At 53.6% G+C, this 141,502-nt stretch overlaps 2 protein-coding genes across 2 annotated transcripts; both read right to left on the bottom strand.

The window, feature by feature from the left end:
* Nucleotides 1-33,504: 33,504 nt before the first annotated feature.
* On the bottom strand, nt 33,505-127,069 carry LOC309684553 (electroneutral sodium bicarbonate exchanger 1-like; the record flags this gene model as incomplete). Its single annotated transcript, XM_082500449.1, has 24 exons — nt 33,505-33,592; nt 34,103-34,200; nt 34,616-34,750; nt 34,851-35,024; nt 36,289-36,357; nt 37,807-38,058; nt 38,654-38,815; nt 39,169-39,282; nt 39,988-40,149; nt 41,027-41,132; nt 41,235-41,480; nt 42,362-42,495; nt 42,630-42,804; nt 43,293-43,384; nt 43,549-43,695; nt 44,133-44,220; nt 44,594-44,751; nt 44,883-44,992; nt 45,139-45,327; nt 46,277-46,437; nt 46,629-46,764; nt 47,168-47,311; nt 116,921-117,002; nt 127,046-127,069. The coding sequence occupies 24 exons, from the start codon at nt 127,067-127,069 to the stop codon at nt 33,505-33,507; spliced, it is 3,246 nt and encodes a 1,081-aa protein (XP_082356575.1).
* LOC309684546 (electroneutral sodium bicarbonate exchanger 1-like) lies at nt 104,756-114,336 on the bottom strand (the record flags this gene model as incomplete). The annotated part of the gene is made up of 13 exons (XM_082500443.1): nt 104,756-104,938; nt 105,039-105,212; nt 106,490-106,558; nt 107,385-107,636; nt 108,239-108,400; nt 108,754-108,867; nt 109,570-109,713; nt 110,875-111,073; nt 111,955-112,088; nt 112,223-112,387; nt 113,152-113,292; nt 113,730-113,817; nt 114,194-114,336. The coding sequence occupies 13 exons, from the start codon at nt 114,334-114,336 to the stop codon at nt 104,756-104,758; spliced, it is 1,968 nt and encodes a 655-aa protein (XP_082356569.1).
* Nucleotides 127,070-141,502: the final 14,433 nt, after the last annotated feature.

The raw sequence follows: 141,502 nt of genomic DNA, 5'->3' as shown, positions 1-141,502 counted from the left end.
GTTGACTCCTTTTCAATCACTGTATTGTTTTGGTCAACTGTCCTTATCTGGTTGCCAAAGCCGCTGCTCTATGGCTCCAGATGGCTCTGCTCCTCTGCCACTTCCAAGGTAGAGCTGCCCCAGGGTCACCATTCAGGAGCCTCTCAGCTACGACTCTCGCTATGCATTTTGCTATGTTGCAATGTCTCTCTGGATGTTGTTTCCCCGTATCGGTGCCATGGTGGGGACAGGCACATCCCCCAGCGCTCGTGGGGAGCTGGAGGGTCCTGGGGCTGCTTGCCCTGCTGCAGGCATGTGGGAAGAGCGCGGGGTGCCACCAGCCCCCTCCGGGCACCGTCCCTGCCCACAGGCTGCCTGCAGAACCTGACACAGGCAGGCACCTTGGTTCGGGCGGCATTGCCCCCCCCGCTGCTACTGCAAGAGGAGGTCGCCCCTGACGGCACCTTGGCGTTGTCCCGAGAGCCCCCGGGGAGCACAGGAGGGGCTCTGCCCGCACCCCCGGGGACCCTTTTCCCCCGGAGGGGGGCAGGAGCAGGAGCCGCCTGTCCGACGCTGGCAGCCCCTTCCCCTAGAGCTGCAGGGGGACAGCCGGGGGGGCTGCAGGGGTCAGACACGGACGGGTCCGTGGTCCTTCCTGCCCAGCAAGGTCACAGCTCCACCCCCTCAGCTGCATGCACCCCCCCACGGCCACAGCTCCTGCTTCCCCCCTCCCCAAATCTACACCTGCCTTCTACAAGCCAGTCAGTTACAGAAATTCAACATTAAAACCACACCTGGGGGCCAGCACAGCCCTGCGGAGCACAGCTCCAGCCCTCGGTGCCCCCAGACCCCCGTGCCCGGCAGCGGGGGGCAGGACAGCCCCACGTTCCAGCTCTTCTCCCGCAGCTCCTCCGCGTTCGGCTCCCCTTCCCCCTCCTCTTCTGCCCCCGCCACCTCCTCCTCCCACACTCCTCTCTTGCCGCTGTCCTTCTGGAGGGAGACAGGGACAGCGCAGCAGTTCCTCCTGCCCGGCCAACACCTCCCTGCTCAGCTCAACCCCCCCCGCTGCTGCCGGGGTACGGAGCGCTGCCCAGCTCTGACCTCCCCGTAGCGGACGCGAGAGTCCAACTTCCCTCGATACCTCCATAACCGGCTGGATCCATCCAGAGCAGGAACTCCCCGCAGCGGGAGCAGGAGATGGTCAGAGAGCGGAAGATCCCCTCGGAGTGGGTGCCGGAGGGCAGAGACTGCAGTCCCCCCCCGCGTTGGCATCGTCCCGAGTTCAGAGCCTTCTCTGGGGGACGCTGTGGGGAGGAGGCGGTGCTGGCAAAGAGGGGGGGTTCCCTTCTCCCCTCCCACCACTGAGGGAGCGATGGGCCGTACCCATCCGAGCCCAGCCGAGCGGAACTGACCGGAGCCGACCCCATCCGAGCCTATCCGAACGCAGCCGAACCGAGCCCAGCTCACCAGAGCCGACCCCATCCGAGCGGAGCCGAGCCCCGCCGGTGCCCGCGGGCGCGGTGCGGCTCCTCCCGCCGCGGGTGACGGCGCGCAGGAACCGGCCCCGCGGCACCGGGCGCTGCAGCTGCTCGTCCCGCTGCGCTCCGGCGGGGCGGCGCGGGCTCGGGGAGCTCCTGCCCAGGGCGGGGGCGGGCGGGCGGAGCGGGGCGCTGCCGGGGCCGGGGGGCGGCCCGCGGGGGAGGGGGCGTGTGGCGGTGGGAATGCGCGGACTGCGATATGCAGGATCGAAACCGGAATCCGCTGTATTAAGCAAGCGTGCTCTTTACATACCTTTCTACCAAGGCAGTAATTTCCTACTGTACTTGTTTACACCATCGCGTACTCCAAAAGATCACGTTCCCACCGAAAAGGGAATCTCTCTTCCCTGTGAGCAGCACCTCCTTATCTCGGGAGGAGCTTCACACAACTTCGTCGTCTGCCAGAACAGTGCTGCAGCTGCTTATTCCTCCCGATTAGTTCTACCCCACTTAACCCTTCTTTTGCCTCAGTCCGCACATCTCCCCCTTTTTTGTTTTTCAATTAGAAACGCCGAATTTATCATCTTCTGCAGGGCCCTTTGCAGACAAGAGTATAAACATGGAACAATTAATGCTATAAAAAAAATTATGATCAATATCATTAATCCTGTCTTAATGATTGCAGCTATCCATCCTGTAATTCCCCAACCAGATAACAAATCGTTCAACCAATTCCATTCATTGTCTACTTGCAACTTTCTGACCCCCTCCTTTAACATGTGAATGCTTTTATGCACAGATTCTGAATGATCTGACAGATTCACGCGACACACTTGTGAAAGACCGAAGTAACCGCTGGGCTGTAGCCAGCCCACACAAAAACCAACTTCCTCGTACTTTCACCACTGCAGCAAAAGTTGTCGCCAACATCTCCATGTTATGAGAGTTAGAACCGATTCTTTGACATGCCTCAATCATTTGGACTATCGTTGGATTTTGTAACGAGCGCAAAATACACTGACATTCATAATTAGCATTTCCCACAATAAGCTGCGTTAACAAAGACTCTTTCGCAGCAGCATTCGCTGCTTGCAAGGGCTGCCACTTGGCAAGCAGATTTCCACGTTGACTCAAATAATACCATTTGCGTAGGAGTAAGTATTAAATGCGTAATTTGCCAAATATCATAGGGTGTTAACTCATTCCCCCCAAATATTCCTTGTAGCAAACTTTGAGTATGTGGTGCACTTAACCCATTTTGCATAACAGTTTGTCTCAAGTCTTTAATTACTCCATAAGGAAAAGGCGAGTGCTCATTAGGCTGATCCGTTCGTCGTAAGACGGGACACGCTATTGCATTTCCACATGCTGTATCTCCACTGTCCAGTGCCTTTTGCTTTATTTGCCTCCATTTTTCAAGTGGATCATATCAAAAAGGGACATCTTCATTAAAGTCTGCTAACATAGTACCTTCCCCTGTGAAACTTGCAGTATTAGACTTCTTCGTAGGTGATTCATAAAATCCTGGCAAATCAGAGGAGGCTGTCGCTTAAGTTTTGAAGCATCTGCGTTAGATTTTGTTGGATCAGGGCAATCTCATAACTCTGAACTTTCCTTAACCACGAACTCAGTCTGAGATGCCCGATCTCCTGGACTCTCCTGCAGTTAATGCTGTTTTAGCAATTTCCGCTATGGAATCACGGAATCACGGAGTTTTCAGAGTTGGAAGGGACCTCTAGAGATCATCTAGTCCAGCTCCCCTGCTAAAGCAGGATTGCCCAGAGCACATCACTCAGGACTGCATCCAGGTGGGTCTTGAAGATCTCCAGAGAAGGGGACTCCACAACCTCCCTGGGCAGCCTGGGCCAGTGCTCTGACACCCTCATTGTAAAGAAGTGTTTCCCTGTATTTGAACGGAACTTCCTGTGTTCTAACTTGTGCCCATTGCCCCTCGTCCTGTCACTGGGAACCATTGAAAAGAGTCTGGCTCCATCCTCCTTCAACCCACCCTTTAGATACTCATATGCCATAATAAGGTCTCCCCTCAGCCTTCTCTTCTCCAGGCTAAAGAGTCCCAGCTCTCTCAGCCTTTCCTCATAAGGGAGATGCTCCACCCCACCCAGTTTGGTATCATCAGCAAACTTGCTGAGGATACACTCTGTCCCCTCATCCAGGTCATTAATGAATATATTAAACAAAATTGGACCGAGTATTGACCCCTGGGGGACACCACTGGTTACAGGCCTCCAACTAGACTCTGTGCCGCTGATCACAACCCTCTGAGTTCTGTCCCGCAGCCAACTCTCAATCCACCTCACTGTCACCTCATCTAGCCCATACTTCCTCAGCTTCCTAATGAGGATGTTGTGGGAGACAGTGCCCAAAGCCTTGCTAAAGTCAAGGTAGGTGACATCTACGACTTTCCCCTCATCCAGCCAACCAGTTATAACATCACAGAAAGCTATCAGATTGGTCAAGCATGATTTACCCTTGGTAAATCCATGTTGACCACTTCCAATAACTTCCTGTTCCTCAACGTGTTTGGATATGACATCCAGAATGAGTCGCTCCATTACCTTCCCAGGGACAGAGGTGAGACTAACTGGTCTGTAATTCCCTGGGCCCTCCTTCTTGCCTTTTTTGAAGATCGGAGTGATGTCAGCCTTCCTCCAGTCCTCAGGCACCTCTCCTGTTCTCCATGACCGTTCAAAGACGATGGAGAGTGGTCCAGCAATAACATCCGCCAGCTCTCTCAGCACTCGCGGGGTGCATGCCATCAGGGCCCGTGGACTTATGAATGTCCAGCTTGGCCAAGTGGTCTCTGACCCGGTCCTCCTCAACTGAGGGAAAATCTTCCTCTCTCCAGACCTTCTCCTTTGCCTTCAGAGTATGGGATTCGTGAGGGACAGCTTTAGCAGTGAAGACCGAAGAAAAGAAGGCATTCAGGAACTCTGCCTTCTCTGTGTCTTCCACCACTAGGGCACCTGTCTCATTCGCCAGTGGGCCTACATTTTCCCTAGTCTTCCTTCTTCTATTGATATACTCAAAGAATCTCTTCTTATTGTCTTTAACTGCAGTGGCCAAGCTGAGTTCTGAAGTTCACTTGTGCTGTTGTCTGAAGTTTACTTGTGCTGTTTTCTTCTCCTGGCAACGCCAGCAGCAGAGCGGTCGGAGGAGAAGGGTGAGTGCCAGGCTGGTGGTGTGGAGGGGCGTGTGAGTGTGATGTGCGCGGTGGCCCCGGAGGGCACTGAGAAGGGTTGGTTGGTCTGGCTGTGCGGGAAGATGCTCTGCCCGCGACGACCGCACGAGCAAGTGCGGCCTTGGGGAAGCGTCTGGTTGAGCGTTTGTTGGTGTATTGGAGAAGAGCTGGGCAGGTGTCCCAAAGGTCAGCGTTTGGTGGGACCCCCTTCAGCCCAAAGCTTTGTGGGACCTTTTTGAAGCCACCCTGGTGAGGCCTCTGCTCCTTCCACCCAAGTACTTTACGTTTCACACCGTGGAGTGGTCATTTCTGACTGCATCCTCAGCAGGACCTGGGGCCGGTGGCAGTAGCTTCAACTGTGGAGCTCTAGAGACCTGGCAAGGATGGAGGAGAAGGAATGAGGCTCCTGGTGAAGGGAGGGAAGTGAGGAGGTGCGGTGTCCACGCTGGCGTTGAGGACTGGCTGGGCAGGAGAGGACATGTTGGTGTAGGAGCCATGGAGCAGCCCATGGCCAGAAGCAGAGGGTGGACATGGGGAGCACGGGCTCAATGTGAGAGGGAGCACAACCTCGGCACAGCGGGTTTAACTAGAGGGCTGGGAGCGAGAGCGTCGTCCAGCCTGGTCAGGGGAGCTGGGTCTGCTCCTTCTCCACGTGAGAAATGGTGGTTTGCAGGTAGCATCTGGTTGCACTTGCTGGAATGCAGAGCAGGAGAGAGTTGTGTCTACTGCCAGGGGAAGTTTCTGATGGATTTGAGACATGGAAGAGTTGACGAGGCTTTGGGCTGGGTTGACTTGAGTTGGGGTGCTGGCACGCACCCCTTGCTGCTTTCCCCCCTGTCCCCAGCCCAGGTCTTGGGGGAACATCTTCCTCAGCCTTGGCTTTCTCTTCTCTTGGACCTGGAAAAGTGAAACGATGATGGAAATCAGAGCCAAACCAGACATGGTGCTCGGTTCTCGCCAATCCCCTACTTTCTGCGCAGGGGATCGATGGTGGTCACAGCACGGTTTCAGCTTTGCGGGGTTTTGGCTGCTCTGAAAGGCCGTTGGGGCCGGTTTTCCCCTACAAAGGCAGGACACAGGCAGAAACATGGCATCGGGGAACTGGGGGTACCTGGGTGCCCCCATCCGCCTCCCAGCCCCATCGCGCTGGGTCGGGGCCGCAGCTCACCCCAATGCACCCTCGGGTGCCCCCGTGCTCTGTGAGGGGGGTTTCAGGGCCTGAAGGGTTGTCCCCGTGTCCCTGCCGGGCTCACTGTGGTGGCACGCTGCTCTGCGTCGGGCTGGGGGTGGCGGGGAAAGGTCTGGCAGGCTGGGGCCGTCACTGACCCTCGTTTTCTCTCCCACCATGGAGCTCCTGGGTGTACCTCTCAGGTCTGTACGGAGCCCCCCCAGCCGGCACCTGCTCCAGGCTGAACAACCCCAACACTCAGCCTGTCCTCCCAGCAGAGGGGCTCCAGACCTCACAGCATCTCCATGGCCTCCTCTGGCCCCGCTCCAGCAGGTCCATGTCTTTTCTATGTTGGGGGCTCCAGAGCTGGACACAGTACTCCAGGTGGTGTCTCACCAGAACGCAGCAGAGGGGCAGAACCACATCCCTCGCCCTGCTGGCCCACTTCTTCTGATGTAGCCTGGGATATGGATGGCTTTCTGGGCTGAGATCATGTGTTGCCGGCTCATGTTGAGCTTCTCATCAATCAGCACCCCCAGGTCCTTCTCCTCAGGGCTGCGCTCCATCCATTCTCTGCCCAGCCTGGATTTGGGCTTGGATTGCCCCGACCCACGTGCAGGACCTTGCACTGGGCCTCATTGAACTTCATGAGGTTGGCATGGGCCCACCTCTCCAGCCTGTCATTAGTAGAAGGCCAGGCCTGCAGCACCCTGGTTATCAGCCCGGCTCGGGTGGGAGGGGATGCTCCTGCATGGGGGTGAACGTCCCACCGAGGGAAGGTCTCGCCAAAGTGGGGGCCGCGCTCATGCTCCCTTCCCCCATCCCTCCCCAGATCGCCCCGGCAGAAGGTCCCGAGGACAGCGAGCAGATGGTCATCATCACAGGGCCGCCCGAGGCTCAGTTCAAGGTGCGCTGGGTGGGGGCTGTGGGTGGGGGGGACAGTAAGGGACAAGTCGCGGGAGTCCCTGTGGTCACCACTGTGCTGCCAGCCTGGCTTGGCCTCCCTCAGCGCCGGGGGGGCTCTTTGCTGGGTACAGTGGTTTTGATGCTGCTGGACGTGGGGACATTATCAGCTTTGGGGATGGAGAGGCACAGCGGGTGCTGCCTGATGGTTTTCCTTCCCGTCCGTCTCCTCCCCAGGCCCAGGGGTGAATATTTGGGAAGCTGAAAGAGGAAAACTTCTTTAACGCAAAAGAAGAAGTGAAGCTTGAAGCCCACATCAAGGTGCCTTCCTTTGCCGCCGGCCGTGTGATAGGCAAAGGTGGCAAAACGCTGGGGGGTGGTGCCCCGGGGATGCAGAGTTGGGCATCACCCATCACCCCTGCCCACCCCAGGGGGACAAATCCCGGGTGCTCAGTGGTTTCAGCGACGCCTTGACCCTCAGCCCCCATGTCCTGGTGGTGGTTCTCGTTGGTCCCAAGGAAGGGGGAGAGACACAGGGTGCCTGGTGCCGTGGTGACACCGACAGTGGAGGATTTTGGCTCTTCCACAACAGAAGCCTCTTGTGGTTCGCTCCAGGTGAATGAACTGCAAAACTTAACCAGTGTGGAAGTCCTTTTGCCATGAGACCAAACCCCAGACGAGAACGAGGAGGTCATCGTTAAAATCATTGGGCATTTCTTTGCCAGTCAGGTACGGTTTGGCTGTGGCTTTACCTGATCTTCCCCGGCTGCTTTCATCCACCGAGGAAAGGTGTGGGGCTTGCTGAGCCCAGCACCACCCGAGCAACCTGCTGCTCTTCTTTTGGGAGGTCCCTGTGCCCCCAAGAGGCACTGAAGGTGTTTTGGTAGCTCCCCCCGGCTGTGCGAGCGCTGAAATTGAAGATTGGCTCGATTGAGCTAAAAATGGGTGTTTTGGATGCTGTGCAGAGCAGCACCCAGGGTGTGAATGGACTCCCCGGTGCGGGCAAATCCATGCGCATCCCGCCTGGGTGCATCTTCCATAACCTTGTCTCTTGTCCACTTAGGCGGCATGGCGACCCCCCAAAAAATTCAGGCTCTCTCGAGGAGTGAAGCACAAGTTAAAAAAAAACAAACAAACAAACAACCTGAAATTAATTACAGCTTGTCCAGAGTGACAAGTTGGGAGCAGCGAGATGCTCGGTGGGGGCTTGGGTGTGGTTGGTGGGGGGAGAAGCAGTGCCCTGACCCCCACCTCTTGCTTTTCCCCTCCCCTCCCCAAGACTGCACAGCGCAAGGTGAGGGAAATGCTCCAGCAGGGGAAGCAGCAGGAGCAGAAACACGCTCCGGGAGCCCCGGCCTCGCAGCACAGCAAGGGAGGCTCCCGCCGTGCCGCCCAGCACCACCCGATGAATGTAACCCCACTGCCGGACATCCCCCCCGCCTCCCCCCACCCCCAGCAGGTCAGGGGAGCAAACCAAAGACCCCCCCAAACACACAGCCCCCATTCCCCGTGGCGCTGCGAGGATGCACAGCCGAGGGGTACGGGGAGGGCTCTCTCCATCCCACAGCCTCCCCCTTCCTCCTCCCTCGCCTCCCGACGCTCTCCCTTTAGTTGGACTAACGTGGGCAGGTTTGGGTACCTCAGCACCTCACGCTTGTGTCTCCCTTTTAGAGATTTTGTGTGCCTTGTGTAAAACTGAGAGTTGGAGCTTTTTATTAGAAAATTAATTAAAAAAAAAAAGAACCGAGTTGGAAAAGCGATGGGGATAGGCAGCACTGTGGTCATTCTCTCCGGGGCGTTGTGGAGGAAGGCTGCCAGTCTTCCTCCCAGTGTACTTTTCCCCGTTGGCTCCAGACTGCTGCTGGGGCTGAGCTCTGAGCCGCCAGAGCGGTTCTCAGCAGACGGTCACTCGGCGCAGACAATGAGGCCCTGAATAGCCCTTCCTGTGCTCTTGATGGCTCCGGATGGCTCTGCTCCTCTGCTGCTTCTAAGGTGGGGCTGCCCCAGTGCCCTCACTCAGGAGCCTTTTGTCTGTGCAGGTCTCACTTGTGACAGGGGGTGGGGGTGTTGCCAAACTAGCTGCTGTGCTGCGATGTGTGAGTGGGTGTTCCTGCCCGTGTCAGTGCCAGAGCTCTTCCGTAGGCTCCTTCTGCCAGCGGAGAGCCAGGGGCCGCTCCTTCAGGAGAGAGCTTGTTTAAAAAGAGGAAAAAAAAAAAGGGGGGGGGGGGATGAAAAAAAAAAGTGGGAAAAGAAAAAAGGGGAAAAAAGAGAAAAAAAACGGGGGGGGGAAAGGGGAAACAAAAAAGGGGGGAAAAGCAAAAAAAAGGGAAAAAAAGGGGGGAAAAAGAGAAAAAAAGGGGAAAAAAGTGAAAAAAGAAGAAATAAGGGGAAAAAAGGAAGGGGAAGTGAAAAACAAAAGGAAGAAAGAAGAAAAAATGAAAAAGAAAAAAAACCCCACATATTAAAAAAGAAAGGTAGAAAGGAAAATAAAAAAACAAACGAACCAAGGAAGGAAAGTGGGAACAGCCGCCGGGCAGGAGGAGGGACAGGAGCCGGGGGAGGGGGGCGCGTGGGGGGAGGTGGCGGTGCCAGCGCCGGCCCCGGGGGCTGCGACACCACGTTTTTGTCCTCTACTGCAAAGTGTTCTGTGAAAAACAACCAACCAAATCCCACCCACCGACAACATCAAAACCCAAAGAGAAATCTCTCCAGCTCACACGAGCCTGAGCTCGCTCTCCGTTGCTCTCTTTCCAGTGTCTCAGGGAGGTGTTGGCATCAGGAAGCCTGTGCTAAAGCGGGGTGGGGGCCTCGCCGCAGTTGGTTAGCAGAGCCAAAGTGGTTATTAATGGTTATTAACGGCACAGTAATTAGGCCCGTGTAATGGGGAAGCTCAGATGCCCCCTAAGCACCCCCCGGTGCTTCTCTAGCCAGGCGAGCGCTGGGCGTCCCCCCCGCAGGAGAGGAGCGCACCTCCGGGGTGGGTGGAAGGGCGTCACCCAACGGGGAGAGGACCAAGATGGGGCTTGGGTGTCCCTTGGGGTGGCCGGGTGGCGGGGTAGGGCTGCTGGGGGCTGCCACGATGAGGGACACCCCCACGCCTTTCTCCATGGCTCCCAGAGCTGTGCTCCCTCCCTCCCTCCCACCCATCCAGTGCCACCGGAGAGGTGGTGTCCCCCCTCCCGGGGCGGGCAGGGGCTGTGCCACCCCATCTAACACCTCAACGCACCAAAGCACCTCACTGGGGGAGGGACCCTGTGCCTGGTAGCCCCATGCTCCCCAGCACTGTAAGGATGGGGCTGAGCCCCCACCACGGCCACCCTGTGCAAACCAAAGACCCCCACACAGAACCCCTCCCCCCATTCCCCACGGCGCTGCGAGGATGCACAGCCGAGGGGTACGGGGAGGGCTCTCTCCATCCCACAGCCTCCCCCTTTCTCCTCCCTCGCCTCCCGACGCTATCCCTTTAGTTGGACTAACAGAGGCAGAGAGAGAGAGAGAGAAAGAGAGGTTTTATTATTCTTTTTTTAATTTTTTATTTCCTAAAAGCCACCCGGTTTTCATCCCAGGCATGGCCAGAGGAGCTCGCCCAGCGTTGAGGGGGGGAGGTTGGGCTGCGGCGCACAGTGCAGCGGCTCATCAGCTTTTAGAATTAATGTAACAATAAGGAAACTAACAGCTATTTTTAAGTTTTGTAAGGATTTTATTTTATTTATTTATTTATTTAATTTCAGAGGGGGTGGGGGCGGGAGGGGGATGTTTTTTTTTTAGCACAAGCCGGCTTTTCTAGAGGTTAAAGGAAAGGCCGTGCTCGGCTGTAAACCCTTTGCGGAAAGATCCCGGTTGCAAGGAGAGAAGGGGGGAAAGAGGGGCAGGGGGGGGGAAAACAGATTTCCAAGAGGTTGTCAGCCCAGGGCTGGGGGGAAAAAAAAAACAACACTAGCAAAAATATTAATTTTTTTTTTAGTTTCAAAAGTAACACACACACAACCCACAACCCCAAATGACACACACACATCCACACACAAAAACTACCTCAGGTTTTCATACCTCAGCACATTGCGCTTCTGTTCCTTTTAGAGATTTTGTGTGCCTTACAAAACTGATAGCTGGAGCATTATTTTTGTTTATTTTCTTAATAAAAAAAGAGTTGGAAAACACGCTCTCTACTGAGTGCGAGGCGGGAGAAGGAAAGCAATCCCACGGGTGCCAGAGCTCTTCCATAGTCTCCTTCTGCTGGCTGAGAGCCAGGGGCCGTTCCTTCGGACAAAGCTTGAGAGATGCTTAAAGAGAGAAAAAGAAAAAAAACAAAAGAAAAAAAGGGGGGGGGGGGGGAAAGAGGGGAAAGAAGAACAAAGAGAAAAAGAGATAAAAGGGGGGGAAGAAAAAAGGGGGAAAAAGAAAAAAAGGGAAAAGGAAAAAAGGGGGGGGGGGGGAGAAAAAAAAAGGAAAAGGAAACAAAACCCCCAAATATAAAAAAAAAAGAAAGGTAGAAAGGAAAAAAAAACACAACCAAACCAAGCAAGGAAAGGGGTGAAAGCCACCAGGCAAGAGGAGGGACGAGAGCCGGGGGTGAGGTGGCGGTGCCAGCGCCGGCCCGGGGGGCTGTGACAGCACACTGCAAAGTGTTCTGTGAAAAAACCAACCAAACCCCACCCAACGACAACATCAAGAAACAAAGAGAAATCTCTCCAGCTCACAAGAGCCTGAGCTCGCTCTCCCTTGCTCTCGTTCCTGTATCTCGGGGGGGGGTCACGGCCGAGCTGAGATTGGGGGTTGGTGGTGGTGGGAGTTTGCCCCATGGCTGTGATGAGGGGAGAAGGGGTGGGTGGGGAGTGGGGGATGTGGTGTGGGGTTTTTTTGGGGTGGTGTGGGTTTTTTTTCCAGGTGTCGCTTTACCCAGTGGCTCGGGGAGTGTGACGAAACGGGAAAAAGGGCTTCACTGAGAGGTTCAAATTAACAATTTCTTTGGACTTCGCTCACAGGCCCAATACGTCACTATTGCAAGTTCTGTGTGTGCGATAGCCATTACACTACTGTGGTTTAAAAGAAATCAGCGGGATCCACTATTGCGAGCTACAAATGCCCCCGACAAGTAGCAACGCAAACCACAAGGGCGCTAGATATTAATGCCTTAGAAGAGTGCACCAGTCACAAACTCAATCGCATGCCCTATACCGTACGGATGTTTCTTAGTCACTTACCCTCTCTCTCTCAGGTGAGGTCGCTCCATCCCGGGGAAGTTACCCTGTACAGCGTCCTGGATGGGGGGGACGGATCTCCTAGGGGCCAGCTGTATCCTTGGAGGATTCCCCATTTGTCTCCCCAGACCCTGCGGTTTATATTTCCTGACTCGGTGAGGGTGCAGGATTATGCCCGAGTGGATTACACTGTCTGGGATATTTCCCTCTGGTGGTGCCATAGCGAAGTCTCTGTTGCCAATTTGTGATGTCCGGTGCTCAATGTCACGGGAAGAGTGGTGGGATGGGATGGGCAGCTCCCTGCCTCTCACCTCTGGTGCTCTGAAACCGGCTTGGCTGGCTGCTCCCACACAGTGTGTTACTGGCTTGCCCAGCAGGTAAAGAACCCAGATTTGAGACGCCACTGGGGTGTCCGTAAGGGGTCCTGGGCGGCCCTTATGGGGTCCTGGGGGGGACTCTTGCAGGCCAGAGGGAGTCTGGGGCAGCCCTTCAAGGATCTGGGGGTCCCCTCTGGTGCCTCTGGGGAGGCTTTTGTGGCTGGAGAGGGCCGAGCTGGTTTCAAGAGGTGCTTCCTCCCTTTCTCCAGCCCACCCAGCTCCCCCGACACCACCCTGCCCCCCAGGTTGGTGGGTGCCAGCAGTGCCAGCCTGTCCCACTGGGTCGGGCACTGAGGGGGGCACAGCCCCAGCCGCGGGATGGGAGGATGAACCACAGCACCAGGGATAGAGACCAACATTTTATTTCTTTAACATTTCCCATGGGGGGCACCCCAGGGTTGCGCGGCTGCACCACAGCTGGTGCCAGGAGGGACTCCAACGTCCCCCCCACAGCTCACCTGGCTCCGCTCGTGATGCTTTTGATGGGGCTCAGCGCGGTCTCTTCTGTGCTACGGACCAAGCGGCTCCAGGTAGGCGACTGCTGCACCGCACTGTGCCGCAGCGTGGGGAGGGGTGGGGGGCTGCGGCGCGGGGCTGGGAGCTGCTCCCGTCTCACCCAGCTCCCGGGGTCCTGCAGAGGGACTGGAAGAAGCCAAAGCAAGGGACGACGGACGCGAGAGCCCACCCAGAGGAGCAGAGCGGGGAGTGGCCCTGGCGCGGAGCACCATGCAAACAGCCCACACCCCACGGCAGCCCTGAGCCGGGGCTGTGCCGGGGGCTGCCAGCCGCTCACTCCGTCCCCTCCCTCAGCAGCTTCTCGGCTAGCGGATGAAGGATGGGAGCTCAAGTCAACACAGGAGAAGCAGAGAGTGTGGGGGAGACCCCCAGATCCTGCCCCAGACCCTCAGCCCGTGCCCTGCCCTGCCTGCGCTGGGCAGCCCTGCCCGCCTGCTGAGGAGGGGGTGCTGCCCACGGGCTCCAGCGGAGGAGACGGTGTGCAGCGGGTCTCTTCTCTCTCCTCCTCTGCAGGGCAACCGAGGAGGCAGCACCGGGCTCCGCAGGACCCACTGGGCTCCCTGCCAACCATATACCATCTGAGCAGTGATGCCTCTCTCTACCCCATGCCCCCCCCCCCCAAGCCCCCACGTCCCCCTGCCCTCCTCTGCCGCCTATAGGTCCTATCAGTGGGGACAGCTCCTTCTGGTCCAGGCACCCCCCGGGCTCCTGGGCCCCCCGAGGGCCACCCCAAGAGCCCCTGCAGCCTGTGCTCGCTGGCCAACTCGGAGGACTGCAGCAGCCTGTTGAGGAGCAGCTCCTCTTCCCAGAGCTCCCTCTACCACTTCCTGGAGCCCTGGCCCAGTGCAGCAACAGAGCCAGTGGTGCTCACACACTCAGGACAACCCCGCTCTCCCATGGCTGCTGGTGGGGCAGTGGGGAAACCGGGGCTGGTCCTCGGCCAGGAGCCTCCACAGGAGCTGCCAGCAGGGACCGAGAAAGAGTGGTTCCCAGGCAGGGGATGGACAGGGCACAGAGGCCCATGGATGAGCACCTGTCCCCCGGAAGGCCCCCAGCCATGGACATGGACAACGACGAGCAGGTGCGGGAGATCACCTGCGCTTTCCAGGCCTTGAACGCAAAGACGGAGGAGTCCTGCAAGACCACGGGCAGGGAGTGCGGCCAGGCAGACCCAGGGCTGTGCAGGGCAGGAAGGTGCCCGCGGCAGGGCTGCGCCTGGCTGTGGGGCTACCTGAAGGGCTGGTGGAGATGCCACTAGCCGTGTCTGCTTCTGCCAGCCCTGCAAGCGGTGACAGCGCCAGGCGCAGAAGACCAACAGTGCCCCTAATACTGAGCGGCTGTGGGGTGAGGGGCCGGGAACCCCTCTGGGGAACTCCCTATGTGAAACGTTAAAGAAATAAAATGTTTGTCTCCAGACCTCGTGCTGTCCTTCCTCCTCTCATCCCACGGCTGCGGGTGCTCCCCCAAGGGAGGAGGTGCAATCAGCAAGCACTGTGTGTTGAGCTCCCCTGCTCACAGTCATGCTCCGCCTGAAGGCGGCGAGGCAGGAGCAGTCCCCAGACAACTTGGGTGCAAAAAGGTTCATCTGACTCAGCGGGTGAGGAATGGCCCGTTTCAACTCCGTACCTTTGGCATTCTCAGAGCTGCTGCGTGGTGCCAGGTCTATCCAACGTCAGGCAGTATCACAGTATGCTAGGGACTGGAAGGGAGCTCAAAAGATCATCTAGTCCAATCCCCCAGACGTCACTGCTAACAACTCTTCCGAGGAAGTGGGGCCGTTTCTGCAGTCGTAGCCTGCCTGGAGAAAGAGCCCTTCCCTTCCCTTCCCTTCCCTTCCCTTCCCTTCCCTTCCCTTCCCTTCCCTTCCCTTCCCTTCCCTTCCCTTCCCTTCCCTTCCCTTCCCTTCCCTTCCCTTCCCTTCCCTTCCCTTCCCTTCCCTTCCCTTCCCTTCCCTTCCCTTCCCTTCCCTTCCCTTCCCTTCCCTTCCCTTCCCTTCCCTTCCCTTCCCTTCCCTTCCCTTCCCTTCCCTTCCCTTCCCTTCCCTTCCCTTCCCTTCCCTCCCCCTCCCCCTCCCCCTCCCCCTCCCCCTCCCCCTCCCCCTCCCCCTCCCCCTCCCCCTCCTCCTCCCGCCTTTTGTTGCTTCAATGACATAACTACTTGCTCTCTTTCCATCTATACATCAGGAGGAATCATCTATAAAAAGTTGTTGGATAGTTTTTGGGGTTTGGTTTTTTGTTTTGGTTTTGTTTTTTTTTTTTTTACATAGGGCATTGATGTGTTTATTAGGTCTTCTCTTACCCTGGTTTGGTAATTTATAAAATCTAATCAATCATGATGCGGCTCCCCACTTGCCCGTTCCTACAGGAATTGTGAAGGATTCAGGTTTCCGTCTACTACGAGGGTCAAATCATTCTTTTCTATTAAAATGTTTTCGTACTTCAAAGTTCTGGAATCTGTTAACCACTGGCCAGACTTTTGAGATAATATAGTTCTTACAGTGTGGGGGGGGTATGTATGATTAGGGTTCTTCTAGAGGTTAATTTTTGGCTTTTTTCTACTAATATTGCTGTGGCCACTACTGCCTGTATGCATGTGGGCCACCCCCAACATACCGGGTCCATTCATTTTGGATAAGTATGCCACCGGTTTCCTTTCTCCGCCCCGTTCCTGCATTACGACTCCATGCGCTATCCCTTCTTCCGTGTTTAGAAGAAGGTGAAATTCTTTGTTTTTTTTTTTTCTAGGGAGGGGAGGGCTAAACCTGGGGCTTCTATTAACTTCTGCTTCAATTCTTTAAATTGCTCTTGTTTGTCTTCTGTCCGCTGTAGTGGACTGTCTTTTACAAGTTTGTCATACAGAAATTTTATTGATTGAGTGTATCCTTTAACCCATAATTTACAGTACTCTAGTAACCTTAAAATCTTCTTTATTTCTCATTTCATTCTTGGGACACTTAATGCTGTAATTCGTTCTGGATTGATTTTTCTTTTTCTTTTGTTAATTAGATGCCTTAAATACTTTACTTCTTTTTGTACAAACTGCAGTTGTGTTGTTGAGACTCGACTCTTGTTCTCCAAAAAAAACCATTCGGCAAACATATCGATGTCTCTTTCTGACTTTTTGCTCCCTCTCTCCTGATACCAACAGATCATTTACATACTGCAAGATTCGTACTGCGGGTTCTGCCTGGAACTCCCCTAAAATTTTCTCTAGCGTCTGTCCAAATAGATTTGGGGATTCTGTGAACCCTTGAGGCAGGGAGGTCCAGCGGAGTTGCTGCTTCCTCCCAGTGTCCGGATCTTCCCATTCAAAGGCAAATAAGTTTCTACTCTCCTCTGCTAACGGACAGGCCCAAAAGGCATCTTTAAGGTCTATTACACTAAACCATTTATGATTATGCGATATTTTACTCAGGAGGGTATATGGGTTCGAAACCACAGGCTGCCGAGTCTGTACTCGTTTATTGACTTCTCGTAGGTCTGCGACTAATCTCTATCTCCCCTCAGCCTTCTTGACTGGTAGAATTGGACTATCGTAAGGTGACATCCAGGGTTCCAACAATCCATCCTTCAACAATGAATCAATTACTGGTTTTAGACCTTTCCTCCCCTCATAAGATACGGGATATTGTTTTATCCTTACTGGTCGGTCCTCTTTAACTTCTATTTTTGCACGGGTTCATTTACTTGTGCTGTTTTCTTCTCCTGGCAACGCCAGCAGCAGAGCGGTCGGAGGAGAAGGGTGAGTGCCAGGCTGGTGGTGCGGAGGGGCGTGAGTGTGATGTGCGCGGTGGCCCCGGAGGGCACTGAGAAGGGTCGGTTGGTCTGGCTGTGCGGGAGGATGCTCTGCCTGCGGCGACGGCCCGAGCAAGCGCGGCCTTGGGGAAGCGTCTGGTTGAGCATTTGTTGGTGTGCTGGAGAAGAGCTGGGCAGGTGTCCCAAAGGGCAACATTTGGTGGGACCCCCTTCAGCCCAAAGCTTTGTGGGACCTTTTTGAAGCCACCCTGGTGAGGCCTCTGCTCCTTCCACCCAAGTACTTTACGTTTCACACCGTGGAGTGGTCATTTCTGACTGCATCCTCAGCAGGACCTGGGGCCGGTGGCAGTAGCTTCAACTGTGGAGCTGTAGAGACCTGGCAAGGATGGAGGAGAAGGAATGAGGCTCCTGGTGAAGGGAGGGAAGTGAGGAGGTGCGATGTCCACACTGGCCTTGAGGACTGGCTGGGCAGGAGAGGACATGTTGGTGTAGGAGCCATGGAGCAGCCCGTGGCCAGAAGCAGAGGGTGGACACGGGGAGCATGGGCTCAATGTGAGAGGGAGCACAACCTCGGCGCAGCGGGTTTAACTAGAGGGCTGGGAGCGAGAGCGGCATCCAGCCTGGGCAGGGGAGCTGGGTCTGCTCCTTCTCCACGTGAGAAATGGTGGTTTGCAGGTAGCATCTGGTTGCACTTGCTGGAACGCAGAGCAGGAGAGAGTTGTGTCCTGGTTTTCCCCTACAAAGGCAAGACATGGGTGGAAACGTGGCAGTGGGGAGGGACTGGGAGTAACTGGGACCCCCCATCCGCCTCCCAGCCCCATCGCGCTGGGATGGGGCTGCACATCACCCCAGGGTTTCAGGGCTTGAAGGGTTGTCCCTGTGTCCCTGCCGGGCTCACAGTGGTGGCACGCTGCTCTGCGTCGGGCTGGGGGTGGCCGGGATGGGTCTGACACACTGGGCCATCACTGACTCTCATTTTCTCTCCCACCATAGAGCTCCTGGGCGTACCTCTCAGGTCTGTACGGAGCCCCCCCGGCCGGCGCCTGCTCCAGGCTGAACAACCCCAACTCTCAGCCTGTCCTCCCAGCAGAGGGGCTCCAGCCCTCACAGCATCTCCATGGCCTCCTCTGGCCCCACTCCAGCAGGTCCATGTCTTTCCTATGTTGGGGGCTCCAGAGCTGGATGCAGTACTCCAGGTGGTGTATCACCAGAGCAAAGCAGAGTGACAGAACCCCATCCTTCGCCCTGCTGGCCACACTTCTGATGCAGGCTGGCATATGTGTGGTTTTCTGGGCTGTGATCATGCATTGCCATCTCATGTTGAGCTTCTCATCAGTCAGCACCCCCAGGTCCTTCTCCTCAGGGCTGCTCTCCATCCATTCTCCGCCCAGCCTGGATTTGTGCTTGGATTGCCCCGACCCAGGTGCAGGACCATGCACTGGGCCTGGTTGAACTTCATGAGGTTGGCATGGGCCCACCTCTCCAGCCTGTCATTAGTAGAAGGCCAGGCCTGCAGCACCCGGTTATCAACCCGGTTTGGGTGGGAGGGGATGCTCCTGCATGGGGGGGTTGCCCTGCGCTGGGGGGGACACATCCCACTGAGGGAAGGTCTTGCCGAAGTGGGGGCCGCGCTCATGCTCCCTCTCCCCCGTCCCTCCCCAGATCGCCCCAGCAGAAGGTCCCAAGGCCAGTGAGCGGATGGTCATCATCATGGGGCTGCCCAAGGCTCAGTTCAAGGTGCGCTGGGTGGGGGCTGTGGGTGGGGGGGACAGTAAGGGCCAAGTCGAGAGCATCCCTGTGGTCACCACTGTGCTGCCAGCCTGGCTTGGCCTCCCTCAGCGCCGGGGGAGCTCTTTGCTGGGTACAGTGGTTTTGATGCTGCTGGACGTGGGGACATTGTCTCCTTTGGGGATAGAGAGGCAGACCGGGCGCTGCCTGATGGTTTTCCTTCCTGTCCGTCTGCTCCCCAGGCCCAGGGGTGAATATTTGGGAAGCTGAAAGAGGAAAACTTCTTTAATGCAAAAGAAGAAGTGAAGCTTGAAGTCCACATCAAGGTGCCTTCCTTCGCCGCCGGCCACGTGACAGGCAAAGGTGGCAAAACGGTGGGGGGTGGTGCCCCGGGGATGCAAAGTTGGGCATCACCCATCACCCCTGCCCACCCCAGGGGGACAAATCCCGGGTGCTCAGTGGTCTCAGCGATGTCTTGACCCTCAGCCCCCATGTTCTGGTGGTGGTTCTCGTTGGTCCCAAGGAAGGGGGAGACACACAGGGTGCCTGGTGCTGTGGTGACACCGGCAGTGGAGGATTTTGGCTCTTCCACAACAGAAGCCTCTTGTGGTTCGCTCCAGGTAAACGAACTGTAAAACTTAACCAGCGCGGAAGTCCTTGTGCCACGAGACCAAACCCTGGACAAGAACGAGGAGGTCATCGTTAAAATCATTGGGCATTTCTTTGCCAGTCAGGTACAGTTTGGCCGCGGCTTTACCCGATCCTCTCTGGCCGCTTTCATCCACCGAGGCAAGGCACAGGGCTTGCTGAGCCCAGCACCACCCAAGCGTCCTGCCGCTCTTCTTTTGGGAGGTCCCTGTGCCCCCAAGATGCACTGAAGGTGTTTCGGTAGCTCCCCCCGGCTGTGCGAGAACTGAAATTGAAGATTGGCTTGATTGAGCTAAAAATGGGTGTTTTGGATGCCGTGCAGAGCAGCACCCGGGGTGTGAATGGACTCCTTGGTGCGGGCAGAGCCACCCGCATCCCACCTGGGTGCATCTTCCATAAGCTTGTCTCCTGTCCACTCGAGCAGGATCGCAGCCCCCCAGAAAAATTCAGGTGCTCTCGAGGAGCGATGGAGGAAGCACAAGTTAAAAAAAAAAAAAAAAAAAAAAAAAACAAAAAAACAAGACCCAAAACCGCCCCCAGAATTAATTATGGCTTGTCCAGAGTGACAAGTTGGGAGCAGCAAGATGCTCGGTGGGGGCTCGGGGGTGGGTGGTGGTGGGAGAAGCGGTGCCCTGACCCCCACCTCTTGCTTTTCCCCTCTCCTCCCCAGGACTGCACAGCGCAAGATGAGGGAAACGCTCCAGCAGGTGAAGCAGCAGGAGCAGAAACACGCTCCGGGAGCCCCGGCCTCGCAGCACAGCAAGGGAGGCTCCCGCCGTGCCGCCCAGCACCGCCCGATGAATGTAACCCCACTGCCGGATACCCCACCCCCCCCCTCCCCAAACCCTCCTCCCCCACCCCCAGCAGGTCAGGGGAGCAAACCAAAGACCCCCCCCAAACACACAGCCCCCCATTCCCCGCGGCGCTGCGAGGATGCACAGCCGAGGGGTACGGGGAGGGCTCTCTCCATCCCACAGCCTCCCCCTTCCTCCTCCCTCGCCTCCCGACGCTATCCCTTTAGTTGGACTAACAGAGGCAGAGAGAGAGAGAGTTTTTAGTATTTTTTTTATTATTATTTTTAATTTACTAAAAGCCACCTGTTTTTCACCTCAGGCACAGCCGGAGGAGCTGGAGGATTTTTCAGTTTTGTAAGGATTTTAATTTTTTTTTTTTTTTTTCAGAGGGGGTGGGGGCGGGAGGAGGATGTTTGGTTTTTAGCCAAAGCCGGCTTTTCTCGAGGTTAAAGGACAGGAACTAGTCCAGTGGTTCTCTAATGCCCGGTAGAGCAGGGATGTAGGATTGCCAGCAGGGGGTGAAACCCCCCATAATAATTAAAGGAGCGTTAAAAAGCGATTTCTTAAGGGCTTTGAGAAGAGCAGTGCCTGTATGAGCCAAGAGAAGGGATCCCGTCTCCTCAAAGAGGCATTTCTCTTTCACGCACCCTTTCCTCTTTGCTTCCCTGAGTCCCAAACTGGGGTTGGCATCTGCTGCGTCCCCCTGTCCCGGCTGTCCCTCTGTCCCTTCGCTCTCCATCACCGCCCCGACGCGGCTGAAAGATGCGGGTTGCAGGAGAGAAGGGGGGAAAGAGGGGCGGGGGGTGTCCTGGTTCCGGCAGGGATGGGGTTAATTTCCCCGAGGAGCCGGCAGGGACACAGGTATCCCATCCCCTGTGAGCCATGCCCGGGGCTGGGGGGAGCTCGCCGGGGGAGGGGGCGGGAAGTCGCGGCTGGGAGCGGGCTGCGGCGGTGCGGGGCCGGTCGGTGCGCGGAGGCGCTGTCATCGCGTCCGTCTATTCCTTTACCGCTGTTATTGGGATTGTTTGCCCTTCCCGTTGCTCTTCTCTTAAACTGCCTTTATCTCAACCCGCGAGTTTTTTGCCTTTTTCTTCCGATTTTGCCCCCGGCTGCGGGAGTGGAGCGAGCGGCCGCGTGGTTCTTTGTTGCCGGCTGAGGCCAAACCACGACGGGGGAAACACCGGATTTCCAAGAGGTTGTCAGCCCAGGGCTGGGGAAAAAAAAAACAAAAAACCAAAAAAAAAAACCTAGCAAAATTATTATTTTTTTAAAATTTCAAAAATAAAGCACACACAACCCCCAACCCCAGATGACACACACACATCCACACAGAAAAAAACACCTCAGGTTTTCATACCTCAGCACCTTGCGTTTGTGTTTCCCTTCTAGAGATTTTGTGTGCCTTGTAAAACTGATACTTGGAGCTTTTTTTGTTGTTTAATTTGTTAAAAAAAAAAAGTTGGAAAAAACTTTTGGAAAAGTTGGAAAAAACGATCTCGACCGAGTGTGAAGCAGGAGAAGGAAACCACTCCCACGGGTGCCAATGCTCTTCCGTAGTCTTCTTTGGCTAGCTGAGAGCCAGGGGCTGTTCCTTTGGAGAAAGCTTGAGAAATGTTAAAAAGGAGGAAAAAAAAAGGTGAAAAAAAAAAGTGGTGGAAAGGAAAAGAAAGGGGGAAAAGAAAAAAAAGCAAAAGAAAAAAGGAGAAAAGAAAAAAGGAGAATGAGAAAAAAGGGGGGGGAAGAAAGGTGGAAAAAAAAAAGGGAAAAAAAAAACCAACCCAAATATAAAAAAAGGTTGTAAGGAAAAAAAAAAAAAACCACAAAACAAAACCAAGCAAGGAAAGTGGTGAAAGCCGCTGGGAAGAGGAGGGACAGGAGCTGGGGGGGGCAGTGTGAGGTGGCGTTGCCAGTGTGGCCCCAGGGGCTGTGACACCATATTTTTGTCCTCTACTGCAAAGTGTTCCGTGAAAAAAAACAACCAAACCCCACCCAACGACAACATCATCACAAGAAAAAGAGAAATCTCTCCAGCTCACACGAGCCTGAGCTTGCTCTCTGTTGCTCTCTTTCCAGTGTCTCGGGGGGTCACGGCCAAGCTGAGATTGGGGGTGGTGGAGGTGGGAGTTTGCCCCATGGCTGTGATGGGGGGAGAAGGGGTGGGTGGGGAGTGGGGGATGTGGTGTGGGTTGTTTTTGAGGTGGTGGTGGTTTTTTGCCAGGTGTTGCTTTACCCAGTGGCTCGGGGAGGCGTTGGCACCAGGAAGCCTGTGCTAAAGTGGGGTGGGGGCCTCGCCGCAGTTGGTTAGCAGAGCCAAACTGGTTATTAATGGTTATTAACAGCACAGTAATTAGGCCCTTGTAATGGGGAAGCTCAGATGCCCCCTAACCAACCCCCCCCGGTGCTTCTCTAGCCAGGCGAGCGCTGGGCGTCCCCCCCGCAGGAGAGGAGCGCACCTCCGGGGTGGGTGGAAGGACGTCACCCAACGGGGAGAGGACCAAGATGGGGCTTGGGTGTCCCTTGGGGTGGCCGGGTGGCGGGGTAGGGCTGCTGGGGGCTGCCACGATGAGGGACACCCCCACGCCTTTCTCCATGGCTCCCACAGCTCTGCTCCCTCCCTCCCTCCCACCCATCCAGTGCCACCGGAGAGGCGGTGTCCCCCCTCCCGGGGTGGGCAGGGGCTGTGCCACCCCATCTAACACCTCAACGCACCAAAGCACCTCACTGGGGGAGGGACCCTGTGCCTGGTAGCCCCGTGCGCCCCAGCACTGTAAGGATGGGGCTGAGCCCCCACCACGGCCACCCTGTGCAAACCAAAGACCCCCACACAGACCCCCCCACCCCCATTCCCCGCGGCGCTGCGAGGATGCACAGCCGAGGGGTACGGGGAGGGCTCTCTCCATCCCACAGCCTCCCCCTTCCTCCTCCCTCGCCTCCCGACGCTATCCCTTTCGTTGGACTAACACAGGCAGAGAGAGAGAGAAAGAGAGGTTTTATTATTCTTTTTTATTATTTTTTTTTCTTCCCTAAAAGCCACCCATTTTTCATCCCAGGCATGGCCAGAGGAGCTCGCCCAGCATTGAGGGGGGGAGGTTGGGCTGCGGCACACAGCGCAGCGGCTCGTCAGTTTTTAGAATTAATGTAACCCTAACGAAACTAACGGCGATTTTTAAGTTTTGTAAGGATTTTAATTATTTATTTATTTATTTAATTTCAGAGGGGCCCGGGGCGGGAGGGGGACATTTGTTTTTTAGCAAAAGCCGGCTTTTCTAGAAGTTAAAGGAAAGGCCATGCTCGGCTGTAAATGCTCCCCTCCAGCGTCCTGGATGGGGGGGGCGGATCTCCGAGGGGCCAGCTGTATCCTTGGAGGATTCCCCATTTGTCTCCCCAGACCCTGCGGTTTATATTTCCTGACTCGGTGAGGGTGCAGGATTATGCCCGAGTGGATTACACTGTCTGGGATATTTCCCTCTGGTGGTGCCATAGCGAAGTCTCTGTTGCCAATTTGTGATGTCCGGCGCTCAACGTCACGGGAAGAGTGGTGGGATGGTACTCGGGGCATTTTGTTTGTTAAGGGCCATTTGGTCTTGGTTGTTCTGTGCCATCTTGAGATAAGCCCGGGCTGAGCTGTTTTGCAGCTCCCCCCAAGTTCTCTCTGCACAGCCAAGGCACGGCGGGGATGGAGCTGAGTGGGATGGCAGCTCCCTGCCTCTCACCTCTGGTGCTCTGAAACCGGCTTGGCTGGCTGCCCCCACACAGTGTGTTACTGGCTTGCCCAGCAGGTAAAGAACCCAGATTTGGGACGCCACTGGGGTGTCCGTAAGGGGTCCTGGGCGGCCCTTATGGGGTCCTGGGGGGGACTCTTGCAGGCCAGAGGCAGTCTGGGGCAGCCCTTCAAGGATCTGGGGGTCCCCTCTGGTGCCTCTGGGGAGGGTTTTGTGGCTGGAGAGGGCCGAGCTGTTTGCAAGAGGTGCTTCCTCCCTTTCTCCAGCCCACCCAGCTCCCCCGACACCACCACCCCCCCAGGTTGGTGGGTGCCAGCAGTGCCAGCCTGTCCCACTGGGTCGGGTACTGAGGGGGGCACAGCCCCAGCCGCGGGATGTTAGGATGAACCACAGCACCAGGGATAGAGACCAACATTTTATTTCTTTAACATTTCCCACGGCGGGCACCCCAGGGTTGCACGGCTGCACCCTGCAGCCTGTGCTCGCTGGCCAACTCGGAGGACTGCAGCAGCCTGTTGAGGAGCAGCTTCTCTTCCCAGAGCTCCCTCTACGACATCCTGGAGGCCTGGCCCAGTGCAGCAACAGAGCCAGTGGTGCTCACACACTCAGGACACCCCCGCTCTCCCATGGCTGCTAGTGGAGCAGTGGGGAAACCGGGGCCGGTCCTGGGCCAGGAGCCTCCACAGGAGCTGCCAGCAGGGACCGAGAAAGAGCGGGTTCCCAGGCAGGGGACGGGACTGAGTGTGGAAGCATACGCTGTGGAGCTCTGAGCTGCTGCGTGGTGCCAGGTCTATCCAACGTCAGGCAGTACATTCACAGGAGACGTCACCGCTGACAACTCTTCCGAGGAAGTGGGGCCGTTTCTGTAGTCGTAGCCTGCCTGGAGAAAGAGCCCCACGGAGCTAAGAGTCTGCTGAGCAGCAAGGGAGCAGAGTCGCTGACTCTCAACCAAGGACTGAAACACAGCAACTCACTCTATTGCCTTCCCCCTTCGCCCGCTGCCTCCCACAGTTTGGAAGAAAAGAACCAGGGAGCTCCAAAGGAGGGGACCCCTCCCCCACTCCCCCAAACCTCCCTCAAGACACGGGACTCCTCCCACACACCTCCACTCCCCACACCGACAACCCTCCCCCTCCCCCAACGCTCCAAAAAGCAGCAGTCCTTAGGGCAGACTCCTTAAGCTGACTCCACAGCTACGGCTCCCCGTCGGCTCTGGGGGAGACAAGGGGGCCCTGGGGGTCTCCGTGGGCTTTAAGGGGGTCCCAGGACTGCCCACGGGCTCCCAGCAGTGCCCGTGCCCACCACCCACCCCCGCTTCAGGGGGCCCAGCGCTGACACCCCCCGACCCATCTGGAGTCGGGCGAAGGGGGCACGGCCGGGCTGACCTGCCGGGGGGGGCTGAGAGCGGAGCCCAGAGCGGAGCCAAGCGCCCGGCCAGGCCGGCCCCGGGCACCCTGCGCTGCGGCCGGGGCTGCCGCCACCTGCGGGGAGCGAGCGGGAGGTGAGGGGGTGGCAGCGGGGGACGGGGTGGGACGGGGGGACGGACGACGGGGGTCTGAATGGGCCCTGTTCTCCCCGGGGACCCCCCACTCGGCTCTGCCCCCCCTAAAAAGGCCCAGGCCGCCCCCCAGGCCCCCAGCCCGGTCCCGCCACCCTACAAACCCCCCGAACTGGCCCCGGAGACCTCCGTACCGCTCCTGCCGCTGCCGCCGCCACCCCACCCCGCTCCCGCCCCCCTCGGCCCCGGTCCCCCCGTCTCTCCCGGTACCGAACGCCGCAGCTCCCGACCACCGCCGCACACCGGAAACGTTCTCCTTCGCGTCCGCCCAATCGCGCATGCGCTGAGGGGCAGATCCGGGCCACACCCCCCAACGTCGCCGCGGCAACGGCGGACGAGAGGGGCGGGGCCGCGCCGAGGAGAACGAGGCCCCCTCAGCCCCGCACCACCGCTTCTTTCCGCCCCGGGCACTGCGAGGCCGAAACCAGCCCAGCCCTCCCCCAAATGCGCCGGGACCCCCCTAAACCAGCCCAATCCTCCGCAAAATGAGCCGGGACTCCCTGAAATCAGCTCAGCCCTCCCCAAAATGAGCCCCACATCCGCCTGCAGAGCTCCGCCAGCCCCCCGACGGACATCACGGGGGTGGGGGGAAAGAAAACAACCAGAAAGGTACTGAAAACAACGTGGAGACGGTGCTTAGAGATCCTTCCGAGAGGCAAAACCCGGCCTTTATCCTCATTTTTGAACACGGGGTTTCGCAGTGCTTCGCGGGCAGTGGTTATCCAGGGGCATCAGCTATCCCGGGAAGCGAACGTTCCCATCCCGTGTGGCAAAAGTCCACTCGCATGAATAACTTAGACAAAACCAGCCCACAAAAGGACAAGAGGCACCTTTGGTCACCCTTTGCTTGAAGCTTCGCTAAAACTGTATACTCAGATTGGCCCTGTCCTGCAGTTTCTTTCCCAGAGTTTTGCCCCAAACCCACGCTTCTAGCCCCGCTCCCCAAGCCCTCCCTCGGGGCCCACCGCCTTTCCCCAGCCCAGCCTGTCCTTAAAGCTTTTCTTTCCACACACAGCCCTTTCCACTCACCTCCCTCCGGGGCCTCCTCTCTCACAGACACCTCAAAGCCCTGCAAACCTCCTCTCCTTCACCTCTCCCACTCACGAAAACCCATTCCCCCCTCACAAACACCCATTCCCCTCACTCCCCCCTCACACGCTCACTCCCACACCCCCAACCCTTCCCCCCACCATTCTCCCCTCCCCCCTCGACCCACCTCTTCTCTTCTCTTCTCCTCTTCTCTTCTCTTCTCTTCTCTTCTCTTCTCTTCTCTTCTCTTCTCTTCTCTTCTCTTCTCTTCTCTTCTCTTCTCTTCTCTTCTCTTCTCTTCTCTTCTCTTCTCTTCTCTTCTCTTCTTCTTTTTTCTTCTCCTACCCCTCTCTCTGCCCGTGGGCAGCCCTGGGACCCCTTTAAAGCCCACGGAGAGCCCCGGGGCCCCCTTGTCTCCCCCAGAGCCCACGGGGAGCCGTAGCTGTGGAGTCAGCTTAAGGACTCTGCCCTAAGGAATGCTGCTTTTTGGAGCTTTGGGGGAGGGGGAGGGTTGGCGGTGTGGGGAGTGGAGGTGTGTGGGTCCCTTCTGCCAAAGTGCAGTGAGAACCACGTTCACTGAACCCCCATTCTACATGGACAGGGTCAGTTGGATGTATAGGACCAAGTTGTTGGAATAACCTCAGCTCTTTTATTAGCAATTCCAAGGCATTGGTATGTTGGTCAGTCCATTCCCAGGATTTTCCCTTCCTGAGCAAATCATCAAGGGGCGAGCAATGATGGAAAAGCCAGGGGTGTGTTTACGCCAACAGCTTAAAGTTCCTAGAACTTGCTGTAACTCCTTCACACTGGGTGGATTCTGCCCCTGTTCTGTTTTTTTTAGGGTATCTTGAGGGACCAAAGCAGCTCCTTTAATCCACCAGAGCCCCGGGAATTGCACTTCCTGCGCCGGTCCTTGACATTTGGTGGGGAACGGCCCCAGTTTCAGATCTGACCTTGGGGGATGAAACCAGGCTTGGGTCTAGTGGGAGATGTCCCTGCCCATGGCGGGAGGTAGAACTCGATGACCTTCAAGGTCCCTTCCAGCCCAAACCATTCCGTGAGTCTATGATGGTGTCTGTCCAGCTGATGAGCTCCCACCCGAGTTTCACTCGGCGAAAAGCAGCAGCCGGTGCTTGGGTACCCAAAGGCTTCTTTTACATTTTTCCTCTTCTTTGTTTCTTAACTTTTTCAACTCAAACCAAAGGTGTTGGAAAGGGCGGCCCCGTGGGCAGAGAAATCATTCCTCCCTGCGAGATGGGCTGTGGCACCACGGGGCCATCTCACCTGAAAGGAGGAAACCCACAGGTCACTCCTTTGGTCCAAAGAGTGGAAGAAAATAAAAAAGAGAAACAGCAACAACACCACACACACAAAAAAACCCCGAACCCAACCACCAAACCAGCCCCTCGCTGAAGGCGTAAGGTGGGAAATACTGCAACAACTGTATTTTTTACAACAGCCCCACTTAAAAAACGCTGTAATGATTCATAACGACCCATCCGACTAAAACCAGGAGTAGCGGTGACCTACCCGTCAGCTTTTAGCATCCTGCTAACCAGCTTAAAGGCACCGGTGAGGAGAAGAGTTCAGCCACAACCAGCTCGAAGGAGGAAAAGAGGATCTTGCTTTTAGGGGAACGGCTGTCTTTGCAGAAGGTAAGTGCCCCCGCGGCTCGACCGCCCCTTCAAACCTCGATTTCTCCGGCTCAGTTTTCTCTGTAACTGCTCCCACAGCACCGCGGATCCTGCAGCTTTCCCTAAATCATAATAAAACCTTCCCTAAATCCGGCAGCAGGTTTCTGACGTCTCCAACGCCTCCGAGCATCGCATGGGGATCCCACACGCCACCGGTCCCCCGGGATTTCCAGGCTCTGACCCCTGGCTTGGCTCAGGTGCCCTCTTTTTTCACTCAGTTCCCCAAGTTTTAGGTAAAAGGGCACTGGGGCTGCGCCTGCCTGACCCCACAGACCTATGCCAGAGGGGGGTTTGAAAGAAATGAATAAAAAAAATACTATATGAAAGATAACTAGAATCTCTTTGGATTTTATGTAATGCTAATTAACTATTGCAAATGGGCAAAAATATACCCCCAAGAATGTAGGGAGGAAGAAATGCTCAATTTCTGTTGTGCGCCGGCCCCTCCCTCCCCCCAGTCCCCTTCCTGAGCTCCCTGAGCACCCCACGGTCTGGCAGAGGGGACACGTGTGACACTGCTGTCCCCTCCCTCCTGCAACACAGAGCTCATCGCAATTACTTGCACAGAGAAACAAACAAAATTATATATTAAAAAAACATTTAAAAACCCAAATTAAACAACAAAATTTAAACCCCCAAATTTAATAACCCAAATTAAAAAAAAAAAAATTAAAAACCAAAACATAGTTAAGTCATTAAATTTTTCAACCCCCCAAACCCGCTAATTTCAGCCCTTTCCCCAGTCAGCTGGTTCCCCACCCCCAGCCCCAGGCAAATGGGCTTTCTCCCAAAAATCATTGCTGCCCACTCCCCCATCCCCTCCAGCCCCCCCCCCCCCTAAAAAAAAGCTCCACAGCCCCCTCCACCTCCTCCCCGCCCTCCCAAAGACACGGCAGCGGCGCAGTGAGACAAACGAGAGGTTTATTCCATTTTTTTTCCCATTACGTTCAATGGGCAACAAGAGAAAAAGGGCCGACAGTCCCGGCTCCGGCGGGGGGAACCCCTCAGTCCACAGTGACGCTCCACCGACGGGACCCATGCGACGGCGACAGGGATTTGTGTCATTTGTGTTCCACAGAATGAAACCAAAATAAATTAAAAAAACCCAATGAAACAAAAAAACTAAAACCAAACACAAAACCACACAAAGATTCAAAGTGATAAATAACACAGATTCGCTTGGGGGATTCCCCCACTCCCCACCCCCAGTTTTATTTACAACATGGAGTGTTTCCAAACTAGATCATCTCTTACAATAAAATAAATATATTTCAGCATCTCAACAACGAAAATAATTGCTGTATTTCGACATGTAGTGCACTGGGGGTGGAGGGAATTAAAATAATTTAAAAAAACCCACCCTTTTTTATTACCTTTTTACATTACACCCCCCTCCCCCCAGCTTAAGGATCTCTATTATGCGCATCATTTTAGGAAACTTCTTTCGAGGGGCCTCCGGGGGACGTGAGGAGCTGTTTGAAGGCACCGAAGCGCACAGCAGCCCCCGTCCCGCCTCGCTGGGAAGGGGCTTTGCTGCCAACTAAAGCATTGCGGGTCACTGCAGGTATATCTCTTTTGATTCCTAAAGCGACTCCAGCAGCAGCTTTGAGGGGGATTTTTCCTCCCGACTCCTCCCCGTAAAATTCTCCTCTGCACAGGGAAATATTAAATCCTCCCAAAATACGGAGCCGGCCGTGGGATCACGGGGCACGAAGGGGGGGACAGGCGCAGCACTGTGTCCCACAGTCAGCCCGGGGGGTTACAGCCGCCTTTTAGGTGGCTCAGTCACGTTGTTAACCAAGACCTCAGCTTTCATTTAATTAAAAATAAATACATAAATAAATAAAAAATCTCACCCTGTAAGCAGCAAAAACCCCCGAGCTTCGAATGCAGAATAGGGCCGTGCCGGGGAAATTTGCTTTATCACAGTATCACAGTATCACAGTATCACAGTATGCTAGGGATTGGAAGGGACCTCAAAAGATCATCTAGTCCAATCCCCCTGTCGGAGCAGGAACACCTAGATGAGGTTGCACAGGAAGGCGTCCAGGCGAGTTTTGAATGTCTCCAGAGAAGGAGACTCCACAACCTCCCTGGGCAGCCTGTTCCAGTGCTCTGTCACCCTCACTGAGAAGAAGTTTCTTCTCAAATTTAAGTGGAACCTCTTGTGTTCCAGCTTGAATCCATTACCCCTTGTCCTATCACTGGTCGCTACTGAGAAGAGCCTGGCTCCATCCTCATGACATTCCCCCTTTATATATTTATAAACGCTAATAAGATCACCCCTCAGTCTCCTCTTCTCCAAACTAAAGAGACCCAGCTCCCTCAGTCTTTCCTCATAAGGGAGATGCTCCACTCCCTTAATCATCTTAGTTGCCCTACGCTGGACTCTCTCCAGCAGCTCTCTGTCCTTCTTGAACTGAGGGGCCCAGAACTGGACACAATATTCCAGATGCGGTCTCACCAGGGCAGAGTAGAGGGCAAGGAGGACCTCTCTCGATCTGCTAACCACCCCCCTTCTAATACAGCCCAGGATGCCATTGGCCTTCTTGGCCACAAGGGCACAGTGCTGGCTCATGGTCATCCTGCTGTCCACCAGGACCCCCAGGTCCCTTTCCTCTACACTGCTCTCTAACAGGTAGCTCCCCATCCTATACTGGAACCTGGGGTTGTTTCTGCCCAAATGTAGGACCCTACACTTTCCCTTGTTGTATTTCATTAAGTTATTCCCTGCCCAAATCTCCAGCCTGTCCAAGTCTCTCTGGATGGCAGCACAGCCCTCTGGCGTGTCAGCCACTCCTCCTAGCTTAGTGTCATCAGCAAACTTGCTGATAGTACACTCAATTCCCTCATCTAAATCATTAATGAATATATTGAATAACATGGGCCCCAGTACCGACCCTTGAGGCACTCCGCTGGTTACCGGCCTCCAACTGGACTCTGCCCCATTGACTACGACTCTCTGGCTTCTCTCCTTCAGCCAGTTTGCAATCCACCTAATTATCCGGTCATCCAGTCCACACTTCCTCAGTTTAGCCATGAGGATGCTGTGGGAGACCGTGTCAAATGCTTTACTGAAGTCAAGGTAGACCACATCCACCGCTCTGCCATCATCCATCCATCTCGTTATTTCCTCATAAAAGGCTATGAGGTTGGTCAAGCATGACTTCCCCTTGGAAAAGCCATGCTGACTGCCCCTAATAATCCTCTTATCCTTGATATGCCTTGAGAGGGCACCAAGGATAAGCTGCTCCATCAGTTTCCCAGGGATGGAGGTGAGGCTGACCGGTCTATAGTTACCCGGGTCCTCCTTCTTGCCCTTTTTGAAGACTGGAGTGACATTTGCTTTCCTCCAGTCCTCAGGCACCTCGCCCATTTCCCAAGACTTGGTAAAGATGGTGGAGAGTGGTCCAGCAATGACTTGACAGCTCCTTCAGCACCCGCGGGTGCATCCCATCTGGACCCATTGATTTATGGATGTCCAGGTTGCTTAACTGGTCTCTGACTTACTTTTTAAGTAAGGAATTTTGGAGGCAGCCACCAAGGTTTTGTGGCCCCTGGGGAGGGGGGAGATGCAGAGCCGGACTCAGCCCGCTCTGCCCCAAAACCGGCCGCGTTTTCCCTCCAGGGTGATTTTCTTCCTTTCTGTCTCTGCTGGAGTGATGCCCGGCACGTGCCGAAAACAATCCCAGTCTCTGGCCCTGGTCCCGGCCAGGAGGGAGTGAAGCTCAGCCCCACTCCCTCCTTTTACAGGGAGCAAAACAAAATGGAAAAAAAAAAAACAAATTGTCCTATATTAGAAGTGTATAATTCCATTTTAAGAGCAGGGCAGCAATAGGGCTGGTACCACACCCCCCCAGCCCCACAGCCACTGTGGGTCACCAGCGTAACGATTAAATTAAAGTTTCTTTTGGGAAGGGGGGAGAGACGGGGACTCTCCTGCTCTGGGACCTTTCCCCTCCGGGGAGGCAGAGCCGGAGCAGCGAGCACGGTCCTGCCCGGAGGGCAGCGTGGAGGGGACACGCACGGGCATCCCGGAGGAACAGCAGCAAGGAAACCCCGGTGCTGCACCTTTCCCTTCCTCCGAGCCTTTTTCTTTTCCTCTTTTTAAGGGCTCAACCAGTTTCTTCCCCCTCCGACCGTCACCGTGGGGCACTGGCACCAGCCGCTTTGCAAAACCCCATCCCGTAAAAGCCGCCTGATTTTGGCCCTGTTTGGGGATGCGCCGCTTCCATCCTTACAGAGCAAACTGATAGATGATTTGTTTTTCTCCCCCTCCCCATTTAGCAAGAAGCACCAATGTGCCGTTGTTGCTTTGGGTCAGTTTGCTGCAGAAAAAGGCTCCCACAGGGGACGGGATAAGCCGATGGCAGGAGGGTCCCTGCACCCATCCCACCGCTGCTGGTGGAGGGCGGCAAGGGGACCTTTTCTTCGGGGTTGTCCTCTCCTCCCGGGCTCCGCGGCCCCACGCCGCAGCCCAACGACCCCCCCGAGATGGGAAGAGAGCACGAGAACCATCTCTGCTCAACAGCTTCTTCCTGCAAAGGGGCAGGAAAAAGGAGGAGGAAAAGGCACCTTCCCACTTGCCTCCGGGCTCATCCCACCCTGCGAGAGAGACGCGGCTTTGTGAGGAGAGGGGAGGAGGAAAAAACACCACAGAGAGAGAGCCAGGGAGGGAAAAGGAAGGAAAGCGGAGGGACAGCGGAGGGGCCGCCCGGGGACACAGAGCCCCAGGTCTCGCCTGGCCGCTCCCGCCACCACCCGGCGGATTGGAGGGGTTTGATCTGAAGCGCTGCCTTATATTAATTTAACAGCCGGGGGAGGAGAAGGCGCCGTTTCTGCCTTTTGCAGCTGCCAGGCTGACGGCAGAGCCGAAACAAGAAAAATAATTATAATAAAAACAAACAAACAAACAAACAAAAATTCCAAAAAAACTCCAATGTAAAACTGGAGCGCAGGGAGCAAATGCTTTTCCTTCGCCTCGGCCCAACCGCTCGGGCACTCCGCGCTGCCCCGCCACGGAGGGCATCCCTCTCCTGCCAGGGAGAGACAGAAGGGCGAACTGAAGGCAGGACCCCAAACCAGACCCGAGAACCTGGTCGTGATGAAGAAGAAAGTGGAGAATGCGTCACATACAACAGAAACATTCAGAGTTTATTTTGGGGGAACAAAAAAAAAAAGAGAAACAGAAGAGGAGGAGTGAGATATTAAAAAAATAGCACCGAACGATGAAGCGGCAGCAGTCCCTCTACCGCTACAAAACGGCAACAACCCACACACGAACACGCGAGGCGGAACACCACCGAACTCCCACTGACTGTCATGTGCACCTCAGTTTGCTGCTCTGGAGAGAGGGAATGCCTGAAGCACACCAAGGACAGCTGAAACCATCGCCGTGGCTTAAAGGGGAATCCTCCAACTGGAAAACAAAATAAAAGCGGTTTCTGCCCATGTCTGCGTGGGCACATCCCCGAGTCACGTTCTCACGCCTCTCCTTCAAAGTCAAGATTCCTACACATGAAAACTGGAGTCGGGGGGGAGGGAGGAGAGAGAAAAGGAGGGAGAGCGTCATCAGTGGGGCTGCTGCCCCGCTCGTGGGACCGCGCCGGCAGAGAGGAGCTGGTTCCTGTGCCGCAGCCCTCGCCGCTTGCTCGGCATTGCCGGCAAAAAAATACAAAAAGCCGTATTCACGTGCCGCCGCTTGCAAAGGAGCACGGCCACGTTCCCACGCGATCCTTTACCTCTTTCCTCCCCCGATTCAGACTGTTTCTGTGCTCATAGTGAGAGCCTTCCACATGGTTGTTTTCGACACCTCATCCGAGATATTAATCTCCGAAGGATCAGTCCTGCAATAAATATTTGAGACAGCAATCTGTGACTGCGGGAACTGACGCCACCCAGCGCATCAGCACCAGCAAGAGGAACGGGGGGGAGGAGAACCAAAGCTGCGCATAAGCACAGCGGGTTGGGCGGGATGAGGAGGTTTGGAAGGCGAGCCGGAGAGCTGCAGAGCTACAGCTCTGTGCAAAGGCTCTGCACAGAATCCCAGACTGGTCAGGGCTGGAAGGGCCCTCTGGAGCTCCCCCAGTCCCACGCCTGTCAGAGCAGGGGCACCTACAGCAGTGGCACAGGACACCTCCAGGCGGGTTTGGAATGGCTCCCGAGTGGGAGACTCCCCCACCTCTCTGGGCAGCCTGTGCCAGCGCTCTGCCGCCCGCCCTGCCCATAAATTTGCTCTTCCCGCCAAGCTGAGTGCATGGCGCTGGGATGCTCAGCAAAGATAAACGTGGAGAAAATTCTGCCAACCCCCTTCAGGCTAATCTTGCCGGGGGTCCTGCTGCTTGGTGGGGCTTTACCTGTCGCTGCTTGGCTTTGGGATATCCGCGCTGCTGGTCTTGCCCAGCTGCAGCCGAACGGAGTTTGCAGCAGCAGCTTCCATCATCTCCTGGGACTCCTGACATAAAAAGGGACAAATCAAAGTTGTCTGTCTATGATCGAAGTGGAGATAAACTAAAGACCCAGCAAAGCCCACGTGCTGCCCTCTCCTTCTGACCTTCTGTTAGCGCAGCCGGGGAAAGACCTTTCACTCCAAACATTTTGGGGGGGGTTAAAACCACCCTTATGAGCAAATCTTTCCATCATAATGATAATGTTTATTATAAATGGCACCTTTAAAAATTATACCGCTATTCAAGTGTTAAGCTCACTGCTAATTTAAAAACAAGGTTATGGTGCGGGATCCAGGCTGTCAGGATCTATTTCTATTGAGTTCGGATCTTCCCCCAACATTTCAAGAGAAGCTCTGACAGAAAGAGGCAATCTCAGAGCCCGAGGGAGACATCCAGCCCCGAGCACCCAGCAAGCATCACCTCTTCTTCTTTGGCTTCATTTTTGGCATCGGACAACTTCTTCCTGCTTTCTGGCATAAGGTCATCCAAAAAGCTGAGCTCCCGCTTTGAGAAGCAGAAGTCCATCACTTTCCGGACAAACACGAGAGCCAAAACCTTCACAAAATAAGAAGGAAGAGGGGGTGAGGTCTGAGATGATGCTACGTCTCACTCCGACGCTGCAAACGTCCCGCTGCTGAGCAGCACCGGCTCTTACCATCATGGGAAAGATGATGGCAGCACGGGACACCTTGATGGCCCAGAGCAGGACGAGGCAGATGAGCTGGATCAAGGTGAAGAAATGCACCTTCCGCAAGGGAACGTGCCGCAGGTAGATGAAATCCGGCTGGTGTTTTGCCGGCATCCAAAAGAGCTTCAAGCGGTCAAAGAACTGCAAAATAAAAGCGGAAAAGTTACCCCTTGGGGCTGCGGAAAGTTTCCGGCCCTGTTGGGACATGGAAGGAGTTTTCAGGATCTCGCGTGCAGTGAGAAATCCTGGATCCCACTTTGTTCCTCCCAGGAGCAGCACCCGTTTTCCCTTTGCTCCATCTATAAACCAGTGTGTCCATGAGCGCTGCCCACCAAAGTGCAATTATTCCACATCCTTCTATTATAGAATCACAGAAGGGTTTAGGTTGGAAGGGACCTCGAAGACCAGCCAGTCCCACCCCCTGCCCTGGGCAGGGACACCTCCCACCAGCCCAGGTTGCTCCAAGCCCCGTCCAACCTGGCCTTGAACACCTCCAGGGATGGGGCAGCCACAGATTCTCAGGGCAACCTGCGCTGGTGCCTCACCACCCTCAGAGTGAAAAATTTCTCCCTGATATCTCATCTCAATCTGCCCTCTGTCAGTGTCAAACCATACACCCTCGTCCCATCGCTCCCCTCCCTCATCCAGAGTCCCTCCCCAACTCTCCTGGAGCCCCTTTAGGCACTGGACTCCCCGGAGCCTTCTCTTCTCCAGGCTGAACACCCCCAACTCTCCCAGCCTGTCCTCCCAGCAGAGGGGCTCCAGCCCTCCCAGCATCTCCGGGGCCTCCTCTGGCCCCGCTCCACCAGGTCCATGTCTCTCCTGTGCTGCAGCCCCCCGAGCTGGAGGCAGCACTGCAGGGGGTCTCCCCAGAGCAGAGCACAGCAGAGGGCACAATCCCCCCTCGCCCTGCCGGCCACACTGCTGATGCAGCCCAGGATGCGGTCGGCCTTCTGGGCTGCGATCGTGCATTGCCGGCTCACGGTGAGCTTCTCATCAGTCCGCACCCCCAGGTCCTCCTCAGATCATCTCACCCCCCCTCCCTGTTCTTCTATAAAAATATATTTTTAATATATTCTATTCTTCTGTTTGTTATTTGGCATTTCTCAGCCCACTGAATCCCCCAGCGAGGATTCCCACCGGCAGTAGAAATCGCCTTCGCTTTGCACTGAATTCCCCCATTTTCACCACACCAAACACTGCCCTGTCCCAAACCGTGACGCAGAGTGCGCTGAACTTGCCTGGTCCTCCCACCCTACGTACCTCCTGTGCCCCCACCAATCTTTTCCTTATACAAAATACTTTCACTGCCTGCTTTTGGGGAGGTTTTCTCCCACCCCACTGCTTTTTTCCTGCTTCTCTGGAGATGACACAGCAGGGAGCTGCACGCTGTAAGAGTCCGTACCTGAATCCCTCTGAGCGATGACACGCCCATGTAGAGAAAGACACCGTAAAGCACAGGCATGGGTATAAACTGGGAAATTAAAAAAAAAAAGAATGCAATAATTTATTTTTTAATTGCTTTTTCAGTATTAGTGCTTTCTTCTAGAGGCACTGCCTAAAATTGCCTAAAACTTTCCAGTTTCCACAGGGTTGGAGATGTGTCACCTCTTAACCTGTAGAGGTTTTGTGCGTGCGAGTGAGTGAGTGAATGCTCTGCTTTAGGCTGAGCTTCTGAGTTACGTTTCATTAGAATAATCCTATTTTCCTGAAAGGTTGGAGGAAAATAGACCATTTCACCCATGCTACTGTACACCACGTTCTGTGACGGCAGAAGAACATTTCTACACATTCTTGCGGCAACACCCAAAAGCGAAGTGCCTCCTTTTAGCCTAGAGCTGAGGTGACTTTGTGGGAGTGTCCTGGTTTGAGAGACACAGGACTAATTTCTCTTCTAATGCTTGGGAAAATCTTCGCTTTTTTAGAAGACTCCAGTGTCTGAATTTGTGAAAATATTTACTTTACAGCCAGCTGTGGTGTGTGGGTCTCAAGGTCTCAGTGTTTTCGAGCTAGCCAGGTGCAGGGATGAGGAGGAGCGAGACCCGGGCACTTGACCCAAGCTGGCCAACAGGATTATTTCATACCATCAACATCACACTCATTATAAATTAGAAAGTTTGCTGCGAAGTTCTCTCTCTCCCTTGATGGCTGCCATCCTGAGAACTTCATGCCCTGGTGCCGGAGCCCTGAGGCCTTCCCTTCCTCCTGAAGCCGTAGCACTCGCAGTGTCCGACATTTGCTGTCCACTGCTGGGAGTGCACAGCTTCCTACTGATAGAATTGGCTGAGTATAATCTTTGCATATTCTGTATTGGTGTCGGGATCAATATCAGTTCTTTAGTGCTGTTAATGTTAATTATCTAATCTTATTCTATTAAATCTGTTTATACTTCAGCTCTCGGGTTTTCTTGTTTTTCCCAATTTCCCTTTCCCAGGTGGGGAGGGGTCATCGGGTGATAGAATGATTGTCTAAATGACAACAAATTGTTATGGGTCTCTCAAACCGTAACAGGGAGGAACACACAAGGAAGCCCACGGGGATGATTTTGGTGTGTTTAGCTACTGGGAAAGGCTGTTGGGAGGCATTTGGGGGAGCAAATTGCATCCCATAAGGTGCTGCCTGCTTGAAAGAGAGCAGTGTACTGGTCTGAATCCACTTCATCGGAACCCATAAACACAGGTGGGCCTGAGAGACACCTGGGAATTAAAGCAGTTGTCCTGCTCGCTTGCCTCGAGGACACCAAACTGGGGTGTGAAGGGCTGGAAAGTATAACTGAGGCTGCTTCCCACCGTGGGCCAAGCCTCAAGGTTTGGGATCGCCTCCTCCTCTGCTCCACACCTACTCAGGCCTGGATGGAGGGGATGTTTTTTGTATAACCTCCAAAAAGTTCACGCTTGTTGGGCGTTTTGCATTTTCCTCTTACCTTTAACACCGAAGTGAAGAAGACAGAGCAGCCCATGAGCACAAAGATCATCAAGCCGGTGACTCTCTGCTCTCGTATCCCCAGAAACTTGGGTTGTTCTCCTGGAGCTGAGCAGCCAGACTCCACTTTGAGGCTATTCACGTGGGTGATGGACAGGACAGTCGCAGCCACAAACCAGGGCAGCCCCATCACGGAGCACACCCCGAGCATCACGGCCACCATGAAAAGGTCCAGGTGGTACCCGCATCCTTTCTGTGGGCAGCAAAACAAGGAACAGAGCATCTCACAGCACAAGAGCGAGGACAACGTCGCGACTCAGACTCAAACCCTACTTGGGCGCAAGTCACCCTCTTGAAAATTTAAGAGAAGAATTGGCAAAAATAAGGATGGATCCGGTCTGCGCAAGCACCTTGCGTGAAAATCTGGCAGGAGTTCAGACCAAGTGGATTTGGGAGGTTTGTGCAATAGCTACTTCTCAAAAAAAAAACCAAACAAAATAGACTATTTTCATTCATAAAGAAAGTTCTACCACTGGCAAGCAAGGCGTGACCCCGAGTTATCCCTGGCAGTACGTCAAAACAGTTCGTTCCCCCAGCTCCTGCTGGCGTTTTGAAACAAAAACACGCTTCTATAGTGCTTGAAAATTAATTTGTTCCTCCAAAAGATTGCTCATCTGAACTGCCCTCGTTTGCTCCCTGTGACATCACTAATCCAGCAGAGCATCCTGCCACACAGCCTGACATTGTCCCAAACCAACGCCTTCACAAAGCACTTGGCATAGGAGCTTCTCCCCACACCTGCAGCCCAGAGTGGGGTGGGAATGGGGTCAGCTCTTGCAGCCCCTTACCTTCAGCTTGTGCTCTTTCCTGTTGACAATGACAGCCGTGATCTGCTGGTCCATGAATATCAAGATGGTGCAGAGCAGAGCTGGGATGGGCGCGGCCAACACCGTCCACCAAGGGTTGGGCCCTATGGGGTTGACCAACCACCCGCGGTCGTCTCTGGTAGGCTGCAACAAAGCCAAAACACACATCAGGATCAACTCCCAGCCCAGCCACTTCACTGGCTTTGATTTTCCTCTCCATCGCTGTGCCGCCTCATCTCCTGGCCCTGCCTTCATGTCACCCTCTCCTACGGGGTTCAGCAGTGCCAGCGTCCTTGTCGCAAGCACCTATACATACTTCTGTAGGTATCAAGTTTTGGGGCTGGCTTCCTCTTTCCAGAAGGAAACAATGCACTCGGAGGTGGAAGAGGAGATGGTAACACCACCAGCATCTCCAGACTCAGCCCTGTCCTGTCCCAGCATCACCTTGTGGCATCCCCAAGGGCTGAAAGCAGCTCCACACCAAAACACCACATTACCTTGAACATGTGGGGGACGTGGAGCTTCGGCGATGGGATCCCAACCAGGAAGTCAACGAGCACCATGACGACAATGGTGAGGAAGACACCAAAGTCACTTACTGCAGACCGTACCTGGGGCAAGAAAGCAGAGCTGAAAGGGACAGCACAAACGGGGCCATACCGTGAGATGGAAAAGTTAAAGACATCAACAGCATTAAGGCTGGTAAACACATTCCCACCACTCTGAGAAGATGCAGCCAAATCCCTCGGTTAGATGCTGTTGCTGTGTTTGTACCTGCGAGATCTGGTGTCAGGCAATAAAATAAGTTTAATTAGGTGGAAAAGGGTGGTTTAAATTCAAACCTTAAAAAAAAAGCCAATAAATATTAAAAAATAAGGAAACAGACGTCTGCCTCTACAGCTGCACTCACAGCTACAATGGGAATAAGGCACTGAGGCATCATTTGCTCCTCAAAAGGAAGAAACAGTGTCTTTTGTGTCTTTTTCTATGGCAGCTCCTCATTTGAATCAACTTTCCCCTTGGGCACACAAGGTGAAAAAAAAACACAAACAAAAAAACAACAAACAACCAGCTTTGGAAGACCCGATTTCCCACTGCCTGGGCAAAAAAACGCTCCGGGGCAGGTCGCGGGGCAGGTGGGAAACGCTACGATCGTTTTGCACTCCTGGAAATGAGTGAGGGACATCCAAGTTTGGCCTTCAAGGTCCAATATTTCCCAGTTTGACCAAGCGGTGGCAAACACTGCTTAGTGCTCCGGGAAAGCCATTTTGGGAAATGAGTGTGGAGGCTGCTGCTGGCCACCGTCTTCTACCTACTCTGGTCGGGAAGTAGCGGCTGGTTTTAAACTTCTTCAATAAGCCCGACAGGACAAAGGTGGAGAAGAAGAGGATGCAGCACCAGAAGAGGACATCGGGCGTGTAGGGGCCATCGTGTCCACAGGCAGGTCCACGAAACTCTCCATGCAAATACCGACATTCCTGGGGAAACAGAGCATCAGGACACAAAGGTAGTGCACATGCGGCAAGGAAACCTCGGATAACTAGGGAGTTTGGAGGATCTTGCTCCAAGATCTGTGACCTCGGGACTGCTGCTGCCAGCGGAGATTTATATTTAACGATCAACAGCAGCTGAATAAGTGACACATGGAACTACACAGACAGCGGAGAGAGGAGATGTGATGGGACACTGTACCACAGACCCATGGCACATCCTCTGCTTGAACAGCAGGTAACCGTGGCTGAAGAAGACACCAGAGGGGAAGGAAACACTGGAAACTCTTGGGGACGGGGAAGGAGGGCTAAGACAACAGTGGCTGGAAAGGAGAAGAGACAAATTGTCCCTTCCCAGGGGCGGGCTCACAGGACACGGACAAGGGGGGTGAAGATGTCCATAAGAGCGTCCCACCCTGTGCCTGAGCTCTGATTCCAGCAACAATGGCCCAAGGGGCTGCTCAGACATGCAAGTTTATGCACGTACCTTCAGACAGCGCTGAGTAAGAAAGCAAGGCCTGGAGTTACTAGGAACCAATTAAGGAAGCTAATTATGGCCTTCAAGCATGAACTGAAGTCCTCCAACTTCTCCAATAACCAAAGCACCCACTGAACCTTGCTCCCAGACAGAACCGCTGTCCTGAGGATAACAGTTATTGCCCACCATGTCGGGGATGAGGTGGACTCTCCTTCCCAGGCCCAAGGGGGTTAAACCCACACCTTAGACTGAAGTAATGACTTTTCAGAGCACCACTGGCACAGTTGGAAGCCCATCATCACCTGAAGGGCTCTGAGCTTTGCACCAGGCCAGTGCCCCTGGACCCCGCGGCCGCGACACGAGGAAGCAGTGACTCGGGGCACTTACAGTCACCGTGAGGTTCTCCCAGGTGATGCCAGACACATTGATCTTGTTGCTCTCCCAGAACTGCAGGGTTCCGTTGCTGGGATGGGTCGGTGCCTCACACTTACAGCTGGGAGGAGAGAAGCCAAGACAGGGGTGAGGGGAAGGCGATGGAGGTGCAGCCCTGAGCTCCTGCCAAGGGGCAGTGGCGTTTTAGGAGGAAGAAACCCACTAGGAGATGGTGAGGAAGTCCAGCTTGCTGTGTGTGTGCACAGGGTAGGTCACTCGCAGGTGACTCAGCTTCTCCAGAGCCTCATAGATGAAGATGATGCAGATGAGGGAGGCAAAGGCTTCTTCGGTGAAGCGGGTGATGTAGCACACCAAAGAGCTAGCGTCAGTGGCCACCAGCACTATGCAGAAGAAGGCGGTCCACAGACCAATGCATGCCCGGAGAGAGAGATAAGAGAGCGCGTAGTCCCTGGGAAAGCAAAAGAGAACGCAGGGTGGAGAGGGCAGCAAGAGGCTCCGAGCCGTGCCTTCCTTCGGGGAAAGTCGGCAGCAATTCAGGAGCGTGTCAAGGCTGCGGATGGTAAATGCAGTTTCCGGTCCTACTACAGACAGCCTCGGGGCTGCGGCACAGGGTGTGGGCCCGCAGCAGGAGAGGCTAATTAATCCTTATTTAACAATGACCTTGTGTTAATGCCTCAGAGGCTAATTGATGTCAGGTCCCTGTTGTGGAAGGTGGTGTTCTCCCACATCACCCCGATGCCCTAACAGCGAAACCGGCTGGGTTTGCACCCAGTTACCTGCTGCCAGCAAGTTGGGGCTTCATAATAAATTTAATTGCAATAAGGGGGTTAATCTCCCATCACAGTTGCCACAACAAAAAGACTGTCATGGAAAATATCCATTTCGCGTGAAAAGCTCCTGCTTTCTCAAAAATCATCAAAACATTGGACCAGACAACTGTTTGGATATGTGGGTAAAATATATTTCCACTTCCAGCAAAAAACATGCAAAAAAGTGCCCGAGTTTGTACTGAGAGGAAAGCAAATCTTCCCTCATTCCCAAACCAGAGTCATTTGTCTCATCTTCCCTGTGCAGCCCAGCTCGGGCATCCACATCCTTGTGGTTTCTCCTCCTGCTCTTTCACTTTAACCCTAAAAACCCCGAACCACCCATCCATCCTTCAGAGACCGAGGGCTCCTGCACCGTCACATACTAAAGCAGCAGCGCGTGATGTCTGTGACACAGAAGACAACTTAAATCCACCAACTACCACTAAGAAAAACATCTTTTCTCCATCCCTGCCTTCTTCCAAAGGCGCTCGCAGCACCTGGCCGCAGCAGCCAGCCTTACTTGCAGAATTTGTAGAGGATCTTCTCGAACACGAGGACGGGGCCGGTGCTGCCGAGGATGGTGAGAGGTTGGCCAGCAAAGAGGGAATACACCACGCCGGTCATGGATGCACCCAGCAGCGACTCCATGGCACTCTGTCCGGGGAAGAGAGGCAGCAGCGAGTAATTAAATCATTAGGGGGAAAAAAACAAGTGCAAATTCACTGCAGCAAGGACTTTTGCATGAGTTTTGTCCTCCCCCGTGCCACCCAACAGAGAGAGGTGCTCACTATGTGGCCGTTGGTCGCCTCCCCCAGCAGTCCCCCGAAGGTGATGATGGGGGACATGCAGGCACAGTAGAGGAAGAGGAAGGACGCCAGACACTGCAGGCTCAGACCATCCCGAAAGTCACTCCAGAACCAGGGGGCTTTTCGCTTCACATCCCGGATCAAACCTCCAAAGAGCCTGGAGGAAGGAAAAAAAAAAACCAAACCATTTTCGTGGAAGACAGCGTTAAGTTTTCTTGGCTGAGGAAGGACAATCGCAAGCACAGAGTAACTTCCGTTGCTAAAAAGAAGTCTCCTTCTCCCATTTTAGCCCCAGTAGAAACTGAGGCATATGAAAAAACCCTCCAACAAAAAGAAAAGGAGACCAAACCTGAGAGCCCGTCCCCTCTTATTGCAACAGTCCCTCACTTTGAGAAGCAGCAGAGCTCTACCTGGAGGTACTTACACATCTGCTTCCACCCCAAAGCAAGAAAACCTGTGTGCAACCATGCTGCGGCTCAGCCCAGCTGCCCAAATCTCCCACCCGCCCAGCCCAGGGGACCAAGCTGGGAACCTGGAGCCCCTTCACTGACCCAGTTAACCCCAAAACTCTGCTAGAAGGGAGGTGTGCGCTCAGATTTTAGGGGCAAACAGAAAAACACCCCACCAAACTATTTCAGTTCACACCTTCCTGTCCGCTCCAGTTCAGGACCGCTGTGCTTCTCCGGCTTGCTGTGAGAAGCGCTGTCATCGAGAGCTTCTGGCACCTTCCTTTTTTCCTGTTAAAATGGAAATAAGATAAAGATATGTCTTTGCAGCCACTGGCTTGTTTTGCTTTTTGGGCTGGGTACGTGACCTATGAATTTGGGCCCCTGAGCAGCACCCCCAGCCGTGCTGCCCTCCTGCCCATCCCCCTCGTGCCTCCTTCTGCCGCAGCACCCACCTGCGAAGGGACGTTTTTCGGGGGCTCAATTCGTATGGAGGGATCCCACTCTCCTGGCGGCAAAACCATGACCTGATCCAGAAACTCATCGATGCCAGCCACCAGGTCAGCCCGGTTCTTGGCTTTATAGGCAACGTCGTGGAAAACCTGCCGTAGGAGACAACCTGGTGAGAGCATGACCCATCTCGGATGTCCTAACCAGTGCAATAAGCTCTTGGCTAAATGCAAGGTCATTTCCCCCAAATCGCCTGTTGGAAGTGGCAGGAAATATTCCCCCCAAAGCAAAAATCTGTGCATCACAGTATTTGTAACCATCTCCACCAGGCTCCCGTCCCCCATGGCACACCACAGCCTTCTGCTTCAAGAGGAGAAGTTTCACTGGCCCTGGCAATGCCACCACTGGGGACAGCGTGCTGGGGACCCTGGGGAGAAGGATGAGGCGCGGGCTGCAGCCCAGGTGGGATTTTAGCCTCCTGCAGGCAGCTAACAGGGACAACAAACCCTCTTCCTCACTACTACAGAGACAGGAAGAGGTGAAGAAAGCCCAAAAAAATGACCCGGAGATATCTCTTATCTCGTCACACCTCATCCGTCATGATAGTAGCCATGGACCTGCCGATCTCGTGGTACTGATGGGCTTTTCCTCCTGGTCCAAGCAAAACAAACAGGAACCTAGGCAAGAAAACCAAAATGAGAGAGAAGAACATGGCCTCACTCAAAGGGCACCCAAGGAAATCCCTGGGAGCTCCCACCCCAGAGCGTGGCTCCAGGGGGGACGTGTAGGCTCACCGACTCCGGTGATGAATTTGAAACGCATCAAAACCAAATGCAAATTTGAGTTTGGGGCCAACTTTCATTAAAATTGGCCAATGGGTTTAAAAGCTCCAGCAGGGAAGGGAGAAATGAAAGCACAGAGATGTGGGTGGGAGAAACGTGCTTGCTCCCACTGGCCGTGTTCCCCTGGGACGCCCAACTGATGCGTGCAATTTGGTGGTTTGTTGTGGTGTTTTTTTTTAAATACAAACTTTGCGCTTCTCATTCAGACCTCGTTGGGATGGGAACTTCCGTCATGCCCGAGAGGAGGACAGCTGGGCTCAGGCGGACAAATGCCACGATGGGCTGGCGAAGGAAATCCAGCTCTCCTACGAGCACGTTGCACGCTTCAGCCCCGGTGGGAATTTTCTTCATGAAGCGCAGCTCCGCCTGGGCACGACAAGGGATTTTCAGCCATTACCCCAAAAGCAAAGCCCACAGCACTCTGCAGAACACTCTGCAGCCAAGTTTGCAAGAGCAAATCTGGCCCTAAAGGTGTAAGAAAGCTATGAGTGTCTCACCTTGCTTAGATCCATCGCATTGGTGTCATGGTTCACCCCATTTTTAGCTTCTGCAGTGGTGGGAGATGGATGAGGAGTGAGTGTTTGGGTTGGGAGGAGAAAGAAAGACACTGAGAAAGACAGGCAAGGAGCAATCGGGACACTTCTCCTTTGCCGGGAGAAGTCTAATGGGGCCAAAGCCCTGCAGAAACCTTCACCTGGTGCCAAAGCCTGGCAGAAACCCTCACCGGGTACCAAACCCTGCAGGAACCCTCACCTGGCTTGTCGAGGGGATGCACGTCTAACTGCTTCTTGCTCATGTCAGCAAATGAGCAGACGATGGGGAGAAGGTTGTTTCTTTTCTTCTCGTTCTGATGGTGATGTTTCTTCAAAAGCACTTCTCGAACTTTCTCCCGCGTGCACTCATCAAACCCCGCGGACTGCTCTTGCTGGCCCAGGATCATATCTGGAGATGGCAACAGGAAACGAAGCCGTCAGAGCAGAAAGTCCCCAAGCCCCGACCCCTCAAGCCCCCGGCGAAGGCTGCGCCACGCAGGATACCCTAACGCGGGCTCAGCCTTGCTTAGCAAGACGTTTTAACGCAGTTCAGCCTTTGCAGCAAAAGGAAGAATTCTCTTTTGCTAAAAGCCATCATCAAAGTGCTTATTCATCACTCCGCTCAGATAATTATTCCCCATCCTAGATAATGACATTTTTTTGCCCGATCTGGCGTTTCTAGACAGACTCTCTAGACTCGACACATTTCAACAAATTATAAGCAATCTCTAGCACAGACTTTCCCAGAGTTTCCTTTGCCCATCGACTGCAATTTGGCAAGCCCGGGGAGAAACGTGCTAAGAACGGCTCCGACTTCTCCAGCTCTTGCAAGGGCTGAATGGAGACCTGCCAGTCAAAGATAATTTCTCCAAAGCTGCTTTTTCAATTAACTTCAATTATCTTCCCCACAGAAATATGCTGCTTGGTCACCTGCCAGATAAACTCTGCCTTTAAAGCTCTTAAATCCTGGATGTTAAGGCAATAGGAAAAAAACAAAACAAAGAACGGGAGGAAACAGCTTGTAGTAAGTAGTTTATTTAAGGAGGTTCAGCTCTTACGCAGACTCCGTGTTCCTGAGAGCAGCCTGCCAAGCCCTGACACTCCTTTCTGGCCGGAGAATATTCTCTAATCGCCTCTCTGACCCCACAAATTGCTTTCAAAAGGCTCCCATACTGGGAGAAAAAGCTGATGTGACTGTTGTACACCCAGTCTACATCCAAAAAGCAACCCACGATTTAAAAACACAGTGGAGGTTCTGGAAAAGGATGTGCCATTGGGGCAGGGTTTGATACGGGAGTGAAGGGCACCGCGGCAAATTGAGCTCGGCCGTTCCCGGCGGGTCGCAGCGTGCTCAGTACCTGCGATCTCTTCGATGCTGTTGGCACAAACATCCAGCAGCACCGTCCCGTTCATGATGCAGCTCCGCAGCTCGAAGAGGCTGTGCAAGGACAGCGTGGCCACGTAGGGCTTGCTCCAGCGCTCGCCGCCATCTTCCACGTCCTCCTCAAACTTCAGCCACCTGCAGACATTGGGCACGATCAGACCCGTTGCAAGAAAACAGCCTCAGCTCTGCAACCCCTTTGGTGCAGCTACGGGGCGGCAAGAGGAGAAGGCTCCGCGCATCAGCACCTGCAGCTGCAAAAGCTTCGCGTCCCGGAGAGCGGAAGGCAGAGCCCACGGCCGCCACCGCAGCTGGCGGCAGGGATTTACCTTGCCGTTTCCTTCCACTCGGCATCTTCACCCGCCTTCAGGAAGATCTCATCCAGCTCAGTGAACAAGTGGTGGGGAACGTGCTGCTCGTTCTCCTCGGTGCTGAGGATGAACTGCACCCGCTGGGATGGGGTGTCTGGGGGCAGAAGATAAATCCCGTTACCACACCTGCATTCAGCCCGTCACGCTCACACGCAAAGTGGCCATCGATTGGCACCAGTTCAGCCCTAAATATTGGGCTAGCCCCTCTCCCCCGGGTCTGGCCGGGCTTGCACAGAGCCATGGAGAAGGAGAAGCATCTATTGCACCTCTGCATAAGGACGGGCCACTTTCCTTCCCCACGTTTCCATTTTTAATGGCAGGATCCCTCCAAGGAAGACCAGCCTCAATCCATTATGCCTTCAACTGCCTCCCAAATAATGCCACTTTCCCTCAGAAGAACAGCAAACCACACAAATCAGCCACACAGACCGGCTTGCAGAGGACCCCGGCACCCACGCAGCCCCGAGGAGGCTCGTGAACGCTGCGGCGGGACTTACAGTGGTAGCCCTGCTCCATCGGGGCACAGTCCTTCTCCTGTTCCTTCTTCCAATGCTTCTGGCGGTGGGGTCGGTGGTGCCGGTGGCACCGGTGGCTTTGCCTCACCAGCGGCATCCGCATGCCCACGGACAGGGTGCGGTGGCCTGCAAAAAAAGCAGCGTTCTCATCACTCTCAATATTGCGGAGACGGTTGACGCCGCTGCCACGATTAAACCAGCGTATCCATCCCAGGAGGAAACACCAACTTCTCTTCATTTTAGTTTCACTGCATCCCTGAATGTCAGAGACCCCTCCCTTTTTCCAAGCCTGTTTTACTCTAACTTTGCAACAACAGAGCAACAACAAGCGATGGCTCCGGGTCACCTAAAAATGCCCTGAAAGTATCAACCCTCGTCTCAAATCCCAGCTTTGGCTGGACAACACTCAGACCTGCTCATTAAGCAGCGACAGAAGGTAATTATTTTTAAAATCTTTGTTGGCACAAGGCGACAAGAGGAGATCCAATCAGTCCCGTGATAATGAAGTCTGGAACAAAAAAAAAGAAAATCACAGCCCTGTGTCTGCAGCCATCAAATTATTCTCCTGACCTCTCCAAGCCAAGAGCAGCCTCTGAGAAAACAAGCTGGGAACTACCCAGCTCCATGGCCAACACTCACACCACAGATGCTGCGGGGGCTTTTTCCCCTCTGTCTAAAAGCCACAACATTAAAAAAAATGTAAAAATAACTGTGCTTGTTTATTTAGAAGCACGCCACGTTTCATGGCAGGTGATGCATACGCTGAGCACAGGACGCGGCAGGGACTTTGCGCGACGGGAAAACGCGTGGGGCTGGTGGCACCTCTCCCGACTCACCTTCCAGCTCCTCCTTCTCATAGTGAATAGTGACAGCGGTGCTCGTTCTTCCCTGGTCAATCACCGCCTCCTCGTCATGTCTCTGTTTAGCGAGGAGAAGAAGGTACAAGTTGGGACCAGGTGAGGAGAGCTCCCTTATGTCCTCCCAGCCATCACCCATCCCTGCGGCCACGCGAGCCCACGAGCATCACACCTCTGTGTGTCTCCTCCTCCAGGCACAGCCCTAAAAACACGGACTTGGAGGAGGTTTTTATTCCCATACCCAAATAAAACCACCTGTAACGTCACCTGTATTGTATACACCGTGAGTCTGGAAGGATTTACTAAAAGGGGAGACAGTTGAGTGTTTCAAACCAAAACCAAACCTCCTGCTTCGTTCTTGTGGTTCCTTTCAAAAAACTAAAATAGGGATTTCCAAACTGGGGGTGGGGTGGGGGAACCCAACCCCACACTTTTGAGCACAGCCAGTTTCATTCTCCAAACGTGACACCTGCAGGACTCACTAGATGGCACTTGGCTACAGGACATGGCCACCATCAACCTCCAAAGGCCCTCAAGAACCTGCAAGGGTGAAGCTTCGACTTCAGCCCAACCAGGCTCGGGCTTCTCTTGCTGCAAGCCTGCTTTCCACACAAAACTGCGTTTTTCTCCTCAAAAGAAAAGCCAAAGGCTAACAGCTAATGCCCTCCTTGGCTGAAATACCACTGCCAGCGCTGCACAAAGAGCATCTGTGCCTTAAAAGCTGAAGGAGAACTACAGGAGTTCTCTTCTCCCCTTGTCCCTGGGCTGGGGAAGGGCATCACCAGGATCACCACGCTCAAAGAAATAAAAACCCAACCACGTCTCACACTCGAGTCGCAACTGCAGCTTTGAAAGGGCCTCCAGGAAACCCTTCTCTTTAGAGAAGAGCAAAACACCAGAGATCTGCTTTTTATCCCCCAAATCCCTGCTTCGACTGAATGGCATCACCTGCCGCCGCGCAGCAGCGACACTCGGGAAGCTCACACCTCCCGCTCACCAGCCAATTTAACGAGCAAAAGGAACAAACGTTCCCATCTGGGAATGAGTTTTTTCTGGCCCCCGAGTACTAATTTCAAAGCCGACTTGCTGCGACCTCCCCACCAGCTCCGGGCACTCGCCCGCGTCACCCGGCAGACAGATTATGACACGCCTGTGGCTTTCCTGTCCTCTCTCCCACGCCGACCTCTGCCACCCTCCGTCCCTTCTTAGCAATGTGTCTGCTCCCCTCCAGATTTACCGGAAAAAAAACTCAAAAACCCAAACCCCATCCTCAGAAAAGGCACGGGACAAAAGGGGCTTAATCAAATCGCTTTAAATGGCAATTTTAGTAAAATCGTTACTTAAGTAAAACACCAATTTGAATTAAATCGCAATTTAAGTAAAATTGCCACCGAAATAACCCCCCAATTTGAATTAAATCACTATTTAAATTAAATCGCAACTTAGATACAATCACACTTGAAATAAAATCGCAATTTAAATACAACAGCGAGCTTGAGTGTGTTACAGGGGTGTCAGAGTGGGAATAAACGGAGCGATTTGGGCATCACAGCTCCCCAAATTCCCCCCGAGCAACATGGGGAATGTCTGCTTCTCTCTCAGAAACCATTTTGGCTCCGTGCTCCCACCCACGATGCTAAACCTGCCCCCGGCAGGGCACAAAGCATCGTCCCCCCCGCATCCTTCCCTGCTCTGGCGACATGCCACTGGGATTTTGGGAAGTCTCCCCCCCCTTTTTGGGGGATGCGCAGCTCCTCGGCACAGCCCTCCCACCTGTAACTCTTCCAGAAGTGTCATTTTGGGACGCTCCTCCTGCTTCATCCTCAAGTCGGTCACCGGTTTTGGGGGATAATGAGCCTCCAGATCAATCAGAGGACCAAACCCTCCGACTGCAGACCAGTGACTCCCAGTCTGCACCATCTCCAGCACATAAACAGCGACCGTTGCTGGGATCGGAATGTTCAGGGTGACCCCGGCAGTTATTTAAAGCTATACACCCCAATACTGATCCCGCTTGGAAAACTTAGCGGATGGGGAGAAACCTGCTCTGTTTTGAGGAAAAACTATCCAGAATAGAGAAAAGGGGTGGAAACGCTGCATCTCGGCAGGGCAAAAGGTGTTACACAGTGTTTGGGTGTATTTGAAAGCCCAAACTGCCAAAAGACCACGTGAGGCACAAACCATTGGGGAAATGCCCGTTATGGGGCAGCCCTGATTTTCATCAACATTTCCTGCATCAAATCAGGGTGTTTCAGGGAGGTCTCCCTTCGGCACAGCCTCCGTCCCTTCGCGGCTTCCATAAACCCTCGTTAGCCAGACCAAGTCCTACGCCGTACGGAAATGTCCAGGGAAGCCCCATGTTTTACTCTCCTCGCTTCCGCCAGCTATCTCCAGCCCTACTTTATGTTCCGAGCGGAGCTAATCCCTCATTTCCAGCCTACAGATTCATTTGCTGTCATGAACTTCCTCCCCGGCGCTGCTCAGCACAAAGGTTAACGGCCCCGGCTCGCCCTGAAAGGTGACATGGGATGTAAAAGAACACAGCGAAGGAGGGTGACAACGAGGTCTAATCCGTTAAAATCCCATCGGGATCCAAGCTCAGATCTCTGCTGCTTTTTTATTATTTAGTATTAAAGCTTCAGGCGCAAATACAGGAGAAAGAAGCCAAGTGGGTCCGTGGCAAGACACTCCGAGAATCCCATCGCCCTTCCCCAGTTGTTGCAGCAGAAATCGCGGCAAACCTCGCACAGAGATGCCACCGAAGGAAACGGTGCCACTCAAAACCCTCTTTTTCCCGATTAAGACACCCAAATGGACTCAGAAAGGTTATTTCATTGAGGAAATCGCTGGAGGATTTAAGGATTTAATAAGTCTATGGGATCTGTGGACGCGTGGGCTTGGGATGGGATGGAGCAGGATGGAGAGATGCCTCCAGAAAGCGAATTATCCCATCCCAGGATGGGTACCAGCACTTGCAGACACTTCGCCTTCCCTCTTTGTCCTTCTCCGCTGCTGCCAGGCGCCTGGAAAACATTAAATCATCGAAACTGGGCTGGGAAAGGGGATGGCAAGCTCACTTTTGACTTTCGGAGCAGAGAGTGTTGTTCCCTCTCAAGAAAACTTCTCCAAATTATTATTTTGCTGCAGGGTTTTTTTTGTCCCAGCAGGAGAGAGAGGGACTTTTGACTGTCCTGCCTCAGTTTACCTGTCTCAGTGCAACTCCTCCAGTTAGAAAGAAAAATCTTTCCCTGGGGAAGCTTTGGTGTAATTGAGGATGAGGAAAAGCACAAAGCAGAGGTTCAGGTCCGGCTTTGAGTCCTCCCGGTGCCAGGGGAGGCCAAAAGCATCGCACGAGCACGCAAACTTCCCACCTCGGCCCCCTCATTCCGTCACTCGCAAGCTGGACTGGCCACCAGCAGCAGGAGGGAGGATTGATGTAATTAATCTCGCGCAAAGTGTAATTAATAACACTGATCCCAGTGTTATAAGGGGATGAGGGGCCAAACTGGGGGAGCTGCTCTAGTGGTGGAGCAGGAGACCCCCCTCCTCGCCCCTCTCCATCTCCATCCTACCCAGATGAAGCCACCGGTCCTGTGGCTCCCTCCTTTGCTATCGTGGGGGTCAGCACCATCCCCTGCAGGGACCCCTCCGGCTCCTGAGCCAGGATTTGGGCTGTGACGGGGACTGGACCCGGGAGAGGACACATCTCCAGAGCCCCAAAGTGGGGCTGTGAGGGGGGGACACACGCAGGTCACAGCTGAGCATCACCAGGACGTGACCGTCTTCCCTTGCTGGCAGAGACGCAAATTCCTCTCAGTCTTTCCCGTGAGCTGTAATTTCAGGGCAGATTAATTAATTCCCCACCTCTCGTTTGCCCCCGAGAGCACCTCCTGCAGCTGGGTCCCATGGGTGCAGCGGGGGGGCGGACAGGCCCTCCCCCGGGCCAAGGAGATGCAGAAAGAGGGGGGGACCACCCAGCCACCTCCTGCCTGCACCCCAACACCGGGCGCATCCGTGCAAGCGCCCGGTGGGACAATAGCTGAGGTGACCGGGTGGCATGGGGCTCTGTGGGGACAGTGGCCTTTGTCCCCCTGCTCTGAAGGGCCACAGCATCACCAGGGGGTCACATCGAGATGCGGAGGAGGGGGGGTCTGGTGGGGAGACCCCCAACAGGCATTGCCCAGGTGCCTCCCTCCCCTCCTCACATCCCTCCCGCACCCAACTTGGGTACCCCTCGCCTCCCCCTTTGAGCCCCCACCCCTCTGCCTTGCAGATGCCTTGCTGATGCCTTACACCCCCTTTCAGCGGCCTGCTGTCCCCCCTCCTTGCACACCCCCAGCACCCTATTTTAGACACCTACCACCCTCCTTACCCCCTCCAACCTTGCAGATGCCCTTCACTCCCCTTTCCATGGCCCTCACAGCCCCTTGCAGATGCTTTGCCTCCCCCATTCACCCCCACCCCCTGCTCCCAACGTGTTTCCCCCCAGCCATGAGAAATGCCGCAGTGAGCAGCCATGGAGCATTCTCCAGCCACACCGTCGGCATGGCCCGCCCGGGGGTACCAGGCATCGCCCTCCCTGCCCTGGTGCCGCTGCCCCCCACCTGACAGCTGAGGATCCCATCGGCCCGTTGCTGCTGGTGGGCATGGCGGGGCTGGGGGGGAGATAATTGCTTGATAATGATACTCTTAAGACATCCAAACAAAACACAAACAAAAATCACTACGATCACAAAAATGAGTAGGTTTCACAATAGGCTTTGCAGCTGTCAGCTCAGGGCAAACTCAAAGCCATGCAAGATTTTGTTCAACCATCCGACTTCTATTGCCTCTTGTAGATTTCTGCCATCCAAGTAGAAAACAAATTAATTTTTCTTATTTTCTCTTTTGACTGATTCCCTGTCCAATCAATACACCAAGGAGGAGATCGCGTGTAATGCCATTCTCCGTGTTCTGCCGTCTTCCAAACTGAAGGGAACTGCATTCGAGAAAGTGCTCGAAAGCCCAGCAGTTATCGCCTCTGTTTTGGACCCGCGCTTCAAGGAGATGCAGTTTCTCAGCCCCAGCCTGAGAAGCGAGTTGCACCAGCCAGCGAGAACCACGCTGTTGTGGGTTTGCAACCACCAGTCCCCATCTGCCACCCAGTTTGGGGTGCCAAACTCAGATTCCAAAGCCACGGGCGCAGATGCCGGCAGCCAGCTGCCTGCTCGCAAGGACCCATGCGCCAGCGCCCCGTCTCAGAGTAGCTACGACATCCTTCTGGGGTAGGACCCGATGGAGAGCATGCCCGAGATCCACCAGCAACTGGAAGACTACATCCTGGAGCCCCTCTGCAAGCACAGCACCAGCTGGTGGAAGAAGAACGAGCATCGCTTCCTGGCCGTGGGGCGGCTGAGCCGGCAGTACCTCGCCATCCCCGCCACCGCCCTCCTGCCAGACCAGGCCTTCGCTGCTGGGGAAAGCGCCCTGGAGCATCGGTGCACTGTCCTGGTGCCGGAGAATCTGGTCCAAATTCTGTTCTTGCATCCACATTCTGATTTTTTAGAATCAATGTGAAACAGCAACAAGACTTGGAACAGGAACTGGCACGTGGAGCCCTTCCTTGGGTCAGTGGGGGGTTAAATCGACCCGCGGGGTTTTGGACACCACAGTTAGATAGGGTGCCGGGTATTTTTCCCAAACTCCCGCCTTTTTGGCATCGCTTGGGCAGCACCGGCAGTGAGGAGCAGGCTTAGGGAAGAGGTGTGAACACGCCGATGCCTCTTCTGACTTTTAGGGTAGTTTTTTTATAAATACAAGTGATGGGAAACAAAAGGAGAATGTTCGTACCCGCTCTGCAAAGCGGGCGCTTCGGGGAAAGAAGTTTACCATGGCCCAGACCTGAAGATCAATACTTTAAAGACAAAACAGAACCAAAATACAGATTTGCTTCAACCGGGCGGGAATATTCAGCCACACAAAAAAAAAACCAAACCAAACCAAAAAAAAAAAAAAAAAACCAAACAAAAAACCAAAGCCATGAAAATCAGGTGGCCTGGCAACAAAAAGTAAACCTTTTCTCCCTCCCGGTACACCGCCAGCAGAGACCAGCCCCCTTCTTTAGATGTCATTCCCTGAACTAACCCAACCACCATTGTCACTGCCAAACGCTGCGTTATTTGTGCAAACAAACACCGATGGGCGCTACAGCGCAGCACGAAAGGCCAACGCCGACTCTGGCAAATAACCAAGAGGCCTCGCAGACATCCAATGCCTTCACCCGCCCCAATCCTGCTGCCGGCTTTGTCATGGCAGTGCCGCTGCGCTCTCCAGTGGGAAAACCAACCCGGGAACAGCACTGTGTGGCGCAGGCCCAGGTTCTCCTTTGCTTCGCACCACCAACCGCACAGAACGGGTTTTGACGGCTTCGATTATTTCTGGCTCAAACCCAGCAAGAGCAGCCCCAGGACTTGAACGTTCAACAGCTCAATTTAATAAATTGAGGAGAACACATAAAAAAAAAACCTTACTCCTCTCAGAAGAACAACAAACCTTACTCCTATCAGAACAACACTAAAGCCTAAAACTAAGAGCTAAAAGATGCCTAACTAAGACCGAAAATCTACACGTCACTATCACCTAAGGGGGAAACACTATTAAATACAATACCTTATTCTCTGCTGTTCTTATCTTCTGGGTCTTTCTGGAGCGGGGGTGACCTCGTGGTGGTGGACCCTCCGCAGAGCTCAGGCGCTGCTGGAGGCGAGAGATGGTGGGTGGGGTTTTCTTAGTGGTGGAAAGGGACCTGGTTGCTGGGCTGCACCGGCAGTTGCCCAGTTGCCAACGGGAGGAGGTCACCCTCTGGGCTTCTGCCGGCTTCGCCGCCCTTTGAAGACGTCCCCAGGGCCTTCCGATCCTCCCGTGGGCGATGGTATTTCACATGCGCGTTCCTCCCGTTGACTGTCCCAAACACCCTGGAAGGGAAAAAACAAACGGGGATTTTTAACTCCTTTTCTAAGAAAAAAAAATTTGTTAGACGACGTTTCATTACTTCTAATTTTGTGAGTTTCTTGTGCGTTTTGCTGCGTGGTGCCACACAGTCTCTGCCGGTACCCCCGGCTGGGTGGGACCTCGTTGGTTAAACACGGCAGATCATTGGGGATTAAAATAGGAGAATTAACATCACGATGGATCAAAATCGGGTCGGACTGAAACTCGAGTGGCTCTGCGTGGCACGAGCAATGTCGCTTGGCACGAGCGACTGCAGCGCGGGAGACCTCGGGCCGCAAACCGCAAGAAGGAACTTCAGTGGAACCTTTTTCTCAGCCAAACAAAGGAGAAACGCTGGGATTCTCGCCCAAGGAGATGAACCGCCCCAGGCCTGTAATGGAAGGAAAGGGCCTTCAAAGAGAGAGAGAGAAACCGTTGTGGCTGCAGTCAGCGGGAGACGGAGGAGCCCCGAGTGCAGGGGAGACGGGAGGAGGATGGAACTGAGCAGGAACAATCCCGACAGGTTCGTTGCTCCAACAGGCGCAGAGGAAAAGCGGCTATTAAACAAATGGTGGTGACAACACATGGCCATGTGCGGCGCGGGACAGGTGCCCCAACACCTCAGGGAAGAGACCGTGAGGCATTCAAAGGCACAGGAAAACACAGCGGTTTCAGCTAAAAGTCCAACAAAAGCAGCAGGTGGTGGCGGGACAGTGGGAATCCTCCAGCTGCCCTTAGTTCTGCTGCCCCCCAGCCATCTCGGAGAGTTTCCATCTGTTTGAGCCCAAAGCAGTGAGTTTCAAGAAGAAAAAGCGAGCAGCTCACCTTCCACACTGCCCGCAGGGAAACCCAGCTGCATCGCCTGCGCCTCCAACCCCGCGCGGAGCGTCCCCGGGATGGCGGGAGGGACTGCCTGTGCCACGGGGCGTCTTTTCGCTGCTCTTCTGCTTCTTGGTGGGCCCAAGCCGGCGCCTCTTCTTTGGGCTGCAACCAGCCTGTAAACCAGACAGCTTGTGCTCATTTCTCCTGCTCCTCAGCAAGGGGGACAGCTAAAGCGAAAAACTGGCTGGAAACATCCCCAAACGGCCCAGGCAGTGAGGGGTTTATTTGTGTGCTGGGTGGAACGCGTTCTATCAGCCCCAGCCTGCCCCGCTGAGCTCCTCCAAACGCTAAAACAGCCAAAACAATGCTGAAATTTGACGGGGAGGATGGGGTGCAAAGACAGATGGTGAAAGAAAAACCATATTATTTCTACTGTCCTCAGCAGAACAGTAGAATTACAGAGAACTGAAGTGACATGCTTACCCAGTGGCTGCCATCAAAAAAAACCCCTAAATAATATGTATTTCTGTGAGCCACATTTCTGCTTCCTGGCAAGGAACATTTTGGCAAGACCCACACAGAGGCGGATCACCGGCAGTTCCTGTGACGGAGCACTGGGACGTCATGAAACATCCCCGAAAATAATCAGAAGCAAGTTTAATGCAAAGGGGATCGTTTCCCAGAGCCCGAGACAATGCGTCCATGGGGCATCTCGCACCCACCCCCGGCAGTTCTCTTACCTTCTCTTCAGCCGCCTCCACCTCATCCGTGCCTCGCTGGAGCCTTTTGGCTGTCTGTCCTGGTCGGGTGGCGCCAAACCTGACGTGTTTTTTCCAGGTGTAGTAATATTCCACACACTGGGCCACGGTCTTCGTCTGAATCTGTCAGGAAAAAACCAGAAGCGATCGATGAGGGAAATACTGCAGGAAAACACTGAAGGCACAGACCCACAACAAATCTATCCAGTGCTCTTTGTCTGTCCCCCCCTCTGTCTGCAGTCCCCACAGCACAATGAACAGGTGAGATCAGGCCGAAAACGAGCCCCCTTCTTCTGAAAGGGCCGTAAAGAAGCCTTGGGAGGGCAGAACTGTACGTTATACGCTGATGGTCAGTGGAATGTGTCATTATTCTTTTAATATTTCCCATATTTTGTACCGGAGAGATTCAATTTCTTTGGTAATTACACATTAGGAAAATTATGTTTCGTACCGGTGTCTTTTTAGCATGAAGCTGCATCCCAAGGACAGGATTCTGACACGCCGTTCAAAAGATGACTTTTCTGGGTTAAAACTCCCCTCCACACTAACAACCCGTGACCCGCCTTGGTCTAACGGCTTTACCTTCTTCTGGATCAGGTGGAAATTCTTCTTATGCACATAAAAAGCCTCTTTAAACAACTGCTCCTCCAGGGGCGTCCAAGTGTCTGAGCCTGGGAAGAAACAGCCACGTGCAAATGATTAGACCACTCGCAGCCTACCTGAAATCCGCACAAGTTATTCATCACACATCCACATCTCTCCTCCTGTGGAAAGTGATTAGCCAATGCCGCAGGGAGTTCGTTAGCACGAGCAGTTATGGCTGCCAGCAGAGCTGCCGTGAAGCTGGCATGCAAAAGGAGGAGCGTACAGCAGCGTGGGGCATCACTGTACAGGACAGCAGTGGGCTGGAACACAGGGACAAGGCACTCCCCATGCCAAAAGACCCCCGGAACAGATTAAAACAACTATTTTCCCTGCCCCGAAGAACATGAACCGTTGCTCGCACGTTTTTAAAAATCACTTCTTTCAATCAGAACAAAGGGAACGGCAGTACCCGCTCGCATTCCTGGAGAAGCAACAAGCTCTGCTTCCACTTTACCTGCGTAATGATAATCAGCCAGGGGATGGGATTCAGGTCGCTGAGGTGCCCCAGACTGCAACATCTCCAGACCCTCCTGCAGGAGTTCAGAGAACAAGACTTAGATTCCCCCTCAGGAGGGACCTCAACTCTTCAGCCCACTGTAGGAAGACGGTGCTCAGTTGATGCTCAGCAACAGCGCGTCGGGGTCACCTCCGCCCACGGCAGTCGATGGGAATATTTCCTCAATCCACACTGATGTGTTTTAAGAAACCAGAACCCGCGCAGATCTCCGGGGACCAAGCTGTGGCACCCCAACGGCCACTGCTTGCTGCTGGAGTCCTTCTGGGCTCGTCCCCGCTGCAGGCAGAGCTGCCTGCAGGAGTAGGAGGACTTCTATTCTCCAAATTGTCAGAATTGACAAGAGACAGAACAAGCTCTTATTGATACACAGGGTCTGTCATCCCACAAGACCTTAATGCAGACGGCGGCCAACAGGCAGCACGCAAGAACTCTGCCCCTTTAGCAAAGGGATTCGAGCCTGCGGAACAGAAAACTCAGGAGCGACTCCCAGCTCACCCCAGTAATTAAGTCTGTCCTACTCCAGCAGGAATTCGAAAATAGCTGCTTCTTACCAGGGCTTCATGCAGGCAGTGCAAGGTGTGCTCCAGGTTGCCTCTTCCCCCCGGCACCACATTGGAGCAGGCGAAATTGAGCAGATTTGTCACTAGAAATGCAACAAAAACCAACAGAAAGTCAGTTCCCATCAAGAAAGAGGAAAAGGTACGATACAAGGCCGAGGGCAAACAGAGCACACAGACTGGAGACCCAGAAAAGCCACTGCAAAAAAGGCAGGTTATCCACTATCGCTCTCTCTCCCTTCAGAGCAGCTTTGGGACCAGAAGCTCCAGAGACAGATCTCCCCTCTACCGAGGTCGCTGCAGTTGAGGTGGGACAGCTACAAACACCCCTGACCGTCTCTCCCAGAGGACACGACTGAGAGTGCCACCAGTTATCTGTTCACTGTCCCATCAGATCTGAGCACCCTCGGGTGCTACCAGCCACGAAGGCAGTCAAGGAAAGGAGGGAGAGGGTCCCAACGGACAAACAGCTGCTGTGAAAACGTGCAGTTTTCGACCCTTAGTATCTCGGGGGGGAACTGACAAGAAAAGCGTTAAGAGAAACCTCTGTCCTTTGTTTCCAGGTTCGTTGCGATGTCTCCCCAGGGCTTCCACACCAGCGACGCTCCCTCCTCCTCCTCTTCCAACCGGGATCTGTCCTGCAGGTCTGGGATCTCGGCCTGAAAGTCGCTGCCAATGTTGACATGACTGAAATTGTTAAGGCAGAGGAGGTGAGGAAGGAGAGCTGGGAACAGCACGATAGCACGCACCCGCTTCGAAGGAGGGGACGTGTCAGGTATGGCAGTTATTTCCCAGCACAGCATCACCAACTGCCCTCTGACAACTCCCACAGCCCCTTCTCGCCACCAACAGCATTACCGTTCCACCACGTGAGCCCTTTTGCGCCCCATCGGGCAAGAAAATTGCCGCTTCCTTCCTCAAAAGCCTGAGCAAACTCGCAAAGTTCACTCCGAGACCGACAGCCAGCAGCAGAAGAGCTGCAACGGTGGGCCAAGACCACCGTCGGAATGTTGTGCAGAAGGCGGGAGGCCGGCAACCGGCATCATGAGGTCAGCCTGAGTGGCAAGCCCAGCCTGGGCTAGCTCTGGCCATTTCTGGCCAGCACAGGGGTATACTCCAGCCAAAAATAACCCTCCATGACCCTCCGCAGTGCTGTGGGGCAGTGGGAGAAGTGGCCGATCCACAGGGAGAAGGTCAACGGCAACAGCGACGGCTGGCAGAGCCCCGGTGCCGAACCAACCACGCACCCGCTCCTCAGCCCCCTTTCCCCAGGGTTTGCAGTTATTCTGACCGCTGGGCCGGAGCTCATGGCCCAATGCGGATTTTAGAGTTGACCTTCATTGGCCTAAACACAAAGTCCCCGGCCATTCTGCCCAAAAGATATATGAAAAAACCCGCTCACGGTAAAAATCATCAAGACCATCCTTTAGCCTTCCTCGCCACCCTCATCATTGCACCACTCCCCATTCTCCCAGAACTTCCCTCTTTTCGGGGAAATCTCTCACTGGACACGGAAGGTGTGGAGATGGACCCTCCGGATCTCCTGGCACAGCTGCCCCTCACCTGGGTCACAGTCGGCCCCACAGGGATTGAGCCGTTTCGGGCTTTTTCCAAGCCAAAGCCAGGAGCGGAGCAAAACCCCAGTGGGCTGTTTCCATCCCCTCTGCCACAAAAGCAATCCCAAAGGAGAAAGGCACATCCTTTTTCACTTTTCCAGACTTTCTTTGCAAGGCAGGAGTCTTTTAACAATATAGTTTAATCACAGTCAACGTTAGATCTGCACTCGCATTCCCTCCGTAGAGCTCACTGCCTGTCTAGCTGGAAAATCTCTGCCGCTCAATTAGCCGCAAAAGATGGGAACTGGAGAAAAATCCCCAGCGGGACATCAATCCCTGGCGTTATCAGGATACAGCCTGAAATAAGAGAGGTGGTTAAGATCCCTTCTCCTTCCAGCGACTACGTGAATTGCACCCATTGACAAATATGTACAAATATTTGTTTCAAAGTTACAGACGTCACTTTTTAATTGCGACACCAAAAAGGAATGACCTGCATTAAAAGTTCCAGGAGCGTTTTCTTCCCATACCGTGCTGGAATTTCTGAAAAATCCTGTTTCCTGCACAGAAAATCGCATCATTTGTGGATAACAAATGGCAAACTCAGCGTTTGGGGAAGGTGAGCTCCAAAGTGCTGAGGATCCATCTCTCCATTCACAGGAGGAAGATAGCAAAGGCAGTCAAAGCTTCCCAGCACAGCATCCTTACTGCCTGCCTGTTCCTATAGCCCAGGAGATCCTCGGAGCCTTCCCACAGGGAAAGGGAGGAGGGGGCTGACCACTAAGGCCGGCTGGACTGGGTAACGATTGTCACCATATTCATTTCTTGCCAAAGAACAATAAAATTCATCCATCTAACAATATAGCAGGTCCCTTCCCTGCCATGGTTCCAGCGCTGGAGGAAAGGTGCCTCTCCCGAGGCTGCATTGGGATGGCAGTGCTGCACAGAAGGACAGAGATTTTTAAATCTCTTTTTTTCCTTCCAGGGAAAAACTTGCTTTCTCACTCAGTAAAGGACAAGCTCCCCAGGCCGGGCAGGAAGGCGGCACAGCCACAATTTACTTACAGAGAAAGGACCAGAGGGGTGTGCGGTCCCTGTGCCCAAGGAAAGCGGCCATTGCCAAAGCAGAGGGAAGGACGTGTCTCATCTTCAGCAGAGAGAACCGAGTCACAGACTCACTCTAAAAGAAAAAAGCATTAACCACAAAATTAGCTAATGGCTTCCCAAACCTAAACTCAGGGCCTGTCTCTGTGGTTATAATGCAGTAACGGTCTTAACAGGCAGGCAGCTCACCAGGAATGAGATGGAGAGTGACCCCCGTATTCCCCTGGAAACCCTTCGATGAGGCAAATCCCTGAACGCCCTCCCAGATTGTCGGTTCTTTACCTCCACGAGGAACTTGTGGCCTTTTATTGTCATATTGGGTGACCAGAACAAGCCCTGCCATTCCTTATTCCAGCCTTAACAGCCTTCAGCGTTTCACTCCGGTCACCTCCCTGTCCCACTTCCGTCCCTGCACAGTTTTTAAGACGGCAACTGAGAAATTAGGTCTTGTGGTTCCCATTGAAACACCCATTAATTCATACAACCAAAAGCTAGGCAAATGAAAAGGCCATGTTAAACCTCAGCCCCCCCCAGGGAAAAGAAATGCGCCCGACGAGGTGCTAAAAGGCGCTCTGGCAAACCACCCCCCTCTCCAAACTGCAGTTTGCTCCAGGAAACTGACAAGTTTTCTTCCTCTGCGGCCTTAGCCAGGCTATAGAATTTTCCCACCCTGCAGGGAAAGAAACAATCCTCAAAAGCAGATGTCATTCTGCCTGCAAGGAAAGCTTTAAAATAGGCATTCTGCCTTTAAAAAAAGAAAAATAAAGGGAACATCTGAGCTGGTTTCTCCATGAAAATAACACTTTGCACTTGCGCAGCAAAGCAACGCTCATTAACCAATCTCGTAAAGCTTCACAGGCATTAAGAAACACTCCAAGTAACACACGTGTGCGCACCCTGTAAGCACACGTGCAAAGAGGAATCCCCGTTTACGCACCCCGGCTATATCAAACCGCACTATTTCCCTCACAAGCCGTGATGGAAATGGGCCACGCTCCCATTCCTCAGCTCCAGAGCTCTGTCGATGCCGGGATCATGCCGACCCTCAGCTGCTGCGGGCATCAGCTCTGCTAACACCCCGCTGACGGGTCAGCGACAGGAATCTGGGAGCAGGAAGGGGATTGTACCACCCAGGCTCCCCAAAATCCCCCGCACTTAAGAGGAATGCAAATCTCAGGCTCCCCTAAGCCAACACATTTCTCACCGTGACCGCCGCACTAACACCCAGAGCAGTTTTTAAGCAGCACACACTGGGTTTAACCTCTGCACTTGAGAAAGTCCCTGTCCTGAAGGCTGCCGGTCCCCTCGGCCCAATGCAGGAGGCAGCAGCAAACCCCTCCAGACAGGGCAAGAGGTGCTTGTAAGAGTGACATCCAGCTAATAACCAAAGAGCACTTAAACCAACCCCAAACTTTGGAGACATTTAGTCTCGGGCCGGCAGCAGCATGTTGCTCAGTAAGGCACACTTCCACAACTACCCTTAATTAACCGTCACCTCCAGAGTGCGACCTCTGAAGGTGAGAAGTTCCTTTAGGTTGACTCTTGACGTCCCTTTCCCTCCCACAGGCAACGAGACACCAAGTATTGCCACTTGAGAGTGCAGTTCCCCTTCCACGGGCACCCAGCTCGCTCTGCAGTTTTGGATTATCACCGACCTCTGTGCCAGCTCCAACAAGAAGCCAGGTGAGAGGCTCCGAATCACGTTACTAAAGATCCCAAGGCTTGACCTTGTTCCATTTATTTCTAAACCTTTGGCCCTGGATTAATGAGTTCATTGTTTTCAGGGCGTTCCAGATGTAAGCGCTGAGTACTGTTATTGGTGAATCCAGAACTGTCAACAGTGATAAAAAACAGAGTGCAGGAAGACAGTAAGGCCTCCAAGTCCCAAACTCAAATAACAGATGGCTAAAAGGGAAGGAGGAGCACACAGACATACTCGAATCCTGCTGAAAATAGTCAGCCATGGCCAACAGGAGCCGAGGAGGCAGTGGCCGTGGCCACCTGGCTCGGGGGAGCCGCGCAGCTCAGCACGTATTTCGAGAGCTTTTCAGAACAAGTAATAAAAGCTTGACAGCAGCAGGGAGTGCGGGAGTCGCGGCAGCAGTTGCATCGATAAGCAATCTGTGCAACACTTCCTAAAACAGGGGCTGCCCACAATCAGAAGTTGACTCTTTGGTACAAACTCCCTCCACACCAGTCATCACACAGGGGAAAAAAAACCAACCAAGCTATTGTAGGGCTCAGTATTACCCATTTCTCTGCAGCTGGACAGAAATACACACTTCTGCGGCTTTTCCCACACTGGAAAATTCAAAGCACCCAAACAGGGCGTGCTTTTAGAGCCATCAGCAATTAAGTTCTCTGTCCCCTCCAGAAAAGCCTTTTCCTAAAGGCGCTCTCCTCCCAAGGGCAGACCCACAAAAAGAAGCCCTCTCTGCTTAATCCATTTCACAGAGAATTTGAAATGCAAACAAGAATTAAACAGGACGTCTTTTCCCCGCTTCAGGGAAAGCCACTAATATAGACCTCGGCAACATATTTAGCAAATCTATCATTGTAATGCCTTTGCATTGCCCATTTCCACCTGGAGAGCAGGCTGAAAGGACTCTTATAAAAAAACCCAAACCAACCACAAAACATATTCCTGTCTAGGGGGTAATTTTATGAAACGATTTGAACACCTTAACGACTTGAACATCTTTTTACAGGTACAAGGCAACAAGAAACATTCTCGAGGTGAAAAAAAAAACAAACCACCTATTCACCTCTTTACCCCAAAGATCTTTTCACCACACGGATTCCACCACCAATACACAGCTGCTAAATATCCCCGGCTGCTGCCGATCCGTAAGAAACCCTTCAAAATACAAGAGAATGCCAAGCCCGGCGCGCTGACGGTGCTGCCAGGGCTGTGAGTCGGAGCCCCTGAGGACGGAGTCGCAGCCCCTGAGGTTGAAATCAGCCCCACACTCAGGCACAACCCGGGGTTTTAAGCCTCGCTACAAACCAGCCCCCCGCTTTTCAAGAAAAACAGGGAGATTCACCTCAAAATAGACCACGTTCTCGACGCCGAAGGGGCGCTGGTCCATGGCCGCCGCCGCCCTTAGGGCCAGTTCCATGGGGCTTCGCTTGACCTGGAGCAGAACTCGCGGGTGTGAGGACAACGAGCCCCCTACACAAAATCTGAAAAAAAGGAAAAGTTCAATAAGATTTGCTGTTACTCACCCACCAAAGCCTAACCACTACAACTGGCCCTTTCACAACCGTGCCTGATCGCAGAAGAAAACTGAAATATCCCAATTCCCGCTTCAAACACAAGGCGTGGAGCTGCCCAGACCCTACGTGTGGGCTGGGAAGACAGGGGGCTCTTCTCAAAACCCGCAGGAAGAGAAAGGGCAGGAGTGTTTTCCCAGCCCTGGAAGAGCTGTGGGGAGAAGGTGGGAGGGAGGAAAAGGCTGCCCAGGAGTGGGGTAGGGGGAAGGAGAGGGCTCCATCCATGGGGGAAACGCCGTTCCTGGCCACACAGGCGGCTGTGGGACCACCCTGGGGATGGATTTGGGGGCTCTCCCTGAGGGAAACACTGCTCCCAGCCATGCAGGAGGCTGTGGGACCACCCTGGGGATAGGTTTGGGGATGAGGGGGGATCTATCCCTGAGGGAATCACTGCTCCCAGCCATGCAGGAGGCTGTAGGTCAATGACAGAGATGGATTTGGGGGCTCTCCCTGAGGGAAACCCCATTCCCGGACACACAGGAGGCTGTGGAGCCGCCCAGGGGACAGATCTGAGGGCTCTCCCTGAGGAGGGAGGCGGGGGCCGCCCCAGGGCCGGGGCCACTCCTGGAAGGGGAGGGGGGGATCTCCAGCCGCCCACGCGGGGCTGCCCGAAGCCAGAGGAGATGAAAAGAAGAGGAAAAAAAATTCCCTCACCGCCATCGCCTCTCACAGCCCCGGCCCTCCCCGCCGCGCCTCATGGCGGCTGTGTGCGGTGTCACCTGAGCGGGGGGCGGGGGCTGAGGCAGGAAAAGGCGAGAGGGGGAGGGAAGGGCCATTTTGAATGGGAGGAGAGGGGAAGGGGGGGCGAAAGATGGGGGGAGGGGAGGAGAGAGGAAGAGAGGATGGTGGGGGGGGTGGGAGCGAGTGTGTGAGGGGAAGAGGTGTTGCGTGAGGGGGGAGCGAGGGGGGAATGGGTTTTCGGGAGAGGGAGGTTTGCAGGGCTGTGAGGTGCCTGTGAGAGAGGAGGCCCCGGAGGGAGGTGAGTGGAAAGGGCTGTGTGTGAAAAGAAAAGCTTTAAGGACAGGCTGGGCTGGGGAAAGGTGGTGGCCCCGAGGGAGGGCTTGGGGAGCGGGGCTAGAAGCGTGGGTTTGGGGCAAAACTCTGGGAAAGAAACTGCAGGACAGGGCCAATCTGAGGATACAGTTTTAGCGAAGCTTCAAGCAAAGGGTGACCAAAGGTGCCTCTTGTCCTTTTGTGGGCTGGTTTTGTCTGAGTTATTCATGCGAGTGGATTTTTGCCACACGGGATGGGAACGTTTGCTTCCCGGGATAGCTGATGCCCCTGGATAACCACTGCCCGCGAAGCACTGCGAAACCCCGTGTTCAAAAATGAGGATAAAGCCCGGGTTTTGCCTCTCAGAAGGATCTCTAAGCACTGTCTCCACGTTATTTTCAGTACCTTTCTGGTTGTTTTCTTTCCCCCCATCCCCGTGATGTCCGTCGGGGGGGCTGGCGGAGCTCTGCAGACGGCTGTCCGGCTCATTTTGGGGAAGGCTGGGCTGGCTTCGGGGGGTCCCGGCGCATTTGGGGAAGCGCTGGGCTGGTTTCGGCCTCGCACTGCCTGAGGCGGAGAGAAGCGGTGGTGCGGTGATGAGGGCGGGGGCGGTGCTGGGGGGCGTGGCCCGGGTTTGCCCTTCGGCGCATGCGCGGGTGGGCGGACGCGAAGGGGAGCACTTCCGGTGTGCGTCGGCGGTGGGGAGCTGCGATGGTCGGTACCGGGCGAGACGGTACCCGGTCGGACCGGGGCCGAGGGGGGCGGGGGCGGGAGCGGGAGCGTGCGCGGGCGGGGGGGCGGCGGCGGCGGCGGCGGCGGCGGCGGCGGCGGCGGCGGCGGCGGCGGCGGCGGCGGCGGCGGCGGCGGCAGCGGCGGCGGCGGCAGCGGCAGCAGCGGCAGGAGCGGAGGTGTCCAGGGCCAGTTCGGGGGATTTGTGGGGTGGCGGGACCGGGCTGGGGGGCTCGGGGGGTGGGCTGGGCCTGTTTGGGGGGGGCAGAGCTGACTGGGGGGTCCCCGGAGGGAACAGGGCCTATTCAGGCCCCCCGTCCCCCGCTGCCGCCCCCTCACCCCCCGCTTGCTCCCCGCAGGTGGCGGCAGCCCCGGCCGCAGCGCAGGGTGCCCGGGGCCGGCCTGGCCGGGCGCTTGGCTCCGCTCTCAGCTCCCCTCGGCCGGTCAGCCCGGCCGTGCCCCCTTCGTCCGCCTCCAGCCCACGGCCGAGCCCCCCCAGGTATCCCCGAGATGGGTCGGGGGGTGTCAGCGCTGGGCCCCCTGAAGCGGGGGTGGGTGGTGGGCACGGGCATTGCTGGGAGCCCGTGGGCAGCCCTGGGACCCCCTTAAAGCCCACGGAGAGCCCCGGGGCCCCCTTGTCTCCCCCAGAGCCGACGGGGAACCGTAGCTGTGGAGTCAGCTTAAGGAGTCTGCCCTAAGGACTGCTGCTTTTTGGAGCTTTGGGGGGGAGGCAGGGTTGTCGGTGTGGGGAGTGGAGATGTGTGGGAGGAGTCCCGTGTCTTTGGGGAGCTTTGGGGGTGTTGGGCAGATTTGGGGGAGTGGGGGAGGGGTCCCCTCACTTGGAGCTCCCTGGTTGGTTTCTTCTAAACTGTGGGAGGCAGCGGGCAAAGGGGGAAGGCAATAGAGTGATTTGCTGTATTTCAGTCCTTGGTTGAGAGTCAGCGACTCTGCTCCCTTGCTGCTCAGCAGACTCTTAGCTCCGTGGGGCTCTTTCTCCAGGCAGGCTACGACTACAGAAACGGCCCCACTTCCTCGGAAGAGTTGTTAGCGGTGACATCTCCTGGGAACATACTGCCTGACGTTGGATAGACCTGGCACCACGCAGCAGCTCAGAGCTCCACAGCGTATGCTGCCGCTCTCAGTTCCGTTCCCTGCCTGGGAACCCACTCTTTCTCGGTCCCTGCTGGCAGCTCCTGTGGAGGCTCCTGGCTGAGGACCAGCCCCAGTTTCCCCACTGCCCCACCAGCAGCCATGGGAGAGCGGGGGTGTCCTGAGTGTGTGAGCACCACTGGCTCTGTTGCTGCACTGGGCCAGGGCTCCAGGAAGTGGTAGAGGGATCTCTGGGGAGAGGAGCTGCTCCTCAACAGGCTGCTGCAGTCCTCCGAGTTGGCCAGCGAGCACAGGCTGCAGGGGCTCTTGGGGTGGCCCTCGGGGGGCCCAGGAGCCCGGGGGGTGCCTGGACCAGAAGGAGCTGTCCCCACTGATAGGACCTATAGGCGGCAGAGGAGGGCAGGGGGACCTGGGGGCTTGGGGGGGGGGCAGGGGGTAGAGAGAGGCATCACTGCTTCGATGGTATATGGTTGGCAGGGAGCCCAGTGGGTGCTGCCTCCTCGGTTGCCCTGCAGAGGAGGAGAGAGAAGAGAGCCCGCTATACCCTGTCTCCTCTATCGGGGCCCGTGGGCAGCACCCCCTCCTCAGCAGGCGGGCAGGGCTGCCCAGCGCAGGCAGGGCAGGGCACAGGCTGAGGGTCTGGGGCAGGATCTGGGGGTCTCCCCCACACTCCCTGCTTCTCCTGTGTTGACTTGAGTTCCGTTCCTTCATCCGCTAGCCGAGAAGCTGCTGAGGGAGGGGACGGAGTCCTCCTCCCATCCTGCGGCTGGGGCTGTGCCCCCCTCAGTGCCCGACCCAGTGGGACAGGCTGGCACTGCTGGCACCCACCAACCTGGGGGGGTGGTGGTGTCGGGGGAGCTGGGTGGGCTGGAGAAAGGGAGGAAGCACCTCTTGAAACCAGCTGGGCCCTCTCCAGCCACAAAACCCTCCCCAGAGGCACCAGAGGGGACCCCCAGATCCTTGAAGGGCTGCCCCAGACTCCCTCTGGCCTGCAAGAGTCCCCCCCAGGACCCCATAAGGGCAGCCCAGGACCCCTTACGGACACCCCAGTGGTGTCCCAAATCTGGGTTCTTTACCTGCTGGGCAAGCCAGTAACACCCTGTGTGGGAGCAGCCAGCCAAGCCGGTTTCAGAGCACAAGAGGTGAGAGGCAGGGAGCTGCCATCCCACTCAGCTCCATCCCCGCCGTGCCTTGGCTGTGCAGAGAGAACGTGGGGGGAGCTGCAAAACAGCTCAGCCCGGGCTTATCTCAAGATGGCACAGAACAACCAAAACCAGATGGCCCTTAACAAACAAAATGCCCCGAGTCCCATCCCACCACTGTTCCCGTGACGTTGAGTGCCGGACATCACAAATTGGCAACAGAGACTTCGCTATGGCACCACCAGAGGGAAATATCCCAGACAGTGTAATCCACTTGGGCATAATCCTGCACCCTCACCGAGTCAGGAAATATAAACCGCAGGGTCTGGGGAGACAAATGGGGAATCCTCCAAGGATACAGCTGGCCCCTAGGAGATCTGTCCCCCCCATCCAGGACGCTGTACAGGGTAACTTCCCCGGGATTGAGCGACCTCACCTGAGAGAGAGAGGGTAAGTGACTAAGAAACATCCGTACGGTATAGGGCATGCGATTGAGTTTGTGACTGGTGCCCTCTTCTAAGGCATTAATATCTAGCGCCCTTGTGGTTTGTGTTGCTACTTGTCGGGGGCATTTGTAGCTCGCAATAGTGGATCCCGCTAATTGCTTCTAAACCGCAATAGTGTAATCGCCATCGCGCACACAGAACTTGCAATAGTGACGTATTGGGCCCGTGACCAAAGTCCAAAGGAATTATTAATTTGAACCTCTCAGTGAAGCCCTTTTTCCCGTTTCGTCACACTCCCCGAGCCACTGGGTAAAGCGACACCTGGCAAAAAAAACACCACCACCTCAAAAAAACCACCACCACCCCAAAAAAACCCCACACGACACCCCCCACTCCCACCCACCCCTTCTCCCCCCATCACAGCCATGGGGCAAACTCCCACCACCACCACCCCCCAATCTCAGCTCGGCTGTGACCCCCCGAAGACACTGGAACGAGAGCAACGGAGAGCAAGCTCAGGCTCGTGTGAGTTTGGTTTTTGATGTTGTCGTTGGGTGGGTTTTGGTTGGTTTTTTCACAGAACACTTTGCAGTGTGGTGTCACAGCCCCCGGGGCCGGCGCTGGCACCGCCACCTCACCCCCGGTTCTCGTCCCTCGTCTTGCCCAAGGGCTTTCACTCCTTTCCTTGCTTGGTTTGGTTGTTTTTTTTTTCCTTTCTACCTTTCTTTTTTTTCATATTTGGGGTTTTTGTTTCCTTTTCCTTTTTTTTTCTCTTCCCCCCCCTTTTTTCCTTTTCCCTTTTTTCTTTTTCCCCCTTTTTTCTTCCCCCCCTTTTATCTCTTTTTCTCTTTGTTCTTCTTTCCCCTCTTTTTTTTTCACCCCCATTTTTTTCTTTTGTTTTTTTTTCTTTTTCTCTCTTTAAGCATCTCTCAAGCTTTCTCCGAAGGAACGGCCCCTGGCTCTCAGCCAGCAGAAGGAGACTATGGAAGAGCTCTGGCACCCGTGGGATTGCTTTCCTTCTCCCGCCTCGCACTCAGTAGAGAGCGTGTTTTCCAAGTCTTTTTTTTTTTTTTTATTAAGAAAATAAACAAAAATAATGCTCCAGCTATCAGTTTTGTAAGGCACAAAAAATCTCTAAAAGGAACAGAAGTGCAATGTGCTGAGGTATGAAAACCTGAGGTAGTTTTTGTGTGTGGATGTGTGTGTGTCATCGGGGGTTGGGGGTTGTGTCTGTGTTACTTTTGAAACTAAAAAAAAAATTAATATTTTTGCTAGTGTTGGGGTTTTTTTTCCCCCAGCCCTGGGCTGACAACCTCTTGGAAATCTGTTTTTCCCCCCCTGCCCCTCTTTCCCCCCTTCTCTCCTTGCAACCGGGATCTTTCCGCAAAGCGTTTACGGCCGAGCACAGCCTTTCCTTTAACCTCTAGAAAAGCCGGCTTGTGCTAAAAAACAAACATCCCCCTCCCGCCCCCACCCCCTCTGAAATGAAATAAATAAATAAATAAAATAAAGTCCTTACAAAACGTAAAAATCACCATTTGTTTCGTTATGGTTACATTAATTCTAAAAACTGATGAGCCACTGTGCTGTGCGCTGCAGCCCAACCTCCCCCCCTCAACGCTGGGCGAGCTCCTCTGGCCGTGCCTGGGATGAAAACCGGGTGGCTTTTAGGAAATAAAAAATTAAAAAAAAAAAAAAAGAATAATAAAACCTCTCTCTCTCTCTCTGCCTCTGTTAGTCCAACGAAAGGGATAGCGTCGGGAGGCGAGGGAGGAGGAAGGGGGAGGCTGTGGGATGGAGAGAGCCCTCCCCGTACCCCTCGGCTGTGCATCCTCGCAGCGCCGCGGGGAATGGGGGTGGGGGGGTCTGTGTGGGGGTCTTTGGTTTGCACAGGGTGGCCGTGGTGGGGGCTCAGCCCCATCCTTACAGTGCTGGGGAGCACGGGGCTACCAGGCGCAGAGTCCCTCCCCCAGTGAGGTGCTTTGGTGCGTTGAGGTGTTAGATGGGGTGGCACAGCCCCTGCCCGCCCCGGGAGGGGGGACACCACCTCTCTGGTGGCACTGGATGGGAGGGAGGGAGGGAGCAGAGCTGTGGGAGCCATGGAGAAAGGCGTGGGGGTGTCCCTCATCGTGGCAGCCCTACCCGGCCACCCCAAGGGACACCCAAGCCCCATCTTGGTCCTCTCCCCGTTGGGTGACGCCCTTCCACCCACCCCGGAGGTGCGCTCCTCTCCTGCGGGGGGGACACCCAGCGCTCGCCTGGCTAGAGAAGCACCGGGGGGGGGGAGGTGGTTAGGGGGCATCTGAGCTTCCCCATTACACGGGCCTAATTACTGTGCTGTTGAAACCCCCACACCACATCCCCCACTCCCCACCCACCCCTTCTCCCCCCATCACAGCCATGGGGCAAACTCCCACCACCACCACCCCCCAATCTCAGCTCGGCCGTGACCCCCCCGAGTGTTCTGTTTTTTTACAGAACACTTTGCAGTAGAGGACAAAAACGTGGTGTCGCAGCCCCCGGGGCCGCCGCTGGCACCGCCACCTCCCCCCACGCCCCCCCCCTCCCCCGGCTCCTGTCCCTCCTCCTGCCCCGCGGCTGTTCCCACTTTCCTTCCTTGGTTTGTTTGTTTTTTTTTTTTTCTTTTCTACCTTTGTTTTTTAATATGTGGGGTTTTCTTCTTTCTCCCTTTTGTTTTTCGCTTCCCCCTCCTTTTTTCTCTTTTTTCCCTTTTTTTTCTTTTTCCCTTTTTTTTGCCTTTTCCCCCTTTTTTCTGTTTCTCCTTTTCCCCGTTTTACTTTTTCTCTTTTTTTACTTTTTTCCTCTTTTTCCCCTTTGTTCTTTTTCCCTTTTTTTTTTCCTTATCTCCCTTTTTTCTCTGTTTCTCCCTTTTCCCCCGTTTTCACTTTTCTCATTTTTTCACTTTTTTCCCCTTTTTTTCTCTTTTTTCCCCTTTTTTCTTTTCCCACTTCCCCCCCCCCGCTTTTTTTTTTCCCTCTCTTTAAACAAGCTCTCTCCCGAAGGAGCGGCCCCGGGCTCTCCGCTGGCAGAAGGAGCCTACGGAAGAGCTCTGGCACTGACACGGGCAGGAACACCCACTCACACATCGCAGCACAGCAGTTAGTTTGGCAACACCCCCACCCCCTGTCACAAGTGAGACCTGCACAGACAAAAGGCTCCTGAGGGAGGGCACTGGGGCAGCCCCACCTTAGAAGCAGCAGAGGAGCAGAGCCATCCGGAGCCATCAAGAGCACAGGAAGGGCTATTCAGGGCCTCATTGTCTGCGCCGAGTGACCGTCTGCTGAGAACCGCTCTGGCGGCTCAGAGCTCAGCCCCAGCAGCAGTCTGGAGCCAACGGGGAAAAGTACACTGGGAGGAAGACTGGCAGCCTTCCTCCACAACGCCCCGGAGAGAATGACCACAGTGATGCCTATCCCCATCGCTTTTCCAACTCGGTTCTTCTTTTATTAAAAAATTAATTAAAAAAAGATCTCCAACTCTCAGGTTTCCAAGGCATACAGAATCTCTAAAAGGGAGACACAAGCGTGAGGTGCTGAGGTACCCAAACCTGCCCACGTTAGTCCAACTAAAGGGACAGCGTCGGGAGGCGAGGGAGGAGGAAGGGGGAGGCTGTGGGATGGAGAGAGCCCTCCCCGTACCCCTCGGCTGTGCATCCTCGCAGCGCCGCGGGGAATGGGGGGCTGTGTGTTTGGGGGGTCTTTGGTTTGCTCCCCTGACCTGCTGGGAAGTTGGGGGGGGGGGTGGGGATGTCCGGCAGCGGGGTTACATTCATTGGGCGGTGCTGGGCAGCACGTCGGGAGCCTCCCTTGCTGTGCTGCGAGGCCGGGGCTCCCGGAGCGTGTTTCTGCTCCTGCTGCTTCACCTGCTGGAGCATTTCCCTCATCTTGCGCTGTGCAGTCCTGAGGAGGAGAAGGGAAAAGCAAGAGGTGGGGGTCAGGGCACCGCTTCTCCCACCACCACCCACCCCCGAACCCCCACCGAGCATCTCGCCACTCCCAACTTTTCACTCCAGAGAAGCTGTAACTAATTTCAAATTTGGTTTGTTTTTTTTTTTTTTAACTTGTGCTTCCTTCATCGGTCCTCAAGAGCACCCGAATTTTTGAGGGGGCCGCCCTCCCTCTCGAGTGGACAGGAGATAAGGTTATGGAAGATGCACCCAGGTGGGATGCGCATGGCTTTGCCAGCACAGAGGAGTCCATTCACATCCTGGGTGCCGCTCTGCACAGCATCCAAGCCACCCATTTTTAGCTCAATCGAGCCAATCTTTAATTTCAGCGCTCGCACAGACGGGGGGACCTGACAAAACACTTTCAGTGCCTCTTGGGGGCACAGGGACCTCCCAAAAGAAGAGCGGCGGGATGCTCGGGCGGTGCTGGGCTCAGCAAGCCCCGCGCCTTTCCTCGGTGGACAAAAGTGGCCGGAGAATATCAGGTAAAGCCACGGCCAAACCGTACCTGACTGGCAAAGAAATGCCCAATGATTTTAACTATGACCTCCTCGTTCTCATCCGGGGTTTGGTCTCGTGGCACAATGACTTCCGCGCTGGTTAAGTTTTGCAGTTCTTTCACCTGGAGCGAACCACAAGAGGGTTTTCTTGTGGAAAAGCCAAAATCCTCTGCTGCCTGTGTCACCACGACACCAGGCACCCTGTGTGTCTCCCCCTTCCTTGGGACCAACGAGAGCCACCACCAGGACATGGGGGCTGAGGGTCAAGACGTCGCTGAAACCACTGAGCACCCAGGATTTGTCCCCCTGGGGTGGGCAGGGGTGATGCCCAACTCTGCGTCCCTGGGGCAAAGAGACGGGGGGCACCCATGCACACGCGCACACACACACACACACACACACACCCCTACTGTCTTGCCACCTTTGCCTATCATGCGGCCAGTGGCAAAGGAAGGCACCTTGATGGGGGCTTCAAGCTTCACTTCTTCTGGGTTAAAAAATGACCCCATGTCCAGCAGCATCAAACCCACGGTACCCAGCAAAGAGCTCCCTGGGCGTAAAGGAGGCCAGGCCAGGCTGGCAGCACAGTGGTGACCACAGGGACGCTCTCATCTTGTCCCTTAGTGCCCTCCCCCACCCCCACAGCCCCCACCCAGCACACCCTGAACTGAGCCTCGGGCGGCCCCGTGATGATGACCATCCGCTCGCTGGCCTCGGGACCTTCTGCTGGGTGATCTGGGGAGGGATGTGGGAGAAGGAGTGAGAGCACGGCCCCTGCTTCAGCAAGACCTTCCCTCGTGGGACGTCCCCCCCCATGCAGGACCATCCCCTTCCCACCTGAGCCGGGGTGATAACCGGGGTGCTGCAGGCCTGGCCTTCTACTAACGACAGGCTGGAGAGGTGGGCACATGCCAACCTCATGAAGTTCAATGAGGCCCAGTGCAAGGTCCTGCACATGGGTCGGGGCAATCCCAAGCACAAATCCAGGCTGGGCGGAGAATGGATGGAGAGCAGCCCTGGGGAGAAGGACCTGGGGGTGCTGATTTGATGAGAAGCTCAACATGAGCCGGCAACACGTGATCGCAGCCCAGAAAGCCACCCGTATCCTGGGCTGCATCAGAAGAAGTGTGGCCAGCAGGGCAAGGGAGGGGATTCTGCCCCTCTGCTGCGCTCTGGGGAGAACCCCCTGCAGTGCTGCCTCCAGCTCGGTGGGTTCCCAACAGCAGAAGGACACGGACTTGGTGGAGCGGAGCCAGAGGAGGTCCTGGAGATGCTGCGAGGGCTGGAGCCCCTCTGCTGGGAGCACAGGCTGAGAGAGTTGGGGGGGTTCAGCCTGGAGAAGAGAAGGCTCCGGGCAGACTTTAGAGCCCCTTCCAGTCCCTAAACGGCTACAGGAGAGCTGTGGAGGGACTTTTTACAAGGGCATGGAGTGATAGGACGACATGGAATGGCTTCAAACTGGAAGAAGTTTTTCACTGTGAGGGTGGTGAGGCACTGGCCCAGGTTGCCCAGAGAAGCTGTGGCTGCCCCATCCCTGGAGGTGTTCAAGGCCAGGTTGGTCGGGGTTTGGAGCAACCTCGGCTGGTGGGAGGTGTCTCTGACCAGGACAGGGTGGTGGAACTGGCTGGGCTTCGAGGTCCCTTTCAACTTAAACCATTCTATGATAATTTGGGGAGCAACACCACAACCCGCAGACTCCCATTCCCTGATCTCAGGAGTGGGGAGGGGAAACTGAGGCACGAAACACAGGACCAGCCCCGCAGCGCCTTCCTCACCTTGATCGAGGCACCGGCAAAGCGCACCAGCTGCTTGATGTGCTGCCCCCTCTTCCCGAAGATGGCCCCTGTAATAAGTAATTTAGCAAAAGAATTTTGCTTCAGCTAAAATGGATGTGTGTTCGCTATGGCTTCAGCTAAAGATGGGTATATGCTTGCTATGCGTTTGATAGATGTGTGCTCGCTATGGCTTCAGCTAAAGGTAGTTATGTGCTTGCTATGCGCTTGGGAAAGGGGATAGTGTTAGACAGGGGATCAGACGAAACCAACAGTTGGAGGCACCGAACCATTGCAAAACAAAGGGTGGTGTCTCTAGCTAAGATACCCACAGAAGTGTAAGGAGTGAAGAAGCCACAAGAAGGACATGGTGATAAAGACTTTGGCCCTCCCTCCATGGACTATCAGGAAGACCCCAGAGGAAGCATGCCGCCTGGGAGGGGGGCATGTTGCATTCCCAGAACTCATTGACTATGTATTTGGGGGCATGTTGCATTCCCAGAACTCATCGATTATGTATTTGGGGGTGGGTCGCGTTCCAAAAACTCATTGACTATGCAAACTATGTTCCAAGAAGAAACATGAATAATTATAAGGAATATGAAATAAAAACAAGCGGTTGTAAAGGGAAAAATGAGACACAGGAGGAGAAATCCCCCGTGTAACTCCCAGCGCTGCAATAAATATTCTTTGCTCCACCGAATTTGCCCCGGACTAAAATTCAATACAGTGAGCGCGTTTCTCACAATTTGGGGGCTCGTCCGGGATACCTGAAGCCCACGTTCGGAGCCTTGGACGGGTGAGTAGACCGGGACGGCGCGCCACTGCTGATTTCAGCAATCCTCGGGTTCTACCAGCGGCAACAGCCCGGCGAAGGGGCTCGTGGACCAAAGAGGGGTCCCAGGGATAACCGCGGCAGCCGATAATACTTGTGCACGAGACCCGGGTAAGAAAATTGACTGTTAAGTATTGCTCGGGTGGCTGGGTGACGGGGGATTGAGAGTGGTGTGAGTGAGACGCGGACTAGATCTGCGAAGCGAGTGCGGAGTCTTTCTAACCGCGGTTCCGTATCTCCGCGAGGAGACCGGCCGGTGAAGAGACGAAGCGAAAGGCTGGAGTTGAGAGATCCCCCGGGGAAAAAAAAAAATGGGACAAGGGAAAAGTAAAGAGGAATCTAAGGGAAAAGCTGATCAGGGAATTCCAGAAATACCTCCGGACAGTCCATTCGGGAGGATGTTGTTACAACGGGGGCAGGAAGGAGAGTCCTGCACCCGGGGTAAGGATAAAGCAAAGATGATCCATTACTGTATGTTTAAATGGACCAAAGAGCCCATAAGGCCAGACAGGTTGTATTGGCCAAAGTATGGTTCTATAGAGGGATGGCTGTGTCAAGCACTAAATGTATACGTTAACTCCAAAGAACCGTTTGATCAAGAAGAGAGTGAATATGCAGCATGTTGGAAAGGAGCTGCAGGGGTTTTTAAATTGGAGACACAAAAGGAGAAGGAGGAAGACCAGAGACCAGCCTGGGATCCTCTTGAATACTTACCTCCCCCATATAACCCGGACCTCCCAGAAGGCACAAGAGAGCCTCCAACCTCTGTTAGAAGGGAAAATCAGAGGAGACGGAGGCGAGAAGTGGGGAGGTCTATTGTGGAAGAAAAAGAGGAGATGACGGAACCAATCGGGCTGCATCCTTTACGGGAGGTCCCGATGCCAGGAGTTCAAAATGGGGCAGGATTTGTGAATGTGCCCCTAACTAGTACAGAAGTCAGGAACTTCAAAAAGGAAATGAAGAAATTGCTGGAAGATCCCCTAGGTTTGTCAGAACAATTAGACCAATTTTTGGGTCCAAATCTATACACTTGGGAAGAAATGCAATCCATTATGGGAACTTTGTTCTCCCCTGAAGAAAGACAAATGATTCGTGTAGCAGGGATGAGAATATGGGAAAGGGAAAACATTCATGGGGTGGCGGGGGACCAAAAATTACCCCTACAAAGACCTGATTGGAATCAAAATGACCCTGCAGGAAGGAGAAACATGTCTGATTATCAGACATTAATTATAAGGGGAATTAAGGAAGCAGCCCCGAGGGGGTCAAATGTGAGCAAAGCCTTTGATAGTAAACAAGGGAAAGAGGAATCTCCGACGGAGTGGTTGGAGAGGCTCCGAAGAAATATTCAGCAGTTTTTGGGGATTGACCCAGAGACTGTGGCTGGCCAGGAATTATTAAAAGTAAATTTTGTCACCCATGCCTGGCCAGATATTAGAAAGAAACTGGAAAAGATGGAAGACTGGCATGAGAGAGGAATCAATGAGCTGTTACGAGAAGCACAGAGAGTATATGTGAGGCGCGATGAGGAGAAGCAAAGGGCAAAAGCAAAATTAATGGTGGCAACTGTAAAAGAAATAACAAAGACTAAAGATAAAGCGCCCCAGAATTTAAGGCCTGGGATGAGATCATACAAGATACAGAGAGCCCATATGCCGCCGCTCAAAAAGCCCATATGGATAAAACCTGAAGCCCCAAACGGCGGAAAGTGTTATTATTGTGGGCAAGATGGACATTTTAAGAAAGAATGTCCCAGGCGAGAGAGAGATCAACGAATGTTTAAAATATGCCAACAAGAAGAATACGCTACCGATTAGGGGTGTCAGGGGCTCTACCTCCTGGGGGAAGAAAGAATTAGTGAGCCCTTGATAAATTTAAAATTAGGCCCCCAGGAGGAAATTTATACCTTTTTAGTAGATTCAGGAGCTGAGAAGTCATGTATTATGAAATTGCCTTATGGATGTGAAGTCAGTAAAAGACAAACTACTGTGGTGGGGGCAAAGGGAGAAAGTTTTAAAGTACCAATAGTAGAACAAGTGGAAATACGAGATGAAGAAAGGACAATAAGAACAGATGTCTTATTCGTACCAGAAGCAGGAGTACACTTGCTGGGTAGAGACTTACAAGTCAAATTAGGGATAGGTACTGCCCCTGAAAATGGAAAGATTATAGTCAAAATCTTTGAATTAACCCAGGAGGATGAAAAGCGAATTATGCCTCAAGTGTGGGTTAAAGAAGGAAATAGGGGGGGTCTAAAGATACCCCCTATGAAAATAGAAGTTAAAGAAGACCAGCCAGTAAGGATAAAACAATATCCCATATCTTATGAGGGAAGGAGGGGTCTAAAACCAGTAATTGATTCATTGCTGAAAGACGGATTGTTGGAACCATGTATGTCACCTTACAACAGTCCAATTCTACCAGTCAAGAAGGCTGATGGGACATATAGATTAGTTCAAGACCTACGAGAAGTCAATAAACGAGTACAGACTCGGCAGCCTGTTGTTTCGAACCCATATACCCTCCTGAGTAAAATATCGCATAATCATAAATGGTTTAGTGTAATAGACCTTAAAGATGCCTTTTGGGCCTGTCCATTAGCAGAGGAGAGTAGAAACTTATTTGCCTTCGAATGGGAAGATCTGGACACTGGGAGGAAGCAGCAACTCTGCTGGACCTCCCTGCCTCAAGGGTTCACAGAATCCCCAAATCTATTTGGACAGACGCTAGAGAAAATTTTAGGGGAGTTCCAGGCAGAACCAGGAGTGGGAATCTTGCAATATGTAGATGATCTGTTAGTATCGGGAGAGATGGAACAGGAAGTCAGAGAGACATCGATACGTTTGCTGAATTTCCTAGGAGAACAAGGATTAAGAGTCTCAAAGACAAAACTGCAGTTTGTGCAAAAGGAAGTAAGATATTTAGGGCATCTAATTAGCAAAGGAAAAAGAAAAATTAATCCGGAAAGAATTTCTGGGATTACAGCACTGAGTGTCCCAAGAACAAAAAGAGAAATAAGGAAGATTTGAGGGTTACTAGGGTATTGTAGACTATGGGTTGAGGGATACACCCAATCAGTAAAATTTCTGTATGACAAACTGGTAAAAGAAGGTCCAATAAAGTGGACAGAAGAAGAACAAGAGCAATTTAAAGAATTAAAGCAGAAGCTAATAAAAGCCCCGGTTTTAGCCCTCCCCTCCCTAGAAAAAACATTTCACCTTTTTGTAAACACAGAAGAAGGGATAGCGCATGGGGTCCTAACACAGGAATGGGGCGGAGAAAGGAAACCGGTGGCATACCTATCCAAATTAATGGACCCGGTATGTCGGGGGTGGCCCACATGCATACAGGCAGTGGCGGCCACAGTGATATTAGTAGAAGAGAGCCGAAAATTAACCTTTGGGGGAACTTTAATTGTACATACCCCCCCCACTGTGAGAACTATCTTATCTCAGAAGTCTGGCCAGTGGTTAACAGATTCCAGAATTTTGAAATACGAAACCATTTTAATGGAAAGGAATGATTTAACCCTCGTAGTAGACGGAAATCTGAATCCCTCACAATTCCTGTATGGACAGGAAAGTGGGGAGCCTGAACATGATTGTTTAGACTTTATAGATTACCAAACGAGAGTAAGAGAGGACCTAATAGACACACCAATGCCCTATGGAAAAAAACTTTTTATAGATGGTTCCTCCCGATGTATAAATGGAAAAAGAGCAAGTGGTTATGCCATCATTGATGGAGAAGAAAAGGCAGTAGTCGAAGAGGGGCAATTACCAGCAAATTGGTCAGCCCAGAGTTGTGAACTATACGCTCTAATGAGAGCATTAGATTATCTTCAAGGAAAAGAAGGCACTATCTATACAGACTCGAAGTATGCATATGGAATAGTGCATACCTTTGGGAAAATTTGGAAAGAAAGGGGACTAATAAATTCGCGAGGAAAGGGGCTAATACATGAAAAACTAATCACTGAAGTATTAGAAGCATTGGTGAAACCAAATGAGATTGCTATCGTGCACATAAAGGGACATCAAAAGGGAACATCTTTTGAAATACAGGGAAACAGATTAGCAGACGAGCAAGCAAAAATGGCAGCACAGAAAGGACCTATAACCATGTTAGCTTTAATACCAATGGAAGAGCCTCCAAAGCAAATTCCAAAGTTCACACAGAAAGAGAAAGATGAATTAAAAAGAATAGGAGGAACAGAAACTTCCGAAGGCATTTGGTTACTCCCAGATGGGAGACAAATGCTGAATAAAGCTTTAGCTAGAGAAGTAATGACACAGCTGCATCAGAGCACCCATTGGGGAACCCAAGCTTTATGTGACCAATTTTTGAGGAATTATGGGTGTATAGGAATATATACGGTAGCTAAACAATTGGTAGATCGATGTTTAATCTGTCAGAAAGTAAACAAAAAGGTAATGAGAAAACAGGTGAGCGGTGGGAGAGAACTAACTCTAAGACCCTTCCAAGCAATACAGGTGGATTTCACTGAGTTACCACCGGTTCAGCGATGGAAATATTTACTAGTCATAGTGGACCATCTAACTCACTGGGTTGAAGCATACCCAGTTCTAAAAGCTAATGGCAATAATGTGTCCAAAGTTTTGCTCGAACAAATAATCCCTAGGTATGGGATTTGTGAAAGAATTGATTCAGATCGAGGGACTCACTTCACATCAAAAATAATACGGAGCTTGGCAGACGCATTAGGGATAGAATGGGATTTACATACTCCATGGCATCCCCAGAGCTCAGGACGAGTAGAAAGAATGAACCAAACACTAAAACAAACTCTGACTAAGTTATCCCTAGAGACACAGATGCCATGGACAAAATGCTTGCCTCTAGCACTACTGAGGATCAGAGTGGCCCCCAGAAAAGATTTAGGAATCTCTCCTTATGAAATGATGTTTGGGCTCCCCTATATGGGCAATAGGGAAAGGATTTTAGTCCCAGAACTAGGAGAGTCCTATGCTCGTAAGTATGTTTTGACCATTGTAAAGACACTGGAGTTACTCCGAGAGAAGGGGAAACTCCCACAAACCACTCCACTAGATTTTAAAATACACAATATCCAGGCGGGAGATTGGGTACTAGTGAAAACATGGAAGGACGAAACTTTAAGACCTACTTGGGAAGGACCTTTTCAAGTGCTGTTAACTACCGAAACAGCAATTCGGACAAAAGAAAAAGGGTGGACTCACATAATGCGAGTAAAAGGACCAGTAGAGCCACCTGGGGATTGGGTGGTAGAGACACACAAAGACCCCTTAAAATTAACCATGAGAAGGAAGTCTCGTGTTTTTGATTTGACAGGAAAAAGCCCTGGTGAGCTTTCAGAAGGCGCATAAGAATCAGCACTGCTGCATGGAAGCAACAGACAGCAAAAGCCTCGAAAGTGCCTTCGGACTAGAGTGGCATCCAACCCCTTTGACCCTACTTTGCTGCGATTGTAATTGTTGCGTGTATATACGGTTTAAGGGTAATAATTGTAATAAGGTCATTTTAGGTCCCCGTGGCAGACAAGAGCAGTACCTCTCCCAAGTCTTCGATCTTTAGTGTATCTGATGTGAGTATACCCCAATAGATAAGTGTAAGTAAATTAGATATTGTTGTTGCAGAATCCACAGAAAATCACTTAATGTGGACCGACCCAACCAGAATATTCACAGATCCTTGAGATATCAACTCCAATACGAGTCCCAGGACCAAAGATAGAACCCTATTGTGCCACAAGGACCAGGGATACCGAACTGAAGAGGATGGAGGGCAAGACCAGGCTGGCCTCTATACTCGCTGCCAAGAAGAACTATTTCTCGGCTGTTGGAGGCACCCCAATAGGCACAAGAGGTAGGAGTATAAGCCATGCTGGACCTCCACTTCTAGTGGTATTATCAATAGTGGCATCTCTAGTATCTGGTGACGAATGCCAGAAGTGCTCTCAGATGGTCTCCTGGGGTAGATAGTCCTTTTATACTATGACTGTGCACACGCATATCAATCACCAATGTTATACCCGTAAGAGTTTAAAAGTGTGCAAATACGGCGGACAAGAATATTGGGTCGGACAAAACTTAGGAATAGGCGGAACAAGATTAGGAGTAGGGTGTCCTAAAGGAGAAAAATGGCTCTGCTTCACTAAGGCAGGACACTGGGATATTCCAGATGGAAGGGGAGTACAAGACATGGTGAAGGAAGAACTAGTGAAGAGCGTGACAAAGGTTACAAAACAGGGAAGGAGAAAATTAAGAGTACAAAACGAGAGCATATACCAGAAGCTGCAAAAACAGTTACAAAAAGAGTTAGGATTCCCCACTTTGGGGCAAAACTTGTTTTTAAATCTAGCAACAGACATAGCTAAGGAATTAAATGTGACTGACTGCTGGGTCTGTGGGGGAGCTTGAATGACTGAAGAGTGGCCGTGGAGAGGCACAAGCTTGAGTCCGATTGAAATCCTGGAATGGAATTATACTCTCACCATGAGAGGAGGTAAGAGACCTGACGGATGGGTGTTAAGTTCCACAGTAATTGGAAAAGTCTGCTTGACCCGGGAGGGAGAAAACTTTACAGATCAAATGGGGGAGACTCCATGTAAAAGAGTCTTAAAGATAGATTCAAATTTCACCCGAACTTGGTTTCCTCGAAAACCAAGGTCATATTTAGCGTTTCAAAATGAGACTAAAAATTGCACCCGGGTAACAAACAGTAGTCTCTTTAGATGTAAGAAGGAGGGTATGAATCCATTCTCAGGAATTAAAGGCATCTCGCAATATTGGGAAAATATAGAAAATACAACAAAAGAATTCTGGCAGGCACCAGATGGGTTGTTTTGGATATGTGGAAACCGGGCATTCCCAACACTAACACCTAACTGGGGAGGGACCTGCACCTTAGGAATAATTCAACCTGGATTTTTCTTACTGCCATCTAAAGATGGTGACAAACTAGGAGTACCAGTATATGAAAACTTGAAGAGACAGAAGCGGAACATAATAGGAGGACATCAAAGATGGGGAGAAGATGAGTGGCCCCCTCAACGAATCATAGAGACATATGGACCGGCCACGTGGGCCCAAGATGGTAGCTGGGGATATAGAACCCCCATCTATATGCTAAATCGGATTATAAGACTACAAGCCATAGTTGAGCTGATCACTAACAAAACGGCTTCAGGGTTAGAACTGTGAGCTCACCAACAAACTCAGACAAGGGCGGCAGTCTACCAGAATCGGCTCGCACTAGACTACCTACTAGCAGTAGAAGGGGGTGTGTGTGGAAAATTTAACATATCTGATTGTTGTTTAAAAATTGATGACAATGGAGAAGCAGTACGAGAAATCGCTACTGATATCCGGAAAATAGCACATGTACCGGTGCAAAAATGGAAATCAATAGCAGACGCCAGTTGGTGGGATGGATTGCTAGGGGTCATTTGGTGGAAAAAATTAGGACTGATTTTGCTGTGTGCCTTAGCAAGTTTCTTATTTCTGCCTTGTTTAATACCTTGTTTCATAAGATTAATTCACAGTGTAGTCCAAGGAATGCAGATAACAGCCACGTCTATAGATCCAAAGATGGCAGCATCAGGGCCTCAGAAAATCATGATCTTGAAAAAACCCAAGAAAAAAGAAAAACTTGAAGAGGCCACTCGAATTCTCGCTAAAATGGAAGAATCCTGCAAGATGGATATAAAACGCTTCAGCAAAATTAGATGATAAAAAGAAAAAGGGTGGAATTGTAATAAGTAATTTAGCAAAAGAATTTTGCTTCAGCTAAAATGGATGTGTGTTCGCTATGGCTTCAGCTAAAGATGGGTATGTGCTTGCTATGCGTTTGATAGATGTGTGCTCGCTATGGCTTCAGCTAAAGGTAGTTATGTGCTTGCTATGCGCTTGGGAAAGGGGATAGTGTTAGACAGGGGATCAGACGAAACCAACAGTTGGAGGCACCGAACCATTGCAAAACAAAGGGTGGTGTCTCTAGCTAAGATACCCACAGAAGTGTAAGGAGTGAAGAAGCCACAAGAAGGACATGGTGATAAAGACTTTGGCCCTCCCTCCATGGACTATCAGGAAGACCCCAGAGGAAGCATGCCGCCTGGGAGGGGGGCATGTTGCATTCCCAGAACTCATCGACTATGTATTTGGGGGCATGTTGCATTCCCAGAACTCATCGATTATGTATTTGGGGGTGGGTCGCGTTCCAAAAACTCATTGACTATGCAAACTATGTTCCAAGAAGAAACATGAATAATTATAAGGAATATGAAATAAAAACAAGCGGTTGTAAAGGGAAAAATGAGACACAGGAGGAGAAATCCCCTGTGTAACTCCCAGCGCTGCAATAAATATTCTTTGCTCCACCGAATTTGCCCCGGACTAAAATTCAATACAGTGAGCGCGTTTCTCACAAGAGAAAAGGGGGAAAAAGAAAAAAAAAAGGGAAAAAGAAAAAAGGGGCTAAAGAGAAAAAGGAGGAAAAAGTGAAAAAAGAGAAAAATAAAAACGGGGGAAAGGGGAAACAAAAAAGGGGGAAAAAGCAAAAAAAAAAGGGGGGGCAAAAAAAGGGAAAAAGAGAGAAAAGGGGAAAAAAGTGAAAAAAGAGGAAAAAAGGGGAAAAAGACAAAAAAGGAGGGGGAAGGGAAAACAAAAGGGAGAAATGTGATAAGCTCAGCGCTGTTTGTTCACCAAACCTAGAAACATACATTGTCTCTACCGACGAACCCTAAATTCGGCAACAAGCAAAAGAAAGCCGGCAAACCCTGTAATCTTTGTGCACGAAGCCCCGAACGAAGACGCAGGAACGCGTGAGTATAGGCCGGTTATCCGTTCGGTTGGGGTTGGGTATCCTGGAGTGTGATAGTGTGAGACGTCCACCGGACTTAGTAGTCCACTGGACGAAGCGAGTGTGGACCCCTTAGTAGTGCGGTTCCCATCTCCCGCGAGGGACTGGGCCACGAATAGGGGGAGCGTGTGTGTGTGTGTAAGAAGGCACTCCGGAAGATGGGACAGAGGAAGAGCAAGCCCTCTGATCCCATGGGTGGATTGGGACCTCATGTGAGACTTCCCCAAATACCACCAGACAGTCCGTTAGGTTTAATGATCAAATATTAGGATGATTACCCCTTCTAGGCGGGGTAAGGACAAAGTGAAATTGATTCACTATTGTATGGAAATATGGAGAGAAAGAAACAAATAAGAAAATGTTTATATTGGCCAATTTAGATTTGTGATCAGTCTGACTATCTTGGTGCAGATTAGTGGTAAACGGCAAACAGTTTAAGATTTAAGTTACACGTAACTAGCTATTGTTTTAATTAGAAAATCTTGTGGTGTGAGTGAGAAGTGTAATAGGCTCTTTTATATGACTGAGTGTTTAATGAGTGAATTAGTGAATATCAAGGGAAAGATAACCCCCCCCGACATTTACAAAAACATTGTTGAAAAAGAATATAAGACGAAAAGATTTTAATGAAGATTAGGGGGGTCAAAGTTTCTATTTACTGGGGACTCGTAAAGTCACCGAGCCCTAAATGAAGTTAACATTGAGTCCCCAACACGAAGTGTCCGAGTTCCTTGTGAACTTGGGCACCAAAAGATCAACCGTCCAAAGGTTACCATCTGGATGTGTTGAATCAGAGGAAAAACTCCGAGTAATTAGTGCAAAGAGGAAAACTTTTAAAGTGCCCCTGATAAAAAGTGTAACAATAGAAACTCCAAATAAATATGGAGTGAGAACATTTTTATTAGTTCCAGAAGCTGAATATAACTTTTTGAGACGAGACCTGATAGTAAAATTAGGAATTAATTTGAGAGTAGATCAGGAGAAACTAAAAGTAAAATTATGCTTATTAACTGCGGAACATGAAGCCAGAATTAATCCAGAAACCTGGTATAGCCCAGGATTGGTGGAAAAAAAAAAAAAAAAAAAAAAAATTAAACGCATCACAGTCTCCATAAGAGACCCAGACCAACCAATTAAGATGAAACAATATCCCATCTCCAGAGAAGGGAGAGAAGAGTTGCAACCAATAATCTAGAGATTTTTGACCCAAAGACTTTTAAAACCCTTTATGTCTCCTCACAATACTCCCATCCTGCCCGTAAAGCAGCCGGATGGGTCCTATCGTCTGGTACAACACTATACTTAATCAATTAAGCCCAGATTACAAGTGGTATAGTGTCATAAATTTAAAAGATGCCTTTTGGGCCTCCTCCTTAGAGGAAAATTGCAGGGATTATTTCGCCTTCAAATGGGAAAATCCCAAAACACATAGAAAACAGCAATTACGGTGGACCGTCTTGCCCCAGGGGTTTACAGAAACCCCAAATATGTTTGGACAAGCTTTAGAGCAATTATTAGAATCCTATGAATTAAATCAAGAGTTGATTCTGATACAGTATGTAGATGACTTACTAATTGCTGGAAAAACTCAAGAAGATGTTAGAACTGAAAGCATTAAGTTGCTAAATTTTCTAAGTCTCCGAAGACTAAAAGTTTCAAGATCTAAATTACAGTTTACAGAAGAAGTAGTAAAATATCTAGAGCACTGGCTTACAAAGGGGCATTAGAAATTAAATCCCGAAAGAGTAAAAGGAATCTTGCCTCTAACAATACCTACTAATAAAAGGCAAATAAGACAATTAGAATTGTTAGAGTACTGTCGACAGTGGATAAAAGATTATAGTAATAAAGTAAAATATTTATATGAATGAAATTAACTAAAAATGAACTAGTAAAGTAGACCTCTGAGGACAAGAGGCGTTGGGAAGAGATAAAAAGAAAATTAATAGAAGCACCTGTCCTCAGCTTACCTGATATCCGTAAACCCTTTCAAATTTTCATCAATGTGGATAATAGAACAACATATGTGGATTTGACCCAGGGATGGGCAGGGCAGAGAAAACCTGTAAGATATTATTCTAAAATCTTAGATCCTGTAAGCCAGGGGTGGACCACTTGCCTGCAAGTGGTAGTGACAACCGCATTATTAATAAAGGAGGTTGGAAAAGTCACCTTAGGAGGTTAACTGAAAGTATATACCCCCCATAACATCCGGGGAGTGTTGCAACAACGAGCTGATAAATGCCTTACTGACAGTCGGTTGTCGAAGTATGAGAGAATTCTGATTAACTCCCCTAGATTAGAAATGGAAATGACTTCCATTCAAAATCCGGCCCAATTTTTATACGGAGAGCCCAAAGAAAGACTACTGTCTCCAGTTAATAAATCTACAGACCAAAATAAGAGAAGATTTAGAAGAAGAAGAATTAGATGAAAGAGAAAAATTCTTTGTGGACGGCTCCTCATGAGTAGTGGAAGGGAAACAAAAATCGGGATATGCCATCGTGGATAAGTACACTTTTCGAATAAGAGAATCGGGGCCATTGAATACGGCTGGGTCTGCAAAAGCCTGTGAATCATATGCTATGTTGAAAGCACCAAAAACTTTTAGAGAATAAAATTGGGACTATTTATACGGATTCCAAGTATGCCTTTGAGGTGGTACATACCTTTGGAAATCCTACCAAAAGAATTAGCCCGGGGCATACTTAACAAATTACACAGCAGAACCCATTGAGGAATTCAAGCCCTTGTAGATCAATTTGAAACTAACTATGCCTGTGTCGGGATATACGGTTTAGCAAAAAGGCTCTTAGAAAGATGTTTAACCTGTCACAAAGTGAATAAGAGACAACTTAAAGAAAAAGTACAAGAAGGGCGTGAATTGGCTAAAAGACCATTTGAAAAAAAAAAAACAAAAACAAACAAACAAGTAGATTTTACTGAATTACCGAAGGTTGAGAGATATCAGTATCTATTAGTCTTGGTTGATGATCTTTGTAGAAGCCTTCTCGGTGGTAAGAACTACGGCGAAAACAGTTATTAAAGTCCTCTTGGAAGAGAGGCCCACATTTTACCTCCAAAATAATCAAGAAGCAACTAAATTATTTGGAACAAAATGGGAATACCACACTCCCTGGTATCCTCAAAGTTCTGGGAAAGTAGAAAGAATGAATGAGGAGATAAAGAAACATCTAACCAAGCTAAAGGTAGAGACGAGAATGAATTGGGTTAAATGTTTGCCATTAGCCTTACTACATATTAGAACTCAACCAAGAACAGATACTGGTATATCCCCCTTTAAATTGTTGTATGGGATGCCTTACGATTTCGGAATATTAGTAAAACACCTGAAAGTCGAAGATGAAATCTTAACGGAGTATATTTTAGAACTCACTAAAAGAAGAGACCTCCCTTGGACATTTCCATACACCGAATCCAACCTGGAGATCAGGTGTTGACCAAAACCAGAAAAGAAACATCTTTAACGCCCCGCTGGGAGGGACCTTTTTGTTGTTTTACTTAACAGATACAGCAGTACGGACAGCGGAGAAAGGATAGACCCACAGTAGCAGAATAAAAAGACCTATCTTCCCAGAAAGGTGGACTATGACGTCGGAACCGAGAGACCTTTGAGTAAGATTAAGGAACGAGACTGGTAAATACACTTTTCCAGAAGAGAAGTAACGGATAGTTTAACCATGTATAAAGCACCATACTTCTGGACACCTATGTTGGGTTGTTTGCAAGTGTGCAAAGTTTGGTAAGAAGTGGTCATGTGTCTCGTTTAACATGCAATCTTGCTGTATGAATTGTCGCAAAAATCTGACATATCAAGAATCAGAAAGTCAAGCAAAAATCTGTAAATTATTTTGGGGGTGGGAACTATCAATATCTGAACCCTGGGAGGTATAAGAAATGAACTGGTATTGAGCCTTAAGACAGTGCGCTGTAAGATTCCTCTGGAAACAGGCCCAGCAACAAAACAGGTGGAAATATATTTAAGAATTATTGATAAATTAACAGCAGAGTTACTAAAGTGAGAAAGGCGTGGTAAAAGGAAAGCCAGAAAATTCCCCTGAAGACTACCTGCTGCTGCCGAGAAGATGTTGATATCCCGTTGCTCTCTGCACGAGAGTGGACGAGGACAGGCAGAGAGGTATTAAACAGTGGGGCAATGAAAGCTGGTATCCTTTCACTACCACGGCCTCAAGAAATGAGCACCAACCCTTCAATTGGCACCATAGTTAACTACCTTAATTTCCACCCTGACGGGGCCCCTCATAATACTGTTCTTAATTCTAACCTTCGGGCCTTGTTATTGTTAATAAATTTGTAGCTTTTGTTAAGAACAAGTTAAAAACAGTGCAACTAATGGTAATAAAGCAATCAAAACTAGAAATGAAGATTATACCAGATGAAAACTCTGAGTTAAATGCAGCTTGTGAAGTACTGTCCAGGTTTGATCAGCAAATTTCTTGTAAATAAAAGAAAAAGAGGGGAAGGATTGTAATAAGTAACAGAAGATCATTTGCTGATCCAACCAGTCGCTCAAGGACCCTCTGGACAGTAGGTTATCTCAAGCACAATAAAAGCTCAAGCACAAGCGCTTAAGCGGTTTGATGAACAAAATAGTAAAAAGTAAAAGGGGGGAATTGTGATAAGCTCAGCGCTGTTTGTTCACCAAACCTAGAAACTCGCATTGTCACATTGTTTTACAAAAAGGCAATTGCTGAACCTGCTGTTGCAAGATAGCCAGCATCCTGTGAGCGGGCAAGGCTAAAACTGCAAAGGTCAGGTTATGCAAACAAAGTAGGATGTGAAAAAGACTTGGAGGAGGGGAGGGGGGCTCATGAAGATGAAGAGTACATGATGTGAGGAAGACATGAATCTTTCATCCCTGCGACCACCAGGAGGAAAAGGAAAGCAGAAAACGACCCCCTAGCAACAAGTCGTGTCGTGCAGATGCAGAGTACCTCTCTACCGGAAAAAGCAGAGTATAAAACCAGAGACTTTCGGGAACCGGGTGCGAGCCATCAGCGGAGTGAGACTCCCGGGCCGCCCCGCGCTGTTTTGCTTGCTGCCGCTTGCTAATAAATACTTCAGTCTTAATTGGCTCCGTCTCCTTGCATCAATTTGTGGGACTAACCCATAACAAACCTGAAATTAATTACAGCTTGTTGGGAGTGTCGAGATGCTCGGTGGGGGCTCGGGGGTGGGTGGTGGGGGGAGAAGTGGTGCCCTGACCCCCACCTCTTGCTTTTCCCCTCTCCTCCCCAAGACTGCACAGCGCCAGATGAGGGAAATGCTCCAGCAGGTAAAGCAGCAGGAGCAGAAACACGCTCCGGGAGCCCCGGCCCCGCAGCACAGCAAGGGAGGCTCCCGCCGTGCCGCCCAGCACCGCCCGATGAATGTAACCCCACTGCCGGATATCCCACCCCCCCACCCCCCAAACCCTCCTCCCCCCCCCCCCCAGCAGGTCAGGGGAGCAAACCAAAGACCCCCCCAAACACACAGCCCCCCATTCCCCGCGGCGCTGCGAGGATGCACAGCCGAGGGGTACGGGGAGGGCTCTCTCCATCCCACAGCCTCCCCCTTCCTCCTCCCTCGCCTCCCGACGCTCTCCCTTTAGTTGGACTAACGTGGGCAGGTTTGGGTACCTCAGCACCTCACGCTTGTGTCTCCCTTTTAGAGATTCTGTGTGCCTTGGAAACCTGAGAGTTGGAGATCTTTTTTTAATTAATTTTCTAATAAAAAAAGAACCGAGTTGGAAAAGCGATGGGGATAGGCAGCACTCTGGTCATTCTCTCCGGGGCGTTGTGGAGGAAGGCTGCCAGTCTTCCTCCCAGTGTACTTTTCCCCGTTGGCTCCAGACTGCTGCTGGGGCTGAGCTCTGAGCCGCCAGAGCGGTTCTCAGCAGACGGTCACTCGGCGCAGACAATGAGGCCCTGAATAGCCCTTCTGTGCTCTTGATGGCTCCGGACGGCTCTGCTCCTCTGCTGCTTCTAAGGTGGGGCTGCCCCAGTGCCCTCACTCAGGAGCCTTTTGTCTGTGCAGGTCTCACTTGTGACAGGGGGTGGGGGTGTTGCCAAACTAACTGCTGTGTTGCGATGTGTGAGTGGGTGTTCCCGCCCGTGTCAGTGCCAGAGCTCTTCCGTAGGCTCCTTCTGCCAGCGGAGAGCCCGGGGCCGCTCCTTCGGGAGAGAGCTTGTTTAAAGAGAGAAAAAAAAAAAAAAGGGGGGGGGGGAGGGGGGAAGTGGGAAAAGAAAAAAGGAAAAAGATAAAAAAAGGGGAAAAAAGTAAAAAAAGAGAAAAATTAAAACGGGGGAAAAGGGAGAAACAGAGAAAAAAGGGGGGAAAAGAAAATAAAGGGAAAAAGAACAAAGGGGAAAAAGAGGAAAAAAGTAAAAAAAGAGAAAAAGTAAAACGGGGGGACGGGAAACAGAAAAAAGGGGGAAAAAGCAAAAAACAAAAAGGGAAAAAGAAAAAAGGGGAAAAAGAGAAAAAAGGGGGAAGAAGTGAAAAAAGAGAAAAATAAAAATGGGGGGAAAGGGGAAACAGAGAAAAATGGGGGAAAAGGAAAAAAAAATCGGAAAAAAAAAGAGGAAAAAGAGAAAAAAGGAGGGGGAAGCGAAAAAGAAAAGGGAGAAAGAAGAAAAAGGGCAAAAGAAAAAAAAAAACCCACATATTAAAAAAGAAAGGTAGAAAGGAAAAAAACAAACAAACAAACCAAGGAAGGAAAGTGGGAACATCCCCCGGGCAGGAGGAGGGACAGGAGCCGGGGGAGGGGGGAGGTGGGGGGAGGTGGGGGGAGGTGGCGGTGCCAGCGCCGGCCCCGGGGGCTGTGACACCACGTTTTTGTCCTCTGCTGCAAAGTGTTCTGTGAAAAACAACCAACCAAACCCCACCCACCGACAACATCAAAACCCAAAGAGAAATCTCTCCAGCTCACACGAGCCTGAGCTCGCTCTCCGTTGCTCTCTTTCCAGTGTCTCGGGGGGGTCACGGCCGAGCTGAGATTGGGGGGAGTGGTGGTGGGAGTTTGCCCCATGGCTGTGATGGGGGGAGAAGGGGTGGGCGGGGAGTGGGGGATGTGCTGTGGGGTTTTTTTGGGGTGGTGGTTTTTTGCCAGGCGTCGCTTTACCCAGTGGCTCAGGGAGGTGTTGGCATCACAAAGCCTGCGCTAAAGCGGGGTGGGGGCCTCGCCGCAGTTGGTTAGCAGAGCCAAAGTCGTTATTAATGGTTATTAATGGTGCACTAATTACGCCCGTGTAACTGGGAAGCTCAGATGCCCCCTAAGCACCCCCCCGGTGCTTCTCTAGCCAGGCGAGCACTGGGCGTCCCCCCCGCAGGAGAGGAGCGCACCTCCGGGGTGGGTGGAAGGGCTTCACCCAACGGGGAGAGGACCAAGATGGGGCTTGGGTGTCCCTTGGGGTGACCGGGTGGTGGGGTAGGGCTGCTGGGGGCTGCCACAATGTGGGACACCCCCACACCTTTCTCCATGGCTCCCAGAGCTCTGCTCCCTCCCTCCCTCCCTCCCACCCATCCAGTGCCACCAGAGAGGCGGTGTCCCCCCTCCCGGGGCGGGCAGGGGCTGTGCCACCCCATCTAACACCTCAACGCACCAAAGCACCTCACTGGGGGAGGGACCCTGTGCCTGGTAGCCCCGTGCGCCCCAGCACTGTAAGGATGGGGCTGAGCCCCCACCACGGCCACCCTGTGCAAACCAAAGACCCCCCAAACACCCCACTCCCCCCATTCCCCGTGGCACTGCGAGGATGCACAGCTGAGGGGTACGGGGAGGGCTCTCTCCATCCCACAGCCTCCCCCTTCCTCCTCCCTCGCCTCCCGACGCTATCCCTTTCGTTGGACTAACACAGGCAGAGAGAGAGAGAAAGAGAGGTTATATTATTCTTTTTTTTTTTAATGTTTTATTTTTTATTTCCTAAAAGCCACCGGTTTTTCATCCCAGGCATATCCAGAGGAGCTCGCCCAGCGTTGAGGGGGGGAGGTTGGGCTGCGGCTCATCAGTTTTTAGAATTAATGTAACGATAACAAAACTAACGGCGATTTTTAAGTTTTGTAAGGATTTTATTTATTTATTTATTTATTTATTTCATTTCAGAGGGGGATGTTTGTTTTTTCGCACAAGCCGGCTTTTCCAGAGGTTAAAGAAAGGCCGTGCTCGGCCGTAAACGCTTTGGGGAAAGATCCCGGTTGCAAGGAGAGAAGGTGGGAAAAGAGGGGCGGGGGGGAAAACAGATTTCCAAGAGGTTGTCAGCCCAGGGCTGGGGGAAAAAAAAAACCAAAACACTAGCAAAATTATTATTTTTTTTTTTAATTTCAAAAGTAAAACACACACAACCCCCAACCCCAAATGACACACACACATCCACACACAAAAACTACCTCAGGTTTTCATACCTCAGCACATTGCGCTTCTGTTTCCCTTTTAGAGATTTTGTGTGCCTTGTAAAACTGATAGGTGGAGCATTATTTTTGTTTATTTTCTTAATAAAAAAAAAAAAAAGAGTTGGAAAACACACTCTTACTGAGTGCGAGGCGGGAGAAGGAAAGCAATCCCACGGGTGCCAGAGCTCTTCCATAGTCTCCTTCCGCTGGCTGAGAGCCAGGGGCCGTTCCTTCGGAGAAAGCTTGAGAGATGTTTTTTTTTTCTTTTTCTCTTTTTAAACAAAAGAAAAAAATGGGGGGAGAAAAAAAAAAAGAGGGGAAAGAAGAACAAAGAGAAAAAGAGATAAAGGGGGGGAAGAAAAAAGGGGGAAACAGAAAAAAAGGGAAAAGGAAAAAAGGGGGGGGGGAAGATAAAAAAAAAGGAAAAGGAAACAAAACCCCCAAATATAAAAAAAGAAAGGTAGAAAGGAAAAAACAAAACCAAACAAACCAAGCAAGGAACGGGGTGAAAGCCATCGGGAAGAGGAGGGACAAGAGCCGGGGGTGAGGTGGCGGTGCCAGCGCCGGCCCCGGGGGCTGTGACACCACACTGCAAAGTGTTCTGTGAAAAAAACCAACCAAACCCCACCCAACGACAACATCAAAACCCAAAGAGAAATCTCTCCAGCTCACACGCTCAGGCTCGCTCTCCGTTGCTCTCTTTCCAGTGTCTCGGGGGGGTCATGGCTGCGCTGAGATTGGGGGGTGGTGGTGGTGGGAGTTTGCCCCATGGCTGTGACGGGGGGAGAAGGGGTGGGTGGGGAGTGGGGGATGTGGTGTGGGTTTTTTTTGGGGGGGTGGTGGTTTTTTTGCCAGGTGTCGCTTTACCCAGTGGCTCGGGGAGTGTGACAAAACGGGAAAAAGGGCTTCACTGAGAGGTTCAAATTAACAATTTCTTTGGACTTCGCTCACAGGCCCAATACGTCACTATTGCAAGTTCTGTGTGTGTGATGGCGATTACACTATTGCGGTTTAAAAGAAATTAGTGGAATCCACTATTGCGAGCTACAAATGCCCCCGACAAGTAGCAACACAAACCACAAGGGCGCTAGATATTAATGCCTTAGAAGAGTGCACCAGTCACAAACTCAATCGCATGCCCTATACCGTACGGATGTTTCTTAGTCACTTACCCTCTCTCTCTCAGGTGAGGTCGCTCCATCCCGGGGAAGTTACCCTGTAACGTCCAGCGTCCTGGATGGGGGGGACAGATCTCCTAGGGGCCAGCTGTATCCTTGGAGGATTCCCCATTTGTCTCCCCAGACCCTGCGGTTTATATTTCCTGACTCGGTGAGGGTGCAGGATTATGCCCGAGTGGATTACACTGTCTGGGATATTTCCCTCTGGTGGTGCCATAGCGAAGTCTCTGTTGCCAATTTGTGATGTCCAGTGCTCAACGTCACGGGAAGAGTGGTGGGATGGGACTCGGGGCATTTTGATTGTTAAGGGCCATTTGGTTTTGGTTGTTCTGTGCCATCTTGAGATAAGCCCGGGCTGAGCTGTTTTGCAGCTCCCCCCAAGTTCTCTCTGCACAGCCAAGGCACGGCGGGGATGGAGCTGAGTGGGATGGCAGCTCCCTGCCCCTCACCTCTGGTGCTCCGAAACCGGCTTGGCTGGCTGCTCCCACACAGTGTGTTACTGGCTTGCCCAGCAGGTAAAGAACCCAGATTTGGGACGCCACTGGGGTGTCCGTAAGGGGTCCTGGGGGGGACTCTTGCAGGCCAGAGGGTGTCTGGGGCAGCCCTTCAAGGATCTGGGGGTCCCCTCTGGTGCCTCTGGGGAGGCTTTTGTGTCTGGAGAGGGCCGAGCTGGTTGCAAGAGGTGCTTCCTCCCTTTCTCCAGCCCACCCAGCTCCCCCGACACCCCCACCCCCCCAGGTTGGCGGGTGCCAGCAGTGCCAGCCTGTCCCACTGGGTCGGGCACTGAGGGGGGCACAGCCCCAGCTGCGGGATGGCAGGATGAACCACAGCACCAGGGATAGAGACCGACATTTTATTTCTTTAACATTTCCCATGGGGGGCACCCCAGGGTTGCGCGGCTGCACCGCAGCTGGTGCCAGGAGGGACTCCAACGTCCCCCCCACAGCTCACCTGGCTCCGCTCGTGATGCTTTTGATGGGGCTCAGCGCGTTCTCTTCTGTGCTACGGACCAAGCGGCTCCAGGTAGGCGACTGCTGCACCGCACTGTGCCGCAGCGTGGGGAGGGGTGGGGGGCTGCGGCGCGGGGCTGGGAGCTGCTCCCGTCTCACCCAGCTCCCGGGGTCCTGCAGAGGGACTGGAAGAAGCCAAAGCAAGGGACGACGGACGCGAGAGCCCGCCCAGAGGAGCAGAGCAGTGAGTGGCCCTGGCACCGAGCACCATGCAAACAGCCCACACCCCACGGCAGCCCTGAGCCGGGGCTGTGCCGGGGGCTGCCGGCCGCTCACTCCGTCCCCTCCCTCAGCAGCTTCTCGGCTAGCGGATGAAGGATGGGAGCTCAAGTCGACACAGGAGAAGCAGGGAGTGTGGGGGAGACCCCCAGATCCTGCCCCAGACCCTCAGCCCGTGCCCTGCCTGCGCTGGGCAGCCCTGCCCGCCTGCTGAGGAGGGGGTGCTGCCCGCGGGCCCCGACGGAGGAGACGGGGTGCAGCGGGTCTCTTCTCTCTCCTCCTCTGCAGGGCAACCGAGGAGGGAGCACCGGGCCCCACAGGACCCACTGGGCTCCCTGCCAACCATATACCATCTGAGCAGTGATGCCTCTCTCTACCCCCTGACCCCCCCAAGCCCCCACGTCCCCCTGCCCTCCTCTGCCGCCTATAGGTCCTATCAGTGGGGACAGCTCCTTCTGGTCCAGGGAACCCCCCGGGATCCTGGGCCCCCCAAGGGCTACCGCAAGAGCCCCTGCAGCCTGTGCTCGCTGGCCAACTCGGAGGACTGCAGCAGCCTGTTGAGGAGCAGCTCCTCTTCCCAGAGCTCCCTCTACCACTTCCTGGAGCCCTGGCCCAGTGCAGCAACAGAGCCAGTGGTGCTCACACACTCAGGACACCCCCACTCTCCCATGGCTGCTGGTGGGGCAGTGGGGAAACTGGGGCTGGTCCTCGGCCAGGAGCCTCCACAGGAGCTGCCAGCAGGGACCGAGAAAGAGCGGGTTCCCAGGCAGGGAACGGAACTGAGCGTGGAAGCATACGCTGTGGGGCTCTGAGCTGCTGCGTGGTGCCAGGTCTATCCAACGTCAGGCAGTATGTTCCCAGGAGACATCACCGCTGACAACTCTTCCAAGGAAGTGGGGCCATTTCTGTAGTCGTAGCCTGCCTGGAGAAACAGCCCCACGGAGCCAATAGTCTGCTGAGCAGCAAGGGAGCAGAGTCGCTGACTCTCAACCAAGGACTGAAGTACAGCAACTCACTCTATTGCCTTCCCCCTTCGCCCGCTGCCTCCCACAGTTTGGAAGAAACCAACCAGGGAGCTCCAAAGGAAGGGACCACTCCCCCACTCTCCCAAATCTGCCCAACATCCCCAAAGCTCCCCAAACATACGGGACTCCTCCCACACACCTCCACTCCCCACACCGCCAACCCTCCCCCTCCCCCAACGCTCCAAAAAGCAGCAGTCCTTAGGGCAGACTCCTTAAGCTGACTCCACAGCTACGGCTCCCCGTCGGCTCTGGGGGAGACAAGGGGGCCCCGGGGGGTCTCCGTGGGATTTGAGGGGGTCCCAGGGCTGCCCACGGGCTCCCAGCAATGCCCGTGCCCACCACCCACCCCCGCTTCAGGGGGCCCAGCGCTGACACCCCCCGACCCATCTCGGGGGTACCTGGGGGGACTCGGCCGTGGGCTGGAGGCGGGCGAAGGGGGCACGGCCGGGCTGACCTGCCGGGGGGGGCTGAGAGCGGAGCCAAGCGCCCGGCCAGGCCGGCCCCGGGCACCCTGCGCTGCGGCCGGGGCTGCCGCCACCTGCGGGGAGCGAGCGGGGGGTGAGGGGGCGGCAGCGGGGGACGGGGGAGCCTGAATCGGCCCTGTTCTCCCCGGGGACCCCCCACGCGGCTCTGTCCCCCCCAAAGAGGCCCAGGCCGCACCCCGAGCCCCCCAGCCCGGTCCCGCCACCCCACAACCCCCCGAACTGGACCCGGAGACCTCCGCACCGCTCCTGCCGCCGCCCCACCCCCACCCCGCTCCCGCCCCCCTCGGCCCCGGTCCCCCCGTCTCTCCCGGTACCAAACGCCGCAGCTCCCGACCACCGCCGCACACCGGAAACGTTCTCCTTCGCGTCCGCCCAACCGCGCATGCGCCATGGGGCAGATCCGGGCCACGCCCCCCAACGTCGCCGCGGCAACGGCGGACGAGAGGGGCGGGGCCGCGCCGAGGACGACGAGGCCCCCTCAGCCCCGCACCACCGCTTCTTTCCGCCCCGGGCACTGCGAGGCCGAAACCAGCGCAGCCCTCCCCCAAATGCGCCGGGACCCCCCTAAACCAGCCCAATCCTCCGCAAAATGAGCCGGGACTCCCTGAAATCAGCTCAGCCCTCCCCAAAATGAGCCCCACATCTGCCTGCAGAGCTCCGCCAGCCCCCCCGACGGACATCACGGGGATGGGGGGAAAGAAAACAACCAGAAAGGTACTGAAAACAACGTGGAGACGGTGCTTAGAGATCCTTCTGAGAGGCAAAACTCGGCCTTTATCCTCATTTTTGAACACGGGGTTTCGCAGTGCTTCGCGGGCAGTGGTTATCCAGGGGCATCAGCTATCCCGGGAAGCGAACGTTCCCATCCCGTGTGGCAAAAGTCCACTCGCATGAATAACTTAGACAAAACCAGCCCACAAAAGGGCAAGAGGCACCTTTGGTCACCTTTTCCTTGAAGCTTCGCTAAAACTGTATCCGCAGATTGGCCCTGTCCTGCAGTTTCTTTCCCAGAGTTTTGCCCCAAACCCACGCTTCTAGCCCCGGTCCCCAAGCCCTCCCTCGGGGCCCACCACCTTTCCCCAGCCCGGCCTGTCCTTAAAGCTTTTCTTTCCACACACAGCCCTTTCCACTCACCTCCCCCCGGGGCCTCCTCTCTCACAGACACCTCACAGCCCTGCAAACCTCCTCTCCTTCACCTCTCCCGCTCACGAAAATCTATTCCCCCCTCATAAACATCCATTCCCCTCACTCCCCCCTCACACGCTCACTCCCACACCCCCAACCATTCCCCCCACCATTCTCCCCTCCCCCCTCGACCCACCTCTTCTCTTCTTCTCCTTTTTTCTTCTCCTACCCCTCTCTCTGCCCGTGGGCAGCCCTGGGACCCCTTTAAAGCCCACGGAGACCCCCGGGGCCCCCTTATCTCCCCCAGAGCCCACGGGGAGCCGTAGCTATGGAGTCAGCTTAAGGAGTCTGCCCTAAGGACTGCTGCTTTTTGTAGCGTTGGGGGAGGGGGAGGGTTGTCGGTGTGGGGAGTGGAGATGTGTGGGTCCCTTCTGCCAAAGTGCAGTGAGAACCACGTTCACTGAACCCCCATTCTACATGGACAGGGTCAGTTGGATGTATAGGACCAAGTTGTTGGAATAACCTCAGCTCTTTTATTAGCAATTCCAAGGCATTGGTATGTTGGTCAGTCCATTCCCAGGATTTTCCCTTCCTGAGCAAATCATCAAGGGGCGAGCAATGATGGAAAAGCCAGGGGTGTGTTTACGCCAACAGCTTAAAGTTCCTAGAACTTGCTGTAACTCCTTCACACTGGGTGGATTCTGCCCCTGTTCTGTTTTTTTTAGGGTATCTTGAGGGACCGAAGCAGCTCCTTTAATCCACCAGAGCCCCAGGAATTGCACTTCCTGCGCCGGTCCTTGACACTTGGTGGGGAACGGCCCCAGTTTCAGATCTGACCTTGGGGGACGAAACCAGGCTTGGGTCTAGTGGGAGGTGTCCCTGCCCATGGTGGGGGGGTGGAACTCCATGATCTTCAAGGTCCCTTCCAGCCCAAACGGTTCCGTGAGTCTATGATGGTGTCTGTCCAGCTGATGAGCTCCCACCCGAGTTTCACTCGGCGAAAAGCAGCAGCCGGTGCTTGGGTACCCAAAGGCTTCTTTTACATTTTTCCTCTTCTTTGTTTCTTAACTTTTTCAACTCAAACCAAAGGTGTTGGAAAGGGCGGCCCCGTGGGCAGAGAAATCATTCCTCCCTGCGAGATGGGCTGTGGCACCACGGGGCCATCTCACCTGAAAGGAGGAAACCCACAGGTCACTCCTTTGGTCCAAAGAGTGGAAAAAAATAGAAAAGAGAACCACCACCACCACCACCACCCCCCACCCCCCACCCTCCCCCACCCCCCCACCCCCAACCACCAAATCAGCCCCTCGCTGAAGGCGTAAGGTGGGAAATAGTGCAACAACTGTATTTTTTGCAACAGCCCCACTTAAAAAATGCTGTAATGATTCATAATGACCCATCCGACTAAAACCAGGAGTAGTGGTGACCTACCCGTCAGCTTTTAGCATCCTGCTAACCAGCTTAAAGGCACCGGTGAGGAGAAGAGTTTAGCCACAACCAGCTCGAAGGAGGAAAAGAGGATCTTGCTTTTAGGGGAACGGCTGTCTTTGCAGAAGGTAAGTGCCCCCGCGGCTCGACCGCCCCTTCAAACCTCGATTTCTCCGGCTCAGTTTTCTCTGTAACTGCTCCCACAGCACCGCGGATCCTGCAGCTTTCCCTAAATCATAATAAAACCTTCCCTAAATCCAGCAGCCGGTTTCTGACGTCTCCAACGCCTCCGAGCATCCCACAGGGATCCCGCACGCCACCGGTCCCCTGGGATTTCCAGGCTCTGACCCCTGGCTTGGCTCAGGTGCCCTCTTTTTTCACTCAATTCCTCAAGTTTTAGGTAAAAGGGCACTGGGGATGCGCCTGCCTGACCCCACAGACCTGTGCCAGAGGGGGGTTTGAAAGAAATGAATAAAAAAAATACTATATGAAAGATAACTAGAATCTCTTTGGATTTAATGTAATGCTAATTAACTGTATTGCAGATGGGCAAAAATATACCCCCAAGAATGTAGGGAGGAAGAAATGCTCAATTTCTGTTGTGCGCCGGCCCCTCCCTCCCCCCACTCCCCTTTCTGAGCTCCCTGAGCACCCCACGGTCTGGCAGAGGGGACACGTGTGACACTGCTGTCCCCTCCCTCCTGCAACACAGAGCTCATCGCAATTACTTGCACAGAGAAACAACCAAAATTATATAAAAAAAAAAACATTTTAAAACCCAAATTAAAGTAAACAACAAAATTTAACCCCCCAAATTTAATAACCCAAATTAAAAAAAAAAAAAACAACAAAATTTAAAACCCAAAACATATTTAAGTCATTAAATTTTTCAAACCCCAAACCCACTAATTTCAGCCCTTTCCCCAATCAGCTGGTTCCCCACCCCCAGCCCCAGGCAAATGGGCTTTCCCCCAAAAATCAGTGCTGCCCACTCCCCCATCCCCTCCAGCCCGCCCCCAAAAAAGCTCCACAGCCCCCTCCGCCTCCTCCCCGCCCTCCCAAAGACACGGCAGCGGCGCAGTGAGACAAACGAGAGGTTTTTTCCATTATTTTTCCCATTACGTTCAATGAGCAACAAGAGAAAAAGGGCCGACAGTCCCGGCTCCGGCAGGGGGAACCCCTCAGTCCACAGTGACGCTCCACCGACGGGACCCACGCGACAGCGACAGGGATTTGTGTCATTTGTGTTCCACAGAATGAACCCAAAATAAATTAAAAAAACCCAATGAAACAAAAAACCTAAAACGAAACACAAAACCACACAAAGATTCAAAGTGATAACTAACACAGATTTGCTTGGGGGATCCCCATCCCCCCCCCCCCCCCCCAGTTTTATTTACAACACGGAGCGTTTTTACATTACCCCCCCCCCTCCCCCCCCACCGCTTAAGGATCTTTATTATGCGCATCATTTTAGGAAACTTCTTTCGAGGGGCCCCCGGGGGGTGTGAGGAGCTGTTTGAAGGCACCGAAGCGCACAGCAGCCCCCGTCCCGCCTCGCTGGGAAGGGGCTTTGCTGCCAACTAAAGCATTGCGGGTCACTGCAGGGATATCTCTTTTGATTCCTAAAGCGACTCCAGCAGCAGCTTTGAGAGGGATTTCTCCTCCCGCCTCCTCCCCGTAAAATTCTCCTCTGCACAGGGAAATATTAAATCCTCCCAAAATATGGAGCCGGCCGTGGGATCACGGGGCACAAAGGGGGGGACAGGCGCAGCACTGTGTCCCACAGTCAGCCCGGGGGGTTACAGCCGCCTTTTAGGCGGCTCAGAGTCACGTTGTTAACCAAGACCTCAGCTTTCATTTAATTAAAAATAAATACATAAATATATAAATAAATAAAAAATCTCACCCTGTAAGCAGCAAAAACCCCCGAGCTTCGAATGCAGAAGAGGGCTGCGCCAGGGAAATCTGCTTTGCTTTTTAAGTAAGGACTTTTGGATGCAGCCGCCAAGGTTTTGTGGCCCCCGGGGAAGGGGGAGATGCAGAGCCGGACTCAGCCCGCTCTGCCCCAAAACCGGCCGCGTTTTCCCTCCAGGGTGATTTTCTTCCTTTCTGTCTCTGCCGGAGTGATGCCCGGCACGTGCTGAAAACCATCCCAGGCTCTGGCCCCGGTCCCGGCCAGGAGGGAGTGAAGCTCAGCCCCACTCCCTGCTTTTCCAGGGAGGAAAACAAAATGGAAAAAAAAAAAACAAATTGTCCTATATTAGAAGTGTATAATTCCATTTTAAGGGCAGGGCAGCAATAGGGCTGGTACCACAGCCCCCCGCCCCACAGCCACTGTGGGTCACCAGCGTAACGATTAAATTAAAGTTTCTTTTGGGAAGGGGGGAGAGACGGGGACTCTCCTGCGCCGGGACCTTTCCCCTCCGGGGAGGCAGAGCCGGAGCAGCGAGCACGGTCCTGCCCGGAGGGCAGCGTGGAGGGGACGCGCACGGGCATCCCAGAGGAACAGCAGCAAGGAAACCCGGCGCTGCACCTTTCCCTTCCTCCGAGCCTTTTTCTTTTCCTCTTTTTAAGGGCTCAACCAGTTTCTCCCCCCTCCGACCGTCACCGTGGGGCACTGGCACCAGCCGCTTTGCAAAACCCCATCCCATAAAAGCCGCCTGATTTTGGCCCTGTTTGGGGATGCGCCGCTTCCATCCTTACAGAGCAAACTGATAGATGATTTGTTTTTCTCCCCCCTCCCCATTTAGCAAGAAGCACCAACGTGCCGTTGTCATTTCGGGTCGGTTTGCTGCAGAAAAAGGCTCCCGCAGGGGACGGGATAAGCCGATGGCAGGAGGGTCCCTGCACCCATCCCACCGCTGCTGGTGGAGGGCAGCAAGGGGACCTTTTCTTCGGGGTTGTCCTCTCCTCCCGGGCTCCGCGGCCCCACGCCGCAGCCCAACGACCCCCCCGAGATGGGAAGAGAGCACAAGAACCATCTCTGCTCAACAGCTTCTTCCTGCAAAGGGGCAGAAAAAAGGAGGAGGAAAAGGCACCTTCCCACTTGCCTCCGGGCTCATCCCACCCTGCGAGAGAGATGTGGTTTTGCGACGAGAGGGGAGGAGGAAAAAACACCACAGAGAGAGAGCCAGGGAGGGAAAAGGAAGGAAAGCGGAGGGACAGCGGAGGGGCCGCCCGGGGACACAGAGCCCCAGGTCTCGCCTGGCCGCTCCCGCCACCACCCGGCGGATTGGAGGGGTTTGATCTGAAGCGCTGCCTTATATTAATTTAACAGCCGGGGGAGGAGAAGGCACCGTTTCTGCCTTTTGCAGCTTCCAGGCTGACGGCAGAGCTGAAACAAGAAAAATAATTATCATCAAACAAACAAACAAACAAACAAAAATTCCCATAAAACTCCAATGTAAAACTGGAGCACAGGGAGCAAATGCTTTTCCTTCGCCTCGGCCCAACCGCTCGGGCGCTCCGCGCTGCCCCGCCACGGAGGGCATCCCTCTCCTGCCAGGGAGAGACAGAAGGGCGAACTGAAGGCAGGACCCCAAACCAGACCCGAGAACCTGGTCGCGATGAAGAAGAAAGTGGAGAATGCGTCACATACAACAGAAACATTCAGAGTTTATTTTTGGGGAACAAAAGAAAGAGAAACAGAAGAGGAGTGAGATATTAAAAAAATAGCACTGAAGGATGAAGCGGCAGCAGTCCCTCTACCTCTACAAAACGGCAACAACCCACACACGAACACACGGAGGCGGAACACCACCGAACTCTCACTGACTGTCATGTGCACCTCAGTTTGCTGCTCTGGAGAGAGGGAATGCCTGAAGCACAACAAGGACAGCTGAAACCATTGCCGTGGCTTAAAGGGGAATCCGCCAACTGGAAAACAAAATAAAAGCGGTTTCTGCCCATGTCTGCGTGGGCACATCCCCGAGTCACGTTCTCACGCCTCTCCTTCAAAGTCAAGATTCCTAAACATGAAAACTGGAGTTGGGGGGAAGGAGGAGAGAGAAAAGGAGGGAGAGCGTCATCAGTGGGGCTGTTGCCCCGCTCGTGGGACCACACCGGCAGAGAGGAGCTGGTTCGTGTGCCGCAGCCCTCGCCGCTTGCTCGGCATTGCCGGCAAAAAAAAAAAAGCCGTAGGCACATGCCACCACTCGCAAAGGAGTACAGCCACGTTCCCACGCGATCCTTTACCTCTTTCCTCCCCAAATTCAGACTGTTTCCGTGCTCATAGTGAGAGCCTTCCACACGGTTGTTTTTGGTATCTCATCCGAGATATTAATCTCCGAAGGATCAGTCCTGCAATAAATATTTGAGACAGCAATCTGTGACTGTGGGAACTGACGCCACCCAGCGCATCAGCACCAGCAAGAGGAACGGGGGGGAGGAGAACCAAAGCTGCGCATAAGCACAGCGGGTTGGGCGGGAGGAGGAGGTTTGGAAGGCGAGCCGGAGAGCCGCAGAGCTACAGCTCTGTGCAAAGGCTCTGCACAGAATCCCAGACTGGTCAGGGCTGGAAGGGCCCTCTGGAGCTCCCCCAGTCCCACCCCCGCCAGAGCAGGGGCACCTACAGCAGTGGCACAGGACACCTCCAGGCGGGTTTGGAATGGCTCCCGAGTGGGAGACTCCCCCACCTCTCTGGGCAGCCTGTGCCAGCGCTCTGCCGCCCGCCCTGCCCATAAATTTGCTCTTCCTGCCAAGCTGAGTGCATGGCGCTGGGATGCTCAGCAAAGATAAACGTGGAGAAAATTCTGCCAACCCCCTTCAGGCTGATCTTGCTGGGGGTCCTGCTGCTTGGTGGGGCTTTACCTGTCGCTGCTTGGCTTTGGGATATCCGTGCTGCTGGTCTTGCCCAGCTGCAGCCGAACGGAGTTTGCAGCAGCAGCTTCCATCATCTCCTGGGACTCCTGACATAAAAAGGGACAAATCAAAGTTCTCTGTCTATGATCGAAGTGGAGATAAACTAAACACCCAGCAAAACCCACGTGCTGCCCTCTCCTTCTGACCTTCTGTTAGCGCAGCCGGGGAAAGACCTTTCACTCCAAACATTTTGGGGTGGGGTTAAAACCACCCTTACGAGCAAATCTTTCCATCATAATTATAATGTTGATTATAAATGGCACCTTTAAAAATTATACCGCTATTCAAGTGTTAAGCACACTGCTAATTTAAAAACAAGGTTATGATGCGGGATCCAGGCTGTCAGATCTATTTCTATTGAGTTCGGATCTTCCCCCAACATTTCAAGAGAAGCTGTGACGGAAAGAGGCAATCTCAGAGCCCGAGGGAGACATCCACCCCCGAGCACCCAGCAAGCATCACCTCTTCTTCTTTGGCTTCATTTTTGGCATCGGACAACTTCTTCCTGCTTTCTGGCATAAGGTCATCCAAAAAGCTGAGCTCCCGCTTTGAGAAGCAGAAGTCCATCGCTTTCCGGACAAACACAAGAGCCAAAACCTTCACAAAATAAGAAGGAAGAGAGGGTGAGGTGTGAGATGATGCTACGTCTCACTCCGACGCTGCAAACGTCCCGCTGCTGAGCGGCACCGGCTCTTACCATCATGGGAAAGATGATGGCAGCACGGGACACCTTGATGGCCCAGAGCAGGACGAGGCAGATGAGCTGGATCATGGTGAAGAAATGCACCTTCCGCAAGGGAATGTGCCGCAGGTAGATGAAATCCGGCTGGTGTTTTGCCGGCATCCAAAAGAGCTTCAAGCGGTCAAAGAACTGCAAAATAAAAGCGGAAAAGTTACCCCTTGGGGCTGCGGAAAGTTTCCGGCCCTGTTGGGACGTGGAAGGAGTTTTCAGGATCTCGCGTGCAGTGAGAAATCTTGGATCCCATTTTGTTCCTCCCAGGAGCAGCACCCGTTTTCCCTTTGCTCCATCTATAAACCAGTGTGTCCATGAGAGCTGCCCACCAAATTGCAATTATTCCACGTCCTTCTATTATAGAATCACAGAAGGGTTTAGGTTGGAAGGGACCTCGAAGACCAGCCAGTCCCACCCCCTGCCCTGGGCAGGGACACCTCCCACCAGCCCAGGTTGCTCCAAGCCCCGTCCAACCTGGCCTTGAACACCTCCAGGGATGGGGCAGCCACAGATTCTCAGGGCAACCTGCGCTGGTGCCTCACCACCCTCACAGGGAAAAATTTCTCCCTGATATCTCATCTCAATCTGCCCTCTGTCAGTGTCAAACCATACCCCCTTGTCCCATCGCTCCCCTCCCTCATCCAGAGTCCCTCCCCAACTCTCCTGGAGCCCCTTTAGGCACTGGAAGGGGCTCTGAGGACTCCCCGGAGCCTTCTCTTCTCCGGGCTGAACCCCCCACCTCTCCCAGACTGTCCTCCCAGCAGAGGGGCTCCAGCCCTCCCAGCAGCTCCAGGGCCTCCTTCTGGCCCCGCTCCACCAGGTCCATGGCTCTCCTGTGCTATGGTCCCCGAGCTGGAGGCAGCACTGCAGGGGGTCTCCTCAGAGCAGAGCACAGCAGAGGGCACAATCCCCCCTCGCCCTGCCGGCCACACTGCTGATGCAGCCCAGGATGCGGTCGGCCTTCTGGGCTGCGATCGCGCATTGCCGGCTCACGGTGAGCTTCTCATCAGTCCGCACCCCCAGGTCCTCCTCAGACCATCTCACCCCCCCTCCCTGTTCTTCTATCAAAATATATTTTTAATATATTCTATTCTTCTGTTTGTTATTTGGCATTTCTCAGCCCACTCAATCCCCCAGTGAGGATTCCCACCGGCAGTAGAAATCGCCTTCGCTTTGCATTGAATTCCCCCATTTTCACCACACCAAACAGTGCCCTGTCCCAAACCGTGACGCAGAGCGCGCTGAACTTGCCTGGTCCTCCCACCCTACGTACCTCCTGTGCCCCCACCAATCTTTTCCTTATACAAAATACTTTCACTGCCTGCTTTTGGGGAGGTTTTCTCCCACACCACTGCTTTTTTCCTGCTTCTCTGGAGATGACACAGCAGGGAGCTGCACGCTGTAAGAGTCCGTACCTGAATCCCTTTGAGTGACGACACGCCCATGTAGAGAAAGACACCGTAAAGCACAGGCATGGGTATAAACTGGGAAATTAAAAAAAAAAGAATACAATAATTTATTTTTTTAATTGCATTTCCAGTATTACTGCTCTCTTCTAGAGGCACTGCCTAAAATTTCCTAAAGCTTTCCAGTTTCCACAGGGTTAGAGATGTTTCAGCTCTCAACCCGTAGAGGTTTTGTGCGTGCGAGTGAGTGAGTGTATGCTCTGCTTTAGGCAGAGCATTTAGTTACGTTTCATTAGAATAATCTAATAAATTTTTAGTTACGTTTCATTAGAATAATACTGTTTTCCTGAAAGGTTGGAGGAAAATAGGTCATTTCACCCATGAAACTGTACGCCACGTTCTGTGACGGCAGAAGAACATTTCTACACATTTTTGTGGCAACACGCAAAAGCGAAGTGCCTCCTTTTAGCCTAGAGCTGTGGTGACTTTGTGGGAGGAACACACAAGGAAGCCCACGGGGATGATTTTGGTGTGTTTAGCTACTGGGAAAGGCTGTTGGGAGGCATTTGGGGGAGCCAATTGCATCCCATAAGGTGCTGCCTGCTTGAAAGACAGCAGTGTACTGGTCTGAATCCGCTTCATCGTAACCCATAAACACAGGTGGGCCTGAGAGACACCTGGGAATTAAAGCAGTTGTCCTGCTCGCTTGCCTCGAGGACACCAAACTGGGGTGTGAAGGGCTGGAAAGGGTAACTGAGGCTGGTTCCCACCGTGGGCCAAGCCTCAAGGTTTGGGATCGCCTCCTCCTCTGCTCCACACCTACTCAGGCCTGGAGGGAGGGGATGGTTTTTGTATAACCTCCAAAAAGCTCACGCTTGTTGGGCATTTTGCATTTTCCTCTTACCTTTAACACCGAAGTGAAGAAGACAGAGCAGCCCATGAGCACAAAGATCATCAAGCCGGTGACTCTCTGCTCTCGTATCCCCAGAAACTTGGGTTGTTCTCCTGGAGCTGAGCAGCCAGACTCCACTTTGAGGCTATTGACGTGGGTGATGGACAGGACAGTCGCAGCCACAAACCAGGGCAGCCCCATCACGGAGCACACCCCGAGCATCACGGCCACCATGAAAAGGTCCAGGTGGTACCCGCATCCTTTCTGTGGGCAGCAAAACAAGGAACAGAGCATCCCACAGCACAAGAGCGAGGACAACGTCGCGACTCAGACTCAAACCCTACTTGGGCGCAAGTCACCCTCTTGAAAATTTAAGAGAATTGGCAAAAATAAGGATGGATCCGGTCTTTGCGCAAGCACCTTGCATGAAAATCTGGCAGGAGTTCAGACCAAGTGGATTTGGGAGGTTTGTGCAATAGCTACTTCTCAAAAAAAAAAAAAACAACAAACAAAAAAGACTATTTTCATTCATAAAGAAAGTTCTACCACTGGCAAGCAAGGCGTGACCCCGAGTTATCTCTGGGAGTGCATCAAAACAGTTCGTTCCCCCAGCTCCTGCTGGCGTTTTGAAACAAAAACACGCTTCTATAGTGCTCGAAAATTAATTTGTTCCTCCAAAAGATTGCTCATCTGAACTCCCCTCTCGTTTGCTCCCTGTGACATCACTAATCCAGCAGAGCATCCTGCCACACAGCCTGACATTGTCCCAAACCAACGCCTTCACAAAGCACTTGGCATAGGAGCTTCTCCCCACATCTGCAGCCCAGAGTGGGGTGGGGATGGGGTCAGCTCTTGCAGCCCCTTACCTTCAGCTTGTGCTCCTTCCTGTTGACAATGACAGCCGTGATCTGCTGGTCCATGAATATCAAGATGGTGCAGAGCAGAGCTGGGATGGGCGCGGCCAACACCGTCCACCAAGGGTTGGGCCCTATGGGGTTGACCAACAACCCGCGGTCGTCTCTGGTAGGCTGCAACAAAGCCAAAACACACATCAGGATCAACTCCCAGCCCAGCCACTTCACTGGCTTTGATTTTCCTCTCCATCGCTGTGCCGCCTCATCTCCTGGCCCTGCCTTCGTGTCACCCTTTCCTATGGGGTTCAGCAGTGCCAGCATCCTCGTCGCAAGCACCTATAGATACTTCTGTAGGTATCAAGTTTTGGGGCTGGCTTCCTCTTTCCAGAAGGAAACGATGCATTCGGAGGTGGAAGAGGAGATGGTAACACCACCAGCATCCCCAGACTCAGCCCTGTCCTGACCCAGCATCACCCTGTGGCATCCCCAAGGGCCGAAAGCGGCTCCACACCAAAACGCCACATTACCTTGAACATGTGGGGGACGTGGAGCTTCGGCGATGGGATCCCAACCAGGAAGTCAATGAGCACCATGACGATGATGGTGAGGAAGACACCAAAGTCACTTACTGTGGACCGTACCTGGGGCAAGAAAGCAGAGCTGAAAGGGACAGCACAAACGGGGCCATACCGTGAGTTGGAAAAGTTAAAGACATCAACAGCATTAAGGCTGGTTAACAAATTCCCACCACTCTGAGAAGATGCAGCCAAATCCCTCGGTTAGATACTGTTGCTGTGTTTGTACCTGTGAGATCTGGTGTCAGGCAATAAAAAAAGTTTAATTAGGTGGAAAAGGGTGGTTTAAATTCAAACCTTAAAAAAAAGCCAATAAATATTAAAAAATAAGGAAACAGACGTCTGCCACTACAGCTGCACTCACAGAGACAATGGGAATAAGGCACTGAGGCATCATTTACTCCTCAAAAGGAAGAAACAGTGTCTTTTGTGTCTTTTTCTATGGCTGCTCCTCATTTGAATCAACTTTCCCCTTGGGCACACCAGGTGAAAAAAAACACAAACGAAAAAACAACAACCAACCAACTTTGGAAGACCTGATTTCCCACTGCCTGGGGAAAAAAACACTCCGGGGCAGGTCGCAAGGCGGGTGGGAAACGTTAGGATTGTTTTGCACTCCTGGAAATGAGTGAGGGACATGGAAGTTTGGCCTTCAAGGTCAACATTTCCCAGTTTGACCAAGCAGTGGCAAACACTGCTTAGTGCTCCAGGAAAGCCATTTTGGGAAATGAGTGTGGAGACTGCTGCTGGCCACCGTCTTCTACCTACTCTGGTTGGGAAGTAGCGGCTGGTTTTAAACTTCCTCAATAAGCCCGACAGGACAAAGGTGGAGAAGAAGAGGATGCAGCACCAGAAGAAGACATCAGGTGTGTAGGGGCCATTGTGTCCACAGGCAGGTCCACGAAACTCTCCATGCAAATACCGACATTCCTGGGGAAAAAGAGCATCAGGACACAAAGGTAGTGCGCATGCGGCAAGGAAACCTCGGATAACTAGGGGGTTTGGAGGATCTTGCTCCAAGATCTGTGACCTCGGGACTGCTGCTGCCAGCGGAGATTTATATTTAACGATCAACAGCAGCTGAATAAGTGACACATGGAACTACACAGACAGCGGAGAGAGATGTAATGGGACACCGTACCACAGACCTATGGCACATCCTCTGCTTGAACAGCAGGTAACCGTGGCTGAAGAAGACACCAGAGGGGAAGGAAACACTGGGAACTCTTGGGGAGAGTGAAAGAGGGAATGGGGAAGGAGGGCTAAGACAACAGTGACAGGAAAGGAGAAGAGACAAATTGTCCCTTCCCAGGGGCGGGCTCACAGGACACGGCCAAGGGGGGTGAAGATGTCCCTAAGAGCGTCCCACCCTGTGCCTGAGCTCTGCTTCCAGCAACAACGGCCCAAGGGGCTGCTCAGACATGCAAGTTTATGCACGTACCTTCAGACAGCGCTGAGTAAGAAAGCAAGGCCTGGAGTTACTAGGAACCAATTAAGGAAGCTAATTACAGCCTTCAAGCATGAACTGAAGTCCTCCAACTTCTCCAATAACCAAAGCACCCACTGAACCTTGCTCCCAGACAGAACTGCTGTCCTGAGGACGACAGTTATTGCCCACCATGTCGGGGATGAGGTGGAGAGGTGGACTCTCCTTCCCAGGCCCAAGGAGGTTAAACACACTGAAGTAATGACTTTTCAGAGCAGCACTGGCACAAGTTGAAGCCCACCATCACCTGAAGGGCTCTGAGCTTTGCACCAGGCCAGTGCCCCTGGACCCCGCGGCCACGGCACGAGGAAGCAGTGACTCGGGGCACTTACAGTCACCGTGAGGTTCTCCCAGGTGATGCCAGACACATTGATCTTGTTGCTCTCCCAGAACTGCAGGGTTCCGTTGCTGGGATGGGTCGGTGCCTCACACTTACAGCTGGGAGGAGAGAAGCCAAGACAGGGGTGAGGGGAAGGCGATGGAGGTGCAGCCCTGAGCTCCTGCCAAGGGGCAGCGGCACTTTAGGAGGAAGAAACCCACTAGGAGATGGTGAGGAAGTCCAGCTTGCTGTGCGTGTGCACAGGGTAGGCCTCTCGCAGGTGACTCAGCTTCTCCAGAGCCTCGTAGATGAAGATGATGCAGATGAGGGAGGCGAAGGCTTCTTCGGTGAAGCGGGTGATGTAGCACACCAAAGAGCTAGCATCAGTGGCCACCAGCACTATGCAGAAGAAGGCGGTCCACAGACCAATGCATGCCCGGAGAGAGAGATAAGAGAGCGCGTAGTCCCTGGGAAAGCAAAAGAAAACGCAGGGTGGAGAGGGCAGCAAGAGGCTCCGAGCCGTGCCTTCCTTCGGGGAAAGTCGGCAGCAATTCAGGAGCGTGTCAAGGCTGCGGATGGTAAATGCAGTTTCCGGTCCTACTACAGACAGCCTCGGGGCTGCGGCACAGGGTGTGGGCCCGCAGGAGGAGAGGCTAATTAATCCTTATTTAACAATGACCTTGTGTTAATGCCTCGGAGGCTAATTGAGGTCAGGTCCCTGTTGTGGAAGGTGGTGTTCTCCCACATCACCCCGATGCCCTAACAGCGAAACCGGCTGGGTTTGCACCCAGTTACCTGCTGCCAGCAAGTTGGGGCTTCATAATAAATTTAATTGCAATAAGGGGGTTAATCTCCCATCACAGTTGCCACAACAAAAAGACTGTCATGGAAAATATCCATTTCGCCTGAAAAGCTCCTGCTTTCTCAAAAATCATCAAAACATTTGACCAGAAAACTCTTTGGATATGTGGGTAAAATATATTTCCACTTCCAGCAAAAATCATACAAAAAAGTGCCCGAGTTTGTACTGAGAGGAAAGCAAATCTTCCCTCATTCCCAAACCAGAGTCATTTGTCTCATCTTCCCTGTGCAGCCCATCTCGGGCATCCACATCCTTGTGGTTTCTCCTCCTCCTGCTCTTTCACTTTAACCCTAAAAAACCCGAACCACCCATCCATCCTTCAGAGACTGAGGGCTCCTGCACCGTCACATACTAAAGCAGCAGCGCGTGATGTCTGTGACACAGAAGACAACTTCAATCTACCAACTACCACTAAGAAAAACATCTTTTCTCCATCCCTGCCTTCCAAAGGCGCTCGCAGCACCTGGCCGCAGCAGCCAGCCTTACTTGCAGAATTTGTAGAGGATCTTCTCGAACACGAGGACGGGGCCGGTGCTGCCGAGGATGGTGAGAGGTTGGCCAGCAAAGAGGGAATACACCACGCCGGTCATGGATGCGCCCAGCAGCGACTCCATGGCACTCTGTCCGGGGAAGAGAGGCAGCAGTGAGTAATTAAATCATTAGGGGGAAAAAAACAAGTGCAAATTCACTGCAGCAAGGACTTTTGCATGAGTGTTGTCCTCCCCCGTGCCACCCAACAGAGAGAGGTGCTCACTATGTGGCCGTTGGTCGCCTCCCCCAGCAGTCCCCCGAAGGTGATGATGGGGGACATGCAGGCACAGTAGAGGAAGAGGAAGGACGCCAGACACTGCAGGCTCAGACCATCCCGAAAGTCACTCCAGAACCAGGGGGCTTTTCGCTTCACATCCCGGATCAAACCGCCAAAGAGCCTGGAGGAAGGAAAAAAAAAACAAAAAAACAACATTTTCGTGGAAGACAGCGTTAAATTTTCTTGGCTGAGGAAGGACAATCACAAGCACAGAGTAACTTCCGTTGCTAAAAAGAAGTCTCCTTCTCCCATTTTAGCCCCAGTAGAAACTGAGGCATACAAAAAACCCCTCCAACAAAAAGAAAAGGAAACCAAACCTGAGAGCCCACCCCCTCTTATTGCAACAGTCCCTCACTTTGAGAAGCAGCAGAGCTCTACCTGGAGGTACTTACACATCTGCTTCCACCCCAAAGCAAGAAAACCTCTGTGCAACCACACTGCAGCTGAGCCCAGCTGCCCAAATGTCCCACCCACCCAGCCCAGGGGACCAAGCTGGTAACCTGGAGCCCCTTCACTGACCCAGTTAACCCCAAAACTCTGCTAGAAGGGAGGTGCGCACTCAGATTTTAGGGGCAAACAGAAAAACACCCCACCAAACTATTTCAGTTCACACCTTCCTGTCCGCTCCAGTTCAGGACCGCTGTGTTTCTCCGGCTTGCTGTGAGAAGCGCTGTCATCAAGACCTTCTGGCACCTTCCTTTTTTCCTGTTAAAATGGAAATAAGATAAAGATATGTCTTTGCAGCCACTGGCTTGTTTTGCTTTTTGGGCTGGGTACGTGACCTGTGAATTTGGGCCCCTGAGCAGCACCCCCAGCCGTGCTGCCCTCCTGCCCGTCCCCATTGTGCCTCCTTCTGCCGCAGCACCCACCTGCGAAGGGACGTTTTTCGGGGGCTCAATTCGGATGGAGGGATCCCACTCTCCTGGTGGCAAAACCATGACCTGATCCAGAAACTCATCGATGCCAGCCACCAGGTCAGCCCGGTTCTTGGCTTTATAGGCAACGTCGTGGAAAACCTGCCGTAGGAGAGAGCCTGGTGAGAGGATGACCCATCTTGGATGTCCTAACCAGTGCAATAAGCTCTTGGCTAAATGCAAGGTCATTTCCCCCAAATCGCCTGTTGGAAGTGGCAGGAAATATTCCCCCCAAAGCAAAAATCTGTGCATCACAGTATTTGTAACCATCTCCACCAGGCTCCTGTCCCCCATGGCACCCCACAGCCTTCTGCTTCAAGCAGAGAAGTTTCACTGGCCCTGGCAATGCCACCACTGGGGACAGCATGCTGGGGACCCTGGGGAGAAGGATGAGGCACGGGCTGCAGCCCAGGTGGGATTTTAGCCTCCAGCAGGCAGCTAAGAGGGACAGCAAACCCTCTTCCTCACTACTACAGAGACAGGGAGAGGTGAAGAAAGCCCCAAAAAATGACCCGGAGATATCTCTTATCTCGTCACACCTCATCCGTCATGATAGTAGCCATGGACCTGCCGATCTCATGGTACTGATGGGCTTTTCCTCCTGGTCCAAGCAAAACAAACAGGAACCTAGGCAAGAAAACCAAAATGAGAGAGAAGAACATGGCCTCACTCAAAGGGCGCCCAAGGAAATCCCTGGGAGCTCCCACCCCAGAGCGTGGCTCCAGGGGGGACGTGTAGGCTCACCGACTCCGGTGATGAATTTGAAACGCATCAAAACCAAATGCAAATTTGAGTTTGGGGCCAACTTTCATTAAAATTGGCCAATGGGTTTAAAAGCTCCAGCAGGGAAGGGAGGAATGAAAGCACGGAGATGTGGGTGGGAGAAACGTGCTTGCTCCCACTGGCTGTGTTCCCCTGGGACGCCCAACTGATGCGTGCAATTTGGTGTTTTGTTGTGGTGGGTTTTTTTTTTAAATAAAAACTTTGTGCTTCTCATTCAGACCTTGTTGGGATGGGAACTTCCGTCATGCCCGAGAGGAGGACAGCTGGGCTCAGGCGGACAAATGCCACGATGGGCTGGCGAAGGAAATCCAGCTCTCCTACAAGCACATTGGATGCTTCAGCCCCGGTGGGAATTTTCTTCATGAAGCGCAGCTCCGCCTGAGCACGACAAGGGATTTTCAGGCCATTACCCCAAAAGCAAAGCCCACAGCGCTCTGCAGAACACTCTGCAGCCAAGTTTGCAAGAGTAAATCTGGCCCTAAAGGTGTAAGAAAGCTACGAGTGACTCACCTTGCTTAGATCCATCGCATTGGTGTCATGGTTCACCCCATTTTTAGCTTCTGCAGTGGTGGGAGATGGATGAGGAGTGAGTGTTTGGGCTGGGAAGAGAAAGAAAGACACTCAGAAAGACGGGCAAGGAGCAATTGGGACGCTTCTCCTTTGCCAGGAGAAGTCTAATGGGGCCAAAGCCCTGCAGAAACCTTCACCTGGTGCCAAAGCCGGCAGAAACCCTCACCAGGTACCAAACCCTGCAGGAACCCTCACCTGGCTTGTCGAGGGGATGCACGTCTAACTGCTTCTTGCTCATGTCAGCAAACGAGTGGACGATGGGGAGAAGGTTGTTTCTTTTCTTCTCATTCTGATGGTGATGCTTCTTCAAAAGCACTTCTTGAACTTTCGCCCACGTGCACTCATCAAACTCCGCGGACTGCTCTTGCTGGCCCAGGATCATATCTGGAGATGGCAACGGGAAACAAAGCCGTCAGAGCAGAAAGTCCCCAAGTCCCGACCCCTCAAGCCCCCGGCGAAGGCTGCGACACGCAGGATACCCTAACGCGGGCTCAGCCTTGCTTAGCAAGACGTTTTAATGCAGTTCAGCCTTTGCAGCGAAAGGAAGAATTCTCTTTTGCTAAAAGCCATCATCAAAGTGCTTATTCATCACTCCGCTCAGATAATTATTTCCCATCCTAGATAATGACATTTTTTGCCCGATCTGGCGTTTCTCCTTCTCCATGGCTCTGTGCAAGCCTGGCCAGACCCGGGGGAGAGGGGCTAGCCCAATATTTAGGGCTGAACTGGTGCCAATCGATGGCCGCTTTGCATGTGAGCGTGACAGGCCGAATGCAGGTGTGGTAACGGGATTTATCTTCTGCCCCCAGACACCCCATCCCAGCGGGTGTAGTTCATCCTCGGCACCGAGGAGGATGAGCAGCACATTCCCCACCACTTGTTCACCGAGCTGGATGAGATCTTCCTGAAGGAGGGTGAAGATGCCGAGTGGAAGGAAACGGCAAGGTAAATCCCTGCTGCCAGCTGCGGTGGCGGCCGCGGGCTCTGCCTTCTGCTCTCTGGGACGCAAAGCTTTTGCAGCTGCAGGTGCCGATGCGCGGAGCCTTCTCCTCTTGCCGCCCCGTAGCTGCACCAAAGGGGTTGCAGAGCTGAGGCTGTTTTCTTGCAACGGGGCCGATCGTGCCCGATGTCCGCAGGTGGCTGAAGTTTGAGGAGGACGTGGAAGACAGCAGCGAGCGCTGGAGCAAGCCCTACGTGGCCATCGATTGGCACCAGTTCAGCCCTAAATATTGGGCTGGCCCCTCTCCCCCGGGTCTGGCCAGGCTTGCACAGAGCCATGGAGAAGAAGAACCATCTGTTCCACCTCTGCATAAGGATGGGCCACTTTCCTTCCCCACGTTTCCATTTTTAAAGGCAGGATCCCTCTAAGGAAGACCAGCCTCAATCCATTATGCCTTCAACTGCCTCCCAAATAATGCCACTTTCCCTCAGAAGAACAGCAAACCACACCAATCAGCCACACGGACCTGCTTGCAGAGGACCCCGGCACCCACGCAGCCCCGAGGAGGCTCATGAATGCTGCGGGGGGACTTACAGTGGTAGCCCTGCTCCATCGGGGCACAGTCCTCCCGTTCCTTCTTCCGATGCTTCTGGCGGTGGGGTCGGTGGTGCCGGTGGCTTTGCCTCACCAGCGGCATCCGCATGCCCACGGACAGGGTGTGGTGGCCTGCAAAAAAAGCAGCGTTCTCATCACTCTCGATATTGCGGAGACGGTTGACGCCGCTGCCATGATTAAACCAGCACAGCCATCCCAGGAGGAAACACCAACTTCTCTTCATTTTAGTTTCACTGCATTCCTGAATGTCAGAGACCCCTCCCTTTTTCCAAGCCTGTTTTACTCTAACTTTGCAACAACAGAGCAACAACAAGCGATGGCTCCGGGTCACCTAAAAGTGCCCTGAAAGTATCAACCCTCGTCTCAAATTCCAGCTTCGGCTGGACAACACTCAGACCTGCTCATTAAGCAGCCACAGAAGGTAATTATTTTTAAAATCTTTGTCGGCACAAGGCGACAAGAGGAGATCCAATTAGTCCCGTGATAATGAAGTCTGGAACAAAAAAAAAAGAAAATCACAGCCCTGTGTCTGCAGCCATCAAATTATTCTCCTGACCTCTCCAAGCCAAGAGCAGCCTCTGAGAAAACAAGCTGGGAACTGCCCAGCTCCGTGGCCAACACTCACACCACAGATACCGCGGGGGCTTTGTCCCCTCTGTCTAAAAGCCACAACATTAAAAAAAATGTGAAAATAACTGTGCTTGTTTATTTAGAAGCACGCCACGTTTCGCTGCAGGTGATGCGTACACTGAGCACAGGACGCGGCAGGGACTTTGCGCAACGGGAAAACGCGTGGGGCTGGTGCCACCTCTCCCGACTCACCTTCCAGCTCCTCCTTCTCATAGTGAATATTGGCAACGGTGCTCGTTCTTCCCTGGTCCATCACCGCCTCCTCGTCGTGTCTCTGTTTAGTGAGAAGAAGAAGGTACAAGTTGGGGCCAGGTGAGGAGAGCTCCCTTACGTCCTCCCAGTCATCACCCATCCCCGCGGCCACGCGAGCCAACGAGCATCACACCTCTGCATGTCTCCCCCTTCAGGCACAGCCCTAAAAACACGGACTTGGAGGAGGTTTTTTTTCCCCTACCCAAATAAAACCACCTGTAATGTCACCTGTATTGTATACACCGTGAGTCTGGAAGGATTTACTAAAAGGGGAGACAGTTGAGTGTTTCAAACCAAAACCAAGCCTCCTGCTTCATTCTTGTGGTTCCTTTCGAAAAATTAAAATAGGGATTTCCAAACTGGGGGTGGGCTGGGGTGGGGAGACCCAACCCCACACTTTTGAGCACAGCCAGTTTCATTCTCCAAACGTGATACCTGCAGGACTCACTAGATGGCACTTGGCCACAGGACATGGCCACCACCAACCTCCAAAGGCCCTCAGAACCTACAAGGGTGAAGCTTCGTCTTCAGCCCAACCAGGCTCAGGCTTCTCTTGCTGCAAGCCCGCTTTCCACACAAAACTGCATTTTTCTCCTCAAAAAAAAAAAGCCAAGGGCTGACAGCTAATGCCCTCCTTGGCTGAAATACCACTGCCAGCGCTGCACAAAGAGCATCTGTGCCTTAAAAGCTGAAGGAGAACTACAGGAGTTCTCTTCTCCCCTTGCCCCCGGGGCTGGGGAAGCATCACTGGGATCACCGCGCTCAAAGAAATAAAAAACCAACCACGTCTCACACTCGAGTCGCAACTGCAGCTTTGAAAGGGCCTCCAGGAAACCCTTCTCTTTAGAGAAGAGCAAAATACCGGAAATCTGCTTTTTATCCCCCAAATTCCTGCTTCGACCGAATGGCATCGCCTGCCGCCGCGCAGCAGCGACGCTCGGGGAAGCTCACACCTCCCACTCGCCAGCCAATTTAACGAGCAAAAGGAACAAACGTTCCCATCTGGGAATGAGCTTTTTCTGGCCCCCGAGTACTTTGTCCTTCGCCGCCGCTGCCAGGTGCCTGGAAAACATCAAAGCATCGAAACTGGGCTGGGAAAGGGGATGGCGAGCTCACTTTTGAGTTTCGGAGCAGAGAGTGTTGTTCCATCTCAAGAAAACTTCTCCAAATTATTATTTTGCTGCAGCGTTTTTTTTGTCCCAGCAGGAGAGAGAGGGATTTTTGACTGTCCTGCCTCAGTTTACCTGTCTCAGTGCAACTCCTCCAGTTAGAAAGAAAAATCTTTCCCTGGGGAAGCGTTGGTGTAATTGAGGATGAGGAAAAGTACAAAGCAGAGGTTCACGTCCGGCTTTGAGTCCTCCCGGTGCCAGGGGAGGCCAAAAGCATCGCACGAGCACGCAAACTTCCCACCTCGGCCCCCTCGTCCCGTCACACGCAAGCTGGACTGGCCACCAGCAGCAGGAGGGAGGATTAATGTAATTAATCTCGAGCAAAGTGTAATTAATAACACTGATCCCAGTGTTATAAGGGGATGAGGGGCCAAACTGGGGGAGCTGCTCTGGTGACGGAGCAGGCAAACCCCCTCCTTGCCCCTCTCCATCTCCATCCTACCCAGTCGAAGCCACCGGTCCTGTGGCTCCCTCCTTTGCTATCGTGGGGGTCAGCACCGTACCCTGCGGGGACCCCTCTGGCTCCTGAGCCAGGATTTGGGCTGTGACGGGGACTGGACCCGGGAGAGGACACATCTCCAGAGCCCCAAAGTGGGGCTGTGAGGGGGGGACACACGCAGGTCACAGCTGAGCATCACCAGGACGTGACCGTCATCCCTTGCTGGCGGAGACGCAAATTCCTCTCAGTCTTTCCCGTGAGCTGTAATTTCAGGGCAGATTAATTAATTCCCCACCTCTCGTTTGCCCCCGAGAGCAGCTCCTGCAGCCGGGTCCCATGGGTGCAGCGGGGGGGCGGACAGGCCCTCCCCCAGGCTAAGGAAATGCAGAAAGATGGGGGGACCACCCAGCCACCTCCTGCCTGCACCCCAACACCAGGCGCATCCGCACAAGCGCCCGGTGGGACAATAGCTGAGGTGACCGGGTGGCATGGGGCTCTGTGGGGACAGTGGCCTTTGTCCCCCTGCTCTGAAGGGCCACAGCATCACCAGGGGGTCACATCGAGATGCGGAGGAGGGGACAAGGAGGGGGGGTCTGGTGGGGAGACCCACAACAGGCATCGCCCAGGTGCCTCCCTCCCACACCCACCTTGGGTACCCCTCACCTCCCCCTTTGAGCCCCCACCCCTCCGCCTTGCAGATGCCTTACACCCCCCTTCAGCGGCCTGCTGCCCCCCCTCCTTGCACACCCCCAGCACCCCATTTTAGACACCTACCACCCTCCTTACCCCCTCCAACCTTGCAGATGCCCTTCACTCCCCTTTCCATGGCCCTCACAGCCCCACCCCTCCCCCCCGTGCAGATGCTTTGCCTCCCCCATTTGCCCCCACCCCCTGCTCCCCCTGTGTTTCCTCCCTGCCATGGGAAATGCCGCATTGAGCAGCCATGGAGCATCCTCCAGCCACACCGGCGGCATGGCACGGCCCGCCCGGGGGTACCGGGCATCCCCCTCCCTGCCCCGGTGCCGCTGCCTCCCACCTGACAGCTGAGGACCCCATCGGCCCATTGCTGCCGGCGGGCATGGCGGGGCTGGGGGGAGATAATTGCTTGATAACGATACTCTTAAGACATCCAAACAAAACACCAACAAAAATCACTACGATCACAAAAATGAATAGGTTTCGCAATAGGCTTTGCAGCCGTCAGCTCAGGGCAAACTCAAAGCCATGCAAGATTTTGTTCAACCATCCGACTTCTATTGCCTCTCGTAGATTTCTGCCATCCAAGTAGAAGGCAAATTAATTTTTCTTATTTTCTCTTTTGACTGATTCCCTGTCCAATCAACACACCAAGGAGTAGATCGCATGTAATGCCATTCTCCGTGTTCTGCCGTCTTCCAAACTGAAGGGAACTGCATTCGAGAAAGTGCTCGAAAGCCCAGCAGTTATCACCTCTGTTTTGGACCCGCGCTTCAAGGAGATGCAGTTTCTCAGCCCCAGCCTGAGAAGCGAGCTGCACCAGCCAGTGAGAAACACACTGTTGTGGGTTTCCAACCACCAGTCCCCATCTGCCACCCAGTCTGGGGTGCCAAACTCGGATTCCAAAGCCACAGGCGCAGATGCCGGCAGCCAGCTGCCTGCTCGCAAGGACCCATGCACCAGCGCCCCATCTCAGAGCATCTATGACATCCTTTTGGGGTAGGACCCGAGGAGAGCATACCCGAGATCCACCAGCAACTGGAAAACTACATCCTGGAGCCCCTCTGCAAGCGCAGCACCAGCTGCTGCGCTGGTGGAAGAAGAACGAGCATCGCTTCCCGGCCATGGGGCAGCTGAGCCGGCAGTACCTCGCCATCCCCGCCACCGCCCTCCTGCCAGACCAGGCCTTCGCTGCCGGGGAAAGCACCCTGGAGCATCGGTGCACTGTCCTGGCGCCGGAGAATCTGGTCCAAATTCTGTTCTTGCATCCGCATTGATTTTTTAGAATGCACAATTTTGGGGATGGCGACTGAGAAATTAGGTCTTGTGGTTCCCATTGAAACACCCATTAATTCATACAACCAAAACCCAGCCAAATGAAAAGGCGATGTTAAACCTCAGCCCCGAGGGAAAAGAAATGTGCCCGACCAGGTGCTAAAAGGCGCTCTGGCAAACCACCCCCCTCTCCAAACTGCAGTTTGCTCCAGGAAACTGACAAGTTTTCTTCCTCTGCAGCCTTAGCGAGGCTGTAGATTTTTCCACCCTGCAGGGAAAGAAACAATCCTCAAAAGCAGATGTTATTCTGCCTGCAAGGAAAGCTTTAAAATATTTTTCTTTTTTTAAAGGCAGAATGCCTAAACGGAACATCCGAGCTGGTTTCTCCATGAAAATAACACTTTGCACTTGCACAGCAAAGCAACGCTCATTAACCAATCTCGGAAAGCTTCGCAGGCATTAAGAAACACTCCAAGTAACACACATGCGTGCACCCTGTAAGCACACGTGCAAAGAGGAATCCCTGTTTACGCACCCCGGCTATATCAAACCGCACTATTTCCCTCACAAGCCGTGATGGAAACGGGCCACCCTCCCATTCCTCGGCTCCAGAGCTCCGGCGATGCCGGGATCATGCCAACCCTCAGCCGCTGTGGGCATCAGCTCTGCTAACACCCCGCTGACGGGTCAGTGACAGGAATCTGGGAGCAGGAAGGGGATTGTACCACCCAGGCTCCGCCAAATCCCCCGCACTTAAGAGGAATGCGAATCTCAGGCTCCCCTAAGCCACCACATTTCTCACCGTGACCACTGCACTAACACCTAGAGCAGTTTTTAAGCAGCACGCACCAGGTTTAACCTCCACGCCTGAGAAAGTCCCTGTCCTAAGGGCTGCCGGTCCCCTCGGCCCAATGCAGGAGGCAGCAGCAAACCCCTCCAGACAGGGCAAGAGGTGCTTGGAAGAGTGACATCCAGCTAATAACCAAAAAGCACTTAAACCAACCCCAAACTTTGGAGACATTTAGTCTTGGGCCGGCAGCAGCATGTTGCTCAGTAAAGCACGCTTCCATGACTCCCCTCAATTAACCGTCACCTCCAGAGCCCGATCTCTGAAGGCGAGAAGTTCCTTTAGGTTGACTCTTGACGTCCCTTTCCCTCCCACAGGCAACGAGACCCCAAGTATTTCCACTTGAGAGTGCAGTTCCCCTTCCACGGGCACCCAGCTCGCTCTGCAGTTTTGGATTATCACTCAGCAGGGAGTGCGGGAGTCGCAGCAGCAGTTGCATCGATAAGCAATCTGTGCAACAGTTCCTAAAACAGGGGCTGCCCACAATCAGAAGTTGACTCTTTGGTACAAACTCCCTCCACACCAGTCATCACACAGGGGGAAAAAAAACAACCAAGCTATTGTAGGGCTCAGTATTACCCATTTCTCCGCAGCTGGGCAGAAATACACACTTTTGCGGCTTTTCCCACACTGGAAAATTCAAAGCATTAATACTAATCAAAAGACTTCTTTTTCTAATGCCTCTGTTGGAGGGCTCCGGCACGTGGTCTGCAACGAGCGAATATCCACACAAAAACAAGCCCCAAAAGTCCCACAAAGCTGCTCTACCTCTTACGGTTTATTGCTGGGGTCCCCACCAACACCTAAACCCACGTCCCACCCCCCCCACGGTACATCCTTTGCCATTTTGAACTTTGCCACAAAACATTTTACCATTTTCCACCCCTCTTTCTTGGGAAAAGACAGAGGGAACGAGACAACTCCAAACCGCTCTCTTTTATTTGATTTGCAGTGATCTGACAACCCCAGCCCTTCCCGCTGCCTTAGGCTTTGGGAAACAATTCAAGGGTCCTCAGCCACGAGTAAGGAACGAGCTGTTATTCATGGGCGAATCGGTAGAAACAGCAGCCCCGATCATTAGGAGAAAGTCTCATTTTTCAGTCATGGATTTTCACGGGTTTTGTTTTCAGGCCACCCAAACAGGGCGCGCTTTTATAGCCATCAGCAATTAAGTTCTCCGTCCCCTCCAGAAAAGCCTTTTCCTAAAGGCGCTCTCCTTCCAAGGGCAGACCCACAAAAAGAAGCCCTCTCTGCTTAATCCATTTCACAGAGAATTTCAAATGCAAACAACAATTAAACAGGACGTCTTTTCCCCGCTTCAGGGAAAGCCAGTAATATACACCTTGGCAACAGATTTAGCAAATCTATCATTGTAATGCCTTTGCATTTCCCATTTCCACCTGGAGAGCAGGCTGAAAGGACTCTCATAAAAAAAAACCCAAACCAACCACAAAACGTATTCCTGTCTAGGGGGTAATTTTATGAAACGATTTGAACACCTTAACGATTTGAACATCTTTTTACAGGTACAAGGCAACAAGAAACATTCTCGAGGTGAAAAAAAAGAAAACAACACCTATTCACCTCTTTACCCCAAAGATCTTTTCACCACATGGATTCCACCACCAATACACAGCTGCTAAATATCCCCGGCTGCTGCCGATCCGTAAGAAACCCTTCAAAATACAAGAGAACGCCGAGCCCGGCATGCTGACGGTGCTGCCAGGGCTGTGAGTCGGAGTTGGACAGAGTTGCAGCCCCTGAGGTTGAAATCAGACCCACGTTTAGGCACAACTCGGGGTTTTAAGCCTCGCTACAAACCAGACCCCCGCTTTTCAAGAAAAACAGGGAGATTCACCTCAAAATAAACCACGTTCTCGACGCCAAAGGGGCACTGGTCCATGGCCGCCGCCGCCCTTAGGGCCAGTTCCATGGGGCTTCGCTTGACCTGGAGCAGAACTCGAGGGCATGAGGACAACAAGCCCCCTACACAAAATCTAAAAAAAAGGAAAATTTAAATAAGATTCGCTGTTACTCACCCACCAAAGCCTAACCACTACAACTGGCCCTTTCACAACCAGGCCTGATCGCAGAAGAAAACTGAAATATCCCAATTCCCGGTTCAAACACAAGGCATGGAGCTGCCCAGACTCCACGTGTGGGCTGGGCAGACAGGGGGCTCTTCTTCTCAAATCCCGCAGGAAGAGAAAGGGCAGGAGTGTTTTCCCAGCCCTGGAAGAGGCTGTGGGGAGAAGGTGGGAGGGAGGAAAAGGCTGCCCAGGAGTGGAGTCGGGGGAAGGAGAGGGCTCCATCCATAGGGGAAACGCCATTCCTGGCCACACAGGCGGCTGTGGGACCACCCTGGGGATGGATTTGGGGGCTCTCCCTGAGGGAAACCCCATTCCCGGCCACGCAAGAGGCTGTGGGGACACCCCGGGAATAGGTTTGGAGACTCTCCCTGAAGGAAACCCCATTCCCGGACACACAGGAGGCTGTGGGGCCACCCGGGGGACAGATTTGGGGGCTCTCCCTGAGGGAAACACTGCTCCCAGCCATGCAGGAGGCTGTAGGGCAACGACAGAGATGGATTTGGGGCCTCTCCCTGAGGGAAACCCCATTCCCAGCCACGCAGGAGGCTGTGGGGACACCCCGGGAACGGGTTTGGAGACTCTCCCCGAGGGAACCGCTGCTTCCAGCCTCACAGGAGGCTGTGGGGCCGCCCGGGGGACAGATTTGGGGGCTCTCCCTGAGAAGAGCCTGTGGGGAGGAGGGAGGCGGGGGCCGCCCCAGGGCCGGGGCCACTCCTGGAAGGGGACGGGGGGATCTCCAGCCGCCCACGCGGGGCTGCCCGAAGCCTGAGGAGATGAAAAGAAGAGGAAAAAAGAGAAAAATTCCCTCACCGCCATCGCCTCTCACAGCCCCGGCCCTCCCCGCCGCGCCTCACGGCGGCTGTGTGTGGTGTCACCTGAGCGGGGGGCGGGGGCTGAGGCAGGAAAAGGCGAGAGTGGAAGGGAAGGGCGGCGGCATTTCGAATGGGAGGAGAGGGGAAGGGGGGGCGAAAGATGGGGGGAGGGGGAGGGGAGGAGAGAGGATGGGGGGGGGGGGGGAGCGAGTGTGTGAGGGGAAGAGGTGTTGCGTGAGGGGGGAGCGAGGGGGGAATTGGGTTTTCGGGAGAGGGAGGTTTGCAGGGCTGTGAGGTGCCTGTGAGAGAGGAGGCCCCGGAGGGAGGTGAGTGGAAAGGGCTGTGTGTGGAAAAAAAAGCTTTAAGGACAGGCTGGGCTGGGGAAAGGTGGTGGGCCCCGAGGGAGGGCTTGGGGAGCGGGGCTAGAAGCGTGGGTTTGGGGCAAAACTCTGGGAAAGAAACTGCAGGACAGGGCCAATCCGAGTATACAGTTTTCGCGAAGCTTCAAGGAAAAGGTGACCAAATGCACCTCTTGTCCTTTTGAGAGCTGGTTTTGTCTAAGTTATTCATGTGAGTGGATTTTTTCCACATGGGATGGGAACGTTCGCTTCCCGGGATAGCTGATGCCCCTGGATAACCACTGCCCGCGAAGCACTGCGAAACCCCACGTTCAAAAATGAGAACAAAGGCCGGGTTTTGCCTCTCGGAAGGATCTCTAAACACCGTCTCCACGTTATTTTCAGTACCTTTCTGGTTGTTTTCTTCCCCCCCATCCCCGTGATGTCCGTCGGAGGGGCTGGCGGAGCTCTGCAGGCGGATGTCCGGCTCTTTTTGGGGAGGGCTGGGCTGGTTTCGGGCGGTCCCGGCTCTTTTTGGGGAGGGCAGGGATGGTGTCGGCTTCGCATTGCCCGACGCGGAGAGAAGCTGTGGTGCGGGGCTCGTTCTCCTCGGCGCGGCCCCGCCCCCTCGCTCGCGTTTGCCGCGGCGACGCAGGGGGGCGTGGCCCGGGTTTTCGCCTCGGCACATGCGCGGGTGGGCGGACGTGAGGAGGAGCACTTCCGGTGTACGGCGGCGGGCGGGAGCTGTGACGGTCGGTACCGGGGGAGACGGGGGGACGGGAGCCGAGGAGGGCGGGAGCGAGCGAGCGGGCGGGCGGGGTGGCGGTGGCGGCGGCGGCGCGGAGGTGTGCCGGGCCAGTTCGGGGGGTTTGTGGGGTGGCGGGACCGGGCTGGGGGGCTCGGGGGGCGGTCTGGGCCTCTTTGGGGGGGGCGGAGCCGAGTGGGGGGTCCCCGGGGGAAACAGGGCCGATTCAGGCCCCCCTCCCCGTCCCCCGCTGCCGCCACCTCACCCCCCGCTCGCTCCCCGCAGGTGGCGGCAGCCCTGGCCGCAGCGCAGGGTGCCCGGGGCCGGCCTGGCCGGGCGCTTGGCTCCGCTCTCAGCACCCCCCCGCCCCCGGCAGGTCAGCCCGGCCGTGCCCCCTTCGCCCGCCTCCAGCCCGCGGCCGAGTCCCCCCAGGTACCCCCGAGATGGGTCGGGGGGTGTCAGCGCTGGGCCCCCTGAAGCGGGGGTGGGTGGTGGGCACGGGCATTGCTGGGAGCCCGTGGGCAGCCCTGGGACCCCCTTAAAGCCCACGGAGACCCCCCGGGGCCCCCTTGTCTCCCCCAGAGCCGACGGGGAGCCGTAGGTGTGGAGTCAGCTTAAGGAGTCTGCCCTAAGGACTGCTGCTTTTTGGAGCGTTGGGGGAGGAGGAGGGTTGTCGGTGTGGGGAGTGGAGGTGTGTGTGAGGAGTCCCGTGTCTTGAGGGAGGTTCGGGGGTGTTGGGCAGATTTGGGGGAGTGGGGGAGGGGTCCCCTCACTTGGAACCCCCTGGTTCTTCTAAACTGTGGGAGGCAGCGGGCGTAGGGGGAAGGCAGTAGAGTGGGTTGCTGTATTTCAGTCCTTGGTTGAGATTCAGCAACTCTGCTCCCTTGCTGCTCAGCAGACTATTAGCTCTGTGGGGCTCTTTCTCCAGGCAGGCTACGACTACAGAAACGGCCCCACTTCCTCGGAAGAGTTGTTAGCGGTGACGTCTCCTGTGAATGTACTGCCTGACGTTGGATAGACCTGGCACCACGTAGCAGCTCAGAGCTCCACAGCGTACGCTGCCGCTCTCAGTTGGCTCCATCAAATCTTCCGACCTGAGAATACCAAAGGTACGGAGTTGAAACGGGCCCTTCCTCACCCACTGAGTCAGATGAACCTTTTTGTGCCCAAGCTGGCTGGGGACTGCTCCTGCCGTGCCACCTTCAGGCGGAGCATGGCTGTGAACAGGGGAGCTCAACACACAGTGCTTGCTGATTGCACCTGCTCCCTCGGGGGAGCACCCGCAGGGGTGGGATGGGAGGAGGGAGGACAGCACGAGGGCTAGAGACAAACATTTTATTTCTTTAACGTTTCACATAGGGGGTACCCCAGAGGGGTTCCCGGCCCCACACCCCGCAGCCGCTCAGTATTCGGGGCACTGTTGGTCTTCTGGGCCTGGCGCTGTCACCACTTGCAGGGCTGGCAGAAGCAGACACGGCTAGTGGCATCTCCACCAGCCCTTCAGGTAGCCCCACAGCCAGGCGCAGCCCTGCCGTGGGCATCTTCCTGCCCTGCACAGCCCTGGGTCTGCCTGGCCACACTCCCTGCCCGTGGTCTTGCAGGACTCCTCCCTCTTTGCCTTCAAGGCCTGGAAAGCGCAGGTGATTTCCCGTACCCGCTCCACCTTGTCCATGTCCATGGCTGGGGACCTTCCAGGGGACAATTGCTCGTCCGTGGGCCTCTGTGTCCTGTCCATCTCCTGCTGGGGAACCCACTCTTTCTCGGTCCCTGCTGGCAGCTCCTGTGGAGGCTCCTGGCTGAGGACCAGCCCCAGTTTCCCCACTGCCCCACCAGCAGCCATGGGAGAGCGGGGTTGTCCTGAGTGTGTGAGCACCACTGGCTCTGTTGCTGCACTGGGCCAGGGCTCCAGGAAGTGGTAGAGGGAGCTCCGGGAAGAGGAGCTGCTCCTCAACAGGCTGCTGCAGTCCTCCGAGTTGGCCAGCGAGCACAGGCTGCAGGGGCTCTTGCGGTGGCCCTCGGGAGGCCCAGGAGCCCGGGGGGTGCCTGGACCAGAAGCAGCTGTCCCCACTGATAGGACCTATAGGCGGCAGAGGAGGGCAGGGGGACCTGGGGGCTTGGGGGGGGCAGGGGGTAGAGAGAGGCATCACTGCTCAGATGGTATATGGTTGGCAGGGAGCCCAGTGGGTCCTGTGGGGCCCGGTGCTCCCTCCATGCTGCCTCCTCGGTTGCCCTGCAGAGGAGGAGAGAGAAGAGAGCCCGCTGCACCCCGTCTCCTCCGCTGGAGCCCGCGGGCAGCACCCCCTCCTCAGCAGGCGGGCAGGGCTGCCCAGCGCAGGCAGGGCAGGGCATGGGCTGAGGGTCTGGGGCAGGATCTGGGGGTCTCCCCCACACTCCCTGCTTCTCCTGCATCGACTTGAGCTCCCATCCTTCATCCGCTAGCCGAGAAGCTGCTGAGGGAGGGGACGGAGTGAGCGGCCGGCAGCCCCCGGCACAGCCCCGGCTCAGGGCTGCCGTGGGGTGTGGGCTGTTTGCATGGTGCTCGGTGCCAGGGCCACTCACTGCTCTGCTCCTCTGGGCGGGCTCTCGCGTCCGTCGTCCCTTGCTTTGGCTTCTTCCAGTCCCTCTGCAGGACCCCGGGAGCTGGGTGAGACGGGAGCAGCTCCCAGCCCCGTGCCGCAGCCCCCCACACCACCCCACGCTGCGGCACAGTGCGGTGCAGCAGTCGCCTACCTGGAGCCGCTTGGTCCGTAGCACAGAAGAGACCGCGCTGAGCCCCATCAACAGCATCACGAGCGGAGCCGGGTGAGCTGCGGGGGGGATGTTGGAGTCCCTCCTGGCACCAGCTGCGGTGCAGCCGCGCAACCCTGGGGTGCCCCTCATGGGAAATGTTAAAGAAATAAAATGTTGGTCTCTATCCCTGGTGCTGTGGTTCCTCCTCCCATCCCGTGGCTGGGGCTGTGCCCCCCTCAGTGCCCGACCCAGTGGGACAGGCTGGCACTGCTGGCACCCACTAACCTGGGGGGGTGGTGGTGTCGGGGGAGCTGGGTGGGCTGGAGAAAGGGAGGAAGCACCTCTTGAAACCAGCTCAGCCCTCTCCAGCCACAAAACCCTCCCCAGAGGCACCAGAGGGGACCCCCAGATCCTTGAAAAACTGCCCCAGACTCCCTCTGGCCTGCAAGATTCCCCCCCCAGGACCACATAAGGGCCGCCCAGGATCCCTAACGGACACCTTAGTGGCGTCCCAAATCTGGGTTCTTTACCTGCTGGGCAAGCCAGTAACACTCTGTATGGGAGCAGCCAGCCAAGCCGGTTTCAGAGCACAAGAGGTGAGAGGCAGGGAGCTGCCATCCCACTCAGCTCCATCCCCGCCGTGCCTTGGCTGTGCAGAGAGAACTTGGGGGGAGCTGCAAAACAGCTCAGCCCGAGCTTATCTCAAGATGGCACAGAACAACCAAAACCAAATGGCCCTTAACAATCAAAATGCCCCGAGTCCCATCCCACCACTCTTCCCGTGACGTTGAGCGCCGGACATCACAAACTGGCAACAGAGACTTCGCTATGGCACCACCAGAGGGAAATATCCCAGACAGTGTAATCCACTCGGGCATAATCCTGCACCCTCACCGAGTCAGGAAATATAAACCGCAGGGTCTGGGGAGACAAATGGGGAATCCTCCAAGGATACAGCTGGCCCCTCGGAGATCCGTCCCCCCCATCCAGGACGCTGGAGGGGAGCATTTACAGCCGAGCACGGCCTTTCCTTTAACCTCTAGAAAAGCCGGCTTTTGCTAAAAAACAAACGTCCCCCTCCTGCCCCTGCCCCCTCTGAAATGAAATAAATAAAGAATTAAAATCCTTGCAAAACTTAAAAATAGCCGCTAGTTTCGTTATCGTTACATTGATTGTAAAAACTGATGAGCTGCTGTGCTGTGTGCCGCAGCCCAACCTCCCCCCCCCAACGCTGGGCGAGCTCCTCTGGCCATGCCTGGGATGAAAAACCGGTGGCTTTTAGGAAATATCAAATAAAAAATTAAAAGAAAAAAAAGAATAATAAAACCTCTCTTTCTCTCTGCCTGTGTTAGTCTAACAAAACGGATGGCGTCGGGAGGCGAGGGAGGAGGAATGGGGAGGCTGTGGGTTGGAGAGAGCCCTCCCCGTACCCTTCGGTGGTGCATCCTCGCAGTGCCGCAGGGAATGGGGGAGGGGGGGTGTTTTTGGGAGGGGTCTTTGGTTTGCACAGGGTAGCAGTGGTGGGGGCTCAGCCCCATCCTTACAGTGCTGGGGCGCACGGGGCTACCAGGCGCAGAGTCCCTCCCCCAGTGAGGTGCTTTGGTGTGTTGAGGTGTTAGATGGGGTGGCACAGCCCCTGCCCGCCCCGGGAGGGGGGACACCACCTCTCCGGTGGCACTGGATGGGTGGGAGGGAGGGAGCACAGCTCTGGGAGCCATGGAGAAAGGCGTGGGTGTGTCCCTCATCGTGGCAGCCCCCAGCAGCCCTACCCCGCCACCCGGCCACCCCAAGGGACACCCAAGCCCCATCTTGGTCCTCTCCCCGTTGGGTGACGCCCTTCCACCCACCCCGGAGGTGCGCTCCTCTCCTGCGGGGGGGACGCCCAGCGCTCGCCTGGCTAGAGAAGCACCGGGGGGGAGTGGTTAGGGGGCATCTGAGCTTCCCCATTACACGGGCCTAATTACTGTGCCGTTAGTAACCATTAGTAACCACTTTGGCTCTGCTAACCAACTGCGGTGAGGCCCCCACCCCGCTTTAGCACAGGCTTCCTGATGCCAACACCTCCCCGAGCCACTGGGTAAAGCTGCGCCTGGCAAAAAACCACCACCCCAAAAAAACCCCACACCACATCCCCCACTCCCCACCCACCCCTTCTCCCCCCATCACAGCCATGGGGCAAACTCCCACCACCACCACCCCCAATCTCAGCTCGGCCGTGACCCCCCCGAGACACTGGAAAGAGAGCAACGGAGAGCGAGCTCAGGCTCCTGTGAGCTGGAGAGATTTCTCTTTGGTTTTTGATGTTGTCGGTGGGTGGGATTTGGTTGGTTGTTTTTCACAGAACACTTTGCAGTAGAAGACAAAAACGTGGTGTCGCAGCCCCCGGGGCCGGCGCTGGCACCGCCACCTCCCCCCCCCTCCCCCCTCCCCCGGCTCCTGTCCCTCCTCCTGCCCGGCGGCTGTTCCCACTTTCCATCCTTGGTTTGTTTGTTTTTTTTTTTTTCCTTTCTACCTTTCTTTTTTAATATGTGGGGTTTTCTTCTTTCTCCCTTTTGTTTTTTGCTTCCCCCTCCTTTTTTCTCTTTTTCCCCTTTTTGCTTTTTCCCTTTTTTTTTGCTTCCCCCCCCCTTTTTTCTCTGTTTCCACCTTTTCCCCCGTTTTCACTTTTCTCCTTTTTTCACTTTTTTCCCCTTTTTTTCTCTTTTTCCCCTTTTTTCTTTTCCCACAATTCCGCCCCCCCCCCCCCCCCTTTTTTTTTTTTCCTCTCTTTAAACAAGCTCTCTCCCGAAGGAGCGGCCCCTGGCTCTCCGCTGGCAGAAGGAGCCTACGGAAGAGCTCTGGCACTGACACGGGCAGGAACACCCACTCACACATCGCAACACAGCAGTTAGTTTGGCAACACCCCCACCCCCTGTCACAAGTGAGACCTGCACAGACAAAAGGCTCCTGAGTGAGGGCACTGGGGCAGCCCCACCTTAGAAGCAGCAGAGGAGCAGAGCCGTCCGGAGCCATCAAGAGCACAGGAAGGGCTATTCAGGGCCTCATTGTCTGCGCCGAGTGACCGTCTGCTGAGAACCGCTCTGGCGGCTCAGAGCTCAGCCCCAGCAGCAGTCTGGAGCCAACGGGGAAAAGTACACTGGGAGGAAGACTGGCAGCCTTCCTCCACAACGCCCCGGAGAGAATGACCACAGTGCTGCCTCTCCCCATCGCTTTTCCAACTCGGTTCTTTTTTTATTAAAAAATTAAAAAAAAAAAATATATGCTCCAACTCTCAGGTTTCCACGGCACACAGAATCTCTAAAAGGGAGACACAAGCGTGAGGTGCTGAGGTACCCAAACCTGCCCACGTTAGTCCAACTAAAGGGACAGCGTCGGGAGGCGAGGGAGGAGGAAGGGGGAGGCTGTGGGATGGAGAGAGCCCTCCCCGTACCCCTCGGCTGTGCATCCTCGCAGCGCCGCGGGGAATGGGGGGCTGTGTGTTTGGGGGGGTCTTTGGTTTGCTCCCCTGACCTGCTGGGGGGGAGGGGATGTCTGGCGGCGGGGTTACATTCATCGGGCGGTGCTGGGCGGCACGGCGGGAGCCTCCCTTGCTGTGCTGCGAGGCCGGGGCTCCCGGAGCGTGTTTCTGCTCCTGCTGCTTCACCTGCTGGAGCATTTCCCTCATCTGGCGCTGTGCAGTTATGGAAGATGCACCCAGGTGGGATGCGGGTGGCTTTGCCTGCACAGAGGAGTCCATTCACACCCTGGGCGCTGCTCTGCACGGCCTCCAGAACACACATTTTTAGATCAATCGAGCCAATCTTCAATTTCAGCACTTGCACAGCCAGGGGGAAGCTACCGAAACACCTTCAGTGCCTCTTGGGGGCACAGGGACCACCCAAAAGAAGAGTGGCAGGGTGCTCGGGTGGTGCTGGGCTCAGCAAGCCCCACGCCTTTCCTCGGTGGATGAAAGCGGCCGGGGAAGATCAGGTAAAGCCACGGCCAAACCGTACCTGCCTGGCAAAGAAATGCCCAATGATTTTAACGATGACCTCCTCGTTCTCGTCTGGGGTTTGGTCTCGTGGCACAGTGACTGCCGCGCTGGTTAAGTTTTGCAGTTCGTTTACCTGGAGCGAACCACAAGAGGGTGACGCCCTTCCACCCACCCCGGAGGTGCGCTCCTCTCCTGCGGGGGGGACGCCCAGCGCTCCCCTGGCTAGAGAAGCACCGGGGGGGGGGGTGGGGTGGTTAGGGGGCATCTGAGCTTCCGCATTACACGGGCGTAATTAGTGTGCCATTAACCACCATTAATAACCACTTTGGCTTTGCTAACCAACTGCCCCCACCCCGCTTTAGTGCGGGCTTCGTGATGCACACGCCTCCCTGTGTGGGAGCAGCCAGCCAAGCCGGTTTCAGAGCACCAGAGGTGAGAGGCAGGGAGCTGCCATCCCACTCAGCTCCATCCCCGCCGTGCCTTGGCTGTGCAGAGAGAACTTGGGGGGAGCTGCAAAACAGCTCAGCCCGGGCTTATCTCAAGATGGCACAGAACAACCAAAACCAAATGGCCCTTAACAAACAAAATGCCCCGAGTCCCATCCCACCACTCTTCCCGTGACGTTGAGCGCCGGACATCACAAATTGGCAACAGAGACTTCGCTATGGCACCACCAGAGGGAAATATCCCAGACAGTGTAATCCACTCGGGCATAATCCTGCACCCTCACCGAGTCAGGAAATATAAACCGCAGGGTCTGGGGAGACAAATGGGGAATCCTCCAAGGATACAGCTGGCCCCTAGGAGATCTGTCCCCCCCATCCAGGACGCTGTACAGGGTAACTTCCCCGGGATGGAGCGACCTCACCTGAGAGAGAGAGGGTAAGTGACTAAGAAACATCCGTACGGTATAGGGCATGCGATTGAGTTTGTGACTGGTGCACTCTTCTAAGGCATTAATATCTAGCGCCCTCGTGGTTTGTGTTGCTACTTGTCGGGGGCATTTGTAGCTCGCAATAGTGGATCCCGCTAATTTCTTTTAAACTGCGATAGTGTAATCGCCATCGCACACACAGAACTTGCAATAGTGACGTATTGGACCTGTGAGCGAAGTCCAAAGAAATTGTTAATTTGAACCTCTCAGTGAAGCCCTTTTCCCCTTTTTTCACACACACAGAGCAGAGGTATTTCTAAGTTTATGCCATTAATGCGCAGAAATGGGCTGCTTGTCCCAAAACAGGAGCGCTCACACCTTAGTTCCAAAAATCTCCACTTTTATTCATTGATTATTACATATTTGAACAATTAATACATATTCCCTGTCATTCCCTCTAATGACTGGTCGAGATTTCTTTGCTTCCCACGTAAAGGAGTGCGCAGACTCTGTCTTTTTTTTCCTTCTTTTGAGTAGGTGGTACCGTTTGGGGAGGTGGTCAATGAGTGGGTGGTCACCATCTCCCCCTGCCGGAACTCCCTTTTACCTGCTTTTCCTCTCATCTTGGCACTTCCGAGTGGTTTTCGGGGTTTGCTGACCAGGCCTACAGTTCATGGCTCTCTCGACAGGAACCCCCTGCTTCTCAACAGTGCTCCATCGCCTGCTGGGTAGTTCCTTAACTGAACCATAGATAAATCGTGTCCAGTAACTATTTCTCTATGTGAAGATGAGGTCAAGAAATAGCGTTGGGGCAGTAGAGAGGACTTGAGCAGCAGCAGGTTTCCTTTGTTGCTTCAATGACATTTAATTTTCCTAGTTGATGTCCATTTTACTACAACAATTCCCCCCTTTGAGACTTATCCAAGTCTTTCTGTACTTGGATGAGCCTCATTTTCTATCCCGTATCACTAATACATAAGATTGAGATAATTGCTTGATAGCGAGACTCTTAAGACATTCGAACAAAACTCACTATGATGACAAAAACCTTTGCAGCCATCCGGTCAGGGAAAACTCCAATGTCATTCCCTGGACTAATCCAACTGCCATTGTCACTGCCGAAAGCCGCGTTATTTGTGCAATCAAACACCGATGGGCGCTACAGTGCAGCACGAAAGGCCAACGCCGACTCTGGCGGATAACCGAGAGGCTTCGCGGCCATCCAACGCCTTCACCCACCCCAATCCTGCTGCTGGCTCTGCCACGGTGGTGCCACAGTGCTTTCCAGTGGGAAAACCAACCAGGGAACAGCACCACGCGGCGCGGACCCAGGTTCTCCTTCACTTTGCACCACCAACCGTGTGGAACGGGTTTTGACGGCTTCAGTTATTTACAGCACAAACCCAGCAAGAGCAGCCCCAGGACTGGAACGTTCAACAACCCAATGTAATAAATTAAGGACAACAACACATAACCCCCCCCACTTACTCCTATAACAAGATAAACATCCTGACTCGTACCAGAACAACAAACCTCACTCCTATCAGAAGAACACTAAAGCCTAAAACTAAGACCTAAAGGATGGCTAGCTAAGACCTAAAACCTACACGGGACTATTACCTAAGGGGGAAACACTATTAAATATGATAACTCTTTCTCTGCCATTCTCATCTTGTGGGTCTTTCGTGAGTGGGGGCGACCTCGTGGTGGTGGACCCTCCGCAGAGCTCAGGTGCTGCCGGAGGCGAGAGATGGTGGGTGGGTTTTCCCAGAGCATGAAAGGGACCTGGTTGCCGGGCTGAACCGGCAGTTGCCCAGTTGCCAACTAGAGGCGGTCACCCTCTGGGCTTCTGCCGGCTTCGCCGCCCTTTAAAGACTCCTCTGGGGCCTTCCGATCCTCCTGCAGGCGATGGTATTTCACGTGCGCATTCCTCCCGTTGACTGTCCCAAACACCCTGGAAGGGAGAAAACAAACAGGGATTTTGAATTCCTTTTTTTTTTTTTTTAAAAAAAAATAATCATTAGATGACATTTCATTATTTCTACTTTTGTGAGCTTCTGGTCTGTTTTGCTGCGTGGTGCCATACAGCTTGTGCCAGTACCCCCGGGTGGGTGGGACCTCGGTGGTTAAACACGGCAGATCATTAGGGATTAAAATAAGAGAAGTAACGGCGAGACGGCTTAAAATCGGGTCAGACTGAAACTCAAGTGGCTCTGCGTGGCACAAGCGACTGTAGCGCGGGAGCCCTCGGGCCGCAAACCGCAAGAAGGAACTTCAGTGGAACCTTTTTCTCAGCCAAAAAAAACGAGAAACGCTGGGATTCTCGCCCGAGGAGATGAACCGCCCCAGGCCTGTAATGGGAGGAAAGGGCCTTCAAAGGGAGAGAGAGAGAGAGAGACCCTTGTGGCTGCAGTCAGCGGGAGACGGAGGAGCCCCGAGTGCGGAGGAGATGGGAAGAGGATGGAAATGCCGAGTCTCCATCGGTTTGAGCCCAAAGCAGCGGGTTTTGAGAATTAAAAACGAGCGGCTCACCTTCCACACTGCCCGCAGGGAAACTCAGCCACATCGCCTGCGCCTCCAGCCCCGTACGGAGCGTCCCCGGGATGGCGGGAGGGACTGCCTGTGCCACGGGGCGTCTTTTCGCTGCTCTTCTGCTTCTTGGTGAGCTTTTCATTGGGCCCGAGCCGGCGCCTCTTCTTCGGGCTGCAACCAGCCTGTAAAGCAGACAGCCTGTGCTCATTTCTCCTTCTCCTCAGCAAGGGGGACAGCTAAAGCGAAAAACTGGCTGGAAACATCCCCAAATGGCCCAGGCAGTGAGGGGTCTATTTGTGTGCCGGGTGGAACGTGTTCTATCAGCCCCAGCCTGCCCCGGTGAGCTCCTCCGAACACTAAAACAGCCCAAACAATGCTGAAACTCGGCGGGGAGGATGGGGTGCAAAGACAGATGGTGAAAGAAAAACCGTATTATTTCTACCGTCCTCAGCGGAACAGCACTTTCCTCCACAAAAGTCTGTAAAATGGGTTTAAAACGTAGAATTACTGAGCACTGAAGGGACATGGTTACCCGGTGTCTACCACCAAAAAAACCCCTAAATAATATGTGTTTCTGTGAGCCAAAGTCCCATTTCCTGGCAAGGAAGGTTTTGGCAACACCCGCGCAGAGGTGGGTCACCAACAGTTCCTTTGACGGAGCACTGGGACGTTACGAAACATCCCCAAAAATCATCAGCAGCAAGTTTAACACGAAGTGGATCGTTTCCCAGAGCCTGGGACAAAGGGTTCATGGAGGAGCGGCATCTCGCACCCACCCCCGGCAGTTTTCCTACCTTCTCTTCGGCCTCCTCCACCTCATCCGTGCCTCGCTGCAGCCTTTTGGCTGTCCACCCTGGTCGGGTGGCGCCAAACCTGACGTGTTTTTTCCAGGTGTAGTAATATTCCACACACTGGGCCACGGTCTTCGTCTGAATCTGTCGGGAGAAAACCAGAAGCGATCGATGAGGGAAATACCACAGGAAAACAATGAAGGCACAGACCCAGGACGGATCTATCCAGCACTGTTTGTCCTCCCCTGTGTCTGCGGTTCCCACAGCGCAACGCACGGGTGAGATCAGGCCGAAAACGAGCCCCCTTCTTCTGAAAGGGCCGTAAAGAAGCCTTGGGAGGGCAGAACTGTACGTTTCGTGCCGATGGTCAGCGGAACGTGTCAGTATTCTTCTAGTATTTCCTGTATTTTGTACTGGAGAGATTAAATATTCGCTTGATATTCGGGCAAATTCGGTAGACATTAGAGCCAATTATGTCTTGTACCGGTATCTTTTTGGAATGAAGCGGCATCCCAAGGACAGGATTACAATGCACCATTCAAAAGACGACTTTTCTGGGTTAAAACTCCCCTCCACGCTACCAACACGTGACCCGCCTCGGTCTAACGGCTTTACCTTCTTCTGGATCAGGTGGAAATTCTTCTTATGCACATAAAAAGCCTCTTTAAACAACTGCTCCTCCAGGGGCGTCCAAGTGTCTGAGCCTGGGAAGAAACAGCCACGTGCAAACGATTAGACCCCTTGCAACCTCACGGAAACGCGCACGATGTATTCGTCACGCGTCCACATGTCTCCTCCTTCGCAAAGCAATTAGCCAACACCGCAGGCAGTTTGTTAGCACGAGCAGTTATGGCTGCCAGCAGAGCAAGCCCTGCACGCAGTAAAGCCGGGGCGCGAGGGAAAGGAGGAGCGTTGGGCGGCGTGGGGTGTCACCGCAAGGGACAGCAGCAGGCTAGAACACAGGGACGAGGCATTCCCTGTGCCAAAAGGCCCCCAGAACATATTAAAAAGACTATTTCCCTGCCCCAAAGAACACAAACCGCTGCTCGCATGTTTCTAAAAATCACTTCTTTCAATCAGAACAAAGGGAACGGCAGTACCCGCTCGCATTCCCGGAGAAGCAACAAGCTCTGCTTCCACTTTACCTGCGTAATGATAATCAGCCAGGGGATGGGATTCAGGTCGCTGGGGTGCCCCAGACCGCAACATCTCCAGACCCTCCTGCAGGAGTTCAGAGAACAAGACTTAGATTCCCCCTCAACAGGGGCCAAAAGGTCAACTCTTCAGCCCACTGTGGGAAGATGGTGCTCAGTCGACGCTCAGCAACAGCGTGTCGGGGTCACCTCCGCCCACGGCAGTTGATGAGAATATTTCCTAGTCCAGTAGGAATTCGAAAAGAGCTGCTTCTTACCAGAGCTTCATGCAGGCGGTGCAAGGCGTGCTCCAGGTTGGCTCTTCCCCCCGGCATGACATTGGAGCAGGCGAAGTTGAGCAGATTTGTCACTAGAAATGCAACAAAAACCAACAGAAAGTCAGTTTTCGTCAAGAAAGGAGAAAAAGTGCGATACAAGGCAGAGGGCAAACAGAGCAGACAGACTGGAGACCCAGAAAAGGCACCGAAAAAAAGGCAGGTTATCCGGTATCGCGCTCTCTCCCTTCAGAGCAGCTTTGGGACCGGTAGCTCCAGAGACAGATCTCCCCTCTCCCGAGGTCGCTGCAGCTGACGTGGGACAGCTACAAACGCCCCTGACCGTCTCTCCCAGAGGACGCAACTCAGAGCACCACCGGTTGTTAATCTGTTCACTGTCCCACCAGATCTGAGCCACCCTCGGGTGCTACCAGCCATGAAGGCGGTCAAGCAAAAGAGGGAGAGGGTCCCAACGGACAAACAGCTGCTGTGAAAACATGCAGTTTTCGACCCTTAGTATCTCGGGGGGGGAACTGACAAGAAAAGCGTTAAGAGAAACCTCTGTCCTGTGTTTCCGGGTTCGTTGCGATGTCTCCCCAGGGCTTCCACACTAGCGACGCTCCCTCCTCCTCCTCTTCCAAACGGGATCTCTCCTGCAGGTCTGGGATCTCTGCCTGAAAGTCGCTGCCAATGTTGACGTGTCTGAAATTGTTAAGGCAGAGGAGGTGAGGAAGGAGAGCTGGGAACAGCACGCTAGCACGCACCCGCTTCGAAGGAGGGGACGTGTCAGGTACGGCAGTTATTTCCCAGCACAGCGTCACCAACTGCCCTCTAACAACTCCCACAGCCCCTTCTCGCCACCAACAGCATTACCGTTCCACCACGTGAGCCCTTTTGCGCCCCATCGGGCAAGAAAATTGCCGCTTCCTTCCTCAAACGCTGAGCAAACTGGCGAGGTTCACTCTGAGACCGACAGCCAGCAGCAGAAGAGCTGCGACGGTGGGCCAAGACCACCGTTGGAATGTTGTGTAGAACGCGGGAGGCCGGCAACCGGCATCATGAGGTCAGCCTGAGTGACAAGCCCAGCCTGGGCTAGCACTGGCCATTTCTGGCAAGCACGGGGGTATACTCCAGCCAAAATAACCCCTCTGTTACCCTCTGCAGCGCTGCGGGGCAGTGGGAGAACTGGCCAAGCCATGGGGAGCAGGTCAACAGCAACAGCAAGGACTGGCAGAGCCCCGGTGCCGAACCAACCGTGCACCCGCTCCTCAGCCCCCTTTCCCCAGGGTTTGCGGTTATTCTGACCGCTGGGCCGGAGCTCACGGCCCAACGCTGATTTTAGGGTTATCCTTCTTCGGCTAAACCCAAAGTCCCCATCCATTCTGCCCAAAAGATGTATAGAAAAAACAGCACAAGTTAAAATCATCGAGATCATCCTTTAGCCTTCCTCGCGGCCCTCATCATCACACACCGCTCCCCATTCTCCCAGAATTTCCCTCCTTTCGGGGAAACTGCTCACTGGACACGGAAGCTGTGGAGATGGACCCTCTGGATCTCCTGGCACAGCTGCCCCTCACCCTGCTCAGAGTTGGCCCCACAGGGATCAAACCGTTCAGGGCTTTTTCCAAGCCAAAGCCAGGAGCGGAGCAAAACCCCCGTGGGTTGTTTCCATCCCCTCTGCCACAACAGCAATCCCAAAGGAGAAAGGCACCTCCTTTTTCACTTTTCCAGGCTTTCATTAAAAGGTAGGAACCTCTGAACAACGTAGTTTAATTCCCGTCAACGTTGGATCCGCGCTCACATTCCTGCGTAGAGCTCACTGCCTGTCTAGCTGGGAAATCTCTGCCGCTCATTTAGTGGCAAAAGGTGGGAACTGGAGAAAAATCTCCAGCGCGACATCAATCCCCGGCATTATCACGATACATCCTAAAATCAGAAATGCGGTTAAGATCCCTTCTCCTTTGAGCGGCTACGTGAATTGTACCCATTGACAGATGCATACAAATATTCGTTTCAAAGTTACAGACGTCACATTTTAACCGCGACACCAAAAAAGAATGACCTGCATTAAAAACTCCAGGAGCGTTTTCTTTCCATAACGCACTGGAATTTCTGAAAAGTCCATTTCCTGCACGGAAAAACACGTTGTTTGTGGATAACAAATGGCAAACTCAGCGTTTGGGGAAGGTGAGCTCCCAAGTGCTGCGGATCCATCTCTCCATCTGGAAGACAGCAAAGGCAGTCAAAGCTCCCCAGCACAGCATCCTTACTGCCTCCCCTTTCCTACAGCCCAGGAGATCCTCGGAGCCTTCCCACAGGGAAAGGGAGGAGCGGACTGATCACCAAGGCTGGCTGGACCAGGTCACCATTGTCACCACATTCGTTTCTTGCCAAAGAACGATGAAATTCGTCCACCTAACGATATAGCAGGTCCCTTCCCTGCCATGGTTCCAGCGCTGGAGGAAAGGTGCCTCTCCCGAGGCCGCATTGGGACGGCACTGCTGCACAGAAGGATAGAGATTTTTAAATCTCTTTATTTCTTCCAGGGAAAAACTTGCTTTCTCACTCAGTAAAGGACGAGCTCCCCAGGCCGGGCAGGAAGGCGGCACAGCCACAATTTACTTACCGAGAAACGTGCAGAGGGCTGTGTGGTCCCTGTGCCCAAGGAAAGCGGCCATTGCCAAAGCAGAGGGAAGGACGTGTCTCACCTTCAGCACAGAGAACCGATTCACAGACTCACTCTGAAAAAAAAAAAAAGCATTAACCACAAAATTAGCTAATGGCTTCCCAAACCTGAATTCAGGGCCTCCCTCCGTGATTATAAAGTAATAATGGTCTTAACAGGCAGGCAGCTCACCAGGAATGAGATGGAGAGTGACCCCCATATTCCCCTGGAAACCCTTCGATGAGGCAAATCCCTGAACGCCCTCCCAGATTGTCGGTTCTTTACCTCCACGAGGAACTCGTGGCCTTTTATTGTCATAGTGTGTGACCAGAACAAGCCCCGCCATTCCTTATTCCAGCCTTAACAGCCTTCAGCGTTTCACTCCGGTCACCTCCCTGTCCCACTTCCGTCCCTGCACAATTTTTAAGATGGCGACTGAGAAATTAGGTCTTGTGGTTCCCATTGAAACACCCATTAATTCATACAAGCAAAAGCTAGGCAAATGAAAAGGCCGTGTTAAACCTCAGCCCCCCCCAGGGAAAAGAAATGTGCCCGACGAGGTGCTAAAAGGCGCTCTGGCAAAACACACCCCCCCTCCTCCAAACTGCAGTTTGCTCCAGGAAACTGACAAGTTTTCTTCCTCTGCGGCCTTAGCGAGGCTGTAGATTTTCCCACCCTGCAGGGAAAGAAACAATCCTCAAAAGCAGATGTTATTCTGCCTGCAAGGAAAGCTTTAAAATATTTTTCTTTTTTTAAAGGCAGAATGCCTAAACGGAACATCCGAGCTGGTTTCTCCATGAAAATAACACTTTGCACTTGCACAGCAAAGCAACGCTCATTAACCAATCTCGTAAATCTTCGCAGGCATTAAGAAACACTCCACGTAACACACATGCGTGCACCCTGTAAGCACATGTGCAAAGAGGAATCCCCGTTTACGCACCCCGGCTATATCAAACCGCACTATTTCCCTCACAAGCTGTGATGGAAATGGGCCACGCTCCCATTCCTTGGCTCCAGAGCTCCGGCGATGCCGGGATCATGCCGACCCTCAGCCGCTGCGGGCATCAGCTCTGCTAACACCCCGCTGACGGGTCAGTGACAGGAATCTGGGAGCCGGAAGGGGATTGTACCACCC

Source organism: Vanellus vanellus, assembly GCF_965231255.1.
Source record: "Vanellus vanellus genome assembly, contig: HAP1_SCAFFOLD_34, whole genome shotgun sequence".
Classification (NCBI taxonomy): domain Eukaryota; kingdom Metazoa; phylum Chordata; class Aves; order Charadriiformes; family Charadriidae; genus Vanellus; species Vanellus vanellus.
This window is presented reverse-complemented; position numbering and strand designations above follow the sequence as displayed.